The 124,563-nt window shown below is 48.1% G+C and overlaps 2 protein-coding genes across 13 annotated transcripts; one reads left to right on the top strand and one right to left on the bottom strand.

Annotated features, from left to right (window-relative positions):
* The first annotated feature begins 14,093 nt into the window (after window positions 1-14,093).
* Window positions 14,094-73,387, top strand: TNIP1 (TNFAIP3 interacting protein 1). 12 transcript variants are annotated; one of them, XM_033180632.1, is made up of 19 exons: window positions 19,652-20,370; window positions 20,883-20,918; window positions 36,845-37,016; window positions 38,241-38,375; window positions 39,782-39,867; window positions 42,178-42,258; window positions 45,816-46,007; window positions 50,501-50,595; window positions 52,802-52,925; window positions 56,781-56,870; window positions 60,401-60,466; window positions 60,689-60,820; window positions 64,117-64,245; window positions 66,469-66,600; window positions 67,694-67,819; window positions 68,331-68,396; window positions 69,348-69,539; window positions 70,921-71,017; window positions 72,588-73,381. In XM_033180632.1, exons 3-19 carry the CDS (start codon window positions 36,881-36,883, stop codon window positions 72,620-72,622), a joined length of 1,914 nt encoding a protein of 637 aa, XP_033036523.1. In that variant the 5' UTR covers window positions 19,652-20,370; window positions 20,883-20,918; window positions 36,845-36,880; the 3' UTR covers window positions 72,623-73,381. The 12 variants fall into 12 exon arrangements, with proteins under 12 accessions (XP_033036524.1, XP_033036529.1, XP_033036533.1 ...); XM_033180633.1 differs by lacking the exons at window positions 19,652-20,370; window positions 20,883-20,918 and adding an exon at window positions 14,094-14,196; XM_033180638.1 differs by lacking the exons at window positions 19,652-20,370; window positions 20,883-20,918 and adding an exon at window positions 14,115-14,196 and having other exon boundaries at window positions 72,662-73,381.
* Window positions 73,388-74,317: 930 nt separating this feature from the next.
* Window positions 74,318-82,904, bottom strand: GPX3 (glutathione peroxidase 3). The gene is made up of 5 exons (XM_033180644.1): window positions 82,576-82,904; window positions 77,836-77,989; window positions 76,315-76,432; window positions 75,794-75,893; window positions 74,318-75,406 (listed from the first exon to the last, which is right to left on the bottom strand). The coding sequence occupies exons 1-5, from the start codon at window positions 82,660-82,662 to the stop codon at window positions 75,185-75,187; spliced, it is 681 nt and encodes a 226-aa protein (XP_033036535.1). The 5' UTR covers window positions 82,663-82,904; the 3' UTR covers window positions 74,318-75,184.
* Window positions 82,905-124,563: the final 41,659 nt, after the last annotated feature.

Raw genomic sequence — 124,563 nt, 5'->3', positions numbered from 1 at the left:
ACAGATATGTGCTACCATGCCTGGCTAATTTTGTATTTTTAATAGAGATGGAGTTTCTCCGTGTTGGTCAGGCTAGTCTCAAACTCCCGACCTCAGGTGATCTGCCTGCCTCAGCCTCCCAAAGTGCTGGGATTACAGGCGTGAGCCACTGTGCCCGGCGCGTGTGTTTGTTTTCATAGCTGTGAAGACAGCAACAGGCAGGTGAGAGAATCTGGTCTTGTCCCTCCCTCACTTGTGACCTCAGACCAGCCATTGCCCTCACTGGGCCGCAGTTACTCCATCTTTATAGTTGGGGGTTGGATCCAACAATTTTGAAGAGCTCTTTCTTAATCTCTGACATAATGAGTCTGAAACAAAGAAAACTTACCTTACTGTGTCTTTACTTCCTTTCTTCTGGGCTATGAACTCCAGTGCCTTGAGGGCCAGCTAAGAGCTTTTTGGGATATTTGTCTAACTTAATTGAACTGTTACTGAAAGATCAATTAACAAAATGGTTCAGAGTTTTGGATTAAGACCTTTGGAACTAACTGACAGTGAGCACAGCAGCGTCAGTTTCCTTCTCTGTAAAACAGGGTTCCTCATTCCAATTCCACCTATCCTGTAGCCTCGTGGGAGTAAAAAGAGGTACCACTTGGAGGTGCTCGGCAGGGTGCCTGCCTGGCTCCGAGTCAGTCTCACTACCTGCCCTGAACCAGGCTCAGTTGTAGGGGCTGAAAGGTGGAGCCCATGGTGCTTTATGGCTTTGATTTCATGAAGTCAGTCAGCTGCAGATCACAAAGACATTTGAACCCAGAAAGAAAAGTGCCTTAAAATATATACTAAGGGAAATGGGCTTGGGGCAGAAAGGAAAGAAGAGTGGAATCAGGGAATAGAAGTGAGGAGAGCCCATGGGGCTAAGGGGAACACAGAAGAGGAGGCCTAGAAACCAGGAATGAGGACAGCTAAAATCGGGCACTCACTGTGTATCAGATGCCGCCCTAATACCTCAACATGCATTTTCCACATAATTTTCAGTTAAGGTAGTTGTGTTCTGGGACTGGTTGGTAGCAGGAAGGAAACCCTAAGAGTTTGTGAGGTGAGGTAGACAAGGTGAGAAATGACAGTGTGTCTCCAATTAAGGAGGACCTTAAATGTCAGGATTTTCTCTGATAATCTAGGGGAAGTCTTTGGAGTTCTTGAGTGGGGAAGGTGTGCATCTAGCTATGCTCTGAGAACAAATGTAGGAAGGCAGGGTGCCAGTTGGGAGCCTTTTGCAACAGTCCTACTAAAAGCCAGGTGCCTGCTGAACAAATCACATTTTTTTCTTGGAGAGTTGTAGCAGAGGAGGAGAGAAGCCACTGCTCTGAACCAGAGTACCCCATTCATGCATGCATGCAGTTTACACTTAATGAGTGGCTCCTATGTTCCATGTCACGTGCTAGGTGCAAAAGATATGAACCAATGTGTTCTGGTGCTTAAGGAGCTTCTGCTGAGTGTCCCTCCTGCTCAGCTCTCTCCAAAATGACACTGGAGATTGCTTCTGTGGCCAAAGTTTAATCGGGAGAAGTGATGGGGGCTAATTTAAAACTAAATGGAAAGAGAAAGCAGAAGCCCAAACCACTGCTGTCTCGAAGTAGGAGAAAGGGAGGATGGCTGTGATGTTCTAAGGGTGGAAGGGGCCCTCAGAAATTCTCACCTCCCTCTCTAACTTGCAGATGAAACAACTGTCACTTCCACAGAGAGGAAGCAACTGGCCCAGGGTACGTAGCAAGATAGCAGCAGACAGAACTGGAACTGCCATCCCGGCCAGGGCCGGTGCTTTTAGAAGCACCCTGTGTTTTCTCCTTTTGTCGTCACCCGTGGAGGTGGCTTCAATACTCCTTAGCTCCTCACTGCTCCCCATCTTGCCTTGAGCCTTGCATTTTCCCTTTAGGGCAAACTGTTCCCAAGCTCTGGACTGGGATAGGCTGATCTTGGTCTTTGGGGCCACTAGGAAACATCCGAAGGAAGCTGTCCATTGGAGGGGGGGTGCCCTTTTAACCTGAGCAGCGAGCACTTATTTGGGAATTGCAGCTCAACCTCCTGCCCGTGGCGGTGGTGTGGAACCACTGGTTGTTTAAAATTTCCCTATGTTTCTGAGGACTCTGTTCTGTTCCATTGGTCTATATCTCTGTTGTGGTACCAGTACCATGCTGTTTTGGTTACTGTAGCCTTGTAGTATAGTTTGAAGTCAGGTAGCGTGACGCCTCCAGCTTTGTCCTTTTGACTTAGGATTGTCTTGGCAATGTGGGCTCTTTTTTGGTTCCATATGAACTTTAAAGCCGTTTTTTCCAATTCTGTGAAGAAAGTCATTGGTAGCTTGATAGGGATGGCATTGAATCTATAAATAACCTTGGGCAGTATGGCCATTTTCACGATATTGATTCTTCCTATCCATGAGCATGGTATGTTCTTCCATTTGTTTGTGTCCTCTTTGATTTCACTGAGCAGTGGTTTGTAGTTCTCCTTGAAGAGGTCCTTTACATCCCTTGTAAGCTGGATTCCTAGGTATTTTATTCTCTTTGAAGCAATTGTGAATGGAAGTTCATTCCTGATTTGGCTCTCTGCTTGTCTGTTACTGGTGTATAAGAATGCTTGTGATTTTTGCACATTAATTTTGTATCCTGAGACTTTGCTGAAGTTGCTTATCAGCTTAAGGAGATTTTGGGCTGAGACGATGGGGTTTTCTAAATATACAATCATGTCATCTGCAAACAGGGACAATTTGACTTCTTCTTTTCCTAACTGGATACCCTTGATTTCTTTCTCTTGCCTGATTGCCCTAGCCAGAACTTCCAACACTATGTTGAATAGGAGTGGTGAGAGAGGGCATCCCTGTCTTGTGCCAGTTTTCAAAGGGAATTTTTCCAGTTTTTGCCCATTCAGTATGATATTAGCTGTGGGTTTGTCATAAATAGCTCTTATTATTTTGAGTTAATTCAAGATGGATTAGAGACTTAAATGTTAGACCTAATACCATAAAAATCCTAGAAGAAAATCTAGGTAGTACCATTCAGGACATAGGCATGGGCAAGGACTTCATGTCTAAAACACCAAAAGCAACGGCAGCAAAAGCAAAAATTGACACATGGAATCTAATTAAACTAAAGAGCTTTTGCACAGCTAAAGAAACTACCATCAGAGTGAACAGGCAACCTACAGAATGGGAGAAAATTTTTGCAACCTACTCACCTGACAAAGGGCTAATATCCAGAATCTACAAAGAACTCAAACAAATATACAAGAAAAAAACAACCCCATCAAAAAGTGGGGAAAGGATATGAACAGACATTTCTCAAAAGAAGACATCCATACCGCCAACAGACACATGAAAAAATGCTCATCATCACTGGCCATCAGAGAAATGCAAATCAAAACCACAATGAGATACCATCTCACACCAGTTAGAATGGCAATCATTAAGAAGTCAGGAAACAACAGGTGTTGGAGAGGATGTGGAGAAATAGGAACACTTTTACACTGTTGGTGGGATTGTAAACTAGTTCAACCATTATGGAAAACAGTATGGCGATTCCTCAAGGATCTAGAACTAGATGTACCATATGACCCAGCCATCCCACTACTGGGTATATACCCAAAGGATTATAATTACTCTACTACAAAGACACATGCACACGTATGTTTATTGCGGCACTATTCACAATAGCAAAGACTTGGAATCAACCCAAATGTCCATCTGTGACAGACTGGATTAAGAAAATGTGGCACATATACACCATGGAATACTATGCAGCCATAAAAAAGGATGAGTTTGCGTCCTTTGTAGGGACATGGATGCAGCTGGAAACCATCATTCTTAGCAAACTATCACAAGAAGAGAAAACCAAACACCGCATGTTCTCACTCATAGGTGGGAACTGAACAATGAGATCACTTGGACTGGGGAAGGGGAACATCACACACTGGGGCCTATCATGGGGAGGGGGGAGGAGGGAGGGATTGCATTGGGGAGTTATACATGATATAAACGTCATGCACATGTACCCTAGAACTTAAAAGTATAATAAAAAATAAATAAATAAATAAATAAAAATTTCCCTATGGCCAGGTGCAGTGGCTCATGCCTGTAACCGCAGCACTTTGGAAGGCCAAAGTGGGCAGATAATTTGAACCCAGTTCAAGACCAGCCTGTGTGTAGCAAAACCCCGTCTCTACAAAAAAAAGAATAGGAAAAAAAGAAAATGCTTGAATTAGAGGTGCTTGCCTGCAGTCTCGAGAGGCTGAGGTGGGAGGATCGCGTGAGCCCAGGATGCCAAGGTTGCAGTGAGCCATGATCGTGACACTGCACTACCTGGACTACCAAGGGACACTGTGTCTCAAAAAAAAAAAAAAAAACCCTATATTCATGGTGCCCCAGCACAGCTGCAAGCAATAAGTCGCCACCAGAATAATCCTGCTTGAGAAGCTTTGCTCCCATGGCCATTACTTCCTTTGCTGTAGTAAAGGGGTGATCACCTCATTTTACCAATGAGGAAACTTGGGCTCCAAGTAGTGAAACAAATTGCCTGAAGACATAGGCAGTACATCGTGGATTGACCTGCTGGAAATGGTCTTAGAGATGGCCCCAACTAACCCTCTCATTTCACAGGTTTGCTAACTGAGGCTCAGAGACAGGATTGTGACCATGGTGTTAGTAAGGGCCAGATCTGAGGCTGGAATGCAGCTGTCCTGATTCCAGGCTCTGCTCTCTGTTGACACTTCCTCCTTTACCTATTGATGAGGAAGCCAGACTGAGCTGAGCATGGGAGGGAGAAGTGTTGTCGGGTTGCTCAACCTGAAATTTGGAACCCAGAAGCGGTAAACCAGCGCTCTAACATGCCTCCTCATTCCCCACCAGAACTTGGGTTTCCTACAGATTTCCCCACTTTAGGGTTGGTGTGAGGCAAGTGGGAAATTGTAGTTACATAACTGAGCCCTCTGCTCAGTGGTTAAGGCTGTGGAGATAGGCAGGCCTGGGTTCAAATCCCATCCACCACTATTAATAGAAGTTAATAAGTAACTTGACCTGTCTGTACTGGCAATACACATTTATTTCTGAGCACACTGTCTAGAACATACGAAGGACTCAGTAAGTATATCAGCTCTTTATTATCAATAATAGGCAGGATTCGATTTTAGAGAAGAGTAATCAGGGTCAGAGTGGGGAGTCTGATGCTCTACACTATGCCTGCTACATGGAGAGCTAAGTGGGGAAAGATTTAGAAAAATCTCAACCAGACCAGGCTCAGTGGCTACGCCTGTAATCCCAGCACTTTGGGAGGCCGAGGCGGGTGGATCACCTGAGGTCAAGAGTTCAAGACCAGCCGGGCCAACACGGTGAAACCCCGTCTCTACTAAAAACACACAAAAAAATGTAGCCGAATGTGGTGGCGGGCACCTGTAATCCCAGCTACTTGAGATGCCGAGGCAGGAGAATCGCTTGAACCCGGGAAGCGGCGATTACAGTGAGCCAAGCTCACACCACTGCACTGCGGCCTGGGCGACAAGAGCAAAACTGTCTTAAAAAAAAAAAAAGAAAAAGAAAAATTTCAACCAAGCAAAGGACACTGAGTGCAGAGGCAATGAGTGAACCACAGGGAGGACTAACAAAGGCTCCTTGGAGAAGGGGACATTTGAGAGCCCCTCAACAGATGGTTAGAGAAACTCTCACATTAGAAACTACTGAAGGAGGGAGGTGGGGTCCAGGCAGAGGCAACGGCTGAAGCAAAGGCGCAGAGCTGGGAAAGGAGAGGTGCATGGGAGTGTGGGAGCCCATCACCGGCTGTGCGAGGACGCCCTCTGGGAAGGTCACTGAGTCCAGGCTGGAGTGTGGACTTTATCCTCCAGGCACTGGCTAGCCCCTGAATATGCTAGGGAGGAAGAGTATATGATGATCAGAGATGTCCTTTAGAAAAGACGTCCCCAGGGACCAGTGTGGAGGAGACAGGACCAGCAGCTAGGGTCCCTAGGTGTGAGAAGGATGAGGACACAAGCCAGCACAGAGGAAGAAGAGATGGAGAAAAGAGAGGGACACCGGGGAGCGAGAAAACAGGGAAAAGGGCCCTAAAGTGCTATGGGGAGTAAGCGGGGAGGAAGCAGATGTGAAGCCCCAGAGAAGGACGTGAGAACAGAGGTCCCTGATGTAGGCTGTCCCACTGCCCTCCTCTCATCTAGGTAAGGACTGACAAAACCCTAACGAGAGCCGTCTGGGAATGTCCCCCCACCACACACACACAGGCCCAGCTGTTAAAAGTTTCCAGAACATGCATTTCCCTCTGTGGGATGGCCCCACCCCTTCCTCCCAACTACCACCATCTGCCTATTGCGCTGCCAGCTGCATGCAGAACCCCTGCCTGGCCCTCTTGAAGGCCATGGACCTTGACCTGGCAGGGTCTGAAAGGAAAGCAGGGAGGGTGGGGAATTGACATTTCTTTCCCCCACTTTCCCATGTGCCTGCTATCCACTCGAGGCCCATAAATACTGCTTGTCACACACAGAATTACAGTCACTGCCAGCCATACCCACAGAGCACACAGTAGAATGAGAAACACATGGCTGATAATACAAAGGAATGTAAGGTATTCTGCTGGTAACACATACAGAGACACACATTGTTGACCATATACAGAAAATAATTTTTTAAATTTGCTGATAACATCCAAAAATACAGACATAGTGTGTGTGTGTGTGTGTGTGTGTGTGTGTGTGTATTGCTGTCCACATGGGAAACACCTCGCATATATATCCTAACTTGTTCTTCACACACACTGAGGCATGTGCACACTCACACTCTTCTTAGTGCACAGCCTTAGTGTGCCCCACACACCTCCAGAAATCAGGAGTCTGCCTGTTGTTGTGTAGGCCCATTGGAGGAGGACAATCAACCAGGCTGTGTGGAGGGCAGACTTCGAGCCCAACAGCCCTGACTTGAACTCTGATCCTACTTGGCATCCTGTTCTGGGAGACAAGACTAGCTCCCTGGAGAACCACGCAGTAAATGAGATCAAGCCTTGGGAAAGGAGCAAAGTCCCCAGGGAAGGCTTTGTGGCTATGGTGAGGCACAGAGTGAGTGAAATTTAAAGAGGTAGCAGAGAAAGATTGATTCTCCTTCAAAAGCATGGATCCCATTCCGTTCACTTTTCCAGAAGAGTTCTAGAAACTGGTGGTGAAGGGGTTAACTGTGACAGCTACCACATCCCTTGCCCCCATAGGGCTGTGAAAAACCAGAGTGCTGGGATTTGCCCAAGGTGAGTCAGGGTCACTACCTTCCTGCTGCGTTTGGCTGTTCCCAGGATAAAACTCCCCTGGTGAGTGAGATGGAAACCTAAAATGAAACCTCGCTAAACTCCCGGACTCAAGCCTCATTACTGTCACCTTTGTCAGCGGCAGCACCACCACCAAATCTATCATCACCATCATCACTTCTCCCTGAGGCCTGGTCTCCCATTGGGGTAGGAATGTGCTGATTTTGCTTGGGCAACACACCCTCTCACTGGGCCTCAGACTCTCAATTTTCCTGCATTGGAGAATACTTTAGAGGCAAAATGAGATTAATTTCATGAGGAGCCTTGCACAGTGCCTGGTACCCTGGGGATGTTCAGGTCCTATTACCTGCCCTTCTGTCTTTCCCAGTGTCCTCTCTCCTCTTTTCTCTCTACCATCCCAGGGTCCAGGTTAATTGCAGTGCCATATTTGCATAGACGTGAGACCTCACCCGGGGAAATTCCCCCGGTGACCAACCGGGCTTCCTTTCTGAGGTCAGGCCACATCATCAGACACTGCTCCTTCCTCTCCAGCTTGCCACTGCCATGGCTGGCTTTTGCCCCTGTCATCTGGCAGGGTTAGATCCCGGCACACAGATTTAGGCTCATCCTTTGACCTTGGGTGCTGTCTAGAGGGTGGGGATATGGAGGCTGGGCTAGGGACCCAGAGTAAAACAGTGAGGGGATAGATACTCTGGGAGAAGAAGAAAGGGCAGCAGGTAGGTGGTGGATAGGAAGCCTGGATTGCAATTTGAACTCATCAGTAACTTCCTGGCTGCCCCTGGGCATGAACCTTCCCTTCTCTGAACCTTAGTTTCCCCTTCTATCCAGTGAGAAGATTGGTCGAGATAATCTCTAAGCTTTGTTCCAGATCTGATAGACTAAGAAGCCACTTCCTTTGCTTCCACTTTCTTTGGCTGCACAGTGTCGCAACATTTGTACTTGGATCCTCTTCCTCTGACAAGAATCTTGCAACATACCACCCTGTATCAGTTTCCTTGGAAAGCACAATTGTGCAAAATGCCTCCCTGAATCCCATTTTTCAAATGCTGATAGAATTACACGTACCTCCTCTCCACTTAGTGGCTTAGCTTGCGTTTTGACTTTTCCTTTCACACTCATCATTTGTAGTGTTCTGTGACTCCCCAAAAGAGGGATTCTCTCTACATTCTGAAATTTGTTGTCCCTATCCTGGTATTGAGAAGTCACCCTCCTGAAAGAAAAAGAGGGAACAAGTTGGGAGACCACAGTGACTCAAGGACAGTAAGGTCTTGGGATCACTTGCATCAGAACCAGCTGATAAAAGGGCAGCTTTGTCTCAAAAAAAAAAAAAAAAAAGGCAACTTCTAGGTCAGTGGTCACAACTTTACACCTCAAAATCACCTGAGGAGCTTTATCAATAAATGCCCAGGCCACACCCCCGGAAGATTCTGATTTAATTAATCTGGGGTGGGGCCTGGAGGGTCGTCTGTGTGTTTGGAAAGCTCCCCAGGTGATTTAAATGTGCAGTCAGGATTGAGAACCCCTCGTAAAAGGACGCTAAAGTTAACAAACCCCTGGCCTATACTATTCTCTATGAAATTATCCTAATGGATGCCCTTGTGTGCACACAGCTGTGCTCAGTGTTATAAATGGGCGAAGAGAATTTACTCCCTCTTACAGATGAGGAAGGTGAGGGATGGAGAGAGGAAGTACTGATGAGGCCACAAGGTGAGTCAGTAACAGCGGCTGGCCTGGCACCAAGCAGATGCCTGTGGCCTCAAAGTTTGAGACCTGTCCATTTACTCACAGTCTGAAAAAGGATGCTGCCAGCTCTTCAGACAGCTGTTTGCAATCAGGGTTACCCCATGTGCACCAGTAAAATAAGGAGGGATATTTGTGGATTTAAGACCTGCCTCTGTCACTAACAATTCAAATCCCCTTTCTCAAGACATACTTCTCACTGTCCCCAGATCAAACTGAGGCCAGTTTGATCAGATCATTTTTGGCCACAAAAATACTTTGTTAATATTAGTGGAAAGAAAGACTCCTATGGCCTCCCCATTGCTTATTGAATGGAGGTGACTTTTTTTTTTTTTTTTTTGAGATGGAGTCCTGCTCTGTTGCTCCGGCTGGAGTGCAGTGGCGTGATCTTGGCTCACTGTAAGCTCTGCCTCCTGGGTTCATGCCATTCTCCTCCCTCAGCCTCCCGAGTAGCTGGGACTACAGGCGCCCACCACCACATCCAGCTAATTTTTTGTATTTTTAGTAGAGACGGGGTTTCACCATGTTAGCTAGGATGGTCTCGATCTTCTGACCTTGTGATTCGCCCACCTTGGCCTCCCAAAGTCCTGGGATTACAGGCGTGAGCCACCACGCTCAGCCAGAGGCAACATTCTTTAACCCAGTGTTCAAGGCTCCCGAGGTCTGTCTGCCCAGTCTCAGCTCACTTTACAGGCATCTCCCCAGTCCTCTACTCTCCCCAACCTCAGGGACATTGTACACATCAGCCTCACTCAATGGGATTCTAGCAGTTCATTCTATGACCCACTTCCTTCTTCTCTCCTTCCCTCCACAAGCATTCATGGATTGTCTGCTATTTGCTAGGCACTGGTGAAATTGTGACAATCAAAGAAGAAATAGTCCCTGACCACACGGGGCTTGTACTCCAGCACAAGTTTTCTCTGTGGACATGTTGAGAACACCAGTGATGTGTTAGGTTGGATCATTTTTTGTTATGGGGATCTGTCCTGTGCATGGTAGGCTGCTTGGCAGCATCCCTGACTTCTGTCCACTAAATGCCAGTAGTATACTCCCTCCTCAGTTGTGACAATGAAAAATGTCTCCAGATATTGCCAGTTGTCCTGTGGGGGCCAAAATCATCCCTGGCTGAAAACCATTTCTCTCATCAGATGCTAAATTAACTGCACCAATAATCATTTTATTACAACTAGTTGCAGAGAGAGAGAAAGGGAGGGCTTGAAAATGCAGAACGAGGGGCCTGCTGTGGTCTGGAGGGGAGTGCAGGAATGGGGAAGGTCAGGGAAACTTCCTAGAAGAGGCACACTTAAGTCGAGACAGAGAAAATAAGCAGGCATTGGCCAGGTGAAGGGCACAGAGCGGGAGGTGCTACAGCCAGGGGCCAAGGCACATGCAAGGAAGCCAAAAGAAGCAGAAAGGAAGACCAGGCACCGTGGCTTACGCCTGTAACCCTAGCACTTTGTGAGGCCGAGGCGGGTGGATCATGAGGTCAGGAGTTTGAGACCAGCGCGGCCAACATGGTGAAACCCCGTCTCTACTAAAGATACAAAACATTAGCTGGGTGTGGTGGCGCGTGCCTGTAATCCCAGCTACTCAGAAGGCTGAAGTAGGAGAATCACTTGAACCTGGGAGGTGGAGGTTGCAGTGAGCCGAGATTGCACCATTGCACATTTGAGGAACCCTTAGGGGTGGTTAGAGTGGAAAGGGATGGTAAGTAGAGGCTAGATCATGAACGGCCTTGGAAGAATTTGTCAGCCATTGATAGGCCCTTATCCAAAGGAGAAAAAGGCAGATCTGAGCTTTAATAAGAGCCGACTGACAATGTAATAGACTACCTGTAAGATAGTGAGCTCTCCGTCATTGAAGTATGGTGGCAAAACTTGACTGACCACTTGCCAATGGTGGGGGAGGATGTGCTGGCTCTGGGTAGGCTATTGAGCCAGCAGACATCTGAAAAACTGGGATTCTCTGACCTCTTCTAGCTGCCTGTCCTCAAAGTTCAGATAAGAAGGTAACTTCACTGGCTTGAGTGGGACTTTGCAAAAATCATAGATTTCATGCTTGGGTGACTGAGAGAAGTGAACGCATCCTCAGGTTCCTGACAGTGAGTTCGACCTGGCTGCCTATATGTGAGCAGATAATTCTCGCTTTGGAGTTGGAAGATCCACGTCAGAGAGTTTTGGCTTCTCAAACTCTATGGGGAGTATCAGGGAGTTTAATTAAACTGCTGCCTTTCGGGATCCCCTCGTTAGACAGTCTGATTTCTTAGCTCTATGATGGGGTCCAGAAATCTGCCAAATCCTGGGTTAATAGCATGAAGAGTATCTATCCTTGGGGAACGTTCAACAGAATTGGTGAACCAGGAAACTCACAGAGTCAAATTCATTCATATCCTAAATAAGTATCAAATAGCTTTTATGAGACTGGCCCAATCCTGTCCCTACAACATCAGCAGCAAGACCAAAGATGTCAGAATGGGTGAGGTAGGGCTAGATAATTTCATATCAAAAGAGTGGTCCTGTGAGAGTTTCCTTGCGTATATCCAAATTTTGCCCTCTTTTAAGATCCAGTATAGGTCTCATCTCCTCCACATGCGCACTGGAGACGTTACTTGGGTTTGAACTCTACTTGTGCCATTTGTTAGCAGTTGGCTTAACTCACTAGGAGCCTCATTTCTTCTTTTGCAGAATAGTAGTACCAGTCTTATACAGTTCTTAAGAGAGCTGCATGAAATAATTCACTTAAGAGCACTGAGTACTGTGCCTGGCACATGATAAGCTTAAATATTAGCTATTAGTGTTTTTATTTCCTAACCACCTATTGGCAATCTACCTTTATTCCTCCTGATTTCTCCTTCCTCTGAACTTTTGGACTTCCTTAAAGTGTCAGAATGGAAGGTCCCTTAGTGGTCATCTAGCCTGATTTTTTACATTATAGAAGGAGAAGCTGAGGACCAAAGACTTGCCTAGGGCCATATGGCAGAGCCAGGACTCAAAGTCAGCTCTACTGATTCCCAGTCTGAGGGCCTCTTCTTCCTTGGTGTCTATCCCCTGGCCTGAACAGAGAAGGCAACTTCAGGGAATCCATGGCTGGAAGGGGGAAGAGGAGAGAGAAACTGATTGCTGTCAGCATTTCAGCAGGGAGAGCTCAGAGCCATTCTCCTCACAGGATGTGCCAATCAAGTATTCTAACTGGAAATCCCAGCTCACGTCGCTCCAGCTCCTTGAAACTCCTTAGCCCTTCAAGGTCCCTTTGCCATCTAAGATTCCATTGGCAGGAACTGGTTTAAGCCAGGCTCTGCGAATTTACAGAGAATATGTGATTATGGTGGACTCCAAAGTGAAAATATTGTATATAGGGGGAAAATTGCAGTCCAGGAACATTAGGGCTGAGCTACACACATTTTCACCCCCTGCAGAGAAAAGGGTCTATGTACAGGCAAACATACCATCTTTTTGCCCCGGTCTAGCTCAAGGGTCAGTGTCAGTCATTCAACTGCACTTTCTGTGACGATGGAAATACCTGTGCAGTCTGGCATGGTAGCTGCTTGCCACATGTGGCAATCAAGCTTGAAAAGTGGCAGTGCCACTGAGGGGCTGAGTGTGGTATGGGAAAGAGCACTGGACTAGGAGTCAGGAAGTCTGTCTATTTACTCACTTGGAAATGTATTTCCCCTGTCTGGCCTCCACTTCCTTATCTGTAAAGTGAGGCCATTGGGCTAGGAGATTTAGCATGTAGGTACATGTGGTGGTTGAGCACTTGAAATGCAGCTTGTGCTGCTGAGGAACTGAACTGTTAATTCTATTTAATTTTAGTTTAATTCTACTTGATTTATATTTAAATAGCCCCATATGGCTCCTGAGAGTCTGTGAGCTCTGAGAAGGCAGGAAGCGGGGTCTGATTAGTCCACTCTTGTATCCTCAGTGGTCCATAAATGTTACCATAAGAATGAGGAAACTCTGGAACCAGGAATGACGAAGAAAGGCCACAGCTCATCCAAATGGCCCTCTTCATCCCCTCCCCAGGCATCTTTTCAGGGGATAAGGAACAAAGACATTACGTTTGTAAAGCAGTCAGTAGTTTACAAAGGATGTCTACAAATCATGATTTTTATTTCTAAATCTATTATTATTTTTGAGACAGGGTTTCACTCTGTTGCCCAGGCTGGAGTGTAGTGGCGCCATCATGGTTCAGTGCAGCCTCAATCTCCTGGGCTCAAGCAATTCTCCCACCTCAGCCTCCCAAGTAGCTGGGACTACAGGCAAGTGCCACCACACCCAGCTAATTTTTGTATTTTTTGTAGAGACAGTGTTTTTGCCATGTTGCACAGGCTGGTCTCAAACTCCTGGGCTCAAGTCTGCCTCGGGCCTCACATAGTGCTGAGATTAATAGGCATGAACCACGAACCACTGTGCCGGCCCATCATTTTAATTACCATTAAATGGCAGGAGTCAGGCAAAGCAGGACTCATTAAGCAGGGAATTACTGGGGCTTAGGATGACGAGGTGACTTGTTCAGGATCCCCAGCTGGTCAGTGCAGAATTCCCTGGGCTGCAGTTTCTAAGGCCTTACCTGACATCCAAATGTGACTCGGCATGCACCAAGAAAGGAGTGGGCCCCTCCTTCACTATGGATGGAGAAGCCTCAGAGAGTAAGTGGAAACAGGTGGGATAGGAACGGGGTGGGAGGATGTGGGCTGGGCATCTGGCAGCTTCCTCAAGGCCCTGAACACTGGAATCCCCCACCTGAGGCGAAGGAGGAAATGGAGGTCTTCAGGAGAACCCAGGGAGGCCAGGCCAGGTTGCCCCAGCCCATCCTCGGGTGCCTCTTCCCAGCCCAGCTGAGGAAGCATCAGGCTTCCACTCTTCCCCCCATATTCCCCCCCCCCCCCCGCCAACTCCCTGGGAATTCACAGCACGGGACAGCCAGTCTGGGAAGTGACAGGTGGAGGCTGACAAATAAGGGACTTCTGCTCTGCCAGGGGGCAGGATGGGGCCTCAGCTGGGCCTTGCGGTGCTGCCTGGTGGCGGCTCCTCCATCTCGGGGAATTCCCCTCCTGCCTAAAAGTCAGCTCAGCCCAGCCCTCCTTCCTGCAGAAGCACAGTGAGCCGAGGAGCCTTCACAGGGACAGCCGCCCCTGGTGCACACAGCCTGGTATTCTCCTGCCCTTCCCCAGGTGAGTGACCAGATGGGGGTGGGTGGCCAGGACAGGGGAAAGGACCCACCGCACAAGGGTGCTGGGGTCAGCAGATACCCCCAGCTCCATGCCAAGAGCCACCTGGCCTCCCATGTCCTGCCAGCCAGGGTCTGCTGCTCCCAGCCCAGCCTGCTCTTCCCACCCAAGTCTTGGGTTCCCAGCCCCTGCTCCTCACCCAGCCTCCTTCTCCGCTGTCTTCTCTCCCCCATCTCGTTTCTTCTTCTGGCCTTGCCTTCTTGGCCAGTCTTTTTCTCTCTAGTTGTTACTAGCTTTTCCAAAGGGAAAAGAAAAGCCTATTTTTGTCTTCTTCCCTCAAGAAAAGGGAGGTGTGCAAGTGTGAACATGGATGTGGGTGTTTGTGTGTGTGAGAATGCCTGTGTTGTGTCAGATCCCTGAGGTGTGTATGTGTCTGTGTGGGTGTAAGTTGGTGACTGTATTTGTTTGTGTATCTGCGTGTACAGTCTGTGTGTGTCTGTGTGTGTGTGAATTTTTGATGGGAAGTGTACAGGTGTGTATTGGACACGTTAGAAGTCTGCAGCTAGATAGGAAGAGACCAAGAATCGATGCTGCCTCTGAGGGGAACACAATGGAGGCTGAGGCCCTCCTTAACACTGGAGCAACAGGATCTCTTGCTTCTCTCCTGCCTGCTCTGCTTCTAGGGCTGCTGGACTCTTTTGTGGTGGAACCTTTAACAGAGAGCCCAGGGCACAGGGAGTGGGCCAAGCGCAGGCAGATACAGCTGATGCAGCTTCCTCTTTGATTACTTAGAAAATCTGGACTAAAATTCTATTTAATTTTAGTTTAATTCTACTTATTTAGATAGCCCCATATGGCTCCTGAGAGTCTGTTAGCTCTGAGAGAGCAGGAAGCAGGTCTGATTGGTCCACTCCTGTATCCTGAGTGGTCCATAAAAATTACCGTAAGAATGAGGAAACTCTGGAACCAGGAATGACGAAGAAAAGGCCAGCTCATCCAAATGGCCCTCTTCATCCCCTCCCCAGGCATCTTTTCACAGTCCAGGGAAGTCCCTGGCTAGAAGAGGCAAGGAACAGAGGCCAAGTGTGATGGTGGCTTCTAGGCTACAGAGGAACGGAGGGAGAGCGGGGAGGGGCCATAGAAGAAGAGGGTGTGGGAGAGGACAGGGAGGAAGGTGGGTGGGACTGAAAGAGGGTTGCTCTCAGGGCCCTGTTAGGGCTTCCCAGGATTAGGAAATGCTCCGGTTTTGTAGGTCTAACTTCCTGAGAGGCTGGGGCGGGCTGAGCCTGGCTGACCTGTTCCCACTTTCAGGAGGATGATGAGGGGCAACCCTGGATGCAAGCCCAGATCCAGCTTGACACCCTGACCTGGAGACAGAGAGGCCAGGGGGAGAGAAGCTGGAGTCGGGAGACCCAGGGTTCCTAGGAACTGTGGGAGGGGCTTGGCTAGGCCGCGTATGTGACTATGTGACGAGGCTGGGAATTTCCCCCCATGTCACTTTGCCTTTCCTCTCCTCCAGTGGTGCCCTAGAAACTGAAGTGTAACAGGCAGGCCCAGGGACACAGGGAAAATAGTTGGGATAGAGAAGGGGGAAGAGGGGAAAGAGCCTGGAGAATAGTCAGCAGCAATGCCTTCTAGGCCCAGCTCCTCAGAGGACAGTGTGATGTCTAGGGCAAGCTGCTGCCCAGCTCCACGCCTTGGGGTCCTCCTGGGGAAAGGAGAGAAGCAATCCCTGCTGCCTCACAGGATTGATGATCATAATGATCATTGCCACCTTTCACTGAGGCCAAGCCCTATGGCATTTGATTGTCACCATCCTGTGAATTGGGCACAATTATAATCTTTATGTCATTGATAAAGAAACCAAGGCACAGAGTTGTAAGTGGCAGGGCTGTGATTTAAGCCCAGAGGCCAGAGCCCACACCTTATCCTCTGCATGACGGTCTCTTAGGAAACGGGCAAGTTGTGGATATGAAATGGTTTCATTCACCTTAAGGTGCTGAATAAATGTGAAAACTTCTGAGGATACAACTACCTCCTCATGCAGGTATTTGGGAGGTGGATAGAGAGAATTAAAAATGTCTTCTTAGGCAGAGGAGAGAAGCTGGGACCATGGACTCTGCTCATTTATTTACTTTTTACCAAAAACTGCCACAATTGCCTAGAACAATTTTAGTCAGTATCATGTGCTTGACGTGCATTATCTCATTTAACTATCATCAAAATCTCTCTCTAATATACGCTTACACCCAGCACCAAAAAGTACCTAGAATCCACTGGAGGGTTTTACACTCCTGAGATTGCCTCAGGCTATTTCCAAGGAAGGGACCCAGGGCTGCTCTTTTCCTAGTTCATTAGCTGCTCCCCCTGAATTCCATTCTCCCCTAGCCAAGGCCCTGATTCACTCATTCTCCTAATGGAATAAGGCATGTGCTTGTTTGATTTAGATGCTCCATTTCCAATCAGTGGGGTATGTGGAAATAGCACTGTGCTGGGAGTAGGATACTTGGGTTCTGTCCTGTGTATGAATCATAAACTCAACGTAAGACCTCCCGCAAATCCCTGCCCCTCTCTGGCCCTTGGTGTGGTTCCAGCCCTACAATGAAAAGACTGAGTTGATCATTTCTTTTTCTTTTTTTTTTTTTTGAGATGAAGTCTTGTTCTTGTCCCCAAGCTGGAGTGCAATGGTGTGATCTTGGCTCATTGCAAACTCCGCCTCCCGGGTTCAAGTGATTCTCCTGCCTCAGCCTCTCGAGTAGTTGAGATTATAGGTGCCCGCCACCACGCCTGGCTAATTTTTGTATTTTCAGTAGAGACAGGGTTTCACCATGTTGGCCAGGCTGGTCTTCAACTCCAGATCTCAGGGGATCTGCCTGGCTCAGCCTCCCAAAGTGTTGGGATTACAGGCGTGAGCCACTGTATGCCCTGCCTGGGTTGACTATTTCTAAAGAACCTTCAAGCCTGGCATTCTGAGTTCTATGTCTTGATAGCTGGCAGGACTTTGGAGCATGATGCTTAAGAGTGTTAAGCATTTAAGAGCCTGGATCTTCAAGCTCTGGTTACTTGCTGCGCTGTAAGACCTTGGGCAAGTCATCTAATACTTCAAAGCTTCAGTTTCATCTGTGAAATGTGGATGATAATGGTACCAACCTCATAAGCTGGTTGGGAGACAAATTATGAATAAAAGCGCAGAGCTAGCACACAGCAAATACTCCATATGTTACCTTTTAATGCTTTTATTATGCAGCTTCCACCCCTCTTCTGGCACTTGGTCTAGAGTTAAGTTGGTTATAGATGGATTTTTTGTATGTTTTTTATTTCCTTCAAATGTGTATCTGGGTCTGACTCTGTAGCTACCTCAGTAGAGATGGTGAAGGAGGGAGTAGCAGAAAGGAGATTGAGAAGTTGTGTGCTTTAAAACAAAACCAAATAAAACAAAACAAAACAAAGGCAGTTTGATCTTCCTTCTGGGTGTGGCTTTGTGCGAGTGCTTGTCATTACTCTGGAAGAACAAGAGGTTGCACCTGCCTGAGTCACTCAGCTCCCAGCGTCAGGCCCAGCTTCTTGAGTTGGAAATCCCCTTCCAGACCACAGGGTAGCAGGCAGTGCCAGGCTACGGGGCCTGTCTCCCATTCCTGCCACGCCCCCAGAGGCTAGGGTCTCAGAGAGGATGTGTATGGTGGGATGGAGCCTGGTGAGGTTGCACTGCAGAGTTTAACAGCAAAGTTCCACCCAATGCATGCAGCCCACAACTAGACACCACTATCATTTCTTGAATGCCTACTGTGTGCTGAGCCTTGGGCTTTATTTGCATTATCCAATTTATCCTCATGATCACATGAGGAATAGGTATATTATCCCCCATTTTCCAGACAGAAGCCTCAGGCTTAGAGGGGCCACCTAGGTAGTAAGTGGCTGAGCAGGGATTGGAATCCCATTAGTTCGATTCATAGCCTGTGTTTGACAGTGGTGAGTTTCTGCAAGACAGTGAGAAAAATCATGTCGTTGTGAAGACAACTTGGTAGAGCGGACCAAGCACACAGGACTGGGAGCCAAGGCCCTGGATTACAATCCCGGTTGTGTCACTCTGTGTGTGGCCTAGAGCAAGTCCTTTTCTAGACAGAGGACTCAATTTACCTATCTGTCAAATAGGGGTTTGTTATCAATGGGCTCCAGGGCCTCTATCAGGGTGGAATACCCTGAAGACAAACCAAGACTTAAAAGAATGGAAGGGGTGGGGGTAGCCACGACTTATAAATAAACAAATTTTCTCACAAATTGTAACTGTTAAGAAAAAGGATCCAGAACTAGGAAATCAGATAAAAAGATGACTGAATGCTATTTTTACGTCAAGCTTGAGAATTCCTAGCGGGCACTTTGAGAAATGAAACTGTCTGCCCAGCTAAGGCCAGACATGCTACAAAAACAGCTGAAATAGTGTGGAAACAAAATGCAAGTAATTAGAGACCAGTCATTTTTAGGTAAATTTTAGTTTTCAGTGGATAGAGGGTGGGGGTGGAGAACATGTGGGTTGGGAATAGGAAGACAGCATTGCAGGAAGAGAACTGGGAAGTACAGGCAAAGAGCAGGAAGAAAACTGGCAGGTGGGGACCTGATGGGTGGAGATGATGCCTGGGAGCTGCTATGTGAACCAGGGCCAGGATTCCCAATTTCTCTGTAAGATCCCCCCAGTGGTGACCCTCAGTGGTGCTTTGGTGTTTGCATCGCTTACTCCCTCCCTTCCTCCCTTTTGAATCAAGCCATAAGTATAATTCTTCTCATAATTAAACTAGAATGAATATCGTTTTGAAGATCTGATAACACCGTTGAAGTAACTGAAGGAACCCTAGGACGTTACAAAACCTTAAAGGAGAATCCCCAGATTAGGTATCTAATTTGGGCAAGCGTCTGCCTGTGTATTATCGCGAAGTCACAGTTGATTGATGAGTCTCTCTTCTGTAAAATGAGGGTGTGTATTAAACAGTTCCCCAAACCCTTTCCACTAATTCTTTTTGAGGATGAGGGCCTGTCAATGACTAAGTTTTCAACAGTACCAGTGAAATGAGTCTTTTGCAACAGGTTTTTCATAAAGCTATATTTAGTTTAAAGAGCTATTTTTTATTCCAAGGTTAGGCCTTCTACTTTTTGGAATTAAAATTTACCTTTCTCTCTTTTTAAAAATAAAAGGATAAACTTTTAAAAAGCTTTCCTACCCTTAAAGCAAGTTTGTGTTCCTTACCGGTCTAGGAAATCCCAGTCTGCTGGGATTATCTAGCCCACATATAGGTAGGTAGGGTGGAAGGCGGCTTCTGGATTTGCCCACCTGGGTTTGAATCTTGATTCAGCCCTTTCCTAAGGTCATCTAACCTTTTTGTGACTCAAATATTATTTATTTTAAGAAAAGGTAGTAAAACCCACCTCACTAGGGTGATTGTGCAAAGAAAATAATGCACGCAAAGCATTTACAATGTCTGGGAATTCTTTACAATGTCTGGAGCAAAAAATGTTAGTGGTAAGAGTCTTTACGGGTCCTTTCAGCTTGGAATTTCTATAGTTTCGTTAAGAAGAGTCCTGGAGCGCCCTGGACGGAACTCGGACCCTGAGCTCCAGCTCTGGCTTATTGACAAATGCTTACGTGCCTTTTGGCAGGTCCCCTCCCAGCTCTCGCCCCTCGCCACAAGGAAGGGTCTAGGTGGTCTCTGTGGCTCGCCTCCGCTCTGAAATTCCGACTTTCAAGGTGGCCCCAGGCCTCCGCCAGGGGATTCCGGGGCTGGGAGTGCGGCAAGGGGCCGCGCGGGCCCGGGACGGTGGCGCCAGCGAGGTCGCTCCTAGAGGGGAAGGCCGCCGAGGGGACGTGATGACACCGCTGGCCCCCGGAACCGCGGGCAGCCTGTGTTTACCTCGCTCGGTCCCACCCCTGGCGGCCGTGGGCGCGCCCGGAGCGCGCAGCACGATTGGGCGAGCGGTCTGCCAGTCTCCGGGGACTTTCCCAGGGGTGGGGCGGCCCGGCTAGGGCCCCGGCACTTCCTAGTCCTCAGCCGGGTCCCCCTGCCCCCGCCCAGGAGCCCGAGGAGTGCTACGGGGGGCCGGAGCCTGCCCCTGGCCGCTGCCCCGTCCCTGGATTCGGGGCTGGACGCAGCAAGCGGGGCGCTGTGTCCCAAAGTTCCCGGTCCTCGGGTAAGCTGGTCGGGCCGGAGAGGGGGTGGAGGGGAAGAAGGGAGGCCGGGCCCAGATCATCCAGAGCCTCGGTGGTGGCGGGGCACGAGCTGGGAAGATGGTTTGTGCACCCGGGCCCGGCGCGCGAGGTCCCGGGGCCTCTCCGCCAGCTGCCAGGCAGGGCAGCGAGGGGACTCCCTGCTTGGCGCTGGAGCTGGTGGGGGGCGCGCGTGCGCACTGCGCGGGGCAGCGCGCCTGGGAACGGCGTGGGGCTGCTGTACAGGGCGCAGACCCTCCGGGTGCGGGCGGCGCTGCGGCCGTTTGGGTGTCTACCCTGTGGAGACGAGTTGCCTACGCGGCGTCAGGAGTTTCGTATAAAGTTGTGGAAGCAGTGTACATATGTCACGAGGAGGAAAATAGTAATTCTTATTGGGCGCTTTCCAAGTTCTGATCTTAACGCTCTACGTGTATTATACTCATTTAATTGTCACTTCCATCCTAAACATTGTTTTTATCTCCATTTTATACTTTAGGAAACCGAGGTACTTGGAGCTTGAAGTCACACAGCTGTGAGTTGCAAAGTCAGATGTGAACTCAGGCATTTGGCTCCAGAGTTCCTATTATACTATGTCTGTTGAACATGTTTTGCATGCACGTTGTTGGAGACATTTGTGTGCATGTGCAGGATAGATGAGTTTCCAGGAGTGCTTCTGGGGATGGATTTTGAAGGCTGACCTTTCCACTGTAGGACATTTGTGTGCACGTGTGCGTTGTACATTCATTGTGTGTACAGGAGCAGATGGGAATTTTGTGCGACTGGGTGAGAAATTGTGTTTTGGTAGGGGGAGGGAGGGACTTTTGTGGATGATGCAGAAGAATCAGCAACGTCCTTCCCCACCCCCTTGCAGAATGACAGTGCAGGGAAATGTGTAGATTCCTAATGCATCATTTTTTTTTTCACAGTGCCGTCAAAATGGGATTTAATCAGCACTTACTCATTTTCCAAACAGTGGGGTGTGATAGAGGGGAATTTGGCATCTGATGAGAGGTCAGAAAAGGGGACTCAGAATTTTTAAGAAAAATCCTTGACAAAGGAGGGTAGAATTGTATTAGGAGGGTAGAGTATTAATTAGTACAAACTCAGCATCCCCGTGGTGTTCTCTGTTTTGCAACAGAAGAAAGTGAGGCAGTGAAAAAACTGATAATGCTAATACTAATAGCTTACTATGTGCCGGGCACAGTGCTTACATTCTGTATCTCATTTAATCTTTTTTTTTTTATTTTTGAAACAGAGTCTCACTTTGTTACCCAGGCTGGAGTACAGTGGCGCAATCTCGGCTCACTGCAACTTGCCTCTCAGGTTCAAACTATTCTCCTACCTCAGCCTCCTGAGTAGCTGGGATTACAGGCACCCGCCACCATGCCCGGCTAATTTTTTGATTTTAAGTAGAGACGGAGTTTCACCCTGTTGGCCAGGCTGGTTTCAAACTCCTGACCTCAAGTGATCTGCCCGCCTCAGCCTCCCAAAGTGCTGGGATTACAAGTGTGAGCCGCCGCGCCCAGCCTCTCTTAATCTTTCTAACAACTCTTAATTTTCAGATGAGGAAACTGAGGCCTAGAGAAGGTTAAGACTTTCCCAAGACTAGCAACCCTTGAATCCTGGACCGTGTTCCCTTTTCCCTGACCAAGGCTGCTGTCCTGCTGTGTCCCGGGAAAATAATGTGATCGGGGACTGGCACTTCATGGAAGCAATTGATCATGCCCCTCTGGAAGCTGCCACTGGGAGTGTGCAATGTTCTACACGCTTATGTAACCGTGTTTGTCTCCCAGTCTTGGGTGTTCCATGGGTATGGCATGGCACTCATGCTGAGGGTTGATGCCTACCCCTGGATACCCCCACCAGGTTTTTCGGGGCCCCAGGAAGCTGTAGGGTCTGAGTCATACCCTTACCCCCAGTGCTGCCTGTGACTTGGGGCCCGGATGTCCTGGTTGGGTCAGGCCGACCTGATTTGAGTGAGGCAGCGTTGTAGGTGGTTGTTTGTCTGCCTCTCTCTCCAACCCACTGGTTACTGTTTTACCCGCTGTGATTTGGCCACACCATGCTGGCCTGCTTTTCCCCCTCCAGCAAGCCAAACTTGTTCTCATCCTTAGGCTTTCAAACGTGCTGTTCCCTCTGCCCAGAACATGTTTCCCCAGCTTTTCCCACGACTGGTTTTTCCTTATCGATCAAGTCTCAGCTCAAATGTCAGCTCCTCAGAGGGGCCTTCCCTGATCTTTTTATGCAAAGCAGCCCCTTTTTTCACTTTCTGTCATTACTATTTTACTTTTCTCATGCATGTATCATGCTATGAAAGAATCTCGTTTATTTGCTAATGAGAAAGCGTATGCATAGAACTTAGTGTCTGGCAAATTATTTTTAGTGTTTGTTTATTGTCTTTCGCTTTTCCTAGAATAGAAGAGGGTGAGCAGGGACCTCCTTAGTCCTCTCGAGTGTATTTCTGTAGCGGGAGAAGAGTGCCTGGTGGATGGCTTTTCTGAGTTTGTTCAGTGAATGAGTAGAATAATGGCACATTTCACAAATGAGGAAACTAAGGCCTAAAGATGAGAAGGCAGGAGTAGAACCAGAGTCTGCTCTCCCAGTTCTCTCCCAAGCATCATTTCCTGATGGCTCCTGCGCCCAGTACCATGCAGTGTTCTTGATGCACAGGTGCATAAGGAACTGGCTTTGCCTTCCAGGAACTTTTGGTCAAATGGGGAGATGTGCTATGAGTGAGACCTGAAAGGCATTGTGTGCCAGTAAGTGCCAAATGAGTCGGATTGGCATAGGTATAACTGGAGTGCAGAGTAATTTGGGGGCACCAGATGGTTGAGGGGGCTCTTCTGGAGGGAAGTGACTTCAAAGTCGGACCCTAAAAAAATGACGAAGTGCAGAGTGGAACCTGGTCTGTTCTGGGACTTAGTAGACTAGTCAGAATATCTGGAATCAGCCTCTCCTAGGTTGAGAGAATTGACAAGTTGACCTGGGAAATACCCTAAAAGATTTTGATACCAGACTCAGAAATACTGATTTTTCTCCTTAGCAACATGGGGAAATGGTCAGAGCAGTTGGTACACAAACTTGAGCATGCATCAGAATCCTGGGGGTGGAGGTAGAGGGTGGTTGTTAAACACAGATTGCTGGGCTGTAACTCCAGAGCCTCTGATCCAGTGGATGGTGGCCGTGCCAGTGCCGCTGGTCCGGGCCGCTCCTTGAGCACCCCTGGTGAAGAGCACATGATTCAGTACTTGGCAGACCTGGGTAGGTGCTGTGTCTGTCACTCTGGGCCTCTGCATCCTCACCTGTCAGCTCTGTGTGACATCAGTGCTACCTCTTAGAATGGTGGGAACTAGTGGGACAGTATGTGGCAAGCACTCAGCATGGGCCAACAGTGTGGTAAGAGCTCAGTAAATGGTCGTTGCTATTATCATTAATGATGCTAATCATTAACAGGATTCCAGTAGGAGATGATGAGACTGGTTTGATGTTCTGTACTCTGGATAACTTGCTGCTAAGGTTTGAATGTGTCCCCCAAAAGTTCATATGTTGGAAACATAATCCCTCTGCTTCATGAATGGTTTGTCAGCTCTGCCCTCATCAATAGATAAATGTCACTATCACAGGACGGGGGGAGGGGGAGGTTAGTTATACAAGGGGCCAGTTTGGTCAGTACTCTCTCTATTTCAATCGCTGGTTTTCTTCTTTTGTCTTCCACCTTGGCATGACCCTTGCCAGATGGTGGTGTCATGCACTTGGATTTCTCATCATCCAGAACCATGAGCCAAATAAACTCGTTCTTTATAAATTACCAGTCTGTGATACTCAACAGAATAGTAGCAGAAAGCAGACTAAGACACTTGTCTTCAACCCTCTGCCACCTGTGGACCATGCTGTGTCCCCTCTGGATGAGTTGTCTTTGGCTTTGTCTCAAGCATCTGTCCCTGTTTGGGGTGGCAGAAACTCAGATGTGGGTGGGTCTTTGAAGACACCTGGCCTGAATTCCCTCAACAGCCCTGGTGCCCCTCTGCATGACCCCGACTCCTGGGATCACGGCGCTCTCCACCTTGTAGGCAGCCCCTTCCAGTGCTGTTCCAGACTTCTTTCTTTTGTGGGCCCACATCAGCGCGGGTTCTTCCTTTCTCACCTCCATCATTTTCCCTCATTGCTTACCTGACCACTGTGAGGGAGGGAGAGAGGCTGAGCAGTAGCATGGTGTGGTAAGAGAGTGCACAGTGGTCACCAGAGGACGGGGTATGCATCTCTTCTGTGCTACTGCTGTCCCATGCGGCTGTGGGCATGTCTGTTCCCCTTTGTCGGCTTTGGTTTCCCAGCTGCAGAATGAAAACGTTTCACTGTCTGGCATCTCAGGGCATTCTCTTCCAAGTCTTAAAAACTCTGTAACAACCAACAACCAATGATTGGGTCACCCTCTCTTTGGCTCTGGCAGCTCCTGGTTTCCCCCTTGGCCAGGCCTTGCTGTGCCTGCCCTCCTAGAGTCTGCTGCTATGTCCCCACATGCCCGCAGTGCCTGCCCCTCCTCTCTCTGGCCATCTGTAGGGAGGGTATCCAGGCATCCTCCAGAGAGTTGCCACAGGAAGGCACAGGGTAGCTGGGTCCCCTTGTTCTGTGGGGGAGCACAGCTCCCAACCCCCAGAGAAAGACCTTGGCAGCCACCATGACCGTTGTGGGAAGTTCTTGATGATTTTCCCATGACTGGCCCAGGTCAGTCACTCTTCAGATTGGAACGGGTGACTGGCGAGCAGCAGTTGGCTCTTTGTCTGAGGGCTGCTCTGTGCAGAGCTGAACTCTTCTCTCCCAAGGACCTCACCCTGAGGCTGTTCCTTGAGAGGCAGGAGCTCTGTGTCCTTGAGCACCTACACAGTGGACAAACCGGGTAGCCCAGGCAGGCGTATGTGTTGGGGGGGGAAGTGGGTGTAGGTGTGTGGGTGCTGTGGGAGTTGTGTCACCAAGGAGTCACGCTGAGAGGCCAGGGCAGGTATGGGACTGCCCTATGAGTCAAGGGCCTTTGGCTCGGTCTCCACCTACATGGCAGAGCACTGGCCAGGCTCTCTGTTGGCCTTCAGGCTGCTCATCCTCTGCCTTCATTACAGTCAGCTTCAGCAGCAGTCTCAGGAGCCTTGGTCCCTCTCCACCCATTTCTGTCTCTGCAGGTGCAACTCTTGCCTGATCCGGTCCCTGGGAAACTGGCAACATAGACTTTTAGAAAATATTGTCCTAAGCACATTAACACAGGAACAGAAAACCAAATGCTGCATTTTCTCACTTATAAGTGGAACTACATACAGGTACTCATGGACATAAAGGCGGCAACAGTAGACACTGGGGACTACTAGAGTGGGGAGGGAGGGAGGCAGGGTTGAAAAACTGTTGGGAACTGTTTTCAGTACCCAGGTGATGGGATCATCCCTGCCCTAATCACGCAGTACACCCAGGTAGCAAACCTGCACATGTACCCCCTGAATCTAAAATAAAAGTTGAAGCAGAAAAAAAGCAAAAAATACAGTAAAAAGAAAAGAGAAAAAATGAAGGAGTCTGTCAGATATAGACGGTAACATGCAGGCACCTGCACGCTCACTCATCTGGTTTAAGAAATAACACATTTTACAATCACCTAAAATTTCTCCTTTATCAGCCACCAACAAGAAACAAGTGTTCTGAATTTGGTGGCTTTTTTTTTCTTGCATTTCTTTAAAGTTTTTTTTTTTTAAATAAATATGTGCATCCCTAAATAATACATAGTTTTTTTTATATTTAAAAACGTTATTTAGGCTGAGTGCTGTGGCTCATGCCTATAATCCTGGCACTTTGGGAGGCAGAGCAGGCAGATGGATCTCTTGACCCCAGAGTTTGAGACCAGCCTGGGAAACATGGCGAAATCCCATCTCTGCAAAGAATACAAAAATTAGCTGGGTGTGGTGACGCATGCCTGAAGTCCCAGCTACTTGAGAAGGAAGGTGGGAGGATGACTTGAGCCGGGAGGTTTAAGTTGCACTGAACTGAGATCATGCCACTGCATTCCAGCCTGGGCGACAGAGCGAGACCCAGATTCTTCCGTTCGTAGCTCCAGCTGTGGCTCATCTTTTTTCACTGCTGTATAGTATTCCCTGGTAGGAAATTGCCACAATGTATTTATTCATTTTCCTCTTCATTTTAGGTAGCTTTCAGCTTCTTGTTGTTAACACAAGGCATCTTTGGCTTTTATCTGAGTACCTCAGCCCCTGTCCAGCCTTTTCCTTTCTAGCTCCTTGACAGCCATTATTGCTCCTGTCTGGGTAGCATTTTGAGGTTTACAGAGAACTCTATGGTTCCTACTTGGTCCTCGCAACATTTCCGTAGGGAGAAACAAGGAAAGTGAGGCCTGCCCAGGGTCATTCGGGAAGGGATCATAGCTGGGATTTGAATCTATGAAACCCTGTTTCCACCATATTTTGTGTAAGGGGAATCCCCAAAATTGGCATCTTACCTCTTGGAGGCAGGGGCATTACAGGGTTAAACTCTGGTTTCAAGCTATCCTCCTGCCTCTGTCTCTGGAGTATCTGGGACTACAGGCATGCACCACTGCACCCAGCTCACTTAAATTTTTAAAAAAATATATTTTAAAGTTTCCCTTTAAAAAAATTCCCAAATAACACATGATTATTGGGGAAAAACCCCCCAAAACTCAAGCAGTACAAAAGATATAAAGTAAAAGAGTGGCAGTTGTCTTCTCTCTCCTTCCTTTCCCCTTCCTCTGTCCCCACCGTATTTAAAATTAATTTTATAATTGTATAAGAATAGGACTAGTTTTCCCATGTAAAGAGTTAAAATAGCATAGGTAAAACAAAAGTTTCTTTTGGTTTTGGTTCCTTACCCAGGTCCTTCTGTAGAGCAGTGTACTAGTAGCAGTTTGGTATGTATCCTTTGAGACTTTTTTCTTTTCTTCTTTTTCTTTCTTTTTTTTTTTTAAAAGAGACAGAGTATCACTCAGGCTGGAGTTCAGTGGCATGATCATAGCTCACTGTAGCCCGAACTCCTGGGCTCAAGTGATCCTCCCACCTCAGCTTTCCAAGTAGCTGGGACTCCGGGCATGGGCTACCATGCTCCGCTAATGTAAAAAAATTTTTTTAATAGAGACAAGATCTTGCTTTTTGCCCAGGCTGGTCTTGAACTCCTGGCCTCAGGCAATCCTCGCACCTTGGCCTCCCAAAGCACTGGGCTTCCAGGCCTTTTTCTATGCACATTTAAGATTCCGTATACACACACACACACACACACACACACACACAGAGTTATGTGTTTTTGAAAAAAATATCATCCTGTTACACATATAAATCTGCACTTTGGTTTGTATTTTATGGGCATTTTCCTGTATCATTGCCAAGCAATCTACCCCATTCTTTTTGATGGCTATACAGTATTCCATCAAATGAATGGTAGTTTGTTTAACCAGTCCCTTCTTGATGGACATTCAAGAATAGCAAAAATGTCTATTACAAAGCATGTGGCAGTGCACATTTTTGTCCAGCTGCTGTGTGTGCTGATGCAAAAATCTCTAGATTCCTACATAGGCATTACTGAATCAATCAGTTACTTCTGCCCCATTAGGTAAGTCGCACCTCCTCAAGCACACATTTTTTTTTTTTTTTTTTTTTTTTTTGAGACGGAGTCTTGCTTTGTTGCCCAGGCTGGAGTGCAGTGGCCAGATCTCAGCTCACTGCAAGCTCCGCCTCCCGGGTTTACGCCATTCTCCTGCCTCAGCCTCCCCAGTAGCTGGGACTACAGGCGCCCGCCACCTCGCCCGACTAGTTTTTTTTTTTTTTTTTTTTTTTTTTTTTTTTTTTTTTTTTTTTTGAGGCGGAGTCTCACTCTGTCGCCCAGGCTGGAGTGCAGTGGCCGGATCTCAGCTCACTGCAAGCTCCGCCTCCCGGTTTACTCCATTCTCCTGCCTCAGCCTCCCCAGTAGCTGGGACTACAGGCGCCCGCCATCTCGCCCGCTAGTTTTTGTATTTTTAGTAGAGACGGGGTTTCACCGTGTTAGCCAGGATGGTCTCGATCTCCTGACCTCGTGATCCGCCCATCTCGGCCTCCCAAGTGCTGGGATTACAGGCTTGAGCCACCGCGCCCGGCCGCCCGACTAGTTTTTTTGTATTTTTTGGTAGAGACGGGGTTTCACCATGTTAGCCAGGATGGTCTCGATTTCCTGACCTCGTAATCCACCCGTCTCGGCCTCCCAAAGTGCTAGGATTACAGGCTTGAGCCACTGCGCACGGCCTTTTTTTTTTTTTTTTTTTTTTTTTGAGATGGAGTCTCACTCTGTCTCCCAGGCTGGAGTGCTGTGGCACGATCTTGGCTTACTGCAATCTCCGCCTCCCAAGTTCAAGCGATTCTCCTATCTCAGCCTCCCCAGTAGCTGGGACTACAGGAATGTGCCACCACACCTGGCTAATTTTTGTATTTTTAGTAGAGACTGGGTTTCGCCATGTTGACTAGGCTGGTCTCGAACTCCTGACCTCAGGTGATCCGCCCGCCTCAGCCTCCCAAAATGTTGGATTACAGGCATAAGCCACCGCACCCAGCCCTCAAGCACACTTTTCTACACAAGAACTTTGTTCTCACCAGTTAGGCATACATGCAGGTTGTTGTCATTGAGAAAGAACATTCTTCAGTGGGTGACTCAGCTGTAAGAAAAGCAAATGTATACTCAGGCTACCTCAGTAGGAATATACTACCTAAAAGGGTGGAGGTGAAAGTCACTCTGCATTTGGTCAGGCAAACCTTGCCTGGATTGTTGGGTCCAGTGCTAGAACCAGCTAGAGATAGTGTGGGGTAGAGGGTTGGTGGGGGGCTGGAGAGGGGGCAGCGCCTATGTGGAACAGTACAGGGGAAAGGGCTGATCAACCTCAAGAGAAGGCTGCAGGTTCCAAATGTCTTCAGGGCTGTCATGCTGAAGATGGGCATCCTGTTCCTTATTCCAGGGGACCACAGATGGGAGAGAAGGGCCAGTAGAAACAGAACTGGGAGCAGCCTAACTATAGCCAGTGCTGGCTGCCCCAGGAGTTGTTTTGGGGAGGAAGTTGGTGAGATCTGGATTGCTAAAGTTGGCCAGCTGGAGTCCCTGGGCTCCTCAGAGGACTGGGTAAGCACAGGATGGAATGTCCTCTGAGCTCCCTTCCAGCCTGAGATTCTAAACCCTGTTGACTGCAGGTGATGAGGGGCAGATTGCCACCTAGTTGCATATAAAGCTAGAGCCATATAAAGGCAGGGGCTAGGAACTTGGGGCATGTTCTGGAGAACTGGAAAGCAGGTCTGGTTTCCTACCTCTGAGCGTCAGCCTGCCGCCTCTCCAGGCAGTGCAGAGCAGTGGAAAGGGCACCGGTTTTGGAATCTGACAGATTGAGGCTGCATTATTTGTTCTACCACTAACCAGCTGTGTATTCTCAGGCAAATGACTTAACTTCTCTGAGTCTGCTTCCTCATCCATGTACTGCGTCTATTGGTTTCCTTGCTGGAAAGTGTGGATGATAATTTCCATCTCTGTGTGGCAAGAAGAAAATGAGGTCATGTGCATAATGGTGCAGCCCAGCGCCTGGCATAGGGTAGCACCTAACGAACTGTCACCCTCTCTCTGGCTTAGTTAGGTGCTCTCCAGTCCTCTTTTGCAGTGTGAATTCTGGCTCAGGTGTTCAGCAGGTGGTGTGTAACCTGGGCCTCGGAGGCTTGGTGGAGACAGTGGGGCCTCCTTTGTGGGTGACTCAGGGGAGGGGAGGATGAAGGACATGAGAAGATATGTGCCATGTTGAGGAACACAGAGCAGGCTTGGCCGGAGCCTGGTACAAGTTAGGCAGGAGGGGAGGACCTGGCACAGGGCTGTGGATGTCAGCTGAGGGTCTCTGACTGCACTCGGGGAGGGGACAGCACCCATGAAAGCTCTTATGGGAGGACTGATGGGTTAGGGAAATCCACCTGGGCCTTAGAAGGGACTGGAGCTGGGGATTGGAGCCATCTTAACATTAGAAGGTTAAAGAAAGTAGTGCTAATAAATTTCAGATTCTGAAATGTTAGAATTAGAAGGGGCCTTAAAGATTGTCCAGTGCAACCGCCCACGTTATTACTATTTTTGCAGCTCCCTCTTTTTAGGTAACTGAGGCCTAGTGAGTGTTAAGTGTTTACCCTAGTGTACCTTGGCTAGATCCCACAGTTCTGGAGCCCTAGCTGTTTATATGAGACTCTGTGCCTGCAGCCTCATTATTGCTCAGTTGATTGTAAGGATGGAGAAGTTAAGTCTGGGCTCCTTATTGGTGAGGATGCCAGGGTGGAGTCCTTGAATATACACTGTCTCAAGTAGGTGCTGTGTCCTCACTGATGTGTGAACCTGACAGCCATCAGGAGAGCGCAGCCTGGTCCTTTTGTCTTTTTTAAAGACCGTATTTTTTATAGAGCAGTTTGGGTTCACAGCAAAATTGAGAAGAAAGTACAGAGATTTTCCACATACTGCGCCTCCCCCCAACCCAACATGCATAGCTTCCGCCATTATCAATATCCTCTACCAGAGTGGTAGATTTGTGACAGCTGATGAATCTACATTGACACCCCGTCACCTGGAGTCCATGGTTTACATCAGGGTTCCCTCTTGGTGGGTTTGGTAAAATGTGGAATGGCAGGTGTCCACCATTACAGTATTGAACAGAGTGGTGTCACTGCCTGAAAAATCCAACCTGGCCTTTGATGGATGGACCTGAGGCTGCAGTCTCCCCAGCCTGGAAATTGGTGAGGGAGGACTGGAGGTCATCATAACACAAATATGTGGACAGTTTTTTGTCTATGTGTGCAATGTGATATCATGGCATCTCACTTCCTTTCATCCTTGGGTGGAATTGCAGGATATTCCCGTTTACAACAGAGGAAATGAGGCTCAGATTCCCAGTTGTTGGTGAGTGTGGCATCGTGGTTCAAGGGCTTCTTATAGCTACATCTTCACTAGCTGTGGTGTGCCCAGGCACCCTGCTTAACCACAGTTAAATGGTGATTTGAGATCACTAGAGAATAACTGGAGGCCAGAACCTAGCTTACTGAGTTGACCAAAGAGCCTAAAATCCCCTGTTAAAGGAGGGAACATATGGGGAAAGCCTTGGCCCTTAGATCAGCTGGGCACAGTTGTGGGGTTGCCTCAGCCTTTTATTAAGCATCTGCTGTGTGCCAAGTACTGAGCTAGTTACTGTATACGCTTATTATTTTGGAAATCTTATTATAAAACAAGGATGTATAAAACAAGGATGTGTTTCTTGTTAAATCAGATAATCAGGGAGTATTGCATAAAGTAGAAAGTGAGAATTCCCTTCCAACTATGCACATTGTTTCACTTGATTTCTTTGATCTTCTATCAGGTAGGTTCTGTTATTACTCCCGTTTGACAGATGAGGCAACTGAGGCTCAGGAAAGGTGAGTGGCTGGTCCAGGGTCTCACAGCCCACAGGGTGGACGGAGCTGAGGCTAGTGCAGGTGAGGCCCCCTCTCAGGCCTCGTGTTTGCAAGGTTGGCCTTGAGCACCTTCCCTGTGTGGACCTTTCTTCCTGCCTCCAAGGCAGCGATGTTTCCATGGTGCTGGCTCCCTCTCTTCCTGCAGCTTGCTGCTAGCTCCTGAGGCTTGGGTCTTCTTGATCCTGAGGCCAGCTTTAGCCATCACCCAGTTTCTCTGTGGCCCATGCTCCTCCCCTTGCATGTGAGGGAATGAACCCCTGGTTCCATACACAGCGGAGTAGACACTAGGACAGACCTCTCTGACATTCTGTTCTGTGCCATCTTTCCTGGAGACCCCTTCCCTATGCCCCCTCTGTCAGCCCACCTGCCAGCATCCCTGGCAGCCTTTGCCTCTGCTGGGGAGGTAGATGTTGGCCTCCATGACCTTCCACCTCCCTGTACCAGAGATTTGCTTACACTTTTCCCTCTGGGCCAGGGAGGGCGTCGCCTGCTCCAGGGTTGCAGGGATAGCTGACCCCAGGATGCTGCCAATGACCAGAAGCATTCAATTGGGCTGATTAAGTCCCTAAGCTGGACTTCAGTTTCCTTATCCATCATGCAGGTATCAGCCCTGCCTTCTTCCCAGGGCTGTTGTGATAATCAGATGGAAAAACAATGCTTGGGACACGATGAAGTATTTTGCAAATGTTAGTGGCTATGCAAGTGAATATCATTTGGAGGGTCTGGGGCCACCCCACTCCGCAGCCACCAGAACATGGCTAATGGCAAGATAATCTGACAGACCAAAGCATTTCAGTGCAGAAGCTGGAATGTAAATTTAATTCTGAACGTAGTCTCTATCACACCCCTCTCTTTCTGGGGTAGGGCTGAGAGTTGAGCCCTGCAGACTACTGCCTCCCTGCCACCCACAAGTGCTTGCCTGCTAGTGGGTGGCTCCTTCGGTTTCAGCAGCATCATTTCCATCTTCACATTCTGTGGTCGTTGCCTGACCTGCAGTCTGTCTGGGCCCCTTTCTGCCCCAAAACTGGGCCTTTCTGGTTCCAGTGGGCAGCCCCAGGGCCCCTCTGGGGCGGGCTGTGGAGGCCTCCCTGGCTGAGGTTTTGTTTTGGAAGGAAGTCTGCGCTGGCTGCTTCTATACCACCAGCTGTTTCTGGTTTGGGCAAGGGGGGCTAGAGTCCCACTGCTGGTGGGGCACCTGCTGATTTGTAGTTTGTGGAACCAGACCAGGTGGATAGAGACTCCGCGAGAAGATGTGGCGGGGGCCTGTGGTGTGCCATTGGATTGCTGGGCAGGAAGGGAAATGGAGGATGGGCTGTGGGCACCCTGGAGGGAGAGCAGGGATCTTCTGGTCCCAGCTCCATCCTGACTCCTTTGTGACCTTGGCCTTCCCTGCTCAGGGCCTTGCCTTGCTGCACTGCCTGTGCCATGAGTGAGAGTCAGATGAGCTCATGCCCAAGGACTCTTGGGCTCTGAACTCCAGATATTGCTGTATGGAGGGGAGTGGTCAGTGGTTCCTTTTCGCCTTTGAAAACACACTTGTGGTTTGAGGACAGCAGAGGGGAGCACATGCCGTCATCATGTTCTAATGCAGCCCCTCATCCACTGAGTATTTCTGGGCACATTTCTCTCCCACCTGCTAATGCAGGATTCGCCTCATTGCCCTTGGAGAGTCCCCTCCAGCTCTGTCATCCTGAGAATGAATCCTCTCTCTGGGAGAAGTTATAAAAACCTCACTGATCAGAGGGAGAGTTCCTGTCTGCCCAGTGGTCATCCAGGGGCTGCCGCTGACCATCTGGGCATGAAGTCAGCAGGACCTGGAAATTCCCTGTTTCCCTCTTTGTCTTTCTTTCCTCCAGAAGTCCAGGCCCTCTGGGGGCGGCTCCTCTGATCTCCAGAGAGGGTTTTCCCACAATAGGATATTTCTCCTGTGTTTCCTCTGCCCGCTGCCTTTCTTTCTCCCCAAGCTCTGCCCCCTGAGGCTAAAGTAGGGGAGCATAGCTCTGTCTGCCCCCTTTTTGCTTCTCATGAACCCCTTTCCCTGTTGACTCCCCAGCGCCAAGAGAAACTGAGTGTTGCGTGTTTCAGAGGACATGGGGTGGGTTTCAGTTCCCACATCCTGTATCCTGCTTTGTCCCTTCACCTTACATCTGGGCCTCTCTAAGGGAGCATGGCTGGCCCAGCCCCGATTCTAGAAGTGTCTGGGTGTCCAAGTGCCTCTGGTCAGTGGGTCAGGGTTAGGCTCTCTCTGGGATGCTGGACATGGCCTTGCAGGAGGCAGGGCCAGGGTCAAGGGCTCATTCCCTTCAGTCTGACTTCTCTGAATTCAAGGTTTGCCGAGGCCCTACTCTGGGCCACTCTGAAGATACCCTGGCACAGAGAATGGACTGCTCTCTGTCCTAATGCAGCCTCTAATCTACAGGACAAGGCAGACATTGAGTAAGAAATTCCCCACGCCTTCTTGTGGTGTTGACTGTGAGTTCCATGTGGGGTGCATGCATAGTGGTGGACAGGAACTAGGACACTGCTGTCCTTTTCATGCAAGGTGGCTCCAGGCCCCTTCTAGTCCTCTGTTTCACTGTTCTTGAACTCCAAGCAGCTCTCAAGGAAGGCCCACCCTCCTGTGCTCCCGACAGGATATAAAGATGTGCAGAGTATGCTCCTGCCTCAGGAAGTTCCCAGCCGGATGGCCAGTGCCCGCACCGGTCAGACACATGCTGTACCGGGTGGCAAGGCTCGTGAGGACAGAGGCGAGCAGAGGGGAAGGACCTCCAACATCTGTCAACATTTTTGAGTACTTTACTATGTGCCATTACAGTGCTAAGTGCTGCCCCCACACTGTTTCTTAGTTCAGTGGAAACATCTGCGCTTTGTGCTTTGCTGTAGAACATTGACCTTTCAGGTTAAAAACAAGTCGCCCCTAAGCCAGGTGATGACTTGGGCATGTGGGTAGCCGTCCTTTGCCTCTCGGGCTCAGCAGGGTGTGGGTGCCTCCCACATGGTGTATTTATCTTCTGTCTGTCAGTCTTTGGGAGCAGGGGTCCTGCTCATCAGAACTTTGTTTTTCTTTCTGGTCTGGCCCAATCCATCCTATGGATGCTCTTGGAAAAGTCCTTTTTGGTTCTTATGCTGCAGGGCAAGGGAAACTGCCCAGAGGTGACCTGATAGCGTGGTGCTGCCCTACAAACAGACTTGAACTCCCAGTCTGCCCCTCTGGCTCTGTGTCCTGGCTGTGTGAGTGTGGTGGGGGTTAGAGTCACAGCAGGCAGAGCTGACTTTGCATCTTGGCTCTTATTGCTGGCCGGGTCATCGTGGCTGAGTTACTTAACCTCTCTGAACCTCAGTTTCTTCTTTGTAAAATGCAGATAGATTAGTATACATGTTAGATACTGTGCCGCTCCACCAAGATTGTATATCTGAAGGATTTAATGCAGTGCCTGGCAAGGAGATGATTCAAGGATGGTGGTGTTGCCATTAATCCTTTCTCACTCTGATCTTTCATTTCCATTTCGGAAGCAGGGTGGTACAGTCGTAGTCGCCTGGCAGAGCCAAGGACCCACAGAGCATGGTGTGGACTTGGGAGGGTCTTTGAGGATTCCTGATGAAACAGTTTTTGTCTTGGGGGTGGTGACCTTAGGAGGAAGATGCCAAGCCCCCAAACCCTTCTGAGGTCCCCAGTGGAGGCCTTGGGGGCCCTTTCATGCTGGAGAGCTATTTGGAGGGCTGGAGGCTGGCTCGGTGTTTCAGCCTTAGGGCCTCTGCCCTTACTGTTCTCTCTGCCAAGAGTGTTCTTCCTTCAGATATCTTCATGGCTAGTTCCCTCACCCCTTTCAGGTCTTTGCTAAAATAGCTCCTTCTCCATGGGGCCTTTCGTGTCAGCTCCATTTAAAATGAAATTCCTTGCCTCACCCTTCCCTGCCAAATTTTTGTCCATAGACTTTTTGATCACCTGAAATAATGTGTTCCCCACCACCCTCCTCTGCTTTCACCACTAGACTATAAACTCCATGAAGGAGTTTTGTCTGTTTTGTTTGCTGATAATTCCTCAGCACCCAGACTGGTGCCTAGCACAGAGTTGATGCTCAATAAGTAATTGTTGAATGGATGAGTGAATGGACAGAGAGCTTCTCCGCTAAGTCACGGAGCTAGGATTCTAAAATCACCTTTCCAGCTGGTTTCAGTGACATAAAGCAGATGAAACTGAACAATTACTAAAAAAGCCTTGGTGCTCAAATAGACAGTGGTTTGATGAAAAATTCTCTGTTCCTTAGAACTGCAAGGGACAGACCATACATGATATGAGACTCACGGAGGAGGGTGACAGTGTATTAAATATTAGTCAGGGTGTTTTTTTCTTTTCTTTTTTTAAAGAAGATGGTACACATATAAATGGAACTTTGGACTGAGTTGACTTGCTTATCCCTTAGGGTACAAACATTTTACTTTAAAGATTACTGAATTAACTTAAGACTTTCATTTCCCTCCCTCAGAGAGGGGAAGGGACTGCCCACAATCCCATAGTAAATTAATGGCTAGGCCTTTAATTGAGTAAGTGTTTATTGGGCGAAATTCATAGCTAATACTGTGGTAGGCTCTGGGGATGCAATGATGGGTAAAACATATGGGATTCCTGTTCTTCTGGACCTCACAGACAGGACATGAACTCAGATTTGTTTTTTTTTCCCCAAGTCCAGGTTCTTTCTTGTATCCCACATTGCACCCTACTGTTTATTTGGACTCCTGTTCCAAACAAGTCAACAATGCATTGAGGCTGCTAAGAGAAACTAATGCCATTCTAAGGTTGTATTAATAGAGGCAAAGTGTCCAGATAAAAGGAGGTGACTGTCCTGCTTTGCTGTAATATGGTCAGACCAGCCTATAGCGGGGGACTGCCTTCTGGGGCATTGACACACTAGAGCTTCTCTGCAAAGGATGCCCCCATGGCCTGGCCAGCCTGCTGATATGCTGCTGTTGTCCTTACAGCCAGGCGGGCACCACGGCAGGGGCTGAGCTACCCTCATGGAAGGGAGAGGACCGTACCGGATCTACGACCCTGGGGGCAGCGTGCCCTCAGGAGAGGCATCCGCAGCTTTTGAGCGCCTAGTGAAGGAGAATTCCCGGCTGAAGGAAAAAATGCAAGGGATAAAGATGTTAGGTAAAGCAGACCCTGTCCCCTCCCTGCGAGCGCCCCTCCCTGCAGAGTGTGATGCCAGTCCGTCTACCAGCAGTGGAGAATGAAGCTGGCATATGCCTCTGCCCAAGTCATCCCTGTCCCTCCTGGCCCAGCACTGGCTCCTGCCTCACAGCTGTCTCTATGCATCATGTAGCATGGTGACAGTATTCCCAACCCCGATTCCTCAGCTCCCTAAAACCAGGATGACGGGACTCAAGTCCAAGAGGGAGGTGTGGGCTAAGGGAGAGGGGGCTGGAAGGCCCAGTTTGTGGCCATGGAACTAGAATGGCCTCCTCTTTCTGGGGCACGAGAGATGGGGAGAGCTGGCATCACCAGGGCAACTGGGGCACGTGTTCCCAGGTGTTGGAGCAGGGAACAGAGTTTGGCTTGAAGCAAGGAGGTGGTAGATCCCCCAGTTCTCTTCTCCTGGCTCTTGCTCAAGCCGTCCCCACTTTAGAACAACCCCACCTCCCTCTGCATGACCGACAGTCCCTGTGCATCAGCACCCAGTTGCTGTATCCCTTTCTCCTCCAGGCAAGGCTTTCATTGATTTTCCCATCCAGAGGGGGCTCTTTCTTCCACACTCCTGGAATTCTTCCTTTGCCTTGCTGCTCCCTTTTCTAGTCTCAGGTTTTAGAGGGGTGCATAGCTCCCTGATTTTTAAAATGCTTTCTCCTTGCTTGCAGATCCTTGCTTGGGATAGCCGACTGGGGAGGGAGGAGTCAAGTTTCCCCATCTCCGCTTGTAGGAGAAGGAAAATGAAGGCCTAGAGGGCTGGTTGGAATTATCCAAGGTCTCTGCCCTGCAGGCAGCCCTTTGCCCTGGAGGCTCAGGCTGTGGGTAGCCCGGGCTGCTATGGTGGTAGGGTGGGGGGCCCCTGGCTTTCTGTGGAGTCCCCTGGCTGGGTGTGAAGGGAGTGGGGCAGAAAGAGAAGGCTGGTGCGGGGGCGGGGCGAGGAGTTTCTCATAGATTCCTTCCTCTCCTGTGTCCCCTGATTGCTGGGCCCTCTTCCTTGCTCTAGCCTGTTTCTTGTGGTGGGCCAGCATGGAGTTTGTCCCATTTGGCCCACAGAGCAACGGTGGGAGTGAAGTCCGGGGCCTGGAGCCTCGGAAGCCAGGCAGCAGCAGGGTTAGGGGCCTGGGACAGGGAGAAACAGCACAGTGAACTGAGTAAATGCTTTTGCTTCCTCTTCCCCAATACCTCTAGGGGAGCTTTTGGAGGAGTCCCAGATGGAAGCGACCAGGCTCCGGCAGAAGGCAGAGGAGCTAGTGAAGGACAATGAGCTGCTCCCACCACCTTCTCCCTCCTTGGGCTCCTTCGACCCCCTGGCTGAGCTCACAGGTATAAGAGGAGTCTGGGTACCTCTGACCCTCCCTGAAACTAAACTGCCCAAATCCTTCACAGTGAACTCCCTTCTTATGCCAAAACTCACATCCCCTGGTTTATCCTTAGGTCACAGGCTACCCTTCCATTCGTATTTTGGTTGCCACATCCCCTCAGAAGGTCAGATTTGGAAGGGACTTCAAAACAATCTTGTTAAAAATAGCCAGTGACTCAGCACTCCTGAGGCCCCAGCAGACATGAGTAATAGATCACAACAGTTGACTGCATTGCAGACCTGTAGCCTGGGGGCTTTATCAACATATTTAGTGAACAAATATTTAATGAGCAGCTACTATGTGCCAGGTATAGCGCTCTAAGCAGTTACTACCTGTCGCTTGGAGCTGGCATATGAGTTGAAAGCTCCCTGGTCGTGCCCTGCGCTTCCATTTTACAATTAGGGAAGCTGAGGCCCAGGGAAGAAGCTGGACTTGCCTGTTAGCCTGCTGCAGCGTATTTCAGATGTAAGGTTACGTGTGCTGCCTGTTAAAGGAAAGAGTGACTGTGACTTGGGTTTGAAGTCCCATGTATGGTAGAGGCATTACCATGCATACAGAGTGTGCATTACTCTGGCATGTCTCCAAGTCCAGGGCAAGGTCTGGGACCAGGATGAAAATGATCCCCACCCCAGCTGGACTCAGATGCCTCCTGCTGCAGCTCTACTGTATGGTGTCTGGCCCAGGCCAATGTGACAGCCTTCTATTGGCTGGTGGTTGCATTTGGTGAATGGACAAATGGAGGAAACTGATGGTCTCAGAGTCCACTGTGCTTCAGTCAGTGGGCATTTCCAGCCTCTGCTTGTCTATTCGGCGTGTTCCTGAGGTCCTGATTGGTGCCAGGTCCACTGCCAGAGTGAGAAGTGAAGCTGCCTTCAAGGAGCTCCCTGCAGCAAGAACCGCAGGAAGTCAGGGAGGGAGGGCCAAGGCTCAGTCCTGAGTTTGCAGTTGCTGGCTATGTGACTGTGGGCAAGTTGATGACCTTCCCAAGCCTCAGTGGCCTGACCTTTAAAATGGGCACATGGGGCTTTATGAGAATGGCTGGGATAATAGATGCATAAAGACTTTTTAAATTGTAAATCATTGTCTTTATCATTGAGGCCTGTCTGGGGCAGCAAGGAGCAGCAGCCAACTTGGGATTTTCCCAGTAAGCCCAGGGAGCATGGTCTCTCTGCTGAGGCTCTGCTCTGTCACTCCAGGGCAGGCCATTTTCTCAGACTACCTGGCCCTGGTGAGACCCCCTCCCATTCTCCCACACTCACGTGGGGAATCCTGTCTGAGAACCCTTTTGTCAAGGGCTGTCCTTGTGAGGGTGGTACCTGGGCTTTTCCCCTTCCCAATCAGTTCATCTGTGCTCTCTTGATTCTCCAGGAAAGGACTCAAATGTCACAGCACCTCCCACAGCCCCTGCATGCCCCAGTGATAAGCCAGCACCAGTCCAGAAGCCTCCATCCAGTGTAAGTTTTATTTGGAGTCATGGGTGGAGGTTGTCTGGATGGACCTCAAGGTCCTACTGACAGATACAAGAACATAAAGAAAGAGGGTCGAGGTCAAGAAACTGTGTTCTGACTCACTGGGTGATATTGGGCAAGTCCATCGCAAGCCCTCTGAGGCCTCAGCCTCCCCATTTTGAAATGAAGGTCATAGTTAAAACTTACCAGGAAGACCCTGATATGTACAAGGAATTCTTCTCACTTACTAAGTTGTATACTGTTAAGTATCACTGAGTGTGCACAGTGCTAGGAAAACAGACAGATGAGGCCGGGCGCGGTGGCTCAAGCCTGTAATCCCAGCACTTTGGGAGGCCGAGACGGGCGGATCACAAGGTCAGGAGATCGAGACCATCCTGGCTAATACGGTGAAACCCCGTCTCTACTAAAGAATACAAAAAACTAGCCGGGCGACGAGGCGGGCGCCTGTAGTCCCAGCTACTTGGGAGGCGGAGGCAGGAGAATGGCGTGAACCTGGGAGGCGGAGCTTGCAGTGAGCTGAGATCCGGCCACCGCACTCCAGCCTGGGCGACAGAGCCAGACTCTGTCTCAAAAAAAAAAAAAAAAAAAAAAAAAAAAAACAGACAGATATGACATGGAGCTCACATTCTCAAAGAGGGCTCAGAAACTATCTTCTACAGGCTGGGCACAGTGGCTCATGCCTATAATCCCAGGATTTGGGGAGGCTGAGGCAGGAGGATTGCTTGAACCCAGGAGTTTGAGACCAGCCTGGGCAGGAATAGAGAGACTCCATCTCTCTAAGAAAAAAAAGTAGTCGAGTGTGGTGGTATGTGCCTGTGGTTCCAGCTACTTGGGAGGCTGACTGAGGCAGAAGGGTCACTTGAGCCCAGGAAGTCAAAGCTGCAGTGAGCCATGTTGATGCCACCACTCCAGCCTCGGTGACAGAGTGAGACCCTCTAAAAAAAAAAAAAGAAAGAAAGAAAGAAAGAAAGAGAAAGAAAGAAAGAAAGAAGGAAGGAAGGAAGGAAGAGACAGAAAGAAAGAAAGAAAGAAAAAGAGAAAGGAAAGAAAGAAAGAAGAAAGAAAGGAAGGGAGGAAGGGAAGGAAGGAAGGAAGAGAGAGAGAGAGAAAGAAAGAAGAAAGAAAGAAAGAAAGGAAGGAAGGAAAGAAAGAAAGAAAGAAAAAAGAAAGAAAGAAAGAGAGAGAGAGAGAAAGAAAGAAAGAAACCACCTGCAGATCTGGTTGGAGAAATTTTGCTTGGTATCCTACAAGGGATTGTATAGTTCAGCATCCTTATCCTACAGATCAGGTGCAGGGAAAGAAGGACCTGTTTTGAGATTGCATGGGTAATGGGAAAGTGTAGATGGAGGAGGGAGACTTTCTAGGGCAGGGCCAAGAGCCAGAGGTGAGTTCTTGGTGGCCATGAGGGTCAGCTGGAAGCTGAGCACTGACTCATCTCATCTATCCTGCCCCTTTTCTGGGATGAAGGGAGGCTGCAGACCAGTTTTAAGGGGGACATGGAAATCCCGGATCCCAGAGCTAACGGCTGGTTCAGGTGAGCCATTGGCATCTCAGTTGGTTGAATGACCAATAATTCTACTTGGAATGACGGAAAGATGTGAAAAAATCTGGGATTCCTTGGCCACCCTGGATTTGGTTGAATCCTGAAAGAGTCTCCAAATTTGTTGAATCATCTCTGGGACTTTTCTCAGATTAGTTCACTCCTCTGGGATCTCCAGGACTGAGTTGGGAAGGCCAGCACAGGACCGTGCTTGGTGGTGGCCATAACAGCTGCCATCTGTGTTCTGGGAAACCGACCAGAGACATCTGGGCCTAAGAGACAACTCTGGGGCTGTGGCAGGAATGCTGGATCTGCAGTCTTGGGTTCGGTCCCTGCTTTTGCATTAACCAACTGTATACTGTAGTTTCCTCATCTTTCCAAAGAGAATATAACCTTCTGACCCGCTCCATGGGTCACTCTGAGAAATAATAGAGCTCATGAAAGCATTTAAAAAGTACACGGCCTTAAAAAGTGCAATCCTACAGTGCTGCTGGCTCAACGTCAGCTAGTCCCACATCTCCCTTCTACAGAAGAGGATTGGCCATCGAGGGGATATGACCTCACATTATGTAGAGGGCTATGACAGGCTTGTCGAGAATCCTGCTTTGTGATCTCATGTGAGATGATATGTAACGGTCCCTGTGAACTCAAAGTGGGAAGAGATTCTGTCCCCCTTGCTGCTCTCAGCCACAAGGCCGCAGAGGAGGGCTGAGCTGTTTTTCTCTCGGGCAGCACCTGACTTCCTTTCTGCACAGGGCACCTCCTCTGAATTTGAAGTGGTCACTCCTGAGGAGCAGAGTTCTCCACCAGAGAGCAGCAGCCATGCCAATGAAACGGTGAGTGGATGGGCAGGCCCCCCGGCCTTGACCTGCTGCCCCCTTTCTGTCTTGTCACTTGCTACCATGTGATAGGCACAGAACCTGTTCAGACCCTGGAGTCACTTGGGGATGCACGAGGGGCAGGAGCAGAGGGTGCTTCTCGCTCACATATGCAAATTCCTGGGCTAGTGACTTCCCCGACTTGGGGCACACAGGCACCCAACCGTTGTGAAAGCCTGGGCTCTTCGCCAGCCCTGTTGCCTTCTGCCAGGGGCCAGGCACCTCCGCACACTATGACTCAGCCCTTTGGGTCTGTGGGCTTCCAACCCTGGGGGAGAAAGAAGGGTCAGGAAGGCCCAGGGCCCTGTAAGACAGGTGATTTACCCTTTGTGCAGACTCCTGGAGTACACAGGTAGGAGGTTCAACTTTCCACTTACACGCATGCATGCACACATACACGCACACACTCTCTCTCTCTCTTTCTTTCTCGTACAGCTCTGGAGCTTCTGCCCAGCATCCTCTTTCCACAGCTTACAATGTTGGCTGCCTTTGTCCTCACTATATCTCCTGTTCTCTCTTAAAATGACTGACTTATTGAAGAACCATTGTGAAAAGTCTGGAAGATTCTTTAAACATCCTAAATTCCTACCTTCTCCCTTCCTTCCCACTTTTAAGTTTTTTTCTTTTTTTTTTGAGAAGGAGTCTCCCTCTGTCACCCAGGCTGGAGTGCAGTGGCTTGATCTTGGCTCACTGCAAACTCCGCCTCCCAGGTTCACACCATTCTTCTGGCTCAGCCTCCCCAGTAGCTGGGACTACAGGTGCCCGCCACCACGCCCGGCTAATTTTTTGTATTTTTTTAGTAGAGACGAGGTTTCACCGTGTTAGCCAGGATGGTCTCGATCTCCTGACCTTGTGATCCGTCCGCCTCGGCCTCCCAAAGTGCTGGGATTACAGGCTTGAGCCACTGCGCCCGGCCAAGTTTTTTTCTTTAATTGTTGTTAGTGCAAGCAGTAAGTGCTCTAGCCTTTCACTGATATGTTGATCCCTGCTGCCTCCCTTCACAAAGGTTTGGCTGACAAATGTGCTTGTGTTCACTGGTTGCCCCATGTACCTGTCAGTGCCCAGTGCAAGGCCCCCTCAGGTGGTTATCTAGCTAACTAGCATGTCTTCAGTGTTGAAAGGTTCACCACTGCCTCAGGCAGCTCTGAGTATTAGAAAGGCTCTCTATGTTCTGTCTCCTGGAACCTTCTGTCCCCTTGTCCTGTTCTGTCCCTGAGGGCTCTGAGATGCTGGCCATGGAGGCACGATTCCCTGCTCAGAAAGTGTTTCACTCTGACTTTGGACCGATAACTTTAACTCACTTAGTAAGTTCCTCATTAGCTCTACAGTGTGCCCTGTCTTTCCTGAGCCACTGAGCCAAGACAACACAGCACCCCCGTGCTCTGAAGCTTGTAGTCTGGAGAAGTCGCTGGCATGGGAAGCATTGCATGAGCCTTAAATAGAGCAGCATCTGCCACCTCAGCTCCTTTATGGAAAGAGGCAGTGGGGGAATGGATGCAGAGTTGAAACAGCAGCATTTCCTCTTGTTAGAATGTGGCACTGACGCCGTTACACAGGTGTTCAGGGAATGCCTGAAGTTGTGGTTATAGTCGTTACCATTCCTCCAGAGTTCAGAGAAATGGGAGGTCAGTGCAGCAGAGCACTGGAGAGCGAGTCAGGAAACCTCAGTTCTCATTATACCTCTGCCACTGACTTACGGGGCGACTTTGGGCAAGTTCCTCCTCCCCATAGCTTGGTTTCCCAGTCTGATCTCTGAGGCTCCCTGTAGCTCTGATGTCCTGTGATTCGCGTAACTGTTTCTGGGAGGCTGCTGGAGGAGCTGAGCCATGGGCAGGGTGGGAAGGATGAGCAGAACTTGCAGAGGCAGAGAGGACACTTGCAGAGACACCAGACCGGTGTGTGGGGGTTCAGGCAGGGTAAAGTGGGGAGCCCAACAGGATGCTGCTGCAGATGGAACCTGAGGCTGTAGGGCCTTAGATGCCCGTCCAGGGGAGCTGGGCCCAGTGCCGTCTGCGGTAGGGTAACACTGTAGGTCCTTGGGTGTGGAATTGGCGTAACAAGGCAATTGTCTTTAGTAGGAGTATTCCAGATAGACTAGAGAGTCAACTATCTTGCCCACAGTGTGCTTTGTTTCTTATATACTGTACTAGTTGGGATTTTCTGAAATATCTGAAGCCGTGGTTCTTAAACTGTTTTGAGTCTTTGGTCCTCGGAAGCTGATGAATGCTTGGACCATTCCCCAGAAGACACACATGTAGGCCAGGCATGGTGGCTTACGCCTGTAATCTCAGTACTTTGCGAGGCCGAGGTGGGTGGATCACCTGAGGTCGGGAGTTTAAGACCAGCCTGGCCATTGCGGTGAAACCCCATCTCTACTAAAAATACAAAAGTTAGCCCGGTGTAGTGGTGCACACTTGTGATCCCAGCTCCTCAGGAGGCGGAGGCAGGAGAATCGCTTGAACCCAGGAGGCGGAGGTTGCAGGATGTATATGCAGATGTCCCTTGGTATCCATGGGAGAGTGGTTCCAGAACTCCCTGAGGATACCAAAATCCATGGATGCTCAAGTACCTTATGTAAAATGGTGTAGTAGTTCACTGTAACCTATGCACATCCTCCTGTATACTTTAAATCATCTCTAGGTTACTTATGATATCTAATACAATGTAAATGCTAAATTTTGTTATACTGTATTGTTTAGGAAATAATGACAAGAAAAAAATTCTGTACATGTTCAATACAGTTTTTTTTTGTTGTTTGTTTTGTTTTGAGGCAGAGTCTTACTCTGTTGCCCAGGCTGGAGTGCTGTGGTGTGATCTCTGCTCACTGCAACCTCCGACTCCCTAGTTCAAACAATTCTCCTGCCTCAGCCTCCCGAGTAGCTGGGATTACAGGCACGTGCCACCATGCCCAGCGAATTTTTGTATTTTTAGTAGAGACAGGGTTTCACCACTCAGGCCATCTTGATCTCCTGACCTTGTGATCTGCCCGCCTCATCCTCCCAAAGTGGTGGGATTACAGGGGTGAGCCACCATGCCCGGCCTGTTTGTTTTTTTACAACATTTTTGATCTGTGGTTGGTTGAATCCATGGATGCAGAACCCATGGATATGGAGGGTTGACTGTACAGTGATGTCCATTCTCTGGGCTTGCTGCTCTCAGGGGTCAATTCCTCGTCCTAAGAACCCTGTGAGGTTGAAGGGAGGGAAGCGTTGGTAGATGAGGATGCTGAGGTCCGGCAGACAAGTGACTTACTGTCAGGCACTCTGCAAGGCCCAGTGTGTGGGAGGATGGTGGCCCCGCTGCTGTGGAGCCACCAGTGGCCTGTGGGTCCTGGGTCCTGCCCTGTGAGTCAGCCCCAGACAGGGAACCTGCATAACTGGAGAATTTCCCTGGGCTGAGCTGGGGTCACAGGGGGAAACTGAGTCATGAGAAATGAGGAAGCAGAGGGAGAATGGACTGGCGGTGCCTACTCAGGCCTTGGTGAAGAGTGGGCCGTGTACCCTTTCCCTCTCCAGGTGCTGGGCCCCCTGCCCCATGAGGATGGCAACCTGATGCTGCACCTGCAGCGCCTGGAGACCACGCTGAGTGTGTGTGCCGAGGAGCCGGACCATGGCCAGCTCTTCACCCATCTGGGCCGCATGGCCCTGGAGTTCAACCGACTGGCATCCAAGGTGCACAAGAATGAGCAGCGCACCTCCATCCTGCAGGTGAGGCACATGGGGAGGGCGGCCCGAGACAGGCAGGTGTGCTTCCCCCCAAGCTCTTCCCGCCTTCCTGCTCCTGGGAATCCACGGGTACCATGGGGACTTCTGAAGTCTGTGTTGTGGGCAGACTTTGGGCTTTTTGTTAAGGGTGATGAACAGGATAAGGAAGTTGTGGGGAGGGATGAGGAACAGGAAGGAAATGGGGAAATATGGGATGGGCAATGTGAGTGTCATGGTTGGGGATACCCCCAGCAGTCCTGCCTTTCTTTCTCATGTGCAGGGTGGAGGGATGGGAAGGGAGGGAACAAAGGTCAACTCCTTTTGTTATGCCCCTTTCCCCCCAGGGTAGGCACCCTCATTATCACCACTTCACAGGTGGGGAAGCAGCCCTTTTTTTGCCCAACATCACCTAGCTGATAAATGGTGAAGTTGGGATTGGAATCTCGATCTCTTGCATGCCAAAGCCCATCCATCCCAACCTGCCTCCCCTTTTGACTTCCTTTTAAAAGCTTCCCTGGGCTGTGGGGAATGGCTAGATTTCCTTGCTAGGCCAGGCCAGACCTTGGAGTTATATGGTCTTTGGTTCCAGTATGACCCTTTATTGCTGCATGACCTTGGACAAGTCACTCATCCTCTCTGTCCCCCAATGTTCCTATTAGTAACATGAGCTAGGAGTGCCTCCATGGTTAGATTGCTGCATTAAATGAGGCCATGTACAGGATGCCCCCAGTGTGGTCCAGAACCTAGTCCATGCTGGAAGAGAGGTCCCCACTCGGAGTTCATGACGGGCATCCACACTGGGCGGAGGGTCTTAGCCTTGCGGGCTTTGGCAGCGGGGAAGTGTTCAGTTATAATTGGTGACCATTCTAAAGATGGCAACACAGAGGCTTCTGAGGGACTGCTTGTGATCTGAGCGCCCGCCACCTTGGTGACAGAGCCGTGACTTGAAGCCTCCTTACTCCCTGCAGGCCCTCTGGTCTATAGTCTATGGTCTACCTCTGGTCTATGGTCTCATTCATGTCAGCAGGCACTCAAGTGCCCCACTGATGGCAGAAGGGGGAGTCCCCCTTGCGTGACCTTGGGTTGCCAAAAGCAGGAAGGGCAACCAGGTTGGAGACGCAGTGTGAGGAGAAGTGTGGGGGCAGAGGAGCACGCAGGACGCTCATCCCACCTGGAGGGGAGGGGTGTTTTGGGAGGTGAGGCTGAACGAGAGGCAGAGGCCTGGAGGGCCAGGCTGAGAGAAGGGAACCCCTTTAAGATGTCAGTGAGGCTTCAAGGTATCCAGGCCGAACCCTGGCAAGGTGAGCCTGGCACAGTGCCTGGGCTGTGGGCAGGGTGGGAAGGTGTCTGGGGTGAGAGCACTTTGTGCATCCACTTTTCAGCTTTGAGATGGGGATAGATCCTGGGTCCCCTAAAAGGGGTCCTGCCAACCTCTGTTATTCTTTATTTCAGGCCCCTCCCTATTTATTTCCTTCTTAGCTCTTATCATAGTTTGTAATAATTTTATTTAATAAATTTTTTCTTATACTCTTTTTTTTTCTTATACTCTCTGCTAGAAGGTAAGCTTGAGGGGTGCAGGCACCATGTCTATTGTATTCACTGTTGCGTCCCAGTTCCTGGTACTTCATACACATTTGGTGAATGAATGAATGAACAAAAGAATAAATAATCAAATGAACTCAGAGATTAGCTCTCGTAGTGCCTTGGATGGAAGGTGATGATCTTTATGACCTCTGATGATTCTATGCATTGGCCGGTTTGCACTCAGGGCATTGACCCAGAGACTCCAAGGAAACAGCCCTCTAGACTGCAAGGGTAGAACAGTAAGTGAGGCCTTGTCCTGGCCTTCCCTTAGGGACCAGGAGCAGGCCATTCTGTTCCCTGGAGGCCTCACCCAGAGACATGGCATCTCGGGTATTTTTACTGCCTGGGTGGAGGTATATTAATCCAGTTCCTCCTCATTCATTCGTTGACTTGTTTCTTGGTTCACTAAACATGTTCAAGGTCAGGTATAGCATAAGGCTCTCTGCTAGGCACTGAATGGGCTCAACAATAATTTTTCAATTTCTTTTTTTTTTGAGGGGTGGTGGGGGACAGGGTCTTGCTCTGCCACCCAGGCTAGAGTGCAGTGGTGCAACCACAGCTCACTGCAGCCTTGACCTCCTGGGCTCAGTCCTCCCACCTCAGTTCCCTGAATAGCTGAGACTACATGCATACGCCATTATGCCTGGCCAATGTTTTGGTATTTTTAGTAGAGACAGGGTTTTGCCATGTTGCCCAGGCTGCTATTGAACTCCTGGGCTCAAGTGATCCTCCTGCTTCAGCCTCCCAAAGTGCTGGGATTACTGGTGTGAGCCACCATGCCCAGCCAGTTTTCTGTTTTCTGAGCCTCGTCTCCCTCATTGTCCAACCACCTTCAGTTTAAGGCTGTGTTCTCCATTCAGCCTTCCCAAGAGTCTCCTGTGTGAGTCAGAAATAAAACAACTCTGAAATCTCCCTGAATTACACAACAAAAGTTTTCCCTCCTATTCTGTGTGGCAGGGGTTTGTTTCTGCTCTACACAGTTCCTCAGAGTCCCAGGGAGACAGGGGCCCCACCTTCCAGTGTCCTTTAGAGTACCAGACATCCACATCAGCCCCTGCTACCAGGAAAAAGAGACTGGAGAATTGTGCATAGGACAACCCAGGAGTGATGCTTGTCCCTTCCACACCTCTTCTGTTGGCCAGAACTAGTCACATGATTGCATCCACCTGCAACGGGCTTGGGAGATGGAAGGCAGCAGATGGCTGTCTAGTGAATGGCCCTGGTGCTGGCCCAGCTCGAAGACTGTCCCCTCCTTTGGGCACCATCTCTCTCCCTTCTCTGATCTTTCATCACAGGGGAAAGAGACACCAGTGTAGGGTCTGCCAGATCCCAGTGATGAGTCTTAGCAGCTGTGCACCTGTTAGACTGTATCATTTTACCTGGTTTCCCCACCTTTAACATAGAGATGAGTTACTTAGCTTTGGGGAAGTTGTGAGGCACCAGTGAAGTGGTATATGGAGAAGCACCCAGCCATGTACCTGGCACAGGTCAGGTGCTCAGTGAGGATTTGTGGCAAGATTGAACAACTCTGTGCTGACACTGTATGTTAGCGTTGCTAGTCAGCACCTTTCCTTCCCTCCAGCCTGTGAGGCCCTGAGTCTGGCGACCCCTCTTCCATCCCCAGCTCACAGAGCTCCCAACATGAGTCCCCACACATAAGCAAGTGGCTGATGGTTCATGGACACTTCCACTCTCACTGTCTCATCTGTCCCTCTCAGCAGCCCTATAGAGGAGGCAGAGAAGAAACAGTTGTCCCTGGGCTGGGTGTGGTGGCTCACGCCTGTAATCCCAGCACTTTGGGAGACTGAGGCAGGATCACTTGAGGTCAGGAGTTTGATACCAGCCTGGCCAACATGGTGAAACCCGTCTCTACTAAAAATACAAGAATTAGCCAGGCGTGGTGGCTCATACCTGTAGTCCCAGCTACTCAGGAGGCTGAGGCAGGAGAATCTCTTGAACCCGGGAGGTGGAGGTTGCAGTGAGCTGAGATCATGCTACTGCAGTCCAGCCTGGGCAACAGAGCGAGACTCTGTCTCCAAAAAAAAAAAAAAAAAAAAAAAAAAAAAAAAAAAAAAACAGAAACAGTTGTCTTTCTTTTGTAGAGGAGGGAACCAAGTGTCACAGCCACATTGTGAGGGCGTGAGGGCATAGTGAGGTCATGACTGAATGCCCCGTCTTCTGACTTTCCCCTTGGCAACACTGGGTACCTCTCACACCCGCAAATTGATGTGTCTTCCAGGTCCCCCAGGACTCGCCTGTTCATTTGTCCATTCGGCTGTTCAGTCATGTTGTTCCTTCCACAGACTTTGAGCTGGGGGCTGGGGATCTGACCGTGAACAAGAGAATGGTTAGGGGTCCCAGCCCTCCGGGAGCTCAGGAATTAATTGGGAGTAAGGGGGGTAGATATTAAGAAAACAGCGGCACAAACAGTTCTTTAGCTTTATCTGTCACAGGTGCTGAGAAGCGTAAAAGCAGGGGGCTGTGAGCAAGGATAACAGAGTTGGCCTAATGTAGCTGGATGGGGGAGTCAGGGAGGACTTCTCTGAGGAGATGGGATTTAAACTAAGACTTCAAAGGAAGAGTAGAAGTCAGCCAGGGGAGGCTGGTGGGGAACAGGAGTCTCGGCAGTGGGAGCAGGGACGAAGGAGAAGGGATGGAGCTGTCTGTCTTGGAGGAGCAGAAGGCCCCACTGCTGATTCTTGGTCAGGCTTCTCTGTAGTTGGCTCCCAAGGGAGAGGACATGTGGGTGGCCAAGTGGCTTAGCTCCTTAGACAGGGATTGGGTGAGGCCAGGCAAAGGGGATAAGGAGCTGGGCCCTAGGGTGGCTGCAGCCCCTCCCTGTCCTCTAGTTCTGTCTGCACCTGGGAGGTGCCCCCTCCTTCCTCTCACCCCGTCTGTTCCCCTGCCGGCAGACCCTGTGTGAGCAGCTTCGGAAGGAGAACGAGGCTCTGAAGGCCAAGTTGGACAAGGGCCTGGAACAGCGGGATCAGGCTGCCGAGAGGCTGCGGTAAGTTCAGGCCCCTCAGAGAAGGGGTGAGGAGTGGGGGCTGCAGGAGGAGGGGCTGGTGTGCAGCACTGATTTCTGGGTTGAGGACCGTGGCTCTGGGGCCCTGTGCCCAGAGCCCTGTTTGGAGGTTATGTCTCTTGATCCTTCTCCTTGGCTCCTTTGGTATTTTCTCTCTGGCCCTTTTGCCACCTTGGGACGTATATAGAGTGCTTTGAGAACTTCAGAAGAAAATCAGCATAGATTGCACTTCCTTCCTCCTCCAACACTTGCCCCTCTCCCCTGTTAACAGTGAACTGGCTGTGCCAGAGGACTCAGGACTTTGCTGCCTCCTGCTGGTCACCATCCTGACCTGCTCTGTCTTCCTGAGACCATCAGAGTTCCCCCTCTGGACTAGGGGGCTTAGACTTAACTGAGGGTTGAGGGTCAGGGAAAGGCATTACAAGTTTATATGCCTTCCCTTCCTTCCTTTGCAAGATTCTGAATTGACAGGTCTTAGGCAAGACCTAGGAGCCTGCATTTCACCAGGAGTCTCTGTGATTGTGACGGAGGTAGGCCCAGGATCACGCCTTGGGAAACGCTGATCTTGACTGTCAGAGTTTGACAAGCCCTTGGAGATTATGCAGGCCAGACCCCTCACTGTTCAGAGGGGAAACTGAGGCCCAGGGAGAGGCACGGACTTGATTGGAGTCTTACAACAAGAACTTGGGCCTCCTTGCTCTCCATCCTCTGAGTGGCCACAATTCCTGCCTGCACTGTGGTCCTGGACAATTTGGGGGATGAGTCATCTGCTGGGTACCAGTTGGGCTCAGGCACATATAGGAAAGGCCTGTGTTATAGACAGAACTTGCCACTGTTTTTTCCTCCTCTTCTTTTTCTTATTAGAATCAATAGAAAGAGAAGGAATATAAACTTCTTAAGTATGGCCACAGAAGTAATGTTTAACTACTGAGCCATTGGTTATTTTGAATCAGTGTGTAATTTATTTGCTTTTGGATGGCCAAGGATGCAGTTTTGGGGTTTTTATAGCCCTACTGACCCCATCCATGGATTCAAAAACTGAAGCTGGGGAAAAGACTTACGGATTATAAGGCAAGAATGCAAGTCTTTCCTGTATGACTTTGGGAAAGTCACTTTACTTATTGGCTTTTCAAGTGGAAACTCAGCTGGCAAATAGAACATAAAGAAATGGTGACCGGGCACGGTGGCTCACACCTGTAATCCCAGTACTTTGGGAGGCTAAGGTGGGAGGATTGCTTTGAGTTCATGAGTTTGAGACCAGCCTGGTGAAATGCATCACCACCCCTCCCCCAGCCCCAACAAAAAGTAGCAAAAAAATTAGCCAGGTATGGTGGTGTGCCTGTAGTCCTAGCTACTCAAGAGGGTGGGGGTGTGTGGTGGGGGAGGTGGGGAGTGGCTGAGGTGGGAGGATTACTTGAGTAGGAGCAGTTGAGGCTGTGGTGAGCTGAGATTGGGCCACTGTACTCCAGCCGGGGTGACAGAATGAGACCCTATCTCAAAAAAAAGAAAGAGAGAAACATTTTAGTCAGACCTGACTAAAATCACTAATTTTACAATATCCTCTATCACCTGTCTTATTAGTTACTTAGAATTTTACTTTAATTTGATTCATATTTTTACTTAAAATTATAAAGAAAACTTTAAGTGGAAAACAGAGTTACCTATGATAAATAGAAGATAACTCTAAATACAAGGAAAATGAAAGAATGTTAATAAATTCAGGCTAAGTATCATTGCACATTGAAGGCTCTGAGCCTGCAGCCTGCACTTCTGTGTTAACAAGGGAGACTGGCAAGTAACTAGAGAAGTGCCCAGGGTCTGTTAGCACCAAGTTCGCACTGTCTCCATGGTCTACACAGGAAATGTGAAGATGATTGGAAAGGGTGTCACTTTCTCACTAGAATGTGATCCAGGGTTATTTAATTTATCCTGAAGGTCTTGTGTGCATAGAAATTCCACAGCTGGGGAAACCCTGCCATTAACAGTCAGAGGCCTCCAGGGAAGCCCACGGATTGAGAGCAAGGTGGCTGAAGATGCCCTTTTTGATTTTCCCTGAGGGCAGGTTTCAGGATCATGCAGTACTCCCTGGGGCTCAGCTGCAACTCATGTGACAGTGAGCATTAAGCAACCCTGTAGGTTTCTTAACTCAGGGCCAGCATTGTGACTTCTCTGTTTCCCTCCATCCCAGGGAGGAAAATTTGGAGCTTAAGAAGTTATTGATGAGCAATAGCAACAAAGAGGGTGCGTCTGGGCAGCCAGGCTCACCGAAGATGGAAGGGGCAGGCAAGAAGGCGGTGGCTGGACAGCAGCAGGTATGTGGTCAGAAATTCCTTCTGTAGCATCCTTGGTTGCTGGTACTCAGCTTCTGCTTACCACCTCCAGTGACAGTGAGCCTACTTCCTCCTGCAGCCAGTGCCACGGGTAGAAGGTTGTAGCTATTACAAGGTTTTTTCTTTACTTGGCCTGACCTCCATGCTTAGAGGCTGCTGGTAGTCACTGTGGCTCTGTGGGCCTCATAAGCCTTCTCTTCTCCTGGCTAAATAACTCCAGTTCCTTCAGCCATTGCTCATAGAAGGCGGTGTTGAGTCATTTGCTCAGTCTGGGTGCATTCCCTAAACACATTCCAGTTTGTCAAGGTCTATCTTAGAGAGTGGTTCCCAAAAGCCAGTTTACCATCTTTGATATACCTGGCAGAATTAGGTTGTTTGGGTGAGCAAGCTCCCTTGGATTTTGCTAAGCTCCTGGGATTGTGTCTCTGGAGGCTCTAAAGTGGACAGGGGAGGGTGTTGGCCAGTTTTGGTGTGGTCTAGTGATGCTGCAGGGCTGGCCCACTCCGCCATCGTCCTCTAGTCCCAGCACTGGCCACATCCAGGTCCCAAGCAGGAGCATACTCTGCACCCCTTGCCCAGTTGTTACCATTCCCCTTGCTGCAGAGCTGAGTCCCAACTCTTTACCAACATGTTTTTCACCCTTTAATGGGGTTTAATAGCTGAACAGTAGGGCTCAATGTCTTTAACCCACCCTATACCTATGCAATAGTAGTAATTACCGTTATGGCTTAATTTCTTATTACTGTGTGGCAATGTAGAGTTTATCCAGGACTTGCAAATCTATTACCTTATTTGGGCCTCATCTCTACATATAGAATAGGCAAGGCTGGGACTATTATTCCATTCTGTGGCTATGGCCATAGGTTTGGGGAGGTCATGTAACATCATATAATCAGGATTTCTGCGTGACCTGCTATCAGGCAGATGTAGGGTACGGCCAGGGAAACATGCTGATAAATGGCAAAAGTCTGCTCTTTCCTGGTCTTCTGAATCCCAGCCCATGGAGATCCTCTTTTCTTCCCTTTATTCCCCAAATCAGATCCTGCCTTGTCTGCCATCTTGTGGAAGGGACTTGTGGACTCAGTTGTTCTGCCCTGGGTTCTCTGAGCTGCCTCAGGTGTGGAATTCCCTGGGCAGGTCTCTTTACTTTTCCTGTGCCCTTTAATCTCCACTCATCTTCCTTGAAAGCCCCGAGCCAGATGCTCTTCCTGCCCTATCTGAGAGTGGGAGCAACTTGCCCTTCTGTCCCAGGGTCTCCTGTCCCATAAGAGGCATGTGTTACAGAGGGGCAACAAGTGTGCCTTGGAATTGCATGCAGGTAGAATACTAGCTCCAGCTTTTACCAGCACTGCAGCCTTGGAGAGGTCATATAAGACTCCTAGGCCTCAGTTTCCTCTGTAAAATGAAGATAGTAACACCTGCCTCAAGGGGTGGTTGTAAGGATTCAGTGATGCAATGCTTGTAAAGTAGGTTTAGTGTCATAAACAGTGAACATTAGCTGTTGCTCTTTGGGGAGATTTGGTGCCAGCAGCCAGCTCTGCTGACTCCACGTGGACTCCTCTCTCCCTCGTGGAGGTTCAGGGTGCACCACCCTAAAGCCTGGAGTCCACCCGCTTCCTCCTTCCCCAGTAACTTATTGACCTTTTTGCCAAGCACAGCTCCCATCCAAGATGCCACAGATTTCAAGTGGGCAGGCCTGTCTGTCCCCTTTCTCAAAGGGGGTGACCTGTGGAGGGCTCCCCCTCACCTTGCTCCTTGGTGCTATGGTGTGCTTACAGGCCTGAGCCTGTAGGGGGCAAGCTCTGCCCCCAGCCCTCCCTGAAGCCTCTAGAGGGTGCAGTGTGGAGGGAAAGAGAATGCTGAGAATAGAGGGAGTCTGACTCCAGGATGATGGCGGACAATGTCAGAAGTCTAGGACAATGTCAGAAACTTCTTCTGTTTGAGCTTCTCATTGTATTGAAGCCCAGAGAAGACAAGGGTCTTGGTGTCCATCACAGAGGGACTTGGAGATGGAGTCGACACACACCCTTTGGACTACTGGCCTTGTCTGCTGTTTCACTCCAGCACTTGCTATTTTTTTTAACCTTTAAACTTTTTTATTTTGATGTAACTAGACTTACAGAAGAGTTGCAAAAGTAGTCCAGAGAGTTCCCCTATCCCCTTCCTCTACTTCCCCTAATGGCAACATCTTGTAGAACCCTGGTTGAATGATCAAAACTAGGAATTAACGGCATGTACTACTTAGTAAACTACAGACTTTATTCAGATTTCATCAGATTTGCACTCACGTCCTGTCGCGTGCTGGCCTGGAGTCTGGGATCCCACATTGCATTCAGTTGTCTCATCTCTCTCGTTTCCTCTAGTCTGTGACAGTTCCTAGTTGTTCCTTGCTTTTCACGACCTTAACACTTTTGAGTTGTACTGGCAAGTTACTCTGTAGAATGTTCTTCAGTTTGGGCTTATTTGCTGTCAAGATTGATGCCTCACAACTGATTGGATCTCATGATGAGATTGAGGTTATGTGTTTTGGCAAGAATCTCACGGAGGTCGCGTTCTATTTACATCAGAGTGTGCAGAACATTTCTCAGTCCAGCAGACCAGGGGTACATGATGTCAATGTTTTACTACTGTTAACCTTCATCACTTGCTCAAGTGCTGCCTTTCAAGTTTCTCTGCAAACAAGTGACCAATTTTCCCTTTGTAATTAATAAATGTTTATTTTTGAGAAGCAACTTTTGAGACTATGCAAGTACTCTGTTTTTCCTTAAACTTTCACTCACTGATTTTAGTGTCCATTGGTGGATCTCCACCTGCAGCAGTTATTCCTGTAGTAATGGAATGGTGATTTTGTATTTTACTCATTCTTCCTACACTTATTAATCGGAATTCTTTTGTAAGGAAGAGCTGTCCCTTCTCCCCATTAATTTATGTATTCACCTATTTTGTTCTGTCAGTAGGAACTCAAGAATATTAATTTCATACTGTGACTTATAATCCAATACTATCGTGATGTATTTTGCTGTTCAAAATGTTCCCGTTTTGGCCATAGAAGTTTTTTTCAGGTTGTCTCCTGTGCCCTTTTGACATGCCCTTTTATTATTATTGTTTTTAGTATTATTCATGTGAGCACTTCCTTACTTTCTGGCACTATAAGATGCACCAAACTCACCTTGTATTTTATCTGCTCCAGCCCCTCAAAGCAGCCCTGTTTCTTTTTAATAAAAAGAAAATGATATTTAGAAACCTACTGAGCACTAGGTGTACTCAGTGCTGCTGGATGTCTCTGCTTTAGCCCCTTACAGAGGACAGAGCTGGGAAACATCTGTGTGTACTACACAGTTCTTTATTTCTGCATCTTTCTAAAAATATTTTTAAATAAACATTTTATGTAACTTTAACTTTTATGAAAGTTTTATAAAACATATATGTTTTATAGAATGAATATAGCTATATCTGTCTATATCTATATCTCAAATGTCTTATCTTCCAGGCCACAGAGTTTTTTGGCCGATGTGTGTAGGGGGTGAGGAGAGTGGCTGGTAGTACCTTAGAGGTTGTACCTAAGCAGGGAGAGTGGCCATGGGGAGGGGAGAAGGGAAGGGGAGAGGGCCTGGCAGCCACCCTGAGTCAGGGAGGGGGAATCATCACCTTGTAGACTTCTAGAAGGGGACGTAGTCATGACTGGGATGGTTAGTGCTGTCCTGGTAGGTGGGAGGAGTAGGGAGATAGGAGACAGAGGACTGGGGCCACAGGGGTGAGGGGCCTTAGAGGAGCACTGAGTGGGTGAGATAATTTGTATTGAGATTTTGGTGAAGGCCCCTCTGTGCTTCTCCCCAGGCTAGTGTGACGGCAGGTAAGGTCCCAGAGGTGGCGGCCTTGGGCGCAGCTGAGAAGAAGGTGAAGATGCTGGAGCAGCAGCGCAGTGAGGTAGGTGGCCAGGGTGGCCGTAGTGGGAGGATCCCTCTTCCCTCCCAGGACCAGCAGCACAAAGGCTTGCCCTGGCCTCCTGGCTCTGGCAGGTCCCAGGTCACCATGAGGAGTTGGCATGGTGACCACTGACCCACCTGCCCATGGATGAGGTCTGCCTCCTTGACCTGGACTGCTCTCTCTTGATCAGTCTGTTTGCCTACAGCGGTCACTCTGAGGAGGCGGCATGTGGGGCATGGCCTAACATTGTTGGGGGTAGAGTTTAGGCAGGCTCCCATGGTAGACTTTGGATGGTGGAAAGAGGTTGTGATAAGTTAGGCAAGTTTTAGCATCACTGATGAGTGGAGGGACCCTCGAGAGGTGGTTTAGGGAGGGCCCATCATGGAAGGAGAGAATTAAGGCCGCTTCCCACTAGTCTGGAGGCTCCATAAATTTACTGTCCAAATTTTTAACGTTAAAAGCTACCTCAGCTGGATGTGGTGGCTCATGCCTGCAATCCCAGCACTTTGGGAGACTGAGGCAGGCAGATCACCTGAGGTGAGGGGTTCGGGACCAGCCTGGCCAACATGGCAAAACCCTGTCCCTACTAAAAATACAAAAAAATTAGTGGGCATGGTGGCACATGCCTATTAATCCCAGCTACTCAGGCTGAGGCAGGGAGAATTACTTGAACCCGGGAGGCTGAGGTTGCAGTGAGCCGAGACCACGCCACCGCATGCCAGCCTGGGCAACAGAGCAAGACCCTGTCTCAAAAAAAAAAAAAAAAAGGCTACCTGCCTCTATTGGTGTAACTACTTTGCAGATATTTTGAGACTCCCATTTCAAGAATTTTCATAGGCAAGAATGAAAAGGACCAGCCAGCAGCTGAAGCCTGCCACAGAATACTGAGTGGATTCCTAAACTCCATTAAGGCGATGGCCGGGTCTTTAGGTAGTTAAATGTCCCCCAGTACCACTAAGGTGCAGGAGCTGGTTCGTAAGAGTCTCTTAGTTTCCCTCTGCTGCCAAGAGAGAAGCCACACTGCAGAGTCCCTGTGCTGCAGTCCATTCTGCCTTTTCCCGTGGATCTCACATGTGTTCCTCCTCCGCCTCCTCACACCCCTAGTCTAGTCCAGTCTTTCCAGACCCGAGGTTGAAGTGCAGCTCCTTTTTGGTAGACACTTGTTCTGTCTGTTCCATCTAGCCCCTTTCCACACTGCCTAGGTGCTTCTCTAGAACCCCGAGCCTGCCTGTGCTCGTCCTCCCGCACATTTGAAAGCTTCTTGATGTGCATGTTAGTTTTAGATTTCTTTTTGTATTGTTATAAATGTTTTTTTTTTCTGATTTCAAAAGTGATATAATGCTCGTTACAAAAAGATCAAGAATACCACCTCCTAGAGAAGACCACAACTGATTACAGTTTGTTGCATATCCCTCAGTTTTTTTCGAAGTAGAATAAAATTACACATATACGTGTGTGTATATGTATGTGTATATACACACACTGCTTTACAGATTATTTTTTCTTTTCTTTTTTTTTTTTTTTTTTTTTGAGACGGAGTCTGGCTCTCTCGCCCAGGCTGGAGTGCAGTGGCCGGATCTCAGCTCACTGCAAGCTCCGCCTTCCGGGTTTACGCCATTCTCCTGCCTCAGCCTCCCAAGTAGCTGGGACTACAGGCGCCCGCCTCGTCGCCCGGCTAGTTTTTTGTATTCTTTAGTAGAGACGGGGTTTCACCGTATTAGCCAGGATGGTCTCGATCTCCTGACCTTGTGATCCACCCGTCTCGGCCTCCCAAAGTGCTGGGATTACAGGCTTGAGCCACCGCGCCCGGCCTCTTTTCTTTTTTATAAAATTAACTGGGTCAGGCCTGGTGGCTCACACCTATAATCCCAGCACTTTGGGAGGCTGATGCAGGAAGATTACTTGCATCCGGAAGTTTGAGACCAGCCTGGGCAACATACCAAGACCCTGTCTCTACAAAAAAATAAATAAGCTGGGTGTGGTAGTACACATCTGTAGTCTTGGCTACTTGGGGGGCTGAGGTGGGAGGATCACTTGAGCTCAGGAGGTTGCAGTGAGCCATGATCACACCACTGCACTCCAGCCTGGGCCTGCCTCCAAAAAAAAAGTAACTGCCTTTGAGAGTGTCTATTCATATCTATAAAATATACTATATTCCTTCAATTCTTAGTAATTTTTTATCATATACAATGTTTTTGAAATTGGTGTGGATCCTTATGACACATCTTTTTTTTTTTTTTTTTTTTTTTTTTTTTTTGAGACGGAGTCTCGCTCTGCCTCCCGGGCTGGAGTGCAGTGGCCGGATCTCAGCTCACTGCAAGCTCCGCCTCCAGGGTTCACGCCATTCTCCTGCCTCAGCCTCCCGAGTAGCTGGGACTACAGGCGCCCGCCACTTCGCCCGGCTGGATTTTTGTATTTTTTAGTAGAGACGGGGTTTCACCGTGTTAGCCAGGATGGTCTCGATCTCCTGACCTTGTGATCCACCCGCCTCGGCCTCCCAAAGTGCTGGGATTACAGGCTTGAGCCACTGCGCCCGGCCCTTATGACACATCTTAAGGATCAGGACCAATACTCCTTTTGTTTTATTTAGTTGATGATGTAGGGTTGTTTTTCTTCCCTGAGGAATTGTTATATCAAGAGTATGGTGGATAATTAGTGTCATCTTCTAACTGAGGAAGTGTGGTAGATGCCTTATTTTCTGTTTTCTTTTTTTAAGACAGGGTCTCACTTTGGTTGCCCAGGCTGGAGTGCAGTGGCATGATCTCAGCTCACTGCAACCTCCGCCTCCTAAGTTTAGGTGATCCTCCCATCTCAGCCTCCCGAGTAGTTGGGGCTGTAGATGCGTGCCATCAGGCCAGGCTAATTTTTGTATTTTTTATAGAGATGGGGTTTTGCCATATTCTCCAGGCTGGTCTTGAACTCCTGAACTCAAGCAATTGGCCCTCCTTGGCCTCCCAGAGTGCTGGAATTATAGGCATGAGCCACTGCGCCTGGCCACCTGTTTTCTTATTTTCTTAACAGCTGCACATTGTCTGTTTATACTATCATTTACTTAACCTATCTTCTGTGCTTAGACTTGTCTCTGGATTTTTTTGTAATACAGATATTGCTGAGATGATTAGCCTTGTGTATCTATTTTTGCACACTTTGTGTAAGTGTTTCTATCGGTTAAATTATTCAGAGTGGAATTATTGGGTTAAAGTTGATGAAAATGTGAAATTTCAATACATAACCCCAGACTGCCCTCCAAAGAGGTGTGCGTGTGTTCCACAACTATTCACCAGAATGATGCAGTTTCCATGTCTTAGTGTTAATCTTGCTTTCCTGGCAAGGTAAAATGCAGCAGTGGATAAAGGTAAATGACTTTGAGTAACATTGAGTTTTTGAGAGGTGAGAGGTGGAGACAGTGTCTGTAGCCACTATTCACACACACTGAGCGCACCTTGGGACGCTGGTGTACATGGGGCAGGAGTTGGTTCTGCTTACTCCTTCTCTGCTTATCTCCTGCTAACTCCAGTCTCTCGCCACAGCTGCTGGAAGTGAACAAGCAGTGGGACCAGCATTTCCGGTCCATGAAGCAGCAGTACGAGCAGAAGGTAATGTGGGGTTCCTGGCCACGCCCACAGGGCATGCCTGGTCTTCATCTCACTGCCTCTTTAGCAGCTTTGAACCTTGGGGAGTGGCCACGCTGAGCCCCAGTATGGCCCAGAGGAGAAGGTGGGGGCAGTGTTGCCTAGGGGCAGCCAGGCCCTGCCCACATCCTGGAAGTGCTCTACATCCTTGCCTTATACACTCCTTCTCTCTGCCTCTGAACCCAGATCACTGAGCTGCGTCAGAAGCTGGCTGATTTGCAGAAGCAGGTGACTGACCTGGAGGCCGAGCGGGAGCAGAAGCAGCGTGACTTTGACCGCAAGCTTCTCCTGGCCAAGTCCAAGATTGAAATGGAGGAGGCAAGTGTGACTGCTGGTCCCTGCAGAGTCAGCTCCCCTCCACATTAGCAGAGAGTTCACTGGAGCAAACAAGCCAGGAGCAGGAGTCAGGAGACCTGGGGGTCTAGTGCCAAAGAGCTCTGTGACCAAAAACACAGGCACGTTCCTTCCCTGCACTGCAGTTTCCCATCTGAAAATTGAGAAGATTGCATTAACTGCAGCTTTGCACATTTTCTTGTTTTTATTCAGAACTTTTTGTTCCATTAAAATCGTAGGGACTGGGGAACTGTACAGGGAAGCACACCATATAAAAGATCCAAGCAGGTGGCCAGGCACGATGACTCACGCTTGTAATCCCAGCACTTGGGGAGGCCTAGGCAGATGGATTACCTGAGGTCAGGAGTTCAAGATCAGTGTGGCCAACATGATGAAACCCCGTCTCTACTAAAAAAACAAAACTTAGCTGGGTGTGGCGGCAGGCACCTGCAATCCCAGCTACTCAGGTAGCTGAGGCAGGAGAATCGCTTGAACCTGGGAGGCGGAGGTTGCAGTGAGTCGAGATTGCACCATCGCACTCCAGCCTAGGCAACAACAGTGAAACTCTTTCTCAAAAAAAAAAAAAAAAAGATCCAAGCAGGCCTGCTCTGTAGCACTTGGTGGGGTGGGATGCTGCTAAGTGTTCACCGTAGTGATGGTGATTTGCCAGGGAGGGGCTACAACATGAAACAGAGCTTCACTTATCCATTCATGCAGGCATTTGTCCTCAGAGCCTGTCTCAGGCATTATGCTTGGGCATAGAGTCCACAGGAACAGCTCAACCCTGCCCTTGCTGGGAAAGAGGTGCCAGACAACTAATTACAGAAGCAAATCAAGTAAAAGTGTGTTAAGTATTGCAAAGAAGACCAGGTTGAGTGGCTTGTGCCTGTGATCCTGGCACTTTGGAATGTCGAGGTGGGAGGATTGCTTGAAGCCAGGAGTTTGAGACCAACCTCGGTGACACAGCCACACCTTGTCTCTACAAAAATAAAAAATTAGCTGGGTGTGGTAGCGTGCACCTGTAGACCTCGCTACTCAGGCTAAGGTGGGAGGATTGCTTGAGCCCAGGAGTTGGAAGCTGCAGTGAGCTGCAATCATGCCGCTGCACTCCAGACTGGACAACAGACTAAAACCCTGTTTCTTTAAAAGAAAAATGTATGGCCGGGCATGGTGGCTCATGCCTGTAATCCCAGCATTTTGGGAGGCCAAGGTAGGCAGATCACCTGAGGTCAGGAGCTCGAGACCAGCCTGGCCAACATGGTGAAACCCCGTCTCTAATAAAAATACAAAAATTAACTGGGCGTGGTGGTGCATGTCTGTAGTCCCAGCTACTCGGGAGACTGAGGCACGAGAATCGCTTGAACCTGGAAGGTGGAGGTTGCAGTGAACTGAGATTGCGTCACTGCACTCTAGCCTGGGCGACAGAATGAGACCGTCTCAGAAAAAAAGTACTATGAAGAAGAAGTTACAGAGATCAGAGAGTGGGCATAAGTGGGACCAGATTCTTTCTTGAGGGGAAACAACAGGTCCCCTGAAGTAGTATCTGCCCGGTCGTATATCTGACTGAGACCAGCCAAGGCCCATCAGGACCTTGGAGCAGCTTAAAGAGGAAAGGCCACTTGACTGCCAGACTCTCGGGAGATTTTATTTATGTCACCATGTTTTCCCCTTCATGGGAACTGGACATGGTCTTTTGCCTAGCTTCAAAATGGACGTTTTCAACATGGATTGCCTTTCAGAGTTCCTCCCATCAGCATGGGACACCAGGGGCCTTATTTGAGCTGTCAGCCTGCATCTGTGACACCCCCTTACTTTAGAGGTGTGGTAGGGAGAACACTTCTGTCTTTCCTTACGAGTGCACAGTCACATCTGGTGACTCACAGCCAGACATCCTGGATCTTTGGCCCCTCTCCCTTGCTAACAGTGATAGGTGAGAGAAATCCCTGGAATCTGAAGGCTCTTCCCTATCAGCTGCAAGGAACGCAGGGCTTTTCATGACAAGGTGTGGCCCTGTAGATAGTACGCATTTTGGTAAAGGCCATGCCCATCTGGGAGCCTCTTGATGGGGAGTCCAGAACGATTGCCACGGAGTTCTGACCAAGGCTGCCCTCTGCAGTCCATACTGACTAAAGGTCACACAGGGCTGGGTGAAAACTAACCCCTGCGACTGGTCTCCTAATCGCATGCTGTGAATACACAGTTAGGAAATGTCCACACACTACAAAGTGAAAGTTTCCCTGGACTACCTCCCCCTGCCATGATCCCAGGCCCTCCCCAGAGGGAACCACTGTTACCGTTTTGGTGCATCCGTTTCCAGACCTTTCTCGCATATATGTACACATAGGAATATATAGTTTATTTTGGGATGTGCCTTGTCTTTCCACTGCACTATGCTGCCATCCTCTAGTTTAAACACCTCCTTTGACATGGAAGGGGAGAGAGCAAGGGAATAGGAAACCTGGGTTCTAGCCCCAGCTAACTTGGGTTTGTCACTTCCCCTCTCTGGACATTTGTTTTCCATCATATTACAGGGCTGGGACTTGATGCTGTCTAAAGGCCATCCCAGTCTTGGCTGTCTGTGGCGAAGCCCTGCTGGTTCCACAGAGGGCATGGAACTGCCTCCTGGAAGCCTTCCCTCCGCTGTGGTGATCTTTCTTTTAGCCCCTCAGTACTTCGTTTCTTTGTGGAGGAGCACGCTCTGCCTTACGCCACAGTGCTCTCTGGGCGTGTCATCTCCCCTCTAGGCTCCAAGGCTGTACGAGCTGAAGTGTCTGTTAGGGATTATCAGTAGTTTATCGCTTTCTGTGGATCACAGAAGACCCCCATGTGAATATGGTCAGAACTATGGCTTTTCTTTCTAGCAGATTACACACAGACAAAATTCTGCTTTCAGTTTTGGGGCTCACAGCCCTCCTGAGGCCTCTGTGTGACTCACGTTAGGAACCCTGTACCTGTGACAGGTAGGTAAGTTTAGACAAGAGAGGGCTGTGGCAGTGCCGGGGGTCTCAACTGCTTAGTGGATGAACTGGTGTCAGAATCCAGGGTCTTCTACTCAACTGAGCTGCTGCTTTTTCTTTTTTTTAATTATTATTTTAAATTGACACATAATAATTGAGGGCAGGACCAGATGGACATTACTGCACCGACCCCAGGTGCCTTGCACGTGAGCATTGTGGAGTGATGACCAGCGGAGAAGTAGGAGCTGGGCCAGGCAGGACGGAGTCCGAGGCCTCCTGGAGAGGCCATCCCTAGCCAGCTTACCAACCCTGTGTTCCCTGCAGACCGACAAGGAGCAGCTGACAGCGGAGGCCAGGGAGCTGCGCCAAAAGGTCAAGTACCTGCAGGATCAGCTGAGCCCGCTCACCCGGCAGCGTGAGTACCAGGAAAAGGAGATCCAACGGCTCAACAAGGTGGGTGTCTTGGCCCGGGTCCCTTGGCTAGGCAGGGCTCCCTTGAGTCCAGCTGCAATGCCCACCCCATCACTGGCACCCCCAACCATTCAGCTCAGGAAGGGTAACCCCCAGTCAGTGAACTGGCATCCTGTTTCCCGCCTGTTCTGCCATTGCCTCCCACACTCAGAGTGACTCAGCCCTTGGATGAGCCTGTGTCACCCATCCCTCTGGAGGTGCACTCTTCCCCTTACGCCTCACCTGCCCACCCTGCTTGTCAGGGTTCACTTTACCTTCACTTGCTCAGCAAAGCCTTCCCTGAACCTCATTCAGGTTGCTCTGGTCTATGCTCCTGAGGTCCCAGCAACTTCTCTGACACTCCTTCTCATGGCTCATCATCACTTATTTAATTCTGTCTTCCCATCTGGCGGTGGGAGGTGCACACCTTCACCAAGGTGTATACCCTAGGCGCCTTGCACAGCTCCTGCCATCGAGCACGTGTTCAGCAAACACTGAAGGGAGTGGAGGAGCACGGGTTGAGGGGCCCGCCCTTGTGCAGTGGGATCCAGAGAGACGGGGCCCCCAGGGTGGAGGCTGGGGAAACCAGAAACCGTGTGGTCTGAGCCAAGCAGAGTGGTCTAGTCCCAGCTTAGCGTCTCCAGCCTCTTCAGTTCAGTTTTGCCGTCTGAGCCCCGGTGGGAATGGCTCTGGCTCTGGCTCTGCCTACCTTCCAGCAGGGTTTCAAAGATTCAGGCTGACGGGAGGGAGCTTTGAAAGGAAACATTCTCTGAGGGCCTGGAGGAGTTAAGTTCATGGCTCAGCTTTTCCTTTCGTGCTAATTGTTTTTCCTTTCCCTCTGCCTCCTGACCCTGGTCACAGTGGACTCTGGCATGAGTTGAACATTCCTAGGCCTGCTGGGGAGACCCTTTCTTTTTGGTTTTGGTGTTTTGTAAACACTGATTATGCCAAGTCTGGGGCCCTTGACCTGTTTCCAAAGAAAGAAAAGCCATCTATCCTGAGCTGGGGGACTTGGGGCTCTAAATAGAGGCAGAGAATTGTCCGTGCTGCTGATCATAAAGATGACCTTGGAGGTTTTCTTGGCAGAGCCGGGGACAGACACCATGTGGATGAGTAATGCAGGGCATGTGGCGTTCTTTGCTCATGACCTCAGGCATCTCCCTGTCCCTGGACCTCAGTCTTTTCATCTAAAAAGTGGGGTGGAGTAGGAAGATAAAGTGGAGCCATAACTTCCCCTCGGAACATCCTGAATTTACTCTCGGTCCTGCAGTTTCTTTGCATGTCTAGGGTAGCTGAAGAGACCAGGTGGAAGCCTGAGTCCAAGTTGGGCCAGGTCTGTATCTCCCCATGGTCCAGGGAGGCCCATGGGCGATGCTGAGGCATGCGAGGGGAGGCCCTGCTGTCCTGGGGCTGAAGTCCGGGGTGACCAGTCTTGAGACGTGTTCCAGAGTTCTGAGTAACATGTTAACAGAGTTCAAGGGGAAACATGGTTAACTGAAACCTTTAAGGAGATGTGAGCACACTGTTTATATAAAGAAAAGTATTTTGTGAACCTGATAGATTGAGTACTTTTTTTAATCTTCAGAATGTTATCTGGTGATACTTCAGCCCACTCTCAGGGTTAGAAAGGGAAAATATTAACTAAGTAGAAATTAAATCCAGTCTTCTCTACATACAGAAGTGTTGGGGATGGAAGGGGTGGTTTGGATGGGGATGGGTTGCTGAAGCTGAAGAATCTCAGGGCAGGCCAGCTGTTGGGGAGGCTCAAGCTTCCCCCGGAGGACTTAATCTTCCTTCTAGGTCTGGATGCTAAGAATTGAGCCACACCTGTTCAGGGAAGGGGAGATTTCCCCTTCTACATGACAACCAGTTTAGCCTGCTGGGTAAGAGCATGTGCTGAGCTTGAGTCTGTGCTCTGCCACTTACTAACTGTGTGACCTTGGACAAGTCCCTTCAGGTCTCTGAGCCTCGGTTTTCACATCTGTAAAATGAGGATGATGATCATAGACTTTTCTTCATGGCACTGTGCAGAAGATCCAGTGCTACCCTACTGATTAGCATTCTACACATATTTCACTGGATCTTCTGCACAGTGCCATTAATGGTGGTGGCTATTATTAGTGTCATTATTATTAGGAAGGAGGTCCCTGAGGATGACCCCTTCAAAGGGCCCTGATTTCCAGGGGTTCCTGCTGATGGTCCCATCTTTTCTCTCCTTGATTCCAGGCCCTGGAGGAAGCACTGAGCATCCAAACCCCACCATCCTCTCCACCAACAGCATTTGGTAGCCCAGAAGGAGCAGGGGCCCTCCTAAGGAAACAGGAACTGGTCACGCAGAATGAGTTGCTGAAACAGCAGGTGAGGCTTCCGGGAGGAAATCAGGTGCGAGGTGCTCAGTGGGAGCTGGAGCTTTCCTGAGGGCCCAGACGGCTTGGAATCGCGTGGAACTTGTAATTAGTAATCCACTTTCTGGCCATTGGCCAGGGCCCCCGTCTGGCTCTAGGTTTATCCTTTCCAGCACCATAGCCCTAGCTTAAGTCATTCCTCTACCACCTTTATGATTTAGCCATCTCTGTGCCCCACACGTGCTATCATTTACCTAGTATTTAAAAAATACATTCTAAATAAATGAACTTAAAAGGGAACTGTATATCACTGCTGTAAATGGAAAAACATTATTTGTCACAAGTAGAAAGTAACTGTAAGAGATAAACGCAATAAAAACAAAACAATGTTGTTAAACTCTAGCCAGATACTCTTGCCAGATGAAGACTCTGAAGTGGAGTTCTTTTCCCCTTTATTTAAAGGAGATTGGCAGGTACTAGAATGGTATTAAAGACCTACTAGACCTGAGGGACACAGAAGGATTGGGGTGAAAGGAAATGAAAAGGCTGTGGCTCTCCCATTGTCTCCGTGCTATTTAATCCTATGCTTCTGATCCTCCTAAACCGCCTTGAACCTAGCCAGTGTCTCAGCTGATCTGCACTAAGCATGTGAAACTACAGGCTAAGAGACAGAGGCAGGCCCCACCCAACCTACCTCTGCCGGGGCACCCCGGAGCCCTAGCAGAGTTTGTAGGGTCTCTACCCTCAGGGCCAGCAGATCCAAACTCCGGTCTCCACCAAACTCTAGTTCTGTGGTCACTGCCCCTGTGGTTCTCAGCGGAGTGAAAGGATTGTACTGGTTGATGGCTTTCAACCTTGTTTTTAAAGCCGTATATCCTTTGTTCAAATAAAGTCCTACCTTGGGGCCCAGAATGTAAAATAGAGGGACACAGAACTACTCTGTTTGAAGTTAAGGTGGGGGCTGGAGGTGTACCTGTCCCACTCTCCATGGCGACCCCCAGCTCTGCCATCTGTGACCCCAGCAGGACGCATGGGAGTCTGGGCCTGAGGAGAAATCCCCACTCAGAACCATCCCCCTCCCTCTCTTCCTCCTCCCTCCACACCAGGTGAAGATCTTCGAGGAGGACTTCCAGAGAGAGCGCAGTGATCGTGAGCGCATGAATGAGGAGAAGGAAGAGCTGAAGAAGCAAGTGGAGAAGCTGCAGGCCCAGGTCACCCTGTCGAACGCCCAGGTGAGAGTGACTGGACCCAGGAAGGGCGACTGGCCTGTCCTCCTTGGGAGAGGGGGTATGGATTGGAGGGCCCTGGTGAGGCTGGATGTCGGGACACTCACTGCTTCTCTCCAGCTCTGCAATCATATTTGACCTCGGCAAGGCCCTTCCCCTCTCTGACTCTTGCTTTGTACAATGACGAGGTTTACTCTAAGATACCTCTACCTCTGACTTTCCACAGTCAGTTCTAGGGCTTTACTGTCCCAGAATGGAATTAAAAGATGTTAGCACAGAAGCAGCGAGGTTCACGCGAACCCTCTTGACCTGCGCACAGACCACTGTGATGAGCAGGTGGCCTGCAGCAACAGCCTGGGCTGCGCTCGGCCCTCAGGACCCTTTCCCGGGGCTGGCCCACGCATGGTGGCCCAGAGGGAAGCATCAGCCGGGCAGTGCTCTCCGCTGGTCAGGCCCTGGATCCGGGCCTGGCCAGAAACCACCTTGCCGACAGTCTTTTCTCCCTCCCTTCTCTCAGCTAAAAGCATTCAAAGATGAGGAGAAGGCAAGAGAAGCCAACAGACAGCAGAAGAGGAAAGCAAAGGTGAGGAGGCCTGAGGGAGGTGGCAGCACGGACATCATCTCACCTTCCTCAGGGAGCTAGCCTGATGGGCGCACGGTGTGTGCACGGGCGTGGGGACATTCTTTGCTAACTAACTGATGAGTAATACAGGAAGAGCCTTAGAGCAGTATTGGTATAGAGACAGTCTTACGATGCATTAGCTGTCATCGGTGTTGACATTCTGTGTCCAGGTAGCACCCTTCCGTGCCCATGTGACTAGCCTTCTTTGGCCGTGTATGAGCGTTCCGTGTCCATGTACCCACTTTCTGTGCCCATATATGAGCCTTCCATGCCCATGTATCCAACTTTCTGTGCCCATGTACCAGCCCTCCGTGCCATGTACCAGCCTTTTTTGCCCATGCCCAGCCTTCTGTGTCCATGTACAAGCCTTCCATGCCCATGTGCCCAGCCTTCCATTTCCATGTACCAGCCTTCCGTGCCCATGTGCCCAGCCTTCTTTGTCCATTTACCAGCCTTCCATGCCCGTGTATGAGCCTTCTGTGTCCATGTGCCCGGCCTCCCATGCCCATGTGCCCAGCCTTCCATGCCCATGTACCCAGACATCCGTGTCCATGTACCAGCCTTCCATGCCCATGTACCAGCCTTCTGTGCCCATGTACCAGCCTTCCATGCCCATGTACCAGCCTTCCGTGCCCATGTACCAGCCTTCTGTGCCTATGTCACAACCTTCCATGCATATGTACCTAGCCTTCCATGCCCATGCAGCCTTCCATGCTCATATATCCAGCCTTCTATACCCATGTATCCAGATTTCTGTACCCATGTTGCAGCCTTTCATGACCACGTACCAGCCTTTGGTACCTAGCCTGCTAGCCTTCAGAGAGCTAACGTTCTAATTAGAGAGAGGGTGATGAGGTGGGTGTCCCGTACAGCCTGTTACAGGCCAAAGCCAGATGTGAGCCTTTCTTGCAGGCCTCGGGAGAGCGCTACCACGTGGAGCCCCACCCGGAACATCTCTGCGGGGCCTACCCCTATGTTTACCCGCCTATGCCAGCCATGGTGCCACACCATGGCTTTGAAGACTGGTCCCAGATCCGCTACCCACCTCCCCCCATGGCCATGGAGCACCCGCCCCCACTCCCCAACTCCCGCCTCTTCCATCTGGTGAGTCTGTGTCCCTCCCTTGCTCCAGGGCACACACAGAGGCTGCCCCAGACACCTTCCAGAGAGGAAGGCTAAGTGAGGGGGTCAGAAACTGCATCCTTCTGAACTAAACGGCACCATGGTGGCAGGTGGGTATCCAGGGCCTGGCTCTGGCCTGCTACCCAGGGGCAGGGATCTGGCCACGATCCCGCAGGACTGCCCCACAGCTGTTCAGGGTCACTGGTGTGGGGCAGAGAAGGCTGAGTAAGAGTGCAGGGTAGGAAGGAGGACTCCCTCCAGGCCCCAGGCCAGGGGTATCAGAGTTTGGGTTTGCTTTTTCTTTTTTTTTTTTTTTTTCGAGACGGAGTCTCGCTCTGTCGCCCAGGCTGGAGTGCAGTGGCCGGATCTCAGCTCACTGCAAGCTCCGCCTCCCGGGTTCACGCGATTCTCCTGCCTCCGCATGTAACCAGGTTCCAGAGCCTCACCATGTTTCTCTCTCTTTCCTTCCCTTTTCTCTCCACTCCCCTCCTTCCCCTCATCTTCCCTCCTCTCCCCTCCCCTCCTGTCCCATCCTGTCCCCTCCTGTCCCCTCCCCTCCCCTCCCCTCCTTTCCTCCTCTCCTGTCTCTCTTTATTTTATTTTATTTTCTTTTTTTTTTTTGAGATAGAGTTTCACTCTTCTTTGCCCATGCTGGAGTGCAGTGACGTGATCTCGGCTCATTGCAACCTCTGCCTCCCAGGTTCAAGCTATTCTCCTGCCTCAGCCTCCCGAGTAGCTGGGATTACAGGCATGCACCACCACACCTGGCTAATTTTTTGTATTTTTGGTAGAGACGGGGTTTCTCCATGTTGGCCAGGCTGGTCTCGAACTCCTGACCTCAGGTGATCCACCTGTCTCGGCCTCCCAAAGTGCTAGGATTACAGACGTGAGCCACTGCACGTGGCCTCTTTTCCCTTCTTATCATTCTTCCTCCAAAGATCTGCTGTTGCTTGTCCCATTTTCCCCAGTCCTCTGCCACAGCCCCACCTTAGGCATCCCAGCTTTCCCCTAGACCATTACAGAAACCTCCTGGCTGGCCTCCTTTTCAGCTTCTCCCATATGAACATTCTTGGTACACATCTTTAAACACCAGAGTATAGTACAGCACTTAAGAGATTGGCTCTGGATTTAGAAAGACCTGGATTCAAATCCAAGCTTAGCCATTCTCCTTGCTGGATGACTTTCAGCAAGTTATCCCCTCTGAGCCTCAGATTATTACCTGTGAAATGGGAGTGCCAGCCTGGGTTGTTATAAAGATTCACTTATACTAGACTAATATAGATTTAGTATTGCCCTGGCACAGTAGGTGCTATTGTAATTTTCGGGTATGGTTATTGATTATTAAGCACCAGTTTTGTCGCAGCCGGAATACACCTGGCGTCTACCCTGTGGAGGGGTTCGAAATCCAAATCAGAGCTCCCAAATGATGGACTCTCCCACGGCCAGGCCTACAGAACCAGGTGAGCCCCTAGTCCTGAGTCTTGGTCCTTCCTGGGGGAGATAACGTCTCATCTGCCAGCATTGCCTAAGTCTGGGGTGATGTTGTTACTTTCTGATCTTGGTGGAGGAGAGGCCCAGCTTTTCAAAACAGTGTTGAATGGAGAGCGATGGCAGCCACAGAGGGAAGGGGGCTGAAACCGTTCATTCTAGTGCATTATCTAAATGCCAGGCATTGTGTGCTAGGTGCTACGGATGCCAAGAGAACAGAAGCAGATACAGTCCTTGCTGTTATACAGCATAATGTCTAATGAGGGAGGCAGAAATGACTAAACAGACACCACACAGACAGGCTACACTCGAGTGCCCTAAAGGAAGAAGAGCAGGTTTCTGTGGGAGAAGATAGCAGAGGAAGCCGACCTAGACTGGGGGCTTAGGAGAGCTTCCCAGAGGCGGCAGCATTTGAGTTGAGACTCTCAGAATGAGTGGCACTAGTTAGGTGGAGAGGTAGCAGTGTCATGCTTTTGCAGAGAACATGACAAATGCAGAGGCCTTGGTGGGAGGAGGGGAAGTAGGGGAGCCGATTTGAGGATCAGAGGGAAGACCAGTGTGGCTGGAGCCAAGAACAAGGTGGGGAAAGAGAGGGGCAATGCAGGGTTCGGGGTGTAGCCAGGCCCTGACCGTGCAGGCCTGCAGAGCATGGTGGGAGGCCTGGGTCTTATCCTCAGCATAATGTGTAGTCACTGGACATTTTTATAGCAGAGTGGTATGGCCATATTTCTGTTTGAAAAGCTCCCCTGACCATGGTGTCCACCATGAAAGGCTGAAGGACCTGGAGCTGTGTCCACTCGTCAAAAGACTGGGACCTTAGCGACTGCCATCGCTCCCTGCAGAGCTCTCATGGGGCACAAGGCACTGCCTCGCCTGTGGGACTTCTGGGAACACAATTATAACTAGTGGGTGGGAATGACAGGGAGGTCAAGTCCATCGCAGCATGAAGAGGAACTTTCTAAGGGACACAGTTGTGCAGAAATGGAGCCAGCTCTGGGAGGTAGCGAGTGTCCCTTTGCAGAAGGTGTGTGAGTAGAGGCCATGGGATGGATACCTTGGAGGGGTTGTGATTTGGAGGATTTGGTGTTTGGAAGAAAGGATTGGACTGCTCAGTCATTTTCTGTTTTTCCCTGAAGAGCCCTACGAGTTCAGTGAGCCCCTTAGAGGCTGCTTTGATGAGTGGTAGAGGTTGGTTTAATGGGAGGGGCTCCCTCCCCAGAACTGCTCCACTTCCGGGGTCTGGAGCCAGATTGGGTTCAAATCCTAGCCCCACTACTTCCTGGACCTGGAACTATGAGCAAGTCATTCAAAACCTCTTAGTGTCCCAGTTCCCTCTTCTACAATGGGATAATAACCTGCCTTCTTCGTAGGGCTGGGGGAAGATTACATGACCAGCGTACCTAAGGCACTTAGCCCTGGCACTTGGTAGCACCCAGTAACCCTAGCTGTTATTTTCACTGTTCCCGTATTGCATTCCATAAGAGATTTTGAAACTCACTCTACCAGATAATCATGAAGTCCTCAAAATTTTTGTTTATTTAGAGTCTCCAAAAAATGACCGTGAGGGGCCTCAGTGAGACCAGATTGTGTCATTTGGCTCCACCTTCATCTTGCAGAGCCAGCTGACCTCAGATTGCCGAAAAACTAGAAGCCACTTGCACGGTGTGGCCAGAGCCTCAGCTGGATGAGAGGCTGAGATGGGTGGCCAGCTTGTACACCAGTCCCTGAACTGAGCTGTTTACAAGACTGGGGAGGCTCCACCCAGAAGGCTTTCATGTGTACTCTGATGGGAGTGACTGGGAAAAACTCACTTCCCTGCTGCTGAGTGGAGAGAGGCCTCATCCGGCTTTGACCTGCCATCTGTTGCAGAAGCCTCCAGGAGCAGCAATCCTAAGAGTGGGGTGCAGTCAAGATCCCCTTCCTTCAAAATCTCCCAGAAATGGTTTCAGGCCCTCTGGTGCCATGACCAGTTTGTGTGTGTGTTTAATTTTTGCTTCAAGCTCTAGCAGAACCTGCCCCATGCACACCCCTACCCCTCTGTGAGGAGCTGTGGGAAGTGTGGGTTTATTTTCGGAACAGAAGAGAATGATGGATGTTCTGGCTGTGGGGCCTTCACCACCTCCACTCACAGTAGCCTTGCTGAAGCCATCGCAGATGGGAGAAGGTCATGCCAGCCAGGTCCGATGAGGGGCCCCAGCCTGAAGCTGCCAGGCCCTGAGGTTCAGACCCTGGACCCTGCAGCTGGAGGCCTGTGGTGCCAGAAGCCCAGATTAGGGTGGCTGTCCATCCCTGGATAGCTATTTGCACGAATCATGGACATAAATCCAAGTTGAAGATCAACATTCTGACTCATGTTCATTTATGCACTAATGTTCCCCTATCAACCCCCTGCTTTCCTGGATGCCTCCTTCTGTTCCCTTTTCTTCCTTTCCCTGAGAGGGTCACCATTACTCAAGAGTAATGGTGACATATCAGGGCCTCCCTGAGGGTAGGGCAGCCAGGGGCAGTCGAAGGAGCCTAGGCCAGGACTCAGGGGACTTGGGCTTAAGTTCCAGTCCTGCCCCTCACTCGTCAGGAGACCTGGGGCAAGGCGTGGCCCTTCTGTGAGCCTCAGTTTCCTCATCTGTCAAACAGAACCTCATCTTAACCTTAAATGACTTGAAGAACTGTGGGAGGGAATGAGAGTAGATCAGAACTGGTTTTATAAACTCCCAATGCTGAGTGACAGAAGCAGAGTGGGCCAAGGTAGGAGCCAAAAGCAGAGACCCAAAGCAAAGCATTCTCTGATTTCTTTTTTTTTTTTTTAAGAGACAGTCTCACTATGTTGCCCAGGTTGGAGTGCAGTGGCTATTCAGACTCAGTCATGGCGCACTATAGCCTCAAAATCCCACATCAGCCTCCCAAGTAGCTGGGGCTATAGGAGTGCACCACTGCACCCAGCTATTAGGTTGTTGCAAAAGTAATTGTGATTTTTGCCCCATTTTTGTAGCGGGGGGGGGGGGCCTCCCTCATGAAGATGTCACCCCTGACAGGGCTATGTGGCCCTTGCACTCTGCCTTGGCTGATCTCGGAGAATTGTGGGGTAGGGAGGTAGCCTTGGATTTTGCCATATGGCGAAAACCGCAGTTACCTTTGCACCGACTGTAAAAAGTTTTTGTTGTTGTATTTGTTCTTTTCTCATCCTCCCCACTTTACCCGGCCCCACCTTCTCCTCCTCACTCCCCACCCAGGCGGGAGCAGCCACCATTGAAGAAGCAACACACACAGTAGGCTCAGCTGCTGCAGAAAGGCTTTTACTGGGCAGACAGGGGGTGAGTCTCATGCCAATGGACCAGTGAGGGGAGAGGGCACATCCTCTGAAGGAGCAGGGGTGGCATCCCTGCCCAGGGGCCTTAGCCTGAATGCACTAAGAGCTGGCCCCTCAGACAGGCTCAGGGGAGGTCCACCCACAAGGGCTTTGGGCCCCCCCCTCATGAAGATGCCACCCCTGACATGGGGGACGTGGCCCTTGCTCTCACATCTGCCTTGGCTGATCTCAGGGAGGTTGATCTATCTCAGGGAGAACTGTGGGCTGGGGATGTAGCCTTGGGAGGGCCCTTCAGGAAGGAGGAGTTGGGGATTGGGCAGTGTGGTAGACCCAGAAACTTCTGGGGACGTCAGTGGTAGTTACTAATATTTGGAGGCAGTGGGAGATGCTGGCCCCAAGGTTGAGGTATCGATTAGAGCAGAACAATTGGACCTAGAGCTGGTTTTTCCTTTGGGTTTAGGTGTAAGTGAACTATTATCATTGGAATGGAGAACTGGAGAGAAAGGGTGGTTATTCTCCAGCATTACACAGCTGCAGGCACACAGATGGTACACATTCCCAGAAAGACACATAGGTAGACATGTGGCTGTACACCCATACACACACACAGTCACGCACACCTGTAGGCCTGTGTGTAAACACCCACATGCACCCACACTCACATGCCTGGCAGTACAGACACAGAACTGTATGCATCCATTTGTGCCAGGCTGGGGCCTTGAGTGATAGGAAAGGGGTCTGTGGTGGGTAGATAGTGTGGTTGGAGACACGGATTCCTTCCTGAACAAAGTCCCTCCCCTACATGGTGGACACGGGATGAGACAGCCTTCAGTTACTTCCTCTTGAGCCCCAGGGCTGCCTGCCGCCTCATGTAGGACAGGATGTCCATCTTGACATTGCTGATCGTGGTCCGGTGGTGCCAGCGCATGATAGGTATACCATCTGGCCCCACCAGGAACTTCTCAAAGTTCCAGCGGATGTCGTGGACCTTCATGGGTTCCCAAAAGAGGCGGTCAGATGTACCCAGGAGCTCCGAGGTGGGAGGACAGGAGTTCTGGAGCAGGGATGAGAGGAGTGTCAGCCTTGCTTGAGGCCACTTGACCCTCTTCCTTCCTAGATCTTCCTGGGGTGGGAGAACAGCCTGGCCCTGAGAAAAGACCTCCAGTTTGGGAGTTAGAAGACTGACTGCCAGTGCCAGCTGTGGCTCTAGAAGATTGTGAAACCCTTAGTATGTTCACTCTGGGTCCTCTTTCTGGGCCTTTCCTGTAAAATGGGCCAATGAGACCCTAATCAGGGTCTGCAGAGCCCTCTAGCTGGAACAACAGATACCAAGAAATTCCCCAAGAGCCCAGGGGCAGGGGAGGTGGCATGGGCCTTCACGGTGTGGACTGGAGCCAAGAGGGGCTGCAGTCCCAGCCAACACAGGTGGGAGCTCACTCACCTTTAGGAAAGTGTAGAATTTCTGCTCTTTCTCTCCATTCACATCCCCTTTCTCAAAGAGCTGGAAATTAGGGACAAAGCCTCCACCTGGTCGGACATACCTGTTGAGGAATGTTCTTAGGTGGGTTCCAAGGAGGTGGGCACAGGACTCAGAAATGAGAGGAAAGGACAGAACAGGGGAGGGGGGTGTTGGGGGTCTGGATTTATTCCGCAGTGGGAAGCAGGAGCCAGTGAGTGTGCACTGGGTGTAGGCATAATGTGAGTCCGCGGTCTTCCTTTCCAGCCTGGTCCCTTTTCAGTGTCCCCCCACCTCGGTGCTCCCCGCAGATGCACATCACAACTAGTCACGTCTGTCCTTTTCCCTCTTTTGTCCCTTCCCTTCCATTCCCTCATTTGACTGGGGATCCTAGAAGAGGAGAGTGGTTCTTGGTGGCTGATAAATGTTCACCATAAATTGGGGTTGATACAAGACACATGGGTCATGTGAGAGGTGCTTTCTTAGGATGCTGAGTGAGCACTCACTTGAGGCTGGGAAGGATCTCTGAGTTCTCGCCTGGTTCCTGTTTTCCAAATTGGTTGCAGGGAAAGCCGAGAATGACCAGACCGAATGGTGCAAGCTCTTCCTGTAGTGCATTCAGTTCTGGGCCAAAGAGAAAGAGCAGACATGGGAGTATCCTGGCAAGGAGCCCTGTCTCATCCACACCACTCCCCCAGCTCACCTGCTGTGCCGCTGGAACTACTGAGGCCTGAGAAAGGGAGGGACTTGCCCAAGATCACCAGTGAGTTCACAGCATTGCTGGGACTCAGGTCCTATCCTCTTGACTCTAATCTGGATGGATTGAAGGTTTGGGGGAAAAGAATAATACCCTTCCTCAAATCAGCTGTCAGTCACCTGCCCGTTGCCAAGGCCCTCCACCTGGGCCAGTTGGAGCACTCATTCAGGGCCCTCAGGATTGAGTTTCCTGGAGCAAGAACTATACATCCCTGGATACAAGGCAGAGACCTTCTTTGGGGTGAGGTTACAACCCTCCCATAATCTTTGGCAAATCAGGAACACAGATGAGGCCCTGGCCCAGCTCCCCAGTTTCCTCAGTGTCCCCTGGTCTCTTTTGCAGCAGCACCCAGCCCATCTCTTGCCCAAACGCACTGTGCTCTATTCCAAGGCTAGAGAGAAGCGTCCTAGATAGAGCACTCACAGCCACTGGACCACGCGACCGCCGTCCTTCCACTTATGGGAATTCGCCTGATTGCCAGGCAGAGCATGGAGAGTCAAATTGTCCTTGCCTCCCTGACCCCCTGCCAGCAGACTGCTCAGCCCCAAAGCGTTTTCCCCTGGGTGCTGTCACCTGCCTTTGGTTGCCTGTTCCCCTAGCCTCTGTATTCTACCCCAGCTAGGGAGAAAGGAGTAAGCATATCAGGAGATCATGAAACCTGGGCCAAATGCCTCATTTCCGCCACTAATAGCTTTGTGACTCTGCTTAAGTTGTGTCTTCACTCTGAGTCTTGGTTTCCTATCTGTAAATTGAGAAGAGGGGAAGGCTAAACTAGATCATCTTCAAAGTTTATTTTAGAATGGGCATTAGAAGTGTAGCCTGCCCCTTCATCCCACTACACGCATACACTCTGGGGCCTCGAGGCAATTTGCCTGCTTTCCAGAGAGCTGCCAAGAGAAGCACCAAAGCAGATGGGGCTGAGGGAAAATGAGACATTCTCAGCAAGATGGAGCTCCAGTTATCATCTCATGCTCCAGCCAAAGGGAGCTCTAATCACAAACCTAATCTCCATCCCTCTGCCTTTAGGGTGGTTGAGGTGCCCAGAGATGAAGATGGATAACTGGGAATCTCCTAGAACATGTCCAAAGGCAATCAGACCTCAGGCATATATAATCATCTTCACAAAACCACGGAACACGGTGGAGCTGGGAAAAGGAGCTTGGACTCTCATGATTGCCATCACCCTTCCCCCTGTGCACCAGAAAAGATCCTGTGATTGAAATATGCCATACAGCCCCAAATAAAGCAGGGAGGAAGGGTGGGCTCTTACCAATGTACTGGCCCGTCAGGCCTCAGTAGGTGGCCACGTTGACAAAGAGGATGTATTTGCCAGTGTACTGCTTGAAGGGGATGTACTCCTCCCCATCAATGGTGAGGGCTCCGTACTCGTAAATGGTGCCCCTCACGCCACCATGGCAGTCCATCTGGAACACAGAAAGGCCATAAAAGGAGCAGTTAGAGCTGGAAGGGAACTTGGACATCTCCATTTTCAAAAGAATGAAAGATCCCAACAGGGAGAGTGACTTTCTCAAAATCATCACCAAGAATTGGAACTGGACTAGCACTGAGGTCTCCTAATTCCATGTGTAAGATAATGATTTTGAAAGCACTTAATAAGTGCTTATTAGGTGCTTACTATTAAGTGCTTAGTACGTGAGTGCTTAAGTGCTTAATAAGCACTTAATAAGTGAGTGCTATGGAACCCTGGGGAATGACTTATTTTGCTAATTACTTCCACATCACATGTCAACTTCAGAATATTTACTGGGCTCTCAGGGAGACTGCCCTAAAGCTGATGGCTGGGTTCCTGGATGGGCTGATGGAGACTGGTTGGGTGGCTGTTGGAATACTCCAGGCCATTGAGGATGAGAGCCTGAACTAGGCCAGTGTGAAGGAAAAACTGAAGAGAAAGGAGGAAGAGGCAGTATGGACGTGGTCATTCAGAGGCTCCCAATCTGGAGGACAGGAAAGATGAGGCTGTTGTTACCAAACAGGGAAGCAGAAATTGAGAGCCAGGCATGGGGGAAAGGGCTGTGGTGAGGTAGGGAAAAGCAACAATACCTGCAGGTGTTAATGTTCCGGGTCTGAGCAGGCTGGTGATGACCCTTATGCCTTCCTCCCTCCCCAGCTGCTGCTCACAGTCAGCCTCCAGGACAAGGAGGGACAGAGTACAGTGGACTGTGGGCTGGGAGACCTGGGCTCCACGTCCCTCTGCCATTAACTCCCTGTGTGGTCTTGGACTGGCCCTTTCTTTTCTTCGGACCTGAGTTTCCTCATTTATAAAATGAGAACCTTGAACCGATCCAACTCTTCAACCAGGTCAACCATGATGGCTTGATAGGATCATGATCAGTGGGAGAGGGAGGATTGGGCTCACTGCTGGCTAGTAGGATGTGGCTTATGAGCCTACTCTGCCTCTACCTCATCCCTGACACAGACAACAAAACTCTGAGACTACCCTTGAAAGGATGTCTGTCATTGCATCATTGACACAATTTGGCAGGTGGGCTGGTCGTGATGGGAAAGGAAAACCTTGAAACCATTGTATAAGGTGGTCTTTAAGGTCCTTTGTGGCCTTGATATCCTTTGAAAGTTGGGCAGACAATAAACAAATGGAATGCAAAGTAGCATTATAGACCAAGAGAGGACAGAGACAGGTGGCTGGAGTTAGAGAAGCAAATTCACTCCCTCTCTTCTCTTCAGTTCTGGAGAACTTGCTGTTGAGGCAAGGAACCTGGCCCTGACCAGGTGAAGGGAGTGATCCATGCTGGCAGGGCGTGGCCCCTGCACAGGGTGCAGAAGAGCTGCCTCTGTCATGAAGCAGGCCTGCTGAGCCGGGCGAGGCTGCGCTTCCTCTGCCAGGCCATTCCCTGGCAGCTGCAAGCTCTCTTCTTGGCACTGGTGCAAACTTCCTGCTTTACATGAGTCTAATATTCTACACCCTGTGACTTTTGGTGGGTGCTGGAGGCAGGCCCAAGACCTAAGATCAACATTCCTCCTGCTCCTGGAGCTCCTCGTTCCAGCTGGGGCCATTTCCACCTTAAAATGCAGACAGACTGGGACACAACAAATACACCCTAGACCGCCACAGAGGTCTAGTGGCCAGAAAGCCAGGCATCTCTATAGCCTGTCCACTTTTTTAACTCTGCCATGATCCAAAAATGAACTCCGAGACATGGAAGAAAAAGAGATGACAGGTTGTCCTAATAATGGGAGCTTGTAAACAGAAGGACCAGCTTCTGGACACAGTTTCAGTTTGGAGGTGTGGCAAGGAGAACCCTATTTCATTAGCTTCTGTTTTTTGCTGGCTGCGTGGCTCTGAGCAAGTCACTTTCACTGTCTGGGCATATACTGTCCAGGGAGATAAGCATGCTGCTGCCCAGAACGGTTGGGAGAATCTATTGGCAGAACAAAACAGGCATGGAATCTCTTGGAACAAAATTCTATGTCAAGGGATAGTGGGGGTCAGAAGGTGGCCCACGGGTGGAGAAACCACAGCTGTGCTCCCCACTGATCACTGCAACCCAGTCCTCTATGAGTCCTCTTCCCTTCTCTGGGCACATGGAATCCCAGAGCACTGCATCTGAAACAGTGGCTGAAGGAGATAACCGGGAGAGGCCGTGACAGTGCCTCAATCCTCCCATAGCTGGGCAAGAGAGGAGAGTTCTGGTGGCTTGAAAGTTGGATGATGGGACTCAGCCAGGACTCTGGCTGGCTGGGGCTGCTGGTCTTGTGTCTTTCTCCTCTCCTATCTTACCACTGCTATCAATATGATGCTGTGAGAAGTGGTCTGGGAGGCTGGAGACCTGAGTGCTGGGCTTTGCTGTGTCTCTGATGCCATGTGACCCCCTTTCCTGGGGCTCCGGCTCCTCCATTGTAAGATGGAGTCAGGTTCGGGGCTGTCTTAAAGGCCCTTTAACTCTGTCAGCCTGTGGTTCCATGATTCTCTCTGCCAGGTTTAGTCACCTAGAAACCAGCGGTTACTAGGATCCCATGCACGTCAGCAGTTGTCACTCTTTCCGGCTTCTGCAGTCCTTTTGTAGAGACAAGGAGCCTGGGCAGTCTGAAGCTGGACTGGGGAGGGGATGCAGCAAGAAGAGGAGGACCCCATCTGTTCCCTAGCCTCTTCCTTTGAATTGGTAGGAGGCAAACACCTGTCTGGGGCTGAGTCCCCTTTCATCCATTTCATTCTCCACATGCCCCATAACCCTATCCCTTTACCCTGGGGCTGGGGGTGAGGTGAGTGGTTGGGTCCTAACCCAGAGCTAAGACATCTCAACTCTAAGAACTTGGGAGCAGAGATGGGCATGCCCAGGCTTTCATTAGCCAGCAAGTCCTGACTGGTTGTATGTGATATGATTATACCTCACCCTAAAACTTTTCTAGACCATCCGCATCCTATTCTCTCTGAGTCCATTTATCCCTCCCCAGAGTTCTGCAGAGAAGACACAGCTATGATGAGTTATTCATAGAGTCCAGGTTCTCCCCGCTAGCCTTCTTGAGGCAGGGCCCAATTTGTACCTTCTTTGACCCTCCCCAGTCTGAGAAGTTGGGACTCACTCCATGGTGCTGGCCTGTCTATGGCCCACCCCCAACATCAATGTTGAAAATCGACCCCATTCCTGACCTGGAAAATGCCTTCTGAGTTGGGGATTATGAACAGGGATGGATAAAAAGGAGGGGGCTTGGACAAAGTGGCTTCATATCCATTTAGACTGACTCCAAGGAGAGGCTGATTAATGGGATTTAGGCTGAGGACAGAAAGGAGGTGAGTAACATGAAAGGAAGCCTGTGCTTGCAATGGTCCTCCTGAGAAGTGGATAGAATTTTGGAAACGGACTCCTAGACTCATAAGATCTTAATTAAAGTGAAGGCCCAGAGGATTTTAGAAACACAAGCTCAGAGCTTGCAAAAATGTGAGTTATGCGTGTTGGGAGTTTGGAGACAGAAATTGCTCTCTTTGCGTCTATCCCTACACCTGGCTTCTGCCTCCTTCCCCACCCACTCCCACTCCCTGGGTAGAGAGAGGTCTACAGAGCCCACCCCGGTACACACTGTCCAAGGAGATCAGCATGCTGGCTCATCCCACTGTTGGCCTCAGTATCCCCACTCCAGGTATGCGCCACACACCTGCTGGAAATAGACCGAGACTCCAGAGAATTCTACCTCTCCTTCTGAATTAGCAGTCCCCAGCTTTCTCCAACTACCAGGTTTCCTCAGGCTAATGACAGTGGGTCCTGGGTAGTGAGGCTGCCCCAGAGGAGGAAATTGCAGAGAACAGCTTGTGGATTTTTCAGCTTCTCCAAGCATCCCCTCTGAGGCCGTCAGCTTCATTGTGTCCTATGCACTCCCACCCCCAAACTCCCCCCTGCAGATGGAGAAACGGGGGTCCAGGAACAGGTAAGGACTCAGGGTCCTGAGTGTTCTGCACTGTCACTCCAGAGCTCTTTGTAGCACTGATCTCTGCCTCTTCTACCAATACCCTGAATCCAAGTGGCCATTTCTACCTGCCTGTATCATTCTTGGGCTAGAAGAGCCCCCCACAGCAGTTCTTCAGGACCAGGCTCACCCAGCTGCCTCTCCCCTTTCTCGTTGTCTGTCTCCCTAGGAACTTGCACAGCCCACCCAGACGCCAGGCATTTTTTCTGTGACGCCCTCCCTCTCAGGTCCTACTGAAGGGGAGCGGCTCAGGCACGGAGGTGACATAGATGTAGCAAGGCGATCCCCGAGGTGGCAGTGGGGAGAAAGTGCGAGCTCGGGGAAAGAGACCTTCCTCCCTTAGTCATTCTGCCCGCCTGAAGCACCAGGTTTCGGCTCTCCAACAGATGGAACTACGAGACGACGACGGTCAGGGGCGGGGTGGCGGCGGCAAAAGGGGTTCAGGGGGTCCCTCGCACCTGGGGATCGCCCATCTGGCGGGGAGCCTGGGAAAAGGGGTGCATTGCACTAAGCGCTGGACACCGAAAGGCTAGGTTTGTTCTCCTGGCCCCCGGCCCGGAGGCTCACTCACCTTCGACTTCTCTTGTCCCCGGCTCTGCGGGAGGAAGCCGGCCACGAGCAGGGAGAGCAGGCAGGACGCCTGCATCAGCCGGGCCATGGCGGGCTGGGGGCACACCCAGGGTCGCCTGAGTCGCTGCCTGATCCCTGGCCACCGTCCGTCTGAGGTGTCCGGCGCTCGCAGCCACCTTTCAAGCCCTCGGGTGTGACCAATCCGCGGCCAAGCCGGGGCCCTTGCAGCCAATCGCTAGGCGGCTGGGATTTCAGGGGCGGGCGCGACTTGCCCTCAGCTCCCGCTTCCCCGGCCCGGGGGGACAGTGACATAAGCAAATCTGGGCAGAGAGGTGGAAGTCAAGTCCCTGTGGACGTGGGAGGCGGTCCCTTCCTCTTTTGGCTCCAAAGTGCGAATGGAGGCGGGCACAGCGGTCTCCGTTACCGCGAAGGCAAGGGGGCTAATAGCACCCAAGAACTGATGAAAGTCTCCATTCTGGGAAGCATTCCTTATTCCTATCGAGGCTTTAAAAACACCTTGCGATGGTCCTCTGGAAATTGAGGGTTTAAAATTTCAGCAAGATCTGAAGTTAAACTTCCAGAAACATTTACTATAGGTTTAGTGCTTAAGAAACAAAGAGTGGGTGTCCTGGGATTTTGAAAACCCCATTCTGGTTAGGGCACTGGGACTGTAGGGACAGAGAAGGTGGGGTGCCTTTCCTCCCCGGGAATCATAAGGGTCACAGCTGACATACCTGTAGCAAAAGACAGGTTAGCAAGAAAAAAGCATAACAGATTTATTTAATTAAAGTTTTCTGTGACATGAGAGTCTTCAGAAATGAAGACCCAAACACTCAAGGAAAACTGTTTATTTTTAGGCTTAGATTCTATGAAGACCATGGAAATGCGCAGAAATGTGAGTGGAGAAAAAGGGAATGGTCTAATAGTAATAAACGGAGTGGGGAACCCAGCAAGGCTTGTCTGTTTGTATTCTTGGCCTGTCTGTGGCTAAACCACCTGGTTTAGAAGCAGAAAATAAATTTGCTCCCTGTGTAGTCTTTAACAGGTGGCAGTTCCTCTCTGGGCCTCAGTTTCCTCAGCTGTGTAATAATGGGATCGATTTGTGATCTCCAGTGCCCTTCTGACTCTGGCTAGATGACTTGTTTCTAAAGTAAGTGACAGACCGAGACCAGGAGTCCTTTGAGAATAAGGCCCATCATCACTACCTGGCACAGGACCTAGCACACAACAGATGTAAAATATTTGCTGACTTAATCATTCATTACATTAAAAAACAAAATCTCCGTGGAACACTTACGATCAGGCCAGGCAGTTCTAGGGCTGGGCTATCTAGGTATGATCCTGTCCACAGATGGGAAATGTGTTTGGAATCAGTCTCAAATCTGACCACCAGAGTCAACTGGGAAGCCTTTAATACAGATTCCTGGACTCCACTTTGGAGTCATTGCATTAGAATCTCTAGGGGCAGAAGCTGAGAATCTGCCTTCAGATATGTTCTAAAGGTTATTGTGAGGCAGTTGGCCTGGCTGTAGCCTTGATAGTGTGAGTCCTAGGATTAAGTGCCTTCTAGAACTTTCTTCTGACCAAGAAATGCCTTGAGAAACCATGCCTTTACTATGATTAAAGGTATTAACATCCCCACTGGAATTTGGAAGATGTTTCTCAAGTTTTGCATTCTCTGTGAAGTCTTCCCACCTCGAACCACAGCCTGTTGAAGTGGAAGGAACCTCAGAGGCCAGGAAGTCTTTAACTGAGTTAAAGCCTGGGAGCATATGAACAATGGCAGACACACAGTAAGTGCTCAATACGTTTTATTTAACCACCTCATTTCACTGAATCCTAGAGACGAGGAGCAATTTACTCAAGTTCCCATAACCAACTGATGGCAGGGAGGGAATCAGAATCCCGGTCTCTAGACTCAGTCTCAGGCCCTCTTCATGTTGTTCTGTTGTCTTTTGAGGTTTGTATTTACCCAAAAATATAAACATCTGTGTACACATCAGTTTGTCAGAAATCCATTGTTCATTAGTATCAGTTGGCATCTAGTGACCCTCAAAATAGGCACCTAGCAACATGTTAACACCATGAGAGATGCTAAAGAGTTGTCTAGAAGCCAAAGTCCCTGCCCTTAAAGGTGTTTCCAGCAGAGACCAGCAGGGTGAGGGAAGAAAAGGTACCTAGGGTCACAGAAGAGCAGCCTGGCACCTGGCAGCGGGCATCTCTCTACATTTTGCACCTTCTGTGTCTCACTTGTCTCACCTTAATCCCAGTGGTCTCTTTCTTTGGGGGAGCCAAGAAGGAGTCAGATACCTGAGATGCTACCCCTGGATTGCTATGGAGAGTAATAAAGTGACTTTCCTTCTCTGATCTCAGTTGTCCACCTATTTATCAAGGATCTTTGACTGTCTCTCAGTGGTGGTGTCTGTGGTTCTTCATTCCTAAGGGTATAAGGATAGCCTGAACCATACAAAACAGAAGTACAAAACTGATGACATGGACAGTGGGGTGGGGAGGGTGGGAGAGCCTGCCCTGGCATTAAGAAGGGCCTTTATGCTGCAGTCAGCTTTTAAAGGAGGTCTAACCATTGGCACAAAGAGCATGCCAATGAAAACAATGAGAATGAAAACAATACTTCCCAATATTTTCATCAGCAGCCTTTTAAATACATTTGGTTGACTTGTTCTCAAGGACCCTATGTTTTGAAATAGATCATTCTCCATCAGGCTGCTTCCAACTGCCCTCAGGTTAAAGTCTAAATTCCTTAGCACTTCAGACAGTACCCTCAAAATCCATCTGCTTCTTCATCTTTTGCCACACTCTCCATATTCTCTCTGCCTCCGCCATACTGGACATTTTTCAGTTCAGTCTGCCGTGCTCCCTCACTTCCAGGTTTCATCTCTGTTGTTCCCTCTGCTCGGAACGGAGGTTATCTCCCTTCAACTGGTTCTATCCTACTCATTTGTCATGTCTCCACTAATGTCACATCTTAAGAAAGGAGTTTCGTGGTGGTCCCCTTGTCTTCCTATAGTTCCTAGAGTATGTGACACTTTCTACATCAACCCTTTGTTGTACTTTATCATCATTTCTTGTTTGTCTGTTTTCTGCACTAAATTATAAGATCCAAAAAGGCACCAGCACCAGCACAGAGCCTAATACATAGTAGTTGCTTGATACATATCTATCAAATAAATTAATGTCAAATAAAACAATATTTGGCATACAGAATAAGGAGAGCTTCAAGTCAGCAAGTTCTAACCATGTAGAGCCCGCAAGACTGGTCTGATTTCATCTTCTAGGAAGAGTCAAGACGTGTGGATTATGCTGAGTAGGCTTGTCAGAGGAGAGTAGATGATTTGCATTGGGCAAAATGGGAAGGGAGGGATCGAAAGATAAGCTGTAGAAGAATCATAAGCTAGTTTTGCTTCCATTCTGAGAACGCGTCTTCCACATCCCAAACAAGTAAGCACTCGGAACCTCTTCATCCTATTTGTTAGAGACCTCTACAGGGAGCTCACTACTTACCTACTTGGTAGGTGAACAGAGACTGAAGATGACTTAAAAGGAGGTTTTACAAAAAGTGCTGATGCACTGTGTCTTCGAGGAAGATAGAACACAAGTTAATAAACTCAAAGGATTGTAAAAAGTTAAAACAATGAAAGCTAGCCTTATTATTGCTTAGTAAACACTTCAGGTTCTGGACTCAAAGATGGGATCAGCCACTCTAACTGATGAGCCTAGGTAGAAGCAGAAGTGAGGCCCAGCCTGCGTCAATTCAGTGCCAACTTCCAACAGTAGCCCTTGTTTTGCAGTCAAGAAGAAATTGCAGAACTGAGCTGGGGCCCTGGAGCTGCCAGTTTCCTAAACAATTAGCAAATTTGATCTCAGGGCCAGCCAGAAGACAGGGAGTTCATCAAGAGGAGAGATGGGTGGTTATAGTCTTTGCTTGTGAAACTAGTGCCTTCCAAACTCTGGGCTGCAGTTTTCTCATTTATGGAACAAGGTGTTAGACAAGTTGGTCTCAAAGGGCCAAGCTTTAGCATAAAGAGAGTAGCAGCCAGCATTCACTCAATATCCTATCCATACCAGGTACTGCCTTAATTAATCTCTGCAACCTCATGAGGTAGCCAACATTATTATCCCCATTTTGCAAATGAGGAAACTAATACATGGAGAGATTAAGCAACTTTGCTTAGGGTTATGCTATTGGTAAGTCACAGAACCAGGCTTCTGACCCACACATACTATTCTGCTGTGAGCAGGTCTCTGTAAACCTACCCTACCCCCTGGCCCCTGCCAAAGTCAGAGGAGGCTGAGAAGCTGAAGAAAGAAGCTGACATACCCGGTTCCTCAGAAAGAAACATTTATTAGGGACTTACAAAGAGAAGCCACAGAAGTCTTAGGTGGCTGTGAAATGAGATAGTGGATCCTCGAGCTATTTACCCCTTCCCAGCCCAGGGCTTATATAGCATAGGGAAGGGGTGATCTCCCTGTCGAAGGGATGTGCAGGCCAACCAAAGTGTGATAATATTAAGGTTGTTTTCACCTAAGGGGAATATTTTTGATAAGGACATGCTCTTACACAAGGAACAGTAGATAAACTGACAATCTTAGAGGCTTTCCTGGAACTGGAGTTAATCAGAAATCAACATGGTTGAATCGGCATCCCAGACAGAGTGTCTTTAGTCTCCGCATATACTGTCTCCAGAGCCCTTGCCATTAACCTCTGAGTCAATATAGCAGGCAGGCCGTAAGGGTGCGTGGCTATTGCGTGCTGGGAGCGGGGCTAGTACAAACTGATCTGTGCTGTGAGTATAAAACACACAGTGTTCTCTGAAGACTTAGTTTGATAAAAGAATATAAAATATCTCAATTTTAATAAAATTACATATGGAAATATTTTAAATATATTTTTAATATAATGGATTAGCTGAACACAGTGGCTCATGCCTATAATCCCAATGCTTTGGGAGGCCAAAGTGAGAGGATGCCTTGAGCCCAGGGGTTTGAGACCAGCCTGGGCAACATAGTGAGACCACATCTCTACAAAAATTTAAAAAGTTAGCGAATCACTGAAGCCCAAGAAATTGAGGTTGCAGTGAGTGGTGATTGTACCACTGTACTCCAGCCTGGGTGACAGAGTGAGACTCTGTCTCAAAAATAAAAATAAAAATAAATAATGCATTGGGTTAAAGAAAACATATGCTTAAAATTATTTTTGCCTGTTTCTTTTTGCTTTTGAAAATACAGCCACCAGAAAATTTAAAATTACATGTGACTCACATTATATCTCTGTTGGATAGCACTGGCTTAAGCTGTATACTCTTAAGGGATTGGCATAGGATTATGATTGACTCTGTGAAATCTAGGCTTATCTCCTGTTGGGGGTCCCCAGATCACCTCTAGGTTCAGTGATTTGCTAGGAGGACTCACAGAACTCAGCATATAATTATACTGACACTATGATTTATTATAGCACAAGGTTACAAAATCAGCAAAGGGAAAATGTGCATGGGACAAAGTCTGGAGGAAAATAGCCACGAGATTCCAAGAATCATCCCCCAGCTGAATTAAGCACACAGGATGTGCTTAATTCCTTTGTCAATGAACTGTAACAGCATGTGTAAAATGTTGTTTACCAAGGAAGTTCACTGGAGACTCAATGCCAGGGTTTTTATTAGGGGCTGGTCACATAGGCATCCTTGGCTAAGCACATACCAGAATTCCAAACTCCCAGAAGAAACGTAGGCAGTCAACAGAAACTGCATTGTTTGTACAGCTTAGGCACAATGAGCTACTCTTATTAGTTTGGGGAATGGTGGAAATCCTTCTGAAATAGAAGTTCCCAAGTGCTGACTACAGGCCAAGCGTAATGGTCTTTCTAAGGATCACAGTCTCGGGCCTGTACTACCAACAATTTGCTACAGATTTCCCAATGAGGCCTCAACAGGACCTGGCCTGGCAAATACTAGGTTTGTTGGGCTTACCTGAGATGGAGTTGTCCTAATCCGTTTGGGCTGCTATAATACAATTCTATAAACTGGGTGGCATGTAAATAACAGATTTATTTCTGCTAGCCCTACTCCACCTACTCTCCATACTTTTTTTTTTTTTTTGGCAATGGAGTCTCGCACTGTCTCCCATGCTGGAGTGCAATGGCGTGATCTCAGCTCACTGCAACCTGTGCCTCCCAGGTTCAAGCAATTCTCCTGCCTCAGCCCTTTGAGTAGCTGAGATTATAGGTGCCCCCCACCATGCCCAGCTAATTTTTTTGTATTTTTAGTAGAGATGGGGTTTCACCATGTTGGCCAGGCTGGTCTCGAACTCCTGACTTTGTGATTCACCCACCTCGGCCTCCCAAAGTGCTGGGATTACAGGCGTGAGCCACCGCACCTGTCCACTCTCCATACTTTCTAGGTTATTGTTCAGCTGGGAGACTATACTGCTATAGTAGCAATAACAATCTTCATAAACAGTCACTAAGTAGTAAGCGACCCACATCCTACTTCCTGTGGGCTAACTACCAATGCACAAACCATTGAGGAATAGAGGGAACTAATGAGTTCTAGCGTAAACTACCAGAGGAGCTGCCTCTCTTCGCCCAGCCTGACTACAGCTAACAAATGGTTAGGTCATGTCCACATCATTCTTAGCCCTTTCCCAACTCAGAAGGTTCATGTCAAGGGCACTTGTGAGACTTACTTCAGAAAGTTCTGACTCTGGAGTTCTGACCCTATCTCAGTGTGTGCCATAGACTAGTTCCTTCTGTCTAAGCTTTGGATTGCCCCCAGCTGTGAAATAAGGAAATCAGAAGTCTAGGATTTTGTCTGTCCCAGTCAATCTGTGGGTGGAGAGTTTCTCATGAGTTGCCCCCAGGCGGGGAGTCCTTGAGGACGAATGGGGTGGTACTCTGCACAGTCTGCCCAGGAGCAATTGGGCTAGAGGGGTAAGGTGGACGATGGGCAAATCATGTGTCTACTTTTTTTGTGGCTATGGCTACTATTTACCTCAAATGGTTATTTTGAGTTTGAAATGAGCTACAGCACTTAGTTCAGAGTCTGCAGGTGACCACCCCCACCCCATCCCCTACAAGAGGGAGGGGTTGGATCTGATGTCTCTGGTCCCTGACTTTCTTCGGACATGCTTTGCCACCACCTGGCTGGGTAACTTCAGCTGAAGTAGGTTCACCTCTCTGAGGCATGACCTTTCCCAGCTGTTGAATGGGGGTCAATAATTTCTGCCCAGTCTGCCTGCTAAGCCTTGTAGGAGGCCCGATACAGTGTAGAGCTGAAAGTCACTAGAATGTGGACTCCAGAAAGGACTGAGGAATTGTTATATTCTTTTCCTTCCAATTTATCAATTTATTCTTTGTCTCCAAAGTCATGTCTTGTAGATGCCTTTGTCTTATATTACTGAGTTTTTTTTTTTTTTTTTTTTGAGATGGAGTTTTGCTCTTGTAGCCCAGGCTGGAGTGCAGTGGTGCTATCTCAGCTCACTGCAACCTCCGCTTCCCGGGTTTAAGCGATTCTCCTGCCTCAGCCTCCTGAGTAGCTGGGATTACAGGTACCTGCCACTACACCAAGCTAATTTTTTGTATTTTTAATAGAGACAGGGTTTCACCATGTTAGCCAGGCTGGTCTTGAACTCCTGACCTCAGGTGATCTGCCTGCCTTGGCCTCCCAAAGTGCTGTGATTACAAGCATGAGCCACCACACCCAGCCCATTACTGAGCTCTTAAATGTACTAAACTTAGTGTCAGTTAATTCAACAGGTATTCGTTAAGCACCTACTCTGTGCTATGCATTGCAGCAACTGCTGAGGATTCAGGATTCAGAATGAATAAGACAGGACTCCTGCCCTTGAGGAGCTTACAGTCTGGTGGGGGAAACACAGCCAACTAACATGGCTTCACAGGTGATGGATGCTGTCATAGGGGAAGGTGGCACAGAGGGATTCCTAGCCCAGATCAGTGGCAGCAGGGCCAGCTTCCAGTGGGAGTGGTGAGTAAGCTGGGAAAGAGCAGAAGGGGTTAGTTGGGTGAGAAAGAGGGAAAAAGAGGAGGAGGTAGGGACAAAGAGAAAGAGTGATTGGGGCTGAAAGAACCACTGCATCAAAGGCTGGTTGGCCTCTTTCAGCCTTGATACTCCATGTCCCGTGTGGCTGAAATGGAAAGTTCAAGGTAAAAAGTGGCCGGAGATAAGACTGGAGAAGCAAACAAGGGCAGGTGGAGATGAGCTTTTCCAGCCTTGGACTTTGTCCTGAGGACAATAGACAGAGGAAGCCCCCCACCCCCACCACTTTGTTTCATTATTCTTTTATTGCTTTTTGTGATTTTAGATGATCTCATTCATTTTTAAAATCTGCCTATTTATGTATCACCTGTCCCATTTTCCTCCCAATTAGAATGTAAGCAACATGAGGTCAGAGACCACATCTGTCTTATTTTCTCTGCTGTAACCTCGGCCCCTAGGAGAATACCAGGCACACAGAGAGTACTCAGTAAATAGTTGAATCATGTAATAATGAATGAATGAGTGAGAGAAAGGAAGGATAGAAAAAGATTCTCAAGTGTCTCTTAAGCCTTGTCCTTTATCTTCATTAGGAACAAGCTTCTCTCTCCCCAGCCCTGGTAGGCTAGGGAAGTGGCTTAGAAAATTTTGTCTCTTCCGTTTCAGGAGGGGAAGTGCAAGTGAGGGTGGGAGATGGGCTGGGAAGAAGAGTCCAGGGAGCTGGCTCTGCAGCTGAATGCCTGACTGAGTTGTGCCCATCAAGCTGCTTTTTAAAGGGGTCTGTGGTTCATGGGAAATAGCCTGGCCCTCACACTGGACCCCCAAATACTGTGGGACACCGGGGGCAGAATTTGTTTTTGCTCTACTTCTCAGTCTTTGGTTGTATCGCTCTCATAGGCATTATCATTACCAGATATGTCCTTCGAGCTGATCTGGTTCCTTGCTCCTCAGAGAGTGATCCTTAGCTCTGCAGACTGGCATGGCCTGGGAGCTTGTCAGACATTCACAATCTCAGCTCTGTCCCAGACCTACTGAGAATCAGAATCTACATTCGAACGAGATCATCAGGTGACTCAGAGCCTCATTCAAATTTGAGAAGCATTAATCTAGTTCAACCTTTCATATACAGCTGGGGAAACTGAGGCCCAGAGAAGAGAAGCAATTAGCCTAGTGAATAAATAACTCAGATGATGGTGGAACACAGGATCCCCTCTTCTCTTTCCAGAGCTTATTTTTCTCAGCTCCTTAAATCAAAGATGAAACAAGGTTTGTTCTGACTGAGCTCCAGACTGACCGGAGTTTAAAATTGGAAATGCCTCTGCAGCTACCAGAACTCTGGCTTTGTGGCTGCATTACTGTCTGGACTCCACAGATAGACATTTCCACTGCTGCCTGCCCTACTCACTAATTCTGATCTTTGCCTGCCTGGTCTGACAGTCAGGGCATCTGGGTTCTAGTTGGTTTTGCTGTCTACTAATGAGCTATTGATTTGGGTAAGCAATTCTCTTTAGGTCTTGGTTTCCCCATCTGCAATATGAGACTAATAATAATCCTACCTCATAGGATTATTGTGAAGATTACATGAGAAAATTCCTTAAACCCAACTAGTGATAGTAACTAACAGTATGTTGCAGGCTTTGTCAAGGACTGTGCCAGAGGCTGCAAAAGCATTATATTTGATTCTCACCACATCCATTTTACAGATGAGGATACAAAGTCATAGAAAGGCTAAGTGGGGACAGGCGCAGTGGCTCACGCCTGTAATCCCAGCACTCTGGGAGGCTGAGGCAGGTGGATCACCTGAGGTCAGGAGTTCGACACCAGCCTGGCCAACATGGTGAAACCTCGTCTTTACTAAAAATACAAAAATTACCTGGGTGTGGTGGCGTGCGCTTGTAATCCCAGCTACTCAGGGGGCTGAGGCAGGAGAATTGCCTGAACCCAGGAGGCGGAGGTTGCAGTGAGCCGAAATGGCGCTATTGCAGCCAGCCTGGATGACAAGAGCAAAAACTCCATCTCAAAAAAAAAAAAAAGGAAAAAAAAAAAAGAAAGGCTAAGTGATGGTCTACCTCACACGTTTGCTTGTGACCACTTTGCCGTGTTGCCCATTTGCAGAGCATTTTCAAGAGGATACAACCTCCCTCCACTTCGCTTTCCTAACCTGGTCCCCAGGATAGGTCTATGGGGTAGGCACTATTGCCTCACACTTCACATGAAAATTTGAAGATCAGAGAGAGGATTTGCCCGAGGTCACAGAGCCTGTACACGGCAGAGCTGGGTAATGAAATGGGCTTTCTGATGCCGCATCAGTAACTCTCCACCACAGTACCTCACAACATGCAATAAGCTACTACACATGATAAAGTTGGAAACATAATCCACATAGATGTAAGACATTATTTTTAACCATTTCCCCCTCTTATTCCTCCTTCTTTAACAAGATATCTCCTATTTTGAAGCCCCTTTGAAGCTGTTGCTCCATGGAGGCGTTCATTCCTTGGTCCAATCTGTTTCTCTTCAAATTCCCCCTCACACCACCCCACCTCCTTTGATGGTGGCGTGGGAGGAGTAGCATTGAGCTGGGAATTAGAATATCTGGGTCTTTGTCTCTCAGCCTTTAACCCCTCAGTGTGTACTAGACAATCTGTAACATCTTCTGATTTAAGCCCACCTGTGCTCCCGCTGATACTACTGACACCTTGCATGGGCAGGGCTGTAGACTCTCCAGGGCAGAGAGTATCTGTGATGCCTGCCTGGTCCCCTGTACCCTCCTAATGCTGTGGTTCCCCAAGCAGATTTATAGTCTCTCTCATTAATCCTCATTCTTAGAACCATACCTCTGGCCTTCCCCTGGCCCTGGTTCAGCAAGACCCCTTGCATAGATTGCTAAAGCCAGCCTCACTCTGAAGAAATAGAATTTTCAACTTGACATTCAGGGTTTATGGAACATGACTCCTATGGAAGTCTGATTTCAAAGCCCTGTGCGGTAGGAATTGCCATGGTATCTATTTTACACATGTGGAAACCGAGGTTTACAGAGCCAAAGTGACTTGTCCAAGCGTTGCAGTGAGCCATGAAGCTAAAAACTGTAATGCAGGTTTTCTGACCCATGTTTCAGTGCTCTTCCTTGTGTCCTTCCATTTTTTTTCATTCATTTTCCATGTATTTATTTATTGAGCACTGACTCTAGTCAGGCCTTGGGTGGAGCACTAAGCATGTGGTAGTGAATACAACAGATGTGGTTCCTGCCGTCATGGGGAGGAAGACTGTATTAAACCCTATGCTTCTTACACTATATTAAGTTGATAAATTCACGTCAACTATAAACTTCATATTTGGGGAGGGGAAAAGTTCTTTTTCACCTTACCTGGTTTCTTGCTTCTCCTACCACTTTCTGTTTGTTCCTGCTCCTCCCATTCAAGTCAGGGCCCTGGCTGAAGTCTGGGGAGGTCAGGCCCAGCAGCCAGAAGCATCATCCCAGGCTCTAAGCCCTCCTCCCCTGCCTGTTCTGAAAGCAGCCACTGCTTCTCCCGTTGACAGTGGGGACAGATAACACAGAGGCAGGGCCCCTGGAAGAACGATCTCCTACACAGGGTCTGGTCTCTCATCGTGGCTTGTGGGCCAGGGTGGAAAGGGCTGGAAAGGTGACTGGGACCCAGGCTGATTCATTAGTGTTCTCTGCTTGGCCAGCCCAGTCAGACAAATACAAGATCCTTATTTATTGAGGCTCAAGCCTCAAACTAGGCTCTGGGAAACATGAAAAGAGCGTTGCACGAGAACCCTGGTTTTGGCATCAGAGAAACCTGGATTCAAAGCCCAGCTCTGCTCCTTTCTAATTGTTGCAGCTTGGGCAAGGTATGGTTCCACATTTGTCAAGGGGATTTTGTATGGACTAAGTAGTGCATGTGAAAGCGCCTGGTGCACTGCTTGGGATATAGTCCCTTCTCATTACAGGGTTATAATTATTAAAGATGCCAGTGGTGACATCAGTGCTTTAGTCATGGGGTAAGTGCCTGAACTAAGAATCCTGGAGGTCATGGAGCCTGGGAATCTGACCTCCAGCATCCCACCAGCCCTCTGGCAGCCCATCTCACTGTCCCCTTAAAGTGCCTCCCTTCCCTGCAATGCACCACCTGCAGTTCTATAACTCGTCAAAAGCTCTGTGGTCCCAGATAAGTCCGAATCTCTCTGGTCTGCCCTGTTCTTACTGTAGCATGACAAGTTGGACCAGATGACCTCTAAGGGGTCCATCTGGCTTTGAAAGTCTTTGACAAGTTTCCTATGGTGTCCCTGGGAGAAGTACTTTGTGTTCAAGATTCTGTCTTGTTCTTATCCGAAAAGGAGGAATGTGGGTTTTCAGGACTTTAGAATACCTTCAGAGAAGGTCCAGCTCTCCTCTCATGCACACATACCCCTGTTCTACCTCTCCATTTGCATGTAATAGCTGAGATTAATTTAGTACCAACTATGGGCTAGGCGGTATTCTAAGTACTTTTAAATGTGCTTTTATAAATTAGGTATGCTATTTATAAAAGTGCTTTTATAAATTAGATATACTACAAATTCCATTTTATGGTTGAGGAAACTGAGGCACAGAGGAGTTATGTAATCCAAGCTAGTAAGTGGTGGAGATGGTCTGGTGCCAGGACCTGCACTTCTACCCAACTTCTGCTCTTGGTTTCCTTCTCACACTTCATTGAAGCCCAGAGAGTGAAGGGGACTTGCCCGAAGTCACACAGCAATTTACACAGTGATCTCTGACCATTAAGCCATTGGAAGAGCCAGATTAAGGGCAAATATAAGCCAAAGGTTAAAATATCTTGGCCTCTCCCATTCTACATCCTCCTTCCACTCCCAGTTCCCATGGGCTATTTACTAAAAGCAGAGAGGCCTAGGGTGTGGTCTTGTGGGGAAGTGCCAAGGACAGGCGGGCCCCGAGGTGGTCAGCCCTCCTCTGAATAAAGGCTGGCTTCTTCGTTCACCCTCCCAGGCAGCAGCAGCACAGTCAGTGGGGTGGAAGTGCCCAGGGTGGAGATGGGAGCAGGGCTGGAGCAGGAAAATAGAACGAAAACAGGGCAGTAGCCGGGATTAGGGCAAAAGGATAGAGTGGAGGGGGAAAGGGATGACCAATATGTTTTAAATGTCCACTGTGTGTGCCTAACACAGTGCTAGGCACTTTCCCGTACATCCTGAGATGATGGCCCCATTGTTACCCCATTTTACAAAGAAGGAAACTGAGGCTCAGAAGGATGAGTGATCCTGTGTGTCTACTGTGAAATGTATCCTCTTGCCACTGAAGAAAGGGAAGGAATGACAGCAGAGCAGGAGAGGAAGGAGGAAAGAGGAAGAGAGCCAGATTTGGGAGAAAGGAGAAGAAAGTGAGTATGGGGCCTTGGCGCTCTGCCCCAGCAGGGGCAATGGACCCAGAGTCATCCTCATCTCCCAGAAGGCTTACTGGGGAAATGTTTATGAGAAACCTCAACATTCAGAAGGAGCATGACCTTCCAGCTGGCTGTCCCGTGACTGCTGCTGGCTATAAACAGCCTGCTTATTAACCCCAGGAACCTGGCTCCTCTGCCACTTCAGGGATTGCCTGGAATGGGTGCGTTTGGAGAGCAGGAGGGTGCCTCGCCAAGAATTTGCAGACCAGGAGGAGTGGCTGCTAGGAACTTGATGATCTGTAGAGAGCAGGGCCAAAGGGGGGCCCCTCTGCTCCCACCCCTTGCAGAGTTGCTTAAGACCACATAGTGAGTTAATGTGCCCTAAAAGCCCTTAACCCAGACTTGACCACTTTAAGGGAATTACAAAGCTTGACTCATCTCATTATTTTCCCTAATGACCCATGTCATTAAAGCACTGTGGTGACATCAAATGAATTAATGGTCATAAAGGCATTTGGTAAACTGAACCCCATTGTATACCTGAGACCTTGTTCCTAGTCCAGTCCCCATCCCTAATGATCACTTAGGACAGACTCACACAGTGAGACAAACACAGAGTCACCCACCACAAGCTTACCACCACTTACCACCTTAGGTCACTCGTAAGTCCCAGCTGTGAAATGAAGGTTATAATAGTAGTGACCTACTGGGGTTGCTGAAAGGATTAACCGAGTTACTTCCTATGAAGTTAGCACAGTGCCTGGCACCTTTGTGTGCTCAGTCAGTGTTTGCCACATCTATGCCGTGGGATCCATGAGAAATTCTATAAACTCCACCACCACCACCACCACAGTTAATGCTCTAAAAAATGACCTCAAATTGGAAGTTTTTTGAATGGAGAACAGGAGAGGAGGCAGGTATTTGCTGGAGCTGGACTGGGAAAAAGTAGATTTCATACACAGCTTGAAGGACTGGAAAGAGAACACTGAGAATATCACTGTGGAATTTCTGGGAAAGGAAGGGAATGTCTAAATACAAGAAATTGATGAAATGCTTTAGGATGTTTACAACTCAAAAAAGAACAGATTAAAATCTCCATCTCATTCAAGGGCAGTGGTGGGACATGGCGATCTTTCAGGGACACAGGAGCTAGTGGCTGTAAGGGAAAGGTGTTGACAACCAGCCAAGCTCACAGGACTCATCCTGCTGGCTGCTGTCTGCAGCGTTGCTGAGTGCAGTGGATCCTTCCTCCAACTTGCATTCCAGAAACTTCTCCCAGTGTTCCAGTAACAGTGTCCTACCTAGAGTCTCGGAATATATTCCTGTCTATTCAATTGCTTCCTCTTCCCATTGAATCTTTCTTTTTAAAAAAAGTTTGAGAATTTTTATTCACATAAGTTATAGATGGTTACATTTTTCTTACATACCTGACAACTATGCTAAAACCCCATTTAATCCCTTCTGCTCTCCACGTTTGTCCCAACTCCTCCCCTTTATCACAATTAGCATGGGTTTAGCCTTCTAGAATTTTCTCTATGCCTACACATACATCATTTAAAATATATATGTGACAGCATGTTTGGCTTTTCTTCTTTTTTCATAAGTATTGTTATACATTATTATTACAATATAAGTTGTTTTTTTTTCTTCTTTTCTTTTTTTTTTTTTTTTTTGAGATGGTGTCTCCCTCTGTCACCCAGGATGGAGTGCAGTGACGCCATCTCGGCTCACTGTAACCTTCACCTCCTGAGTTCAAGCGATTCTCCTGCCTCAGCCTCCCATGTAGCTGGGATTATAGGTGCCTGCCACCATGCCAGGCTAATTTTTGTATTTTTAGTAGAGACGGGGTTTCACCATGTTTGGCAGGCTGGTCTCGAACTCCTGACCTCAGGTGATCCGCCCACCTCAGCCCCACAAAGTGCTGGGATTACAGGCGTAAGCCACCGCGCCTGGCTACAAGTTGTTTTTCTCATCCACTGTATATTCTGCAGATGTGTCATGTCAATACCTTTGATCTACTTAATTTGTAACTATTGCACAATGTGGATGTTTAATGGTTTATTTGCCTGCTCCTCCCCGACCTAGCCTTTCACCAAGACAGACAATGCTGCTGTGAACACCCTTCATACGCTTGCTTGTGCACGTGTGATTTTGTTTCTCTGGGATAGAAACCTGGCTGTGGAATTGCTGGTTATCAGGGTCTAACATGCCTTGCTGAATCTTAAGTATAGGTTTTTCCCTGGCCGGCTCCCTTGGTCATTTCTTCTTCTTCTTCTTCTTTTATTTTTTTGAGACAGAGTCTCGTTCTGTCACCCAGGCTGGAATGCAATGGTGCAATCTTGGCTCACTGTCTCCTGGGTTCAAGTGATTCTCCTGCCTCAGCCTCTCGAGTAGCTGGGATTACAGACACCTGCCACTACACCCAGCTAATTTTTGTATTTTTAGTAGAGACGGGGTTTCACCACGTTGGTCAGGCTGGCCTTGAACTCCTGACCTCAGGTGATCCACCCACCTCGGCCTCCTAAAGTGTTGGGATTACAGATGTGAGCCACTGCACCCAGCCTTCTTCTTTTTTTAAATTTTATTTTATTCTATAGAGAGAGGGTCTTACTATGGTGGCCAGGCTGGTCTTGAACTCCTGGCCTCAAGCAACCCTCCCATCTTGGCCTCCCAAAGTGCTAGGATTACAGGCGTGAGACACCATACCCTGGGTCATTTCTTCTGATTCTCAGGTACCATGTCTCAATCACCAGCTTCCTGTTTCTAACTCTCCACTAAACATCTCCGCAAAGGTCCCTGAGGTCCCTCCAGCTCATAAAAGAAAAGTGAACTCGCCTCTCTCTTCTGTCCAGTTCCTCTCCTGGTGTATACACTCACATTCTCCTGGTTGCCCAAACATGAAAATCTTAATCACGATTCTTTCCTCTTTTTCCCCAGCATCTAATAAGATCTCGTGGATTTTATCTCTGTAATGTCTTCTGGTTCTCATTCCTTTGCTAGTTATCTTTGGTCAGGACTATTTTAACAAGCCCCTAACTAGTCTCCTTGTTCTCTATGCAGTGCACCAAATTAATCCTCATAAAGCACACATGATGTCATTCTCTTCAGTTAGTTTCCCCTGAATACAAAATACAGCAGGATCTCCTTTACTTGCTACTCGCGGTCTTCACCGCTGTGACTCAGTTTTATTTCTCTAGTCTTGTTCTCTTCAGATTCCTCCTTTTTCACACACCAGGCACGCTGATCCCCTTGCCATTCCCAGATTGTGCCTGTATTTCTTGCCTCTAAGGCTTTGTTTCTGTGTTTCCTCTCTTAGAAGTCTCTCTCCCAGCCCTGCCTGTTGAAAGTCTACCAACCCTTCTAGGGCCTCCTGAATTCACATTAAGGACGTGCATTCCAGTGTTGTGCCACAGTAGTTGGTTTCTTTACCTCCCTGACCATCGGTTTTCTTCTCTGTAAAAATGGGTATGAAACCTTTCAGGTCTATGGGGATTTTTTTGTTTGTTTGTTTTTAAGAGACAGGGCCTTGCTATGTTGCCCATGCTGGTCGCAAACTCTTGGGCTTAAGCGATCCTCTTGTTTTGGCCTCCTAAAGTGCTGGGATTAGAGGCACGAACCACGGTGCCTGGCCTGTGGGGAAGTTTTAATGAGATTATGCAGGTAAAGCACTTAGCACGGTGGCGTGCACAGAGTAAAGGCTAAATACACCTCACCTCTTATTGTTAACATATCTCTTCCATAAAGCTGTGCCCAGCCTCACTGTCGAAGTGAATTTCCTGCCTTCCTGGGCTCTCCTCTCTGTTACGGTGGGCACTTGGTTGTTTAGGTGTGTCTGTCCTCACACCTGATAATGACCCCCCCGAGGGGCAGGGATTGTCTTCTTTATTTCTGCATGCCTCATTGTGTCCCCAGCACAGCGCCTGGACTTGAATGTAGGCAGAATGTTGTACTGCTGTCAGTTTATTCAGAAATACTGTGAAGAGAAGAGCGCCTGATAATGAAATCAGAAGACGGCTTCACATCCAAAAAATGGGGCCAATACTAATGCTACTACCTGCTCACAAGGTTGGGGTGAGCTTATGTATGTGAGGTATGTGAGAGAACTTTCTAAAGAGGTTTTTTTTTTTTTTTGAGAGAGGGTTTTGCTCTGTCACCCAGGCTGGAGTGCAGTGATGTGATTATAGCTCTGTGTAACCCCAAACTCCTAGGCTTGAGCTGTCTTCCTGCCTCAGCCTCCCAAAGTGCTGGGATTATAGGTGTAAGCCATTGCACCCAGCCTCTTTTTCTTTTTTCTAAATCTTAGCCCATCTTCCCATGGTTGCCTGCTTCCCCCTTGTGGTTAAAATTCCAATCATGTATTAAAATCAGTCAATAGAAATAATCTAGCTGATAGCCAGAGGTTTATCTCAGCATTGTTTATATTACTGAAAAATCAAAAACAAACCAGGCCCCCACATAGGAGTTTGGCTAGATTATGGCACAGTTACACAGGGGAATATTATTGAGTCATTTGAATATAATGAAATAGATGTCTGTGATGTACTGCTAAGCAAAAATGTATAAACATATAAACTACATCCCATTGTTCTAAATATCTATACAAATGTGAAAGGATAATAAGCTAAATGTTAATAGTGTTCAAGGGAAATTCAGTTGATCTGAGTTTTTAACAATGAGCATGTATTACTGTTAAAGAAATTTAACTCCTTTAGTTTTGGGAGAACCTATCAATAAAACAAGAAACCCATTAGTTAACTGTTATGCCAGGCCCATCTGAATTGAGAGGCAGCATCGACCATCATTTATCTGCTCTTTGTGCCTGCTCTCTGTGCCTGCTCTCTGTAGAGGGTCTTGTGTGGGGAGAAGGTGGAGTGTACAGAGAATAAAGGATCCCAGGCTGGAGTTCTAGGAGCAGCTGAGAAGTGGGATGATGGGGGCTATATATCCATTGCTCTTGGCCAGGCTGATTTTCGTCCTGAATTTGACCCTTTGTCCTAGCCCCCAATCAGACTCGCAGCCTAGACAAAACCCTAGAACCATCACAGGCCTAACTGGAGACCTGAAGGGTAAAAACTGGCCTCTGCCTTTCATGGCTCACAGCTGAGACGGGGGAAGGACAAGAGTGTGAAGAGCACAGATGTGGTAGCTGTTGAAGACTAGGAGTACTGCTGGAGCTCACAGAAAGCATGTCTTGGGTCAGGGGGTGGGGAATGTTCTTGGAGGAGATGACAAGTAAGTTGGATATACATTCCTTCATTGTCTACTCAGCCTTTCTCAAAGATTTAGCAACCAAGAGTCACCTTATGGACATCCAGTGCATATAAAGACCATACATTTTAAGTTTTTAATTAATCACACCTTAAAATTTAAATGATAAAAAGGTACTTACATATCAGCGAAAGAGGTGATGTTGTTTTCAAGCTTCAATCAGGGTGGATATATCTGTCTTAATGAAGGACAAATTACTTCCACTTCTAGTCGTTTTCTTTTCATTTATTTCCTGCTATTTTAGAAAGTCTGAGCTCGGCCGGGCGCGGTGGCTCAAGCCTGTAATCCCAGCACTTTGGGAGGCCGAGACGGGCGGATCACGAGGTCAGGAGATCGAGACCATCCTGGCTAACACGGTGAAACCCCGTCTCTACTAAAAAATACAAAACACTAGCCGGGCGAGGTGGCGGGCGCCTGTAGTCCCAGCTACTCGGGAGGCTGAGGCAGGAGAATGGCGTAAACCCAGGAGGCGGAGCTTGCAGTGAGCTGAGATCCGGCCACTGCACTCCAGCCTGGGCGGCAGAGCGAGACTCCGTCTCAAAAAAAAAAAAAAAAAAGTCTGAGCTCAAAACTGTAGGTCATCAGACACTGTGGAGAACAGTATGATGGTTCCTCAAAAAATTAGAATGATGTTATTATGACCAGCAATCCCACTCTAGGTATATATCCAAAATAATGAAAAGCAAGGATCCAGGCATGGTGGCTCACGCCTATAATCCTAGCACCTTAGGATGCCAAGGTGGGTGAATTGCCTGACCTCAGGAGTTTGAGACCAGCCTGGGCAACATGACGAATCCCATCTCTATTAAAAATACAAAAAATTAGCCAGGCGTGGTGGCACGCACCTGTAATCCCACCTACTGGGGAGGCTGAGGCACAAGAATCACTTGAACGCCGGAGGCGGAGGTTGCCCGTGAGCTGAAAATCGCACAATTTTACTCCAGCCTGGGCGACAAGCCAATCTGTGTCCAAAAAAAAAAAAAAAAAACAAAGACTCAGATATTTGTACACCCATGTTCACAGCAACATTCTTCATAATAGCCAAGATGTGGGAACAACATGTTTACCAACGGATGAATGAATAAACAAAATAAGAATTAATAAACAAAATATTATACATACAAAATATGTATAATACAATGGAATATCATTCAGCCTCAAAAAGGAATTAAATTTGGATACATGCTACAACATGAATAAACCTTGAAAACATCGGCCGGGCGCGGTGGCTCAAGCCTGTAATCCCAGCACTTTGGGAGGCCGAGACGGGCGGATCACGAGGTCAGGAGATCGAGACCATCCTGGCTAACACGGTGAAACCCCGTCTCTACTAAAAATACAAAAACTAGCCGGGCGAGGTGGCGGGCGCCTGTAGTCCCAGCTACTCAGGAGGCTGAGGCAGGAGAATGGCGTAAACCCGGGAGGCGGAGCTTGCAGTGAGCTGAGATCCGGCCACTGCACTCCAGCCCTGGCGACAGAGCGAGACTCCGCCTCAAAAAAAAAAAAAAAAGAAAAGAAAACATTATGCTAATGAAATAAGCCAGTCACAAAAGGACAGATATTGCATGATTCCACTTATATGAGCTACTGAGAATATTCAAATTTATAGAGACAGAAAGTAGGATAGTTACCAGGGGTTGAGGGATTAGAGGAGTTATTGGAGTGCAGGAAAATAAATCTGTATTAATCAGGGTTCTCCAGAGAAACAGAATTAATAGGATATATAAAACAATTTTCTGTAACGAACTGGTTCATGTGATTTGGAAGCTGGGAAGTCTAGACCTAGGAGAGCAATCTGAGTCTGAAGAACTAGGAGAGTCAATGATATCAATTCCAGTCGTAGTCTGAGTCCGAAGGCAGGAGAAGACAAATGTTCCAGCTAGAAGAGTGTCAGGCAGAGAGAAGGATGAGGGCCACCCACAATGGGGAGGGCAGTCTTCCTTACTGAGTCTGTTATGCCCAGACCGTTTGTTCCCCGAAGAAGACCACCAGAGTCCAGAGTCAAAGCCAAGCGGCAAGGATCTTTAATGCAAGTTCGAACTTGGTCCCTCCGTTCTACAATATACAAGAGGGCCCCAAACAATGCGTGCGCTTGCTATTTATAGCTCGAGGTAAACAGGACTTGTCAGGTTACAGAGGAACAAGGCATTTCTCTAGGCTACAGCATTACAATTGGTTTACATGTTAATGTGAAGTTATGCTTTTAGCAGCCATCTTATCAGTTCCTGCGCTTTTACAAACGGTTGTAACCTTATTGGAGCTTCCCCAGGTGTTGTTTTTCTTAATGTGTTTGTGTCGGGCAGGCATATGGGGCTCAGGAAGTTGGGACAAAATAGAGGATTGTTTGTACTGGGCCAGGACTAAGATATGTGGCAGACACTGGTAATTAGAGCAGGACAGAGACTTTCACAACATTTGTCCTACAATGTCTGGAGTCTATAGATAACGTTAATCGGTTAGGTCCGGGGTCGATCTTTAACTAGGCTCAGGGCGCCGCCCGGGCTGTTTGCCTGTGGACTTCATTTCTGCCTCTTAGTCTCTTCATTTGATCTCTTTCAAGTCCACTGATTCAAATTCAAATAGTAGTCTCATCCAGAGACATCCTCACAGATGCACTTAGAAATCGTGTTTAACCAAATATGTGGGTATGCCGTGACCCAGTCAAGTTGACACATAAAACACAAAAGCCTTCTCAGTTTCTGTCTTAAAGCCAGCCAAATGCTGATGCCAAGGTCTACAATGCATGCAAAAACACAGGGAAAAGCAAACACTAGAGTTAGTGGCACAACACATTCATGTTTTCAGTCTTCATCCCTTGGAGCCTGACCTGATTGGAGCTGGCTCCTTGCCTGGATTGAGGCTGCAGCTTGTACCAGCTGTGCTTCTGGGCAGTGGTTATACCCTGGAGCATCGCATCCAGGCTTTGAAGCTGAGGCAGTGTCCTGGCCTTGGGGTTTAGACAGAATCCATTGCCTGTCCCTCTTCTGAGTCTTCAGGATCCCCTGGAGTGGAAGGACGGCAGTGGGTAACATCAAGCACATTTTCTGCTTGTGTCTTGCGTCCTTGTTGTGCCTTGCTCTGTAAGCAGACCCTGTGGGGGTAGGGAGCACAGGGGAACAGGTGAGCAGATGGCTAGCTGACCATTTGGTGTCAAATTCTCCCTCTTCTTACACCACAACCTGACACAGCTTTTCTGCCTAGGATATCTGTTAACAACCTCCTCCAGTCCAAGAGGCTTTGAACCTTAGGGGTGGCAAAGTGTCCTCACCATACCCCAACCCTGAGACCCTATGACATTAAAGCCTATTAACTGCCTCCATTCCTACATCATCAGTAGAGGCTCAGGGCCCAGCTATTTCTGTGGACAGGTATTCACAATCCTAAAATTCTGACTGATAATGTTATCTTCAGCCTCAGACTTCATTCTTTTCTACCTACTTGAACCATATACAGACCCTATTGGGATATCAGTATAAGCAATAAAAATGTCTTATTTTCAGACAGTTACCCTGAACCTCCCTCAATGTATCAATCTCTCCTACTAATCCCCCCAAAAGACACCCAAGCCCCCGGGTGTTGGATCTAAAAATCACCACCACAGGATGTCTCTCTTCCTTGTTCCCAAGACTTCCAAGTGCATCCCCATATCCAAGGACTTCATTACCAATTTTCTCACACACTACATTATCCCACAGGAGTCCAGGGCCCTGTCTGGATTCTAGAAGAGGCTATTTCCTTGTTGATCTAGGAAGGTTTTTTACTTTCTCTTCAATCCAGGGCTCCATTTCTCTCTCCTCCTTTGAGCCTGATATTCATCAACAGATACTGTTTTGTCTGGAAGCTTATCTGGTCTTAAACATAAATCTGGAAGGAAGGAATACTGGCATTTGAGTCCTCAGCTCTCTCTCCATCCCCCTACAGCTAGCCTAATGGCAGAGTCCCTTGGATAACAGTGAGGCAGGAGAATAGGGTCTAGAGGCAGGAAACCTAAGGCCATTTCACGCTGACTTCGTAGAGCTAAATGGAAAGGAAAACTCTAACTTTCCATGCCTAAGTAAAAAAAGGACCAGAGGCTACTCCCTTTGCAAACCACCTTTTCTGCGTGGCAGTTGGTTAATTGAAAGTACCTCTGATTGGTTGCTTTTGGCAACCAGACGTTTGCATAAGAGTGTAACTTTGTAACTTCACTTCAGCCTCTGATTGGTTGCCGTCTGCAAACAATCAGACTGATTGGGGGCTACCACTTTATTTACATGGGGTGAGCACCAAGTGGCCAATGGGAAACCTCTAGCCGGTATTTGGACCCAAGAAGATCCTGTATCCCAGCTCTTGAGTGGCTGCTTGGGCCTGCTCCCACTGTGGAGTGTACTCAATAAATCTCTGCTTTTGTTACTTTATTCTTTCCTTACTTTGTTTGTGCATTTTGTCCAATTCTTTGTTCAAAATGCCAAGAACCTGGACACCCTCCACCGGTAACATATTTTAGTGAGCCAGCCAGGAGAAGGTAGGCCCAAAGTTTGGGATTTATTTTTCTCCTTTTCCCTTTTACATACAGGGAAATCTGTCTCTCTCTCACTTTTCCTTTCCAACTGGGGACCCTTGGTAGGCAGTGTGTAAACATGGAGGTAACTGCAGGTTTCTGGCTGTGGCTGATAAATACTAAGGGGTTTTCATGTGAAGAAGCCTAACCGCCACCACCTGGTTTGCCTGAAGGACTTGGGTCTTTTTCTTTTTTTTCCTTTTCTTCTTTATTAGTCTTTCAGCAGCTGTTTCCTAGTAGCTCGTTGGAAATTGAGGGCAATTGGCTGGGGTCAAACCCCAGTATTGCCTGAAGACCACGGAGTGAATGGGGATAATTGCCTTGCCCAGAGGGGGGAAGGACTCTTTTTTTAATCTTTTCTGGGTGTGGTCCCTGATCCCTATGTGTGGCACAGCTCAGAGCAAATTTGCCTGTGTTTCAGGCAACTTAAACCTTCTTTTCTTATGCTAAATTCTTCTATTTCCCTACTCAACTGGCTCAGGACAAAAGAAACACATCCAGCCTCCAGTTATTAAGTTCATGAAATGGGAAGCATGGGAAAGTGTGGCCTTATCAAATTATAAGGATGCTAAAAGTCAAGGCCTTCATCCAAGGACAAAATGAAAGCTCATAGTAAGCCATTGCCTCTGGAGGGAAAACATGCAAACGTTACTGGTGCCCACCTAAGGTCGGAGACACCTGACATTCTAAGATTGGACCCCACTAGGGGAAGCCCCAGAGGGGAATCCTCTAGACTTCAACCTCTCCAAAGAGGATGCCCTTGGCAGAGGTTCTGAGGTCTAGTACAAAACCGTCCTTAGAATTTTATCTCGCAGTTGCAATGCTGTTTGGCCCCAATATTGTTTGGAACATGGAGTTTACTGTTGAATGGAAAACTGGGATGGCATTGCATATATCCAGGCTTTGGTGCTGCTATTCTAAGCAGAGGGCCTGGTTAAAGAGTGATGCTCTCCTTTGGTACTGTTTGGTCCCAGTGTTCTTTGGAGTCTGAGGAGGTTTGACCTTTATAAATCAAACTGGCAGGGCCGGGCATGGTGGCCCATGCCTATAATCCCAGCACTTTGAGAGGACGAGGTGGGCGGATCACTAGCTCAGGAGATTGAGACCATCCTGGTCAACATGGTGAAATCCCGTCTCTACTAAAAATACAAAAATTTAGCCGGGCATTGTGGCGCGTGCCTATAGTCCCAGCTACTCAGGAGGCTGAGGCAGGAGAATCGCTTGAACCTGGGAGGTGGAGACTGCAGTGAGCTGAGATCACACCACTGCACTCCAGCCTGGGCAACAGAGCGAAACTCTGTCTCAAAAACAAAAACAATCAAACTGCCATCTGGGCAAGGTGGCTCACGTCTGTAATCCCTGCACTTTGGGAGGCTGAGGCAGGTGGATCACGAGGTCAGGAGTTCAAGACCAGCTTGGCCAACATGGTAAAACCCCATCTCTGCTAAAAATACAAAAATTAGCTGGGCGTGGTGGCGTGTACCTGTAATCCCAGCTTCTCGGGTGGCTGAGGCAGGAGAATTGCTTGAACCGGGACCTGGGAGGCAGAGGTTGCAGTAAGCCGAGATTGTACCACTGCACTCCAGCCTGGGCTACAGAGCAAGACTCCCTCTCAAAAGGAAAAAAAAAAAAGATAAAAAGAAAAAAAAAAATCAAACTGTCATGGAAATTGCTTTGCCCAAAATTTTGGTTCACAGCCTTCATTGGATTACCTATTGGGGCAAACAAAGTAAAACAGGTAAGCTTGTGTTGCTATCTCATGGCCAGGGTTTCAAGCTATTAGATCTTCATTTGTGTGTGTGTATACATGTCTAGATGTGTTTATTTGTATGTACACTTATTGTTGTAAGTTATGTTTGCCAAATTGGCTTATAAGTCAAAGAGTGCTCATAAATTAATAAGTCTAAGCAATTTTCAAGTTCAAGTGACTTAAGTATAACTTTACTAAACAAGCTGGCTTTAAAATTATTGGTAGACCAAAAATAGAAATGCCTTCAGAATTGTCATCATACATTTTGTCTGGATTTTATGTTTGTCTTTGCTAGATACTTTGGATATCAGTGTTTGGGATAGAAGGTTATAAAACTACAAACCCAGCCAAAACAAAATGATCTTGGTTTGTGTGCCTTTTTTTTTTTCTGAAAAATAAGAGTAATTTAATGTTAGCTACGTCTTCTGAGTTACTGGCAAAATACTTATGTATTTAACTCTGAGACTCTTAGGTTTAGGTGAGCACTTGATGTTCACTGGCTCTTAAAAACATGGTTAGCAAGGAAATGATTAACTTTAAATGATAGTGTCTAATATCTCAGTTTATTGAAGTAATCTAGATAAACTGTTAAAAATGAAATAATTGAGTGCAGTAAATGGGATGAATGTTTTAGGTAAACTTTTTGTGTGAATTAAAAGCTTAAAATTAATTTTGATGCTCATTGAATATTTGGGTCATTTCCAATTAAGGAAGGGTTGTGATATGAGGAAATATGTTTCTAAAAATTGTGGAATTTTTCTTATCTGTAAATGCCCATATCTGATAGTTCAGGATTTCTTTTTAGGGTTTCACTAAAATTTTAGGTTACTAAGAATAATACTTCTAGTTAACACAGAGTTCTGTATACAAAATGTGCCAAAAAGGTTGTGTTATTCATGAGAAAAAGAATAATTTTATCTAATTAAGAAGTTATCTAAAAGTTAGTTCAAATTACAGATTTGAAAAAATTATTTATGAACCAATGTAGTAAAGTTTAGGGTGAACCAGTGATTAGGGGAGAAAGATGTGGAAAAAGTTTAGGTAATAAAATATTCTTTAAAACGTGATAAAGAACTGGAGACATTTGGCTAGTTAATATTTTCATAGTTAAAGCTCTTAGTCTTGATTAAAGTAAAATAATAAGTATTGTAAAGAAATGCATTGGCAGTTTGGCAATTCTTTTTTATATAGTAAAGCTTGAAGCTGGATTTAGTGTGGAGCTAAATTTCACATACATGCTTGTATTGCTTCATACTATGTTTACTGTTTTGTGTGGATAGTGCTGGCACTGGAGTGCTTATTGGTCATGTGCCTAAAATGAACTTCTTGATTGCACAGGATGTATCATGATGATATTGGTGAACTTAAGGATATTGAATTGTGTATCAGGAATAAAATATTTATTATGTGGCTCTTTTGGGGCCCTGGGCAACACTTTAGCCTCCAGGGTAAATTGAGTAAGAAAAAATTAGGGTTGGTTTCCTGTTTATTTGTTTTTGCTTCTAGAAAGCTTTTATTTGGTTTTGTGGATAGTTATTTAGTTTCCTGTGCATTTCTAGCAAGTCATCATTTGTTCCATTTATCTGGAATTCCTAGCCTTCCATTTGTTGGACCCACAGGAATTAATGGAACACACCAGCGTTTTTTTTGTTTGTTTGTTTGTTTTTAGCTTTTTAAACTTTAACTTTTTGAAGTTTAGGCTTCTTGATACTTTAAGTATGTTGAGTATACTTTTGTAAACAGAATTTAAGTCATATTTCTCTTTCTGCCTAATTTCTCCAAAATTTGTAAACTATTTGTAAATGTTCTTATTTCATGGTAGTATGTTTGTTTGCATACAGTTGAGCAGGGTCACTAGGGCTGCTCAGGGAGAGAGAACCCAGAAACCTGGCCTACTGGCAAAAGGGTAAGAACTTCCTACCAGTCAGACTGTGACCTCTTTCTCTCTGTGCAAACTTGTTAAATGAGACGTAAAAGTCACTGTTTATCTCCTCTATAAAGTTTTCACAAATGTCTTCAAAATATAAACATGTGGTCTAAATTATGTTCAAATATTAGGTTTGCTAAATGCCTTAAGGTCATAAACTGCTGCTTTGGCTTTTGAAAATTGTTTGACTTGCCTGCTTTACAGCTAGGTAAGGCCTGGGGACATGTGGAAGTGGCCATACCCCTAGTTATGCTGGAATAGTAAGACCTTATCAGTACCTAGTACATAATTAACATAACTTACCAGTGTTTACATTATAAGTAAGATTGCTAAGAGTCATCATTATAACATGTAATTGATACTACTAAAAGTATTTTTACATGCAAGGTGTATTAGGAAAAATGTCTATGTGTGTGTGTTTTACTAAAAGGTTATAAGAAGGCATGGAAATGTAAATTTTTGCATCGGGTTAAAAGATTGTTTTGAATTTAATAGGGTAAAGCTGAAGGTTCAAACAAGTGGTGGAAGGAGTGTAGAAATTAATCTCGCAGAAGTGGTTCTCTATGTGAGAAACATTGGTCTGACCACTTGACTTTCTGATCACATTCTGCTGGGAAAAAGTCCAAGGAACATCACTGTCACACTCTGCTGGAACAAGGACCAAGTCACCTAATCATGGGAACATCTTATCAATAGCCTGTTGGGCAGCAAGCCATACTGCCCAGACCCCTCCCTCCCATACCTGTAAGTACACCAGCCTGTAAGTGGCAGTGGGCTTGGGCATTAACCTGGTCCCCTACCTCCGCAGCTCTTGGGCTAGACATAAAACCTGCATTTGCTGTAGAGCATCCAGCTCTCTTTCTTTAACCCTCACCTTCCCTTCAAAACCTAACAACTTCCATTGTATCCTCTCAAACTCCTGATTATGAAAAAAACTCCACTACATTTTGGCACAGAAACCCAGGATGTAGATTGGGTTCTAAACAGGTAAGTCTTCTCTTGCAGCCTGGAAAGCAGCAAGCAACAAAAATTAGACCAAGGCCTGCTTCCAGATCCTGAATGAACTCCCTGTTCGCAGCCCTGTTTCTATTATTCTCTCTTCTTTGGCCCTGGGCTGACCTCCAGATCCTGCTCAAACTCTCTATGCTCTTTTTTCTTTCTCCCCGTTTCTGGGCGGCTTGGGCAAGGATCCCCCATTGCAGAACATCACATCCAACACCAGTCTCCAATTAGTGGGTGAGTCTCCCTTTTCCTCCTCTCCAGATTCCTCTCATGCTTCTACTGGTTCACCAGAAAATCCCAGTGCTGGGTGAGAGGTCTCCCTGGTCACCAGGTAACCATGGTCTGCCTTCTCAGGGGACGCCCTCAGAATGCTCGCCACTCCAGTCACTCTGATCTCCAGGGGACCACGAAGAGCTGCAGGGATGCCCTGGCTTTCTTATGTCCCTCCTCCCAAGAGGAATCAGGGTACTTAACTCCCCTCCAGGGTACTCATACTCCTCCTCTATTTCTCACCCTTCCAGCCACCAGTATGGGGCCAGCCTCCTCAAAACTTCCTCCAAGCACCACTCTTAGATGTCTAATCTGGAACCTCCAAGCCCAAAAATGCCCCTTCCTTCAGATAAGCCTTCCTCTTCTAATTTCTTTTTTTTTTTTTTTTTTGAGACGGAGTCTCGCAGTCGCCCAGGCTGGAGTGCAGTGGCCGGATCTCAGCTCACTGCAAGCTCCGCCTCCCGGGTTTACGCCATTCTCCTGCCTCAGCCTCCCGAGTAGCTGGACTACAGGCGCCCGCCAACTCGCCCGGCTAGTTTTTTCTGTTTTTTAGTAGAGACGGGGTTTCGCCGTGTTAGCCAGGATGGTCTCGATCTCCTGACCTCGCGATCCACCCGTCTCGGCCTCCCAAAGTGCTGGGATTCAGGCTTGAGCCACCGCGCCCGGCCTCCTCTTCTAATTTCAACCTGGCCAACAAAACCCCTCCTTCAGTCCCTCTCCCACCACTATCCCCTCCTCCTCCTTCGTCTCCGGCTCCTTCACTCCCTTAGTGTTGCCCTCTGTTCCCCCTTTCTTCTCCACCCCTTACCCAGTCTCACACTTAACCCCCCTCGGCTGAAAACCAGGCATACGCCCAAAGGCCTTACAAAGTCCTCCCCTTGCGGGGAGTTGCAGGGGCTGAAGGTATAATCTGAGTTTGTGTTTCCTTCTCCCTAGCTGACCTCTTCCAGCTTGGAAAAAGACTTGGCTTCTTTTCCATGGATCCCACCTCCTTCCACAAGAAATTTCTGTATGTCACTCAATCTTATAAATTACCTGGCATGACACTTATGTCATCCTCTCCTCCTCCCTCACCCTGGAGGACAGGGAGCACATCTGAGACTGTGCTCAGCAAAACCCTTTATCCCACTTCACCATCTCTACCTGAAGACTGATAGGGCCCAGAATCCACCACTCCCACCACCATCACCACCTTGGAATCAAGAGTAACGCTGTCAGTCTCTGCTAAGCCCATGTCTTTCCCATTAAATATGGGGCTAGTTATTCAATTTTACCAGAGTATTCTGAGCCCTTCCTTAGTTCTTCTATCTCTATTGTGGGAGTCGATAGAATCCCCTCTAGTCACAAACACACTGGTTCTCTATTATGCAACTTATTCATCACCCCCTTCACCCACTCTTTCCTGGTTATCCATCAGTGCCCTACCCCTATCTTGGGGTGGAACATACCAAGTAAATTTTAGGGTCTTACCCACAAAGGCTCAGGTTAGCCCAAATGCAGGTCACTTACCTTGAGCTTGTCCTAACCCCTAATTCTCAGGCCATTCCAACCCAATGAAAGGAGCTAATTTGGGACATGCCTCTTCCCCACACAAAAAAGAACCTCCTCTCCTTCTCGGGCTCCGTGGGATACTTCCATCTGTGGATTCCCAAGTTTGGCTTGCTGGCCAAGCTGTCCTATATGGCCTCATATGGGCTCATTCTAAAACCCCTCAATCCAGCTTGCCCCATCAACTCCCACTTTAAAAAACTAAAAAATTCCCTTTTTAATGGCCCCAGCACTGGGCCTGCCCAACTCCACCAAGCCTTTCACTGTGTATTGTAGGGAAAAGAGAGATCAGACTCTTACTGTGTCGATGTAGAAAGGGAAGACATAAGAAACTCCATTTTGACCTATACCCTGAACAATTGCTTTGCCCTGAGATGCTGTTAATCTGTAACTTTGCCCCAACCTTGAGCTCACAAAAACATGTGTTGTATGGAATCAAGGTTTAAGGGATCTAGCGCTGTGCAAAATGTGCCTTGTTAACAAAATGTTTACAGGCAGTATGCTTGGTAAAAGTCATCGCCATTCTCCAGTCTTGATAAACCAGAGGCACAATGCACTGCGGAAAGCCGCAGGGACCTCTGCCCTGGAAAGCCGGGTATTGTCTAAGGTTTCTCCCCATGTGATGGTCTGAAATATGGCCTTGTGGGATGGGAAAGACCTGACCATCCCCCAGCCCGACACCCGTGAAGGGTCTGTGCTGAGGAGGATTAGTAAAAGAGGAAGGCCTCTTGCAGTTGAGATAGAGGAAGGCCACTGTCTCCTGCCTGCCCCTGGGAACTGAATGTCTAGGGATAAAACCCGATTGTACATTTGTTCAGTTCTGAGATAGGAGAAAAGCCGCCCTGTGGTGGGAGGCGAGACATGTTGGTGGCAATGCTGCTCTGTTACTCTTTACTCCACTGAGATGTTTGGGTGGAGAGAAGCATAAATCTGGCCTACGTGCACATCCAGGCAGAGTACCTTCCCTTGAACTTATTTGTGACATAGATTCCTTTGCTCACATGTTTTCTTGCCGACCTTCTCCCCACTATCACCCTGCTCTCCTGCCGCATTCCTCTTGCTGAGATAGTGAAAACAGTAATTAATAAATACTGAGGGAACTCAGAGACCGGGCCGGTGTGGTTTCTCCGTATGCTGAGCGCTCATCCCCTGGGCCCACTTTTCTTTCTCTATATTTTGTCTCTGTGTCTTATTGCTTTTCTCAGTCTCTTATCCCGCCTGATGAGAAATACCCACAGGTGTGGAGGGGCTGGCCCCCTTCACTGTATGTACATTCTGACCAAGCCTTGCTCTTGGACTACTCTGCCAAACACATGGCAGTGCTCCACAAGCCATTGCATACCTCTCAAAACAAGTGGACTGTCATCCAAGGCTGGCCACCCTGCCCAAAAATCTTGGGTGCAGCCACATTGCTGGCCTCAGAGGCACAGAAACTCGCTCTCTACCAACACATTACTACTGCATCTTCCCATAACCTATAGGATCTCATGAGCCATTGATCTCTTCTATCCCTCCCACCATCCTCCTTACAGGATGCCTTATTCATAGGTACATGCCTTATTCATAGGTAACCCTCTAATCACCTTCTAAAAATGTAAAGCTCTCAACCCAGCCACCCTCTTCCCTTTAAACATCTCTGACTCTAAGCTCTCTCACTCCTGCCTGGACCTCTTAAACTCCCTCTTCTCCCCCTTCTGACACATTTCAAAAGCCCCTTTGCAGGGAACAGCCACATGATTCATTAATGGAAGATCTTTTTAGCTCTTTTAGGGAGCCATGTCCAGCAGCTGGCTCTGCTATCATTGCTGAAAATACACTCTTAGAATCCAGCACTCTCCCACTCCATACTGCCTCTCAACAGGTGGAGCTAGTTGTCTTAACCAGGGCCCTCACCCTAAAAAAGGGAAAGAGGGTTAACATTTCCACCGATTCCAGATATGCATACCACATCCTACACTCTCATGCCTTAATCTGGCAGGAAAGGGGTTTTCTAACTACAAAAGGAACCCCCATAGTAAATGGCAAACTCATACACAAACTGCTGAAGGCAGCTAAACTACCACTAAAGGCCACCTTTATCCATTGTAAGGGACATCAAAAGGCTACAGATGCCATAACCAAGGACAACCTCTCAGCAAACTCAGCAGCCCAGCAGGCAGCTCTTAAAACTTCACCATTATTGCCCATCTTTCCCAGCATACACCCTGTGTATACCCAGGAGGAACAAACCTCACTCACCCGGGCTGGTACTATTTGGGGAGGAGGATGGTTCTACCTCAATAATAAAATTGTCTTGCCCAAGTCCCAGGAACTTTCTGTACTTTCATACATGCACAACCATTTCCATGCTGCTTACTGCCCCTTACTCTAGCTCTTAAAAGCTTATATATATTTTCCTACCATGGCTGCCAATCTCATAGGTATTACTAAGGCATATTCCATTTGTACTCAAACAACTTCCCTTCAGGGAGCTATCAAACCACCTCCTTTCCCCACACACTAGCCCAAGGACACCTGCCAGGGCAGGACTGGCAGATCAACTTCACCCTCATTCTCCCCATAAAATGGGCCTGGTACCTTCTGACAATTGTAGATACATTCTCTGGATGGAGAGAAGATTTTCCTACCACCACTGAAGAGGCACACACCGTCACTTCTATTCTCCTCACCCATATTATCCCCTGGTTTGGACTTCCCTCCTCCATCCACTTAGACAATGGGCCAGCATTTGTTTCACAGGTTAACCAACAGCAGGTGGAGGCTCTAAACATTAAATGGGTCTTTCATGTTCCTTACTGCCCCCAGTCTTCAGGTAAAATTAAATGGGTCAATGCCTTTTTAAAACAACAACTAACCAAACTTACTAGAGGTTAAAATGGCCTGAACTTCACGTCTTCCAATGGCACTCATGCATTTACAAGCTGTTGCTCACAAGCCCCTCAGCGTAAGCCCATTTGAATTCATGTACCAGTGCCCCTTTATTCTCCAGAATCTCCCTGTATCTGCCCCCACCCTGCCCCTCCGCCGCTTCTATGCAGGATACTTGGCTGGCATTTTACCTCACTCAACATCTAATAAGACAGTACGCAAACACTTACTTGCCCCAGCCTAAAAGTCCATCCTCCTAACAGTCCTCCCTGCCTCTACAATGAGGGAACTGGGTCTAAATCACCAGTTCCTTCTCCCCTCTCCAACCTAAGTGGACGGGTCCTCACCAGGTTATCCTAACTACTCCTGTGGCAACAAAACTAACATCCTTTCCACACTAAATCCACCATTCCAAACTAAAAACACCACCAGACTTACATCCAGAAATTTTCTCACCCCCAAAATATTCTTCCTCCCTCATAGGACCAACCTCACTATGCTTAACAGGAATTCCAGAAGTTGCCAGTCCCAGAAGGCCCTGGTCCATTACACTCTCTGCCTCCAATTTCAAATCTGTTATCTCACACTTTGTTTCAGATCTTTCCTGGTATTCCCTCCCCGCATCCCTGGATAGTCCAGTCCAATTCCTCACATTAACCCAGGAGCTATGGCTGCAGGGCAGCTTCCAAAATTTCACTCTTACTCAAATCTCCTTTTTCCGCTTTTGTCTTCTTCGCTGTGGAATACTCTAAGTCCCACAGCCTCTGGCAGTTGGGCTTCCTTTGTTAACCTCACACATTACCTCTTAAATCAGTCACACTCCCCTCTTGCTTCCAATTGTTAAATTTGTTTGTCCACACAAATCCAGCAGTTCACAGCCCTTCCTGTTAACCTAACCGCAGAAACTTGATCCAAAGTAAACCTGCATCTCACCTACTCAACCAGTCCCTTCCCAGAACGTGTTTATAATCTTACTTGGCGAAACACCTTTCCCTGCAATCCATCAAATCCACCTGCACCATCACATGCAGGGCTGGCACCCTCCTTCGCCTCATAGCCTGTAAACTAAACATGTTTCAAACCGAATTCCGTAAAACATCCCTTCCCAACCCCTCCCCTCTCTGCCAGCACTGCTCTCCATGTATCTAACTTAAGGGAACTCCCTAAAATAATGCACAGACAATTCCCTCAACTGCAACCTTTATCTTTGTTCCCTATCAGGACCACAATGGCTGTTAGTTAACAAAAACCCATTTCTCTTTCTCTCTCCAAAACCAAACAGCCTTCACCACCAACATCCTTATCAGGCCCTAACAAGGACTACCCTTGTTAATGGTTATTCAACCTGGAAAAACAAAAAAGTTGGGACAAAAGTTGGTTCATGATTCAACCCCCACCTTCTCACAGCTCACTACCTTTACCTACAACTTTGCCTGTCAACCCCTGGTCTTTTCTTTCTGTGTGGAACAAACTCTCTTCTTTGCCTACTGGCAAGTTGGTCAGGAACATGCACCCTGGTGTTTCAATCCTTTGCCTAACAATCAAACCATTCAGGTTCCTTTAGTAATGCCTATTTCCTCCTCCACACACACCAAGTGGCATGGGGAAATCCTGTTGCCCTTTTCTTAGGGCCCCTAACCTTCCTCCTAATACTAACAATTGGCCCATGTATACTTACCTTCATATCCCGCTTTATCTCCCAAAGGCAGAACTCCCTTGTCCAGGCAGCCACCCAGAAACACAGTGATACCATCCTTCTCCTCCACCAAGTCCGGTATCAGCACCTCCAGGAAAACAGCTCTGAAGTTGGACACCCACTGCTTCAAAACCCAAGCCCTGATTACAGTGCCCCTATTCAGCAGGGGGATCAACAATGCCCCTCTTCCTTTTAGACGAAAGTAGAAGGCAAGAATGTTAATCCAAACTGTACCACTTTGTAAGCCCCCCATCATTTCGCAGACATTGGTCAAAGTGAAACATTACATGGGGGTTTGGGCCATTAGAAACATTTTGCCCAACCACCTGAATTTCTTACCATATTCTGCTGGGAAAAAGTCCAAGGAACATCACTATCATATTCTGCCAGGACAAAGACCAAACCGTCTTATCATGGGAACATTTTATCAACATCCTGCCTATTGAGGACCACGCTGGGGGTGGTGAAGAATGAACAGACACAAGAGACAAAGACAAACAGAGAACATGGTGGCCGCGCCTAGAGCCTCTGCCTCACTTTATTTATATTCCATAAACTCCACGTCAGCAAAAATAACACAACGCAAAACAAACTTTCTGCACCCAGATGTAACCTTCTGCTTAGTTTCTTGTCTCTAAGCTCTTTCTTATTTGTCTGCCTTCTTGGCGCCTACTAGAGTTCATTAAAAGTTCAACTAGAGATACTGTCCTTGACTACTGGGGTTCATTAAAAGTGCAACTAGCTAGAGATACTGTCCTTGAGCCTTATCTATTCTTAGCATATTGTTTTCAATGGCCCCTGCATTTCCCCCTTTTTGTTTTGTCTCAATCTTAGAAAGGTAGCCCATACTTGTTCCTGTTTTTTTCTTTGTTTTTGGATGCAACGGAGGGAGCATCGGATTACCAGGAGAAGCAGACTCAATCTAAGCACCCAAAGCAATATACTTCCAGAGACTGTAGAAATCCATGTTTTTATCTGGGTCCATGGATTAAGAGCAGCAAGGCGTTGACCCAGCTCCTGCATAGTAGCTTCTCCGGACAATACATGTAATTGTTGTTGAAATGCTTCGGAAATGTTTTGAGTGAGTTTTTGGATGTCCACACTAATATTTTTATGGCCTATTAATAGTTTTCGGATTTCGGTCCAATTTTGAGAGATATTAAAAGGCATAGGTGTTACGCAAAATTGAGTAGAGTTCCAATCACATTGTACTGTTATCCGAGTACTGAGGACAGTGAACTGATCTCCAAGCCACGTTAAGGCTTGTTCTACGTTGTCTAATCTTTCAGCAAGTTGGGAGTCAATGTTCCATTGTTGTAGCCACAACCGGTGAGATTGTTCGTGCCATTGCTGTACAAATTCAGCACTTTGTATGCTTTGATGTAGTGCAAGCCCTGTCACAGCCACAGTGGAGGCAATGGCAACAAGGCTCATCACCAAGGCAATTATAAGTCCAAGGGCACGACGGGTCTGCTGAAGGCAAGTACAAATATAAGTCTCAAGAGGTGATGCCCCCCACGGTCGCGTAAGGTTGACAGGTAGCCAAATTTCCTTACGAGCCCTGAGGATATGAATATCCCCCGTAAAACTGCGCCACCAGGAATGATTGAGGCAAGACAAAAATGTATACGTATCTTTACAATTAACAATCCCCATATCATTATCCCACGTCAAGTTCCCCGCTAATAATAGGTAAGGCTTTCGGACACAAGCAATAATATATCGGGAGGTATTCCGATGTAAGTGAATATGAAAGGAGCTCTTCGAGTTAGAAAGATGAAGGGACATATTTCCCACAAAAGTACTAATAGCATCACCTGCAGCTAATAACTTCCAAAGATGACTCTGTACTTGTAAAGAGTGTTTAAGATGAGGCATAGGTGGTGACAAGCCTCCTTCATGCCATACCAAGGTCTCATTACCATCAGCGGCAATACTTTTATTTACCCGGTGCCATTTCAAAGATATGTGACTAAATTTTGTTTGAAAATCACCGTGCACACTCCAATCAGTTACTTGCAGCCCATTGTACTCTATTAAAATCCGGGGCTTAGTTTCCCGACAGTGCTGCCACTCCAGCACCTCAATATTAGGGGAAACCTCTGGGATAGGACAAAAAGGTAAGGAACTAGGAATAGTCTCATTACTATATATAGTATGGTTATACTGAAAGCTTCTAGTTACAATAATAACAGTGTTAGCAGCCACATGGCTATGATTATAGCGAACAGCCCAAGCTTCATGCGATTTCCGGAGACAATGAGGACTATTTCCCATGCAAATCGGAAGTCCTTCTACTCCAAATTGGTATGTGCTGTTTATTATTCCCGTTTTCTGTTCTATATTGTCCTTGTCCATATAGGGGGACAGCATCCAAGTAGGGTCATTGGTGAAAACCTTAATTTCCGCCTCCCCCTAGGCGACTCCCTGATACAAGGGTGGAAAGGGAATATAAGTCCAATATTCATACAAAGCCTCACTAAGGGAAATAAGTCCCCTGCCGAGGCACATCCAACAAAAGAAGAGGTGTATGCTGAGTCTAGTTTTCTTTTCAACAGGGTTTCAATCGCCTTGTAGGAAACCATTCAGGTCCGCTCCCTGTAAGGATAAGAGCATAGCCCCGTCCCTGTTTTAGAACTTGCTCTTGAGCATACTTACCCTCTTCATTAGGATACCAAACCCTTAAATTGTCAGTGGGGACTATCGCCAAGGGAGGTGAGGAAAGATGAGTTACGGCAGCGGAGTCCTGCAATTGTCTCCATTGATTCAAAAAATTTAAGGTAAAAAGAACCTTCAGTATCTGGTTTCTGGGGGACTCATTTCCCCCTTTTTGTTTTTGCAGCTGCGTTTGTAAGATTAAATTTGCATGCTCAATAATGGCTTGACCTTGACTGTTGCCCGGGATATCGGTGAGATGTCAAATATTGTATTGTTGTAAGAAAATTTGTAATTTATAAGAGACATAGGCAGGGGCATTATCAGTTTTAAGTATAAGAGGAATGCCCATGATGGTAAAACAAGCTAAGAGATGAGTAATAACAGAGTCAGCTTTTTCAGATGGCAAAGGAGTTGCCCATTGAAAATGAGAGAAAGTATCAATGTTATGATGAACATACTTTAATCATCTGAAAGAAGGGACATGTGTGACATCCATTTGTCAGATCTGATTAACTTGAGTATCTTGTGGATTAACCCCAGGATGGAAAGATGGAATGCTGAAAGGAGCACAAGAAGGACAAGCTCGGATAAGACAACAAGCTTGTTTACGAGTTAAATGAAACCATCGTTGAAGGCCAGAACTATTAGTGTGATGTAGAGTATGTTCTTGTTCTGCAGCCTGTAGGTGGCCGATTAAAAGCGAATCAATCAGAGCATTACCATGAACTAACGGTCTAGGAAGTTGAGAATGAGAACGAAGATGAGTGATGAATAAAGGAGCTCGACGTTGACTCAAAGCAGAAGACAACAAAGAAAAGAGTTTTTGAAGAGAAGAAGTAGCACAAAGAGGTAGAGTGGCCTGAGAAATATAAGAAGTAACATAAACGGCGTATTGAGAATCACTAACAATGTTACAACTGGTGGAAGGGAAATCAAGTAAGACCATGAGAATAGCAAACAGTTTTTCTTGTTGCACCGAGGGATAAGGATAAACTGTAACTCGAGATTGATGAACACTCCAATATCCAGCTTTATTATTACTATTAGCATCAGTAAAAAAAGTAGGACCTTGAACAGGAAATATAGATATTGGTGAGAAGGGCAATATAGAATGTTGCCTAAAGAATGAAAAAATCGGAGACTTAGGATATTGGGTAGAAAATTGTCCGACAAATGAAGCGCAAGCAACTTGTCAAGAATCAGAAGTGGAAAGAAGATAAGTAATCTGACTATGAGTAAATTGAGAAATAATAAAGGAAGGATCTCCTCTCCAGAGTTGTCGACAGCGATGTCGTCCTTTGATGATTAATTCAGTTAAATGATCAACATAAGTAGTCAAGCGTTTAGATGTTTTGTTGGACAAAAAGATTCATTGTAACGGCAGATTTGTTTGATGAATCATTCTTGTGGGAGAATGTAAAGTGTGAAATAAACACAAGGAAAGGGGAACGTCAGGAAGGATGTAATGTAAATGGGTTTTTGAAGCTGCTCCTCTATCAGCTGGAGTTCCTGTAAAGCCAAAGGAGTTAAATGACATGGGCTGTCCAAGTGACTGTCTCCAAAAGCTCCAAATTGTTGCAATAGAAAAAAGATATTGTAATTGATATGTTGGTATTCCTAACACAGGACGTATTCAATTAATGTCTCCTAAAAGCTTTCAAAAGTCATTTAATGTTTTTAAATGATCACATCGAATTTGAATCTTTTGGGGTCGAATATTTTGTGTTTCCAAGGTATAACCTAAATATTGAATAGGAAAATCCACTTGAATTTTTTTTTTTTTGCTATATTAAGTGAGTATAAAGAAAGCTGAGTTTGTAATGATGCAAAAGCATCTTGCTGCTTTTCTTTAGTAGGTGCAGCAAGAAGAATGTCATCCATATAATGATATAAAAGAACAGAAGGATGACACTTTTGAACAGGATCCAGGGCCCGATGAACAAATTCTTGACACAAGGTAGGGCTGTTTAACATACCTTGAGGTAAAACTTTCCACTGATATCACGAAAGTAGTTGAGAATTATTAAAAACAGGGACAGAGAAGGCAAAACGCTCACAATCCTTTTGATGCAAAGGAATAGAGAAAAAACAATCCTTTAAATCAATAATTATGAGTAACCAATCTTGAGGAATCACAGAAGGATTAGGAAGGCCAGGTTGTAAAGATCCCATGGGTTGAATACATGCATTAATAGCATGAAGATCTGTTAATAGTCTCCATTTACCTTTTTTTTTTTTTCTTTATTACAAAGACAGGGGAATTTCATGGAGAAGTACTAGGCTCTATATGACCTAAGGATAATTGTTCCTTAACTAAGTTTTCCAAGGCCTCAAGCTTTTTACGTGTTAAAGGCCACTGTTCAATCCATATAGGAACATTAGTTTTCCACGTCAAAGGAAGGGCTTGAGGCTGCTGAACAGTGGCTACATGTTTAAAGATTTTTTAAGGGGATTGTAGCCCATGTAGAACATCATATTTTTGGCAGAATTAGAGACATGAGGAATAGAAACAAAAGCTCTAAATTGTTGCAATAAATTTTGCCCCCATAAGTTTAGGGCAATAGGAACAATATAAAACTGGACTTGGGCCGTTTGACCATTTGGCCCTCGACAACTCAAGGATTGAGAACTTTGATACACCTCAGAGGTGGAACCTAATCCGGTAAGAGAAACAGCAACAGGCTGTTTAGGCCACTGTAAAGGCCATTGGTTGGAGGCAATAATAGAAACGTCAGCTCCAGTGTCGACCAAGCCCTGAAAAATTTGTCTCTCTACTTTGAGGGGAAACAAAGGTTTTTGTTGAGTTACTAAAGTTTCCCAAAAAATATGTTTACCCGTGTTTCCAAAACCTCCGGTTCTTTTTTGTCGCCGTGAAGGAAACTGAAAATAGGATAATAAAAGAAGTTGTGCAATCCGCTGCCCCCCTTTAAGGGTTATGGGTTTATGAGCCTGTGCCATAATTTGAATTTCCCCTTTATAAGCAGAATCTATAACTTCCAAATGAACTTGTAAACCCTGTAGAATACTACTACTGCATCCTATAAGCAATCCAACAGTATGTGGAGGTAATGGCCCAAAAACACCTGTAGCCAATTTAACAACTCCCATTTTCGGGGTGAGTTTGACAGCCTGCAAAATCGCCACATCAGCAGCGGCGCTACCAGAAGTAGCAGAGAAAAGCTGAGCTACTGAAAATTGGGGGTTAACATTGACTGACTGGCTTGCTGATGCTGGACCCCCGAGCTGACTGGAAATTGCAAATGAAGAGGGCTTGTATTGTTGTAGGGGCCCCAAGCTGAAGGGCCCCTTTGCAAGTTTCCCGATCTGGAGGTTAAAAGATTGCCATCTTTGTCTACCTTAGAGTGACATTCATTAGTCCAGTGTCTCCCTTTGCCGCAGCGACAACAGGGTTCAGTGGGAAGCTTTTTAGATCCTACTCTTGAGGAGTCGCTCTTATTAGATAGTTTACGGCACTCCTTTTTAAAATGACCAGTCCTTCCACATTGGAAGCAAACTCCCTTTTTTCCCATGAGTGCCTTAGATAAAGCTCCAGCAAACAATTGTGCATTATAGGCAGCCCCTCCCACTCCTGCACAGGCTCTAATAAAATCTTCTATTTGTAAGTTTTCAGCAGCCTTGAGAGGACGCAACAACCTCTGACATTCCTGATTAGCATTCTCGAAGGCTAGTGTGGTTATCAGGATTTTGCCTGCAGCCCCACTACCCACAGTCTTTATTACAGCATCTTGGAGCCGAGCAACAAAATCAGGATAAGGTTCATTGGCACCCTGCAAAACCTTAACAAAAGACAAGGCAGTTTTCCCCGATGGTTCTACTTTACACCAAGCCTTTAAAAACAGTCCTTTAACTTGTGATAATGCCACGTCATCGAGTCCAGATTGAGCCGCTACTGTAGCAAACTGACCAGTACCTGTTAATTGCTCCTCTGTTGGCCCTGGAGGATTTCTAGCGGCATTACAGCGAGCCTGTTCTTTGGCATCTTCCAGCCACCAACTGCGTAGCTGAAGCCACTGAGAACAGTCCAAAACAGCCTTCCCCAAAGCCTCCCAATCAAGAGGCAAAAACAAATTCTCAGAGGAGAAAGAATCTAGAAGCCCCATGACAAAAGGAGATTGAGGGCCATAGTTAGCAACAGCTGCCTTCATTTCTTTAAGGAATTTAAATTGAAGGACATTATACTGCACATTTATACCTCCTTGAGGAAATTGATCATTAGGGCCAAAAGGTTGCCTAGTAATGGGGAACAATTGTAGAGGATCCTCATCCTCTTGAGAATCCAATACCTCAATTATAGCCTGCAGGGGCCATTGAAAATAATATGCTGAGAATAGATAGGGCTCAAGGACAGTGTCTCTAGCTAGTTGCACTTTCAATGAACTCCAGTAGTCAAGGATACTATCTCTAGTTGAACTTTTAATGAACTCTAGTAGGCGCCAAGAAGGCAGACAAAATAAGAAAGAACTTAGAAACAAAGAACTAAGCAGTAGGTTATATCTGGGTGCAGAAAGTTTGTTTTGTATTATGTCATTTTTGCTGACGTGGGATTTATGGGGTATAAATAAAGTGAGGCGGAGGCCTTAGGCGCGGCCGCCATGTTCTCTGTTTGTCTTCGTCTTTTGTGTCTGTGTCTGTTCATTCTCCACTACCCCCGGCACGGGCCCCAACAAGTGGCGCAGCGAGCAGGGTGCACAGGGTGAGTAGTGGGGAACAAGAAGGGGAACCCCCTAGGAGCGGGTAAAACCCGGGAATTAATTAAGGGGAACCTTCTTAAGCTTTCATTATGGGGAATTCCAGTTCCTTGGCCTCGGAATATGTAAGATTATTACAAGGGCTTCTACTTTCTATTGGGGTTGATGTAAAAGAGAGAACTTTGCGGAAATTGTTTGCTCATGTGGAACAACATTGCTCTTGGTTTCAATATCAAACTGAAGTACAATTAAATAAGCGAGAATGGCAACAGGTTGTTAAAATCCTTCGTCAAGCGCATCAGCGCGGCGATGTAATGTCAGCGTCTTTGTGGGCCCTTTGTGCCACTATTACTCAGGCTTTGGAGC

This window comes from Trachypithecus francoisi, unplaced genomic scaffold (assembly GCF_009764315.1).
Source record: "Trachypithecus francoisi isolate TF-2019V2 unplaced genomic scaffold, Tfra_2.0 Lachesis_group2, whole genome shotgun sequence".
NCBI classification, from domain to species: Eukaryota; Metazoa; Chordata; class Mammalia; order Primates; family Cercopithecidae; genus Trachypithecus; species Trachypithecus francoisi.
Note: the sequence above shows the minus strand (reverse complement) of the source record. Positions and strands in the feature narration are given on the sequence as shown.

Bases quoted from the DNA above. Each gene is read 5' to 3' on its own strand.
- TNIP1 (XM_033180633.1), top strand. From the start codon at position 36,881: ATGGAAGGGAGAGGACCGTACCGGATCTACGACCCTGGGGGCAGCGTG. The intron at 39,868-42,177 runs GTAAGTTTTATT...CTTTCTGCACAG, and splicing joins TCCAGAAGCCTCCATCCAGT to GGCACCTCCTCTGAATTTGA. The intron at 56,871-60,400 runs GTAGGTGGCCAG...CTCTCGCCACAG, and splicing joins TGGAGCAGCAGCGCAGTGAG to CTGCTGGAAGTGAACAAGCA.